The sequence below is a fragment of the Vanellus vanellus genome, assembly GCF_965231255.1.
Source record: "Vanellus vanellus genome assembly, chromosome: 1".
Classification (NCBI taxonomy): domain Eukaryota; kingdom Metazoa; phylum Chordata; class Aves; order Charadriiformes; family Charadriidae; genus Vanellus; species Vanellus vanellus.
Genome location: NC_138905.1, coordinates 119,306,922 through 119,428,817, shown reverse-complemented (window position 1 = coordinate 119,428,817; position 121,896 = coordinate 119,306,922). Strand labels below are relative to the sequence as shown.

General features: G+C 42.0%; 2 protein-coding genes across 3 annotated transcripts; one reads left to right on the top strand and one right to left on the bottom strand.

Moving 5' to 3' along the window:
* Positions 1 to 24,525: 24,525 nt before the first annotated feature.
* On the bottom strand, positions 24,526 to 57,603 carry CLIC6 (chloride intracellular channel 6; the record flags this gene model as incomplete). The annotated part of the gene is made up of 7 exons (XM_082498487.1): positions 24,526 to 24,800; positions 26,199 to 26,380; positions 27,332 to 27,438; positions 28,665 to 28,790; positions 29,223 to 29,332; positions 55,969 to 56,835; positions 57,094 to 57,603. 7 exons carry the CDS (start codon positions 57,601 to 57,603, stop codon positions 24,639 to 24,641), a joined length of 2,064 nt encoding a protein of 687 aa, XP_082354613.1. The 3' UTR covers positions 24,526 to 24,638.
* A 15,275-nt stretch (positions 57,604 to 72,878) lies between these two features.
* RCAN1 (regulator of calcineurin 1) lies at positions 72,879 to 115,295 on the top strand. Of its 2 annotated transcripts, none has more exons than XM_082491791.1 (4): positions 72,879 to 73,121; positions 108,176 to 108,349; positions 109,332 to 109,491; positions 112,504 to 115,295. In XM_082491791.1, exons 1-4 carry the CDS (start codon positions 72,894 to 72,896, stop codon positions 112,665 to 112,667), a joined length of 726 nt encoding a protein of 241 aa, XP_082347917.1. In that variant the 5' UTR covers positions 72,879 to 72,893; the 3' UTR covers positions 112,668 to 115,295. The 2 variants fall into 2 exon arrangements, with proteins under 2 accessions (XP_082347917.1, XP_082347916.1); XM_082491790.1 differs by lacking the exon at positions 72,879 to 73,121 and adding an exon at positions 105,854 to 106,052.
* Positions 115,296 to 121,896: the final 6,601 nt, after the last annotated feature.

The following is a 121,896-nucleotide window of genomic DNA, read 5'->3' as shown; positions in this document are numbered from 1 at the left end:
CCAGTTTTCTCACACCAGAATCCCTCAGGACCAGGACCTCCTAGTTCAGAAGGCAGCTCCGGTTGCCAACTGCAGGGATACCACAGGTACAGGGGTGCAGGTTTCCTGGCCCTAGGAGCTCAGCAGGTGGGTGCCTGAGGAGCACTGAACCCCATGCCACAGAGCCCAGCCCAGGTATTCCAGTGTTCGCTAATACCAACAACTGCTCAATTTTTTTTTATATGACCTTCTTCAAAGGAGCCCAGTGGTCAAACTGCACTATGTCTCTGTATCAGGTGAGCATCACAGGCATGGAAATCCTTTGAAATTGGCTGAAAATCAGCTAATTTTCACTGAAAAAGTGAAATCCCTGTGTGAAACCCCCGTGGCAAACATCACCCTTCCTCTCTTAAATGTCTGTGATAAGGAGTTGCTCTGAAACAAGGCAATATGGGTTATTTTACATGGGGAATGTTTCCTGTTTCACTTTCGCTGTGTAAAACAGTAGCTAAATTTGCGGAGGCGGAAAGCAACTGTCCTCCTCCCTTTCTTTTTCTATTCTGCTCTTTCCTCTAACACACGCGTCTCTGGTATTTCTCCAGCTTCCTGCAGAATTGGGAGCCTGGTGATGTCAGTCCAACACATGTAACTTTGGGGGCTGTATGATCAAAGCTGGTCAAATGCCGGCATGTCCGTCCCATGGGCATTATGATTCTGGGGCTGGATGAGAGGAAGAACAGTTGTTCTATTTTGGAACAGAAACTCACATTTCCAAAACTTTTTGCACACAGCAAACATCTGTCCCTGTGGTCCTGAAATAATGTTCAGTAGTATCCTTTTGAAAATGCTGAAACCAAAATGATCTTGGTTGCCAAAGGTTAGAGCCTGCCAGCTTAGCTGGGAATCCTGGGCCTTCCAGGCTCCTCGCTGTGGGAAGCAGGCAACGCTGCTGATCAGCAGCAGCACTGACATGGTTGGGGTGAGTCAGCATGTTGCACCACAGTTTATCAGAAATATTTCTGACCAGCCCCAGGTATGAGTGGCCAAAAGCAAGCTCTTCCTACACAGGCATTTTGGCTACTTTTCAGTGCTGTCAGAACTGTGGCTGTCATCCCATGGGCTCACTTGGGTGACCTTGCAAACCTTAGGTGTTAAAGCAGCAGATATTTTGCCTTGTAGTTCTGCTTTTCCAAATGCGTTCCCTTTAGTTTGACTTGATTTAGTAAGATCACTTTGCAATGTGTATACTTCCTAACCTCCCCAGGTCTTTAAGCATATCACCTGCTGGAAAATATTTGTGTCCTTTCTCAGTGTCCTGTAGACAAGCTTGGTATTTTCTGCTTCCTAAAGTCTTACACACACCTTAATTCTCCTTATGACATGACACAAAATATTCGGGTTGCACTTTTCTTATTTCTCCTGAGGGTAAAGTTAATAAATGAGGTGTGAATCCAGCAAAGCAGAGGTGCCTTTTACCCACAAACAGAACATAAGAGGCTTTGAAGGGTGGCAGGCTACTCTGTTTCAATGAGTAGCCTATAGCTGAATTCGTATTTGGCTTCAGTTGCTGTCTCCAGAACGAATACCTGCCAGTGTTTTTCCTCACCCTTAAAGAGGTGGCTTCTTCACACTTAAGTTTGCTTGCACTCTTTCCTCAGATAAGGTTATGTCAGTCCATAGCTGGCAACCAGAGAGGACAGGAGATGGGGAAGGAATGAAAAGAAGAAAAATTATGAAAATCACGAAGCATGATTTGGAAGATAAAACTACAAGTATGAAGTCACGTTGCAAGGCATGTTTGTTTTCCATATATGCCCCAAGCAATGGTCTTTGGGGCAATCTTTGTTGCCATGTCTCCATTGCTGCCTGTCTCACAGAAGGTGACTATTCTTTCATGTTCTAATGTCTGCTTATCAGTTTTTAAAGTCCTAAGATGTGTCATTCATCCACACCTTGCCATAGCATATATATACAATTACATGGTATGGTCAAGAAGTTTCCATGTGTCCATTCAGCCAGTGTGGTTCCATTAAAGATGAAAAAGGAGTCACCCATTGCTGAGTCACCTTCTTGGTGGTGGTGAATTTTGCCATTTCTCAAGGCTTTTGATACAACAGTGTACTGAGACAAGAGCAGGTGGAAGAGTGAGAGCGCCCTTCCATCACTTCTGTGAGGGATATTTTTGTGCCCTGTTTACAACAATATCTACAGGAAGATTAAGGTTTGCCTCCCACAAGAAGCCTGGTGGTTTCAGTAACAGCTACAGGAGGGAAGAGTCAGTTGTGTTTGGTCTGTATTGCGAGGGAGAAGAGTGGGAGGTCAAATTTATTTCAAATCTTTAAATAAGCAAAATTATGTTTCCTGTCTGTTATCCCTCCCACCTGGATTTTGTAATTAGGAAAGAGAAAAAATTTCTACCAGAAAAAAACAAGTTATCTTAAAGAGAATGAGGTTTTTCACTGTCTGTTAAAGACCCCTGAGAGTGGTTTCTCCTTCCAGTGCAGGGAGCTGTAAATCACTGAAAAAAGGGAAAATTTATGAAGGTTTTTTTTCTACCCTTCATAAAACAAGCATCTGTTAGAGCTAAACAGTCCTAGGAACTGGGTTCTCCTCTGTGATGCTAATGGAGACAGATGTTGCAAGGAGCAGAACAACATCTTATCACAGTGACTGCTCAGCATCTCTCAGAATTGAATTCCTCAAGTGTCTCTTTTCTTGTTTGCACCACTACTCACACATGCTGTGGAGCTTTATGATCCACACCTCTCAGCTGGCTGTTAATAACACACCATTAGAAACTAACAGGGGTCCCACAAGTTGGTTATCTCCTTGCCAGTGTTACAATGTTGTATTAAATGCAGCTATTCCTGTACTTTCCCCCCTTCCTTGTCCCTCAGAATGGCTCTCTTTCCATTTGTCCAGCTCGACTGTGCTCTTTCATCACCTCTGGCTCATATCCACCCCCGTGTTGTCTCAGATGTGTCTCTCTTTCAGATGAGTCCATGGGCTGTACAGACACCTGAGAGCAGGATGAGGGGTTAAGCCCCTGCTGCTGCAGGAAGATGTTCCCCGTCTTGGGTGTTGTTTGTAAATTTAGACTTATGTTTGCTGAGTGACATATCTTAGCACAGAATGTACTTGACTATGGATCTGTCCCTGACTTGTTCACTGTAGCAAAATCCCTTCCTTCCTGTGCCTCGTTTTCCTCATCAGCAAATGGATAGTGACACTGACCTTCTTTGAGAAGCACTTTGAGCTCCACTGATGAAAAGGTCCATGGAGAGGAGGTTGTTGTTATTGTTGTCTGCAGTTTAAAAACATGCTCATAAATCATCTTTCAGGGATAGTGAAGCAGGTTTCATTGGCTCTGGAGCCGTGTGACTGAACAGAGAAGAATTTCCTTCTTTGGCATTTTCCCCTAGTTTTAATAACTTTGAACTCTTGCTTTAGATCTTGTTTACATTAGGCTGGTTTAGTAACTGTGTGTCTCCCTCCAGCAATTGTCTCCTTCTTCCCCACCTTCCTCAGGTATTTGGTTTAGGTACCAAACATCTGACTCAGGTCTTCCTGGAGAATAGCTGAGACAGGGTGGATGGAAGAAGGCATTATTTTTCCCTGTTGGTGAGTAGAGGGACTTAACGGGGGAAGGAGGCGGAGGCCGTGACTGTCATGGACATGGGCCCTGGGAACATAAAAATCTAGGCTGCTACCACACCCATCTGGCCTCTTGACGAAATGTTAAACACACTCTGTAGGGATGGCCTGGGCTAAAAACATTCGGGTCAGAGAATTGTAATGGGTCCTTCTAAGCTTTACAAGCTACGGCCCTGCGACGCCTGCCTGTCGGGGCTGGGAGGAGAAGGGAAGCTTCTTTGAAAGCAGCAGGTCCCTCACAGCCAAGAGTGCCCCCGGTTAGTTAGAGACACTGTTTTATCACAGTGCGGCGCCCCCAGAACTCGATCCCCGCCGGCAACAGCAAAGCCGCTTCATGTTCAGTTTGGTTTTGAGAGTCTCTGGCAAGCGAAGGGGTGGGTCAGAGCTGTCCTGCCAAAGCAAGGCCCCTGTTCCCGAGAGGCTCATCAAAGACACAGGCTTGAGCCGGGACCCCGGGGTTTCGGGGCAGGCACAGCCTTTGCTGCAAGGGGGAAGGAAGCTTCCTCCCACTCCGAGCTGCGGGCTGGCTGCCCGGCAGCGCTGCGAGGCCGCTCCGGCCCCGCCAAGGGGGCCCTACCACGGCCCTCACGGTCCCCAAAGGCCCCCCAGCCCGCCGCCGGCCGCCTGTGTCCCGCTGCTGAGGGAGCCCTCCGCGCACAGGCGGGACGGAGGCCGCTAGAGGGCCACCGCGGCTAACTGCGGGCGGGCCCCCCGGCAGGCGAGGCCGCGGTGGCGCCGCCGGAGCTTGCTGGCGACGGGCTGCCCCGGGGAGCTGGTGGCGGCGGAGGGGGGGGTGGCGTAGCACTGCTGAGGGGCCGGGGAGGTCCGGTGGGCGGCGGGGCAGCGCTGCGTCTGGGCGGGCAGAGAGCAGGCCCGGGGGGGCACCGAAGCGCAGGGCACGGGCGGCGGACGGTAGAGGGAAATGGCGGGGCCTGCGCCCGAGAGAGACAAGTGCGGCGGTGCCCCGACAGGGAGGGTGAGGGCAGGGTGGTAGATAAGGAGTGCTTCGGGGGCACCCTGTCTGCTGTGGCCCGGTAAGGGACTCGGCTTCAAGCGCTGCTGCCTCAGCGCTGCCTGGCTGAGCCTGGCGTGTTGCATGCCCGGTAACAGGCTGTGTGAGGAAGCAAAGCTTCCTAAAAACGGAGTCGTGTCTAGCCTGGGTGTTGGCAGAGCCCCGCGTCCATAGGTGAGGTTTCCCCCAAACCCGGTCGCCGCTCACCTCCCCGGCGTTTCGCTCTCGTTCTGCGCAGCCGGGATGCGCCTTGCCATGGCGCCAGGGGCCGGGGTCTACAATTTGTTCTTAGGCTGCCCTCTCAAAAGGGTTGTCACCCTTCGCAGGGAGCTGCAGCGTGGGGGGCCCTCAGAGCAACAAGAAAGTGGAATTAAACAAATAGAAGTAATTGTTAGGCATTAAAGCTAACAGTACCTGAAGGCCGAGCCCCCCTCGATGGGGCTCTGGTATTTGCCAGGAGTCCAAGAGCTGTTTGATACGCTGTTAATAAAGGGAGAGGGGGGTGTTGGCAAAATTTGGTGTCTGCGAGCTTAGCAGATAGTTCCTCAGTTCACATGGTAAACTGGGTTCACTGGCTTGCTGGGTTTAAATTGGAAAGGTCATTATATGAAGTAGTAATTTGGTGCTGGGCTTGAGGGGAGCACCATAGGCAGGAAGGAGAAAGGCCGCGGCCGTTCACTGGGTCTCACAGTAGAGCCTGCGCAGCCCTGCAGCTCTGCGGGGCCACAACCAGGCACTGCCAGGAGGAATGGATATACGTTAGCTGCAGGAAGGATAACAACATGCTTTTCCTCCTGACAGAAGGGAAATTTCAAAAAGCCATTGACCTTGTCTGCAAGACATTTTCACCTACTTTGTTTATTGCTGCTGGATGAGATTTTCAAAGCCATGCCAAGGGTGTACGTAGCCATATATCTCCTGTGAAAATGAATGGAATACATCCATATGGCGTTTCTTTTCAAGTTTCAGCCATGGATCCTTTCCTTGCTTCTTTGTCAGGGAAGAAGTCTGTCACCTAACTCTGCCGCCATGTGGGAGTCTTGAGCAGCATGGCTCAAGGGAAGAATGGTCTGGAGCAGCCCGAAACGCGGCATTGCAAGTAGGGGAAGTGAAGTCCCAGGAAGAAAAGGCTCAGACATGTAGCTGAGATGAGACGGATTATTTTAGAGTTCCTGACAACTGCAGATTTCTAGATCTGAAGACAAAAACAGTTTTCTTAACTTAGCTTTGCTCTAAGAGGCTTTTCTAATTAACTGAATCCAAACCTGGCAGGAAGGTAGACAGTGTTGTATCTCTGGGCTTAGGCCTTGTAATTATGGCCCATTCATAGATAAATCCTGACCTTTTCAGACAGATGGGCTAGCTCTGAATGCACCGATCAGACGACCAGGACAACTATCAGCAGACAGATCCATAAGTGCTTATGGGGAATAAATTTTTTAAAAAAGTCTTGATCAAAACTGTCAGGAGCCATAAATGCATCTAGAGGCGAAATAGCTCAGAACTTCCCATTGCCACATCAGAGGCCTGGAAGCTTGGAAAATGTTGAAAGTTGACTGTAATATGAGGTTCAAAGCTAATAGGCTGGGCTGTCTACAGTATTGTGTTATGGCTCTAATCTCAGCAATGCATCAGGCACCTTGGCTGGCTGATAGGAAGACTTCAAATCCCGAGGCAGGCCGATTCCTACTCCTTCAACAATATGCAGAATACTAGTACTTATTGCTTCCCTTCTGTTCTTTCACATCCCGACTTTTGGAGTGCCAGAGGCTTTTGTCATCCTGGATCTGTGAGGTGGCTTAAGCCCCGTGACAGCATTTTTCCAGTCACATCTGATGAGCTGTCCCTGAGATTTATGGCTTTTTTCAGTAGAATCCAAACTGATCCAAAAATCATAAGAAGGTACCAGATAACAAACTAGATTGCTCAGATGTGTTTCTCTGACGTATTGATATTGTATCATCTACATGTTTTGTTTCATTTCAAGAGTAAATGAATTACCACTTCACTGTGACTATAGCAGGTATCAAAAAGGTTCACTGGATTATTCCTCTTGGCAATACCAGGACCTGGAAATGTCAGGTGGTTTTTGCAAACAGTCTGGCAAGCAATCTCTTTGATAACATTTTGGCCTAGATCTGAACATATCCCATATCCCATTCTACAAGTTCAGACACAGTGGCTGGGTTCTGTCTCTAAGAAAGGGGCTAATTAAAGGGAGACACTCAGTGACAATATTTATTTCTGATGAGCATTCCCAAAAGAAGAGCAGATTATTTTACTGATCAAAATCAGAAATTCTGATTTTGATACTGTCAGGCACTAACAGGCTTGAGTGTCCCTGCCCAGCCTCTCCTGGGCCTGCCCCCACCCTTGCCCATGGGCTGGGAGCGCCATTTCAGTACTGTCCTGGGGTCCCAGTCCTGCCCCAGCTGTGCTTGTAGGTGTGCTCGTCTGTAGCCCTGCTGCTCGCCCTGCATTGATCCTGGCCCTGGCTCACTCCCTCACCATGTCGGAGCCTGTCAGTGGATCCTGCTACTGGCCCCTGGCCCTGCCCGCTGCCTTCAGACCCTGCAGGACAGTGTGTGTCAGTGAGGGCACTGCCTGCACTCATTCACCCTTTTCTCCTGGCTCCCCGTTCCTTAGGGATCATCTGACCCTTGCTCCTCCTTGAAAGGTACTCCAAATAACCAAAATTGCAACTAATAATTTAAAAAGTCCAGCAAACAACATCTTACATCGATAAGAGACATTTACACCCAAGACCAGTTATCTTTCCTCATAGCTATATGTGGTTTTTTACTGAAAATGTACCACAATTTGCACTAATGAGCTCTGCTGTTGATAGTGTCTGCAGAGAGGTCAAGGGCTCACCAGATGGGGAAGTGAAACTTTTCATAACTTGGGCCAGCCCTTCTGAGGCAGAGGAACAGTACTGAGTGAGGGAAGCTGCTACTGCGGTTGACCATGTTCTTCTCAGGAGCTTGCTTGTCTCCAGAGTATCAAGAATTTCCTCTCCCAAGGGTTAAAATTCAATTTAAAAGAAGATTTATGAAATCCCAAGGAAGTTAATAGAACTACGCCGTGAGAATCATAACATTGTAATGAAAGAAAGTTGTGATCTTAATACCACATGATTTTGGCAGGTTATAGTAGGAAATGTAGGTATACTTAAGTATCCTGAATTACGTTTTAATATTTATATAGCTTAGTAGAAAGACCCATGAGCTTCACCTGTAATAAGCAGAGGAACCTAAATAAAACAAGCCCTCTGAGATCTTCCCACCCAGTTTCCTAAGGTCCTTTCCTTTGCCTTTTGGATTGAAGGTGTATGCCCAGAGGTAGCCATCAGTGTTGTTTCTGATAAACATTGCCCTAAGGAAAGGCAGGACCTACTAGTTCTGTTCCTGGGTGACCAGGCAGGGTGTCTACAGAAGAAAATGAAAAAACCTGTGGGGTTTCTTACTGAACCCCTTATGCCCCTTGTCTGAAACCCTGACACAGATCTAAACCTCCAAAGCAGTGTGCCGGTACCCTGCCAGCCAGTACTGTAAGGTAGACTCCATTTCTTTTGGTAGCATTGAGCTGGAATGCTGTGTTTCATTGCCATGCTTAGCTTTTAACACTAACCAGATCCAAACATAAATGTAGTCCGACTACTTGTGAGTGCACAAGAAAGTAGGTGTGTGTTCTTTGGCTTGGTCCAGGCCTTGAAAAAGAAGCTGCGCAGTAAAGTATAAAACAAGTGAATTTTCTCAATTCCACATGTTTTCACAGGGAAATTATTTTTTATGGTAGAAAAAAAAATTAACAGGCAAAGATTTACATACCTACTGCATACTGAAATTCCTTTTCTCTTTCATTTAAATATGCCTGTCTTCAACATACAGTAAACCCGGTTTCTCAGAATCATTAATGCATTTCTTTTCATTGCTGTCCTGGGAGTAAGATACACGTGAACCATAATTTCAAGCGCTGAGAGTTCAGACAGCTGCGTAATAACTAGGAGCAACTCTTACTACTGGCCAGAGCCATACAAGATGCAGGCCTGGGCAGCTGCTTCTTCAGGCGGTTCCAGAAGTGCTGAGGTTTCTACATGGAAATGCTGCTGACCTGAGCTATCCGCCCAGCAGTGAAAATGGCCCCTGGCTGTGCAGTCCTGTTTGCAAATGTGTTGTCAGGAGATTTCTTTTTTTTTTTTCCTTTGACAATTGTCAGCCTTGCTTTAACAAGCGGCCTAAAAGAGAGACCAATGGTCTCACCACCCCAAGAAAATGCAAAAAAAAAAAAAGACCTCCATTGAATTCTGGTAGAGAAGAGGGCAGATAAATGAGAGGAATCGATGGGCAGGCCTGAGACATGTTTACTTTGCATATATTACTTTATTGTGTTTGGGAGGCATTTCTGGTAAAAAGAGGAGCATAATTAAGCAGAGGAATGTTTGTAATTGTAACCAGGGATAGAAGTCTGGGCCAAGGAGCTACACTTCAGCGTCCCTGGGGTGAGTTGGTCACCCTCACCAGACCAATAGCATCCAGAACTGGAATGCAAAAGTTATAGCCTCAAAAAAAAAAAAAAAAAAAAACCAAACAGAAACCAAAATGGCAGCAAAAAAAAAAAAAATAAAAAGGCTGTGATTAAAAATTTTCTTTAAAGGATAGAATGGGCCAGAATTTGTCTAGAAGATTTCTCCAAAGTGAGAGACAAGAATGGGGTGAAAGGTTTCCTGATTGCACAGGGATGGGGGTAATCTGAGATGTTGCATGCAGTCTTGCTGAAGAGCTGTAAAAACAGAAATTGTCTTTAACACTAGCTTGGAGAGTGAGAACTGGTGAGAGGGAATGGCATGGGAGCCCACAGCCTGAATCAGACATTGCTGCTCAGCGAGATTTGACGAACCCAATCTGGAAGTGGGATGTTGCTGCAGGAGGTAGGGAAGCAACAGACAGCTGAGCTAACCAGCTTCCCCAAAACAGACTGTCAAATAGTAATATACCAGGAGTTAAATATTGTCTGCTATGCTGTTTATCTACCTTTCTTTTTCTTCCATTAATAAAACATTGCTTGTTAAGTCAACTGAGTCATGTTTGCAAATGAAGAAAATTAGCTTGCTGAGCACCAGAAAGTTTAGTTTTAATTTTCCCAAGCTTCTGGATGGGCATCTGGGTTTAGAAGTGACCCCTAAGATATGAACTCAGCCCTTGTTGTCAGTCAAGTCCCGAAAAAAGGATTATACAAGTAAATGAGGTTTATCCGGCCCTTCCCTGCCCAAGGCCTCAAACAGCAGCTTCAGCTTCTTTTTTACATCCAGGCTATGTGGGAACCTGTCAAAACGATCACTACTCTCTTTCTTGTGGTTTTCTTAGCCAAAAGCACAGCAAAAATCTGGCTGTACTCAACTCTGACCGCTTGTTCAAGCTTTGGTTTCAATAAACTGCCAACAAACAGGAGGCAGTGTCATGCTGAAACATCGGCTCACCTGAGAGCAGCCACAAGTGACCAACAAAAGGCTGACAAAATAGCCACAGGAACCATGTGGAGAAGCGCACGGCCAGATAGGGTACTGTTTACTCAGTATGAATGAATTGTGGGTGAGGAGATGTTGGGCTGGGGGAATTCTTCAGAACGAAGCTACCAGGTGTCCTCCTCAGGGAGCATTAGGTCAAGCACAGCCTTTCAGGATGGCTTAGTATTTTCTCTTTCAGTAAAAAGACCAATCCTCTCTCTGAGCAGTGCACTTGCAACACATTTTACACTTGCTGGAAAAAAAAAAAACCAACAAATTTGTGGTGAAGGGAGGGGAGAAGAGAGCTGCTCTTTGTTCCCAACATGTCTCTCAGCCCTCTTGCTGTGCTTGAGGAACCTCACTTGGATTCCTGACTTCTTTCCCTCAGCCTCAGCAACGCTTTTCCTGCAGGAAAGCTGCGGTTTGTGAAGCAGAGAGGCCCCATTAGTCAGTGGGGGAATCCCACAAGTGTGTGTATGGAGTCAGCTACATACGGCGTTGTGGTGGGCAGCGCAGCCCTGTGCCAGGATCGAAAGGCAGCCTTTTGCTCAGTCAAATGGCAGTGCTCGCTCCAAGCTGCTTCGCTCTCCCCAGTGTGGTTCTGGTACTCTTTTCCCCTATGTTACGCTGCCTGGATGTTGGGGAAGTACAGCCCAGGGTGTACTGTGAAGTTCAGCTACCATTCTGCTACTGGGAATGCCCCCTGTAGCCTTTCCTCCGGTGCCAAATGCCTCTGACAGGCAGGAGGAAGGTTCTTGGCCGTCACTCCCTGCAAGCTGAGGCAAGCTCTTGAACCCGTGGTGTATCACTCCCACTCCACCTTTGGCTGCCAGCAGTCGAGTGATTTAGCCCTGCATCTGACAGGTTCATCCAGGCTGGTTTCGCCCCTATCTCACGTTTTTATTTAGTCCCCAGGAGCACATGACGGGGTTTGGAGGCTTTGCTATTTATTCAGTTCCTCACTGTTTGCTGTGCTGACAGCTGGCGTCACTGCCGTGTTTGAAATCTTGGCTCCTGAAGTAGTAGCCCCATTCCTTCTCTGTGCCTTGACGATGTGAATTCAGGAGATCGCCTCTTTGTTGCTGTTAGCAGTGACTGCGCTCAATCCCAAAGTTTGCATGCTCGTTTGAGATTCTCCTGTTCAAGCAGTGATAGCACTCAGTTAATGTGTTTGCTCGGGCAGAGAAAAGGCTTCTGACGTTGGTGACTTTATTATTAGAGTGGCACAAAACAAACCCCAGAAAACAGAAAAAGACGCATCGCCAAATGTCAAAATGCAGATCGCTAAAGTGAAATTGGATGTGGAATTTGTTCTCCAGGTAATGAAGAAAGGCCAAGGATTTATAAGGCCGGAGATGGGGTGGTTCATTCAACCAGAGAGAAATTGTGCGTGAAGGAGTTTTGATAAGCTTTGTAGATAGAGGCTTCGGCACCCAGAAGATCCTGTTTGACCACAATGGCAACCAATGTGTTGGCTAATATTCTTATCACTGCAGTTATTTCAGATGTTTTTTTAGCAGCTGCTTCTCCAGTCGTGCCTGCAAAACCACAGCGTTCAACAGGTAAGGTCCGCTTTAGCACAGGATCCCAGTGCTGTCCTGTGGTACGTCTCAGTAGGATACCAGTCTCCTGTCATGGGTGTAATTGTTAAGTGGGCTGGTTGGAACACAAGTTGACAGATGTAAGTAAAAAGAATGAAGAGAAGATTTTTGTAGTATGATGGAGATTACTAAGATAGAAAGCAGGATAGTCTCAGGTAGAGTAACTGTCATGGCCCCACTGAAGAAACTGGCTTGCTTAAGATGTTGCATTACTTTAATAATTTTTTTACTATGTAGTATTTTTTCTTTTAAATTAAATAATGTAATTATTTATTATACTTTACTAATATAATTATAACATTTATTTTTAATTATTATTTAATAATTCATTATTATTTCATGTATTAAAGCTGTGTTCTTCACAGCAAACTCTATCATTGAGCTGAACTGTACTGGAGATCCGCATTGTCAGTAAGTGCAAGGCTACCTTTTTGAGGTAAACATATCGAAGAAGAAAAATTTGGTGTGAATCCAGCCAAACTGTAGATTCAATTTTACATGTAACATTGAAAAAGATTGTAACACTACTTTTTTTTCCCCAACCAAGCTCAGAGGCAGATGTCATTGGAGGTCCCTGTAGCAGATCAACGAGAAAGGATCCTGAAATTTTTGTCATTGTTTGATGAAGCACAAAAAAGTGCCATTTCCACAGCAGACCCTAAAATCAGTGGAATCAAAGGTAACTGTCAAAAAATAGTTAGTCTGGAAATTTGCAAATCTGTTAATGGTTTTGCAGAGGAGTTGTATATAGCTATATATAAGGTGTTGTTTATAGCTGATTCTGTGTATGCCTTTTTCTATAAAGTATGTAAGGGTTGGGTAACAAAAAGTGCCTGGTACCTTTTTGAATGGGTAAGGTTCTTCTTTATTTCCTTGGCTGTTGTTTTTAAATGTGTTTTTCTAAGGAAGGGGTACCTGGGTGTTTGTCTGTGTGTTATGGGAAGATATTTTGGGAAGGAGAGGTTAAACAGGAAAATCGTCTCCATGCAAGTTTTCAAAGTGTTGGAGATATCTTTTTATGACAAAATCCAAAATTGGAGAGGAGAGCAAGCTGTGAAAAACTTTACTGCAAGCGATATGCCATTGCAGATGTTTTTTGAATATTTTAAGGGCACCATGTTTATTAATGTTGGATCTGTATGTTTTACTTGTAGTACAACATGTCATTCAGCACTAGTGATACAGCATGAGTCAAATACTGAAGAGATAATGATCATATCTGCAGGGCAGAGGTCATGTTTCAGTATAACTGGAAGCAAAAACACACTCAGGGAGGTGGAGGGATTTAAACAAGAAACAAACCCACAAGCCACAGAATTTCCATTGACTTCTATTTGGACCAGTGATGTTTTGCTTTTAACTCTTAGAAGAGGATGAATAATTTCTTTTACTTGTAGGTCATGCGCCAGCTTCAGGTGGTGAATGCTATGTAACCTGATTCGTGTATCGTGCTATAAAATGAGAGTTTCCTCACTGTATTGCAGTGTCTCAGATCTACCATCTTGGTTAAACACGGATCTCACTTCAGTCATAAACTTAGTGTATGTACAATATTTGTCCATAGTCCTCTCATAAAACTTTTCCACAAAGTGACAGGGAATCCATTTGAATTTAATGAGAGCTGAAAGTGTGCAAACGGAAACAAAGAACAGGATTTACATTAAACTTGTTATTAACTGGACATATTTCAATGCAGAATGTAAGTCTATGAGCACTGAACACTGCTTCAAGTCATGGCATGAACATCCTGCTATGAGAACCAGAATTAAATTTTAGTAGTCCATAAACAATGTAAAGTCTACACAACAAAACCACACAGCTAAACCCAAACAAAAAAAAAAAAAAAGAGAGAGATTTGCAGCTTTCTCGGATCAAATTTTGTAGATGTCTCAGCACAAGAGAGTTTTGTCTGAATTTTATGTCTTGTCTGTAGGCATCTAAAAAGCCTGTCCGCCCTGCAGTCAGCTCAATTAGACTGTGGTGATCTTTGTCGCTGCCAGAGCTGCCACAGTGCCCCGCAGGGTATTTAAACAGAGGTATTTATCGTGAGTGGGCAGCTCTGTCTAAGTCGATCTGGGTTTATGCTTGTGAGACCCAGGTCATCTGTACCAGGACAATTTCAAAGATCCCATCAGAGCACAGAACTGCTTTCCTGGAGACTCAAGACCACCACGTGTATCTTGAAAGGCGGCTTTTGCACAATTGGAAAAAATGGGTGAGGTTTTACAGTAGCAAAGCAACTGATGCAGCACAGGAGAATACAGTTACGTGCCTCCCCCCACAGCTCTACTTTCAGTTAATTGCCCTCCGATTCAGTATTTGCAGTGAAAACTGGGCAGTTTTCTGACAGGTGCATGTACATAGTTTCAAAAGCTGCATTTTAAGCAATATTTTTTGCGGAATTGGTCCACCATGTGCTCACTGCGCATACTGTTTACACCCATATCATGTACTGGTAAGTAAATAGTGAGCACACTCCACTGTCTAGTGAATTTGACAAGTTGGTTATATACTATTATATTGTTTGCTTCCTCTTTCCAGTTTTGGTCCCCTTTGAGTTATCCTCAGGAAAAAAAGAAAGTTACAACCGTTTTCTGAGCTCAAATTTTTATCTGCTCAAAGATTCCGTGAGGATTTGCCTAAATTGTTCTCATTGAACTAACTTTGGTGTAGAAACCAAGCATCTTGTTTGAAATTGTGCAGTTTCTGTAAAGCCTGGAGCATGGCAAAACAGGGAGCACCACCTGAAACTGCTGTGTGAAAGTAACTCAGCAGGTGCTGTGTGGCACTGGGACTGAATATTCTCCTCTCTCATTGCCTTTCGAATTTGAAATCTCAAACATATCAAGCATGTTTGAAAGATCTGGCTCTGGAAATCTCCTCGTCTCTCTCCTAGGCACACACGTATAGCATGGACCACTGAGGTTTCCAAGTCTGAGCTCTCTCCACCCAGCCAGCAACAAGTAGATACGCTCTGGGACTGCTTACACTGACTTTGCCGGACATTTATTCTAGCAGACAGAATTTTTACCCTCCATCCATCATTTAAAGGCATCGTCTTTTGTGCTTTTGTGTGTGACATTGTGTCTGGATGATTGTGACATCTCTTAAGCAAGGGGTTTAAGGTTCTAAACATAAATTTGCCTCTGTGTGCCTGATTTGGTTTTCCTCAGTCTTTTGTGGTCTGCTGCTTATCTTGCTGGTTCTGGCCAAAAGTGGCAAGGCAGCGTTCATCCGCTGCGCTGGCTAATCCAGACTCGGGTGGCCATGCTTCTCTGTGCAGAGCAGGAGTAGGGATTCATTCACCCAGCACACACCTGATGTTGTTCTTCTCAGGTCCACTGTCCACAGAGGCGCTGACCCAGAGCTTCAAATATACGTACGCACTTTGGTGCCTTTCTCCTGGCTACCCCGTTGCCTACTGCTCCTGAGTTAGAGCTCACACTCTTCATAATGCCTGCAAGAAGTTATGTGCTTGGAAACTTACCTGAGCAGGTAGCTATCTACATAAGCAGTAGGTGAAATACAGACCAAGTGCCCTAGACTGAAAATAAGCCTTCTGTGCTGGTGTCTTAAGCCAATAAGAGCTCCAGTCTCAAGCTGTAACAGCTTATCTGCAGTTAGGCATTTACAGACCTGGTGTTCCTGTTGCTTAAAAAACACAGGGACTTCTACTGCTGGTGTGTAGCAGTAGCTAGTGGCTTGAGCGCTTGTTCAAGAAGACAGTTTTCAGGGTCAAATCTGTCCCCTATCTGAGCCACAATGGTGGTGTGAATTTCTAAAAAGCATCCAATTACCAAGATCTCTGTCAGTATTAACCATCATACAGGTAGTAAAATGTTTGTTGTACTGTCAAGAAGTCAAAGCAGTCTCCTATCCACTTTAGGAAGTCTCAACAACTCAGTTGTTTGTGCCCTAATCAGGGATAGAAGTGATGCTGGGGGCGAAGCTGACTTTTGAGGAACACATGGTAATGCTACGTTTACAGAAAGCCAAGCTGCGGGAAGAGCCCGCTCTGCTAATTTTCCTCATGGATGCATCTTGTTAAATGACGATCATGCTAAAGTGTGCAGGAAGCAGAATTGTGATCTTCCAGAACAGCTTCTAACTGTGTTCCCTTTTTGCATTTCAGCTTACACCAAGATGTATGGAAAGAAAGTCGAAACGGTGAGAAGAGGCAGCTCTGTGTTTTCTCTTATTTGTTACTCTAGTTGTTCCCTAATACCCATATAGCTCTCATCGTTATTCAGTAAAGCAAGCAATGCTGTGTTTTGTGTTTCCTGGATTGCCTGTGTCTGTTTCTAGAGGCTGCCTCACTGACGTTGTCCTACATTTGTACTGTTTTGGACAGGAAGGTGTAAACGAAGGTCCATCTCTTCCTCCATCTGAACTGAGCAAGGACCTCCTGGAAATAAGTCCTTTACATGGGAAGAACTTCTGGAAACCTTCACTGCCAACCTCCTGGAAAATTAAGAGAGGTGAGACTTAGAGAGTGATGCTGTACCTTGTCTAGCTAGTTACTGGGTCACTTCGGTATCGTGGCTAGTGTTGTAGAAGGTGCTAGAAGTGCCTGACTAAAAAAATGTCTAGTGTAAACCATAGGTTTCTTGCTGAAACACTTTCCTCTAATATATATCCACAGATGAGACATCAGTTAAGTCCCTAGGGCCATCCAAACTCTGGATTTGTGCTAATCATGCCAAGTGTCGATGAGGCCCACAACAAAGAGGAACCTGGGTCTTTGAACAGTAACCAGAGAGTAGACATTTTAACCATTATCAAGTTGAATCAGATCTGACCTTATATTGCCAAAGAGAACAGATACACAGCTCCCCATGTATTTACAACAAAGTCTGTTTCAGGAAAGTTCTCAGGTGGTTGGAGTTGGAGTGTGAGCGACCTCACTTCATTGCAGTTTGCCTCATGTCTCTGGACCAGAAACATTTTCTTTGTACCTCCTTCAGTTCTGTGGGTATGAAATGAGAAGAACAGCTTTCCTTTTTTGACAAGGGTGTTGTGGGTGTGAGTATACTTCTGAGGCGTTCAAATGCTACGGCAATAAGAGTGAGATAGGAAGACAGCTAGATATTGTTTCAACATTTTTTTGGCATGAAATCTTTGGGATTATTTTTAAAAAGACATCTCATTTTTAACTGGCTTTCAGACCTTTTAAAATGTCAACTTTACAAATGAGATGTTGTTTTTAATCCAGATAAATTATTTTGACTGATCCGCCATTAGATTTTATAATATAATTTAATGGCAAGTTCTTAAATCAGGGGAGAAGAAGGGTATTTCATTTACAACTTCTCCCATTCCTATTTTGGTTGTGTAATTACTTACGAAGTAGAGTATTGTTCCTGGACACTTATAGGCATATTCTTCAGAAAGATAGATGGATAGATGGAGGTTGCATTCTGACTGAGCAAAGGAGCACAAAACCTTTGTAAAGACATTCTGTGTGTGTGTATCTAAAACATTGTTTATACCAGGTACATGCAGTACAAACACTGTCTATTACTCAGAAAGAACACCTCTCTTCTCTTGTCTCAGTTTACCTCTTTTTAATTTTTTTTGTTCTTTCATCTTCTCCTTTTCTACTTCTCTCTTTTCTTCCTGTCGCTTCTAGTTCCTGTGCTTTGGATTTATATTCCCAGCAGATATATAAATCAGCAATTTATACCTAACTAGCAGTTTGTAGACCTGAGTGGGAGTGAAAACCCCAAGTCACATTTTTCATTTTTATGATTTGCAATTAATTATTAGCCTTCTGCTAGTACAGAAAAGCAGGCAGAACAGAAGAGGCCACACTTACCTTTTCTGTCTGTCACACTTTTTAAGTCAGTTCATTCTTCCAAAGGTCTAATTCATGATTTTTGCAGCTAAGAAGATTGATAATGGTGGATGTAATTTGCTTTTCAAGTACTTCAACATTGTATAATGCATGTTTGATGTACTGGAAGATTTAAAAAGCCAAGCAGCAAGCAAAAAGCAATTGTATAAATTCAAGTGGGCAGAGTAATGTTTTGGAGCTTGTTACATCTTAGTGCCTCTTTCTGCACACTGAGTACCCCACAGTCCTGCCCCAAGCTGCCCTTGGGTGGGATCTACTGATTCTTGTCCCTCTTACAGTGAGGTTTAAGCACAACATGAGCCATTCACTTCACTTGCTTATCACGCTGTAGGGCCAACCAAATTTGCATCCCCCTCTGGTCTACATCTCTGTGGTCCCTGGGAGAGCTTCAAGCTCAAGGTGTGCCCTCAGCCCCAGCTGGCATGAGAGCTGAGCGAGCAGCTTCTCTGCGTGCCCTAGGTAGAGACTCTATGCTGTTTATGCCAGGGGCAAGAAACCCACTCTTTGAATAAAGAAAAGGAGGATGGAGACTAAAGCATTCCAGTGTCTTCCCACATTTATCGAGACACAACTCTTAACTGGGTGAGAACCACCTTGCTGTGGTATTATGGGTGTGTCTACATGATACAAGCAGGCTATTGTGGCTACTGCTGCTCCGCTGTGAAGCAGTGTACTCTAACCTGGACAGAGCATCATCTTGGTGAATAACTACAGGGTAAATTAGGCACTTTGAACAGCTGAACCAGGTTAGAGTGCTGTCACGTAAGCCTGCAGAGCCAAGGTGACTTGTCTTCATGAGGATGCAGGAACGTGGTTAGCTGCTACAGCTGCTCTTACCTCTGCAGTGGGCTGCCTGTTTTATCAGTTCATTGATGCGGTTATCAGGGTGTGCTTTTGCTACTGCATTTCCCAAGGCACAAGCCTTATCTAGAATGAGATAGGAGAGGGAGGGAGGAGGTGGGGAGAGGCTCAAATTAGCTTAAATTATATCGACAGTGATATGAGCTCTGTCAGAGGAGGGTTTGCTGATACCAGCAGAGGAGCAACCTTCAGGTAGACTGGTACCAATGCAGTGGTAGGACTTTCTATCCACACCACAAGGTATTATAACCAATACTGTTACTGTATGGATACGTCCTTGCAGCCTGTTAGCTCAGGCATCCTTGGGCACAGAGGGGCTTGTGACACTCTATCTGCTACAGTACAGTTACATGTGAGGCACACAGAGCCTGTATGTTGTGCCAGGGGCATCTGACATTCAGCATCCTCCTTGAAACCTGTGTAAGGTCTGACTCCTTGTAGTCTGTCATGTGGATATGGCTTCATTACCTGGAGCAATTTACAACTATTTCAGTGTCCTACAACGGATTGAGCTGGACGATCTGGTCTGTGATTATTCCTGTAGGCAAAGGAGCAGCGGAGTTTTCTCCTTTAGAGACCGATTGTCTTCACTGCAGGTCACAAAAGGAGTGAAACTTTTAGTAGCTTGGTATTGATCCTAATGTTTTCAAAACGAAGAACAAGAAGTTGAATGAAAGCAGCTTTTCAATTTTTCATCAAAAGAAGATACAGGTTTAGTTTAGGTCTTGTTTTACTTCTTAATCTTGAGTAGAAAACCAGGGTTTGGTGTTCTGTGGTCTTTTCTTGTCTCTTCTCCAGCACTTCTACCTCTCATTTTTCCCCTTTCATCACTGAAAAAAAATAAAATAAAAGGCAATGGAACGATAGAAGGAAGAAACCCAAGAAAAACAAATGCCTTCAGTTTTTGAAAAGGAACATTTATTTTGATTTTGGTTTATTGGTTTGATTTAATCAAAAAGTTGAATAATTTTCAAATTTCAAAATAAGACGCTTTTCCTTTAGTAAGTTCCAGAAGAGATTTTTCTGTTTATCAATAAAAACATCTTAATCAGCATAAGTCCAATTTAGGCCAGGACCTGGAAAAACCTTCCTCCTTCCTTTCTTTGCCGTTTGCTAGTGCAGGAAAATTGAACACTGGTCTGAGCTATACATTAGGAAATTCACAGGGTTGATTTATCCCACAGCTCATGAGCAGGGCCTACATTTGCATCTTTGTCACATGAGAAAACTAAAAATGCCAGTTAAGGATGCTGACTGGAGAGGGTAGCAGTGAGCCGTGGGGCAAACCTCTGCTCTCCCAGACCTGCCAGGTATTCAGGACCTCTCACCAGGAATCTCATTTTGTGCAGCAGCGGCTTCCATGTGTGGTCAGTAAAGTTGCAGTGAGTGTCCACAGAACCACTATGAGCCTTTGGGTACCTTTTAAGGGTCCACAGGGAGCATCTGGGTGGCTGCCAGCAATTGGGTGATATCAGCACTCGGAGTGGCTGGTTGAGAGGGATGTTTGCTAACCTAGTCAAGGCTCTACCATGTTGTGGATAGTTTCTGTTGACTTGAACTTTCAGGGTCATGCCTCACCTTTGCACTTGACTACTGGTTCTGGACACCTTAGAAATAACCTTTCTAATAACCTAGAAAAAAAAAAAAGGCTTTTAAACTAAACTTCAACCAGTTGTAAAGAGCTTGTGAAATTTAGATATTTGCTTATGCTTAAACAAACAGTATGTTGATAGGGATGTGGGATAGTAACTTGATTTCATGAGGTTTATTTTTTCACTGCTTTGAAGGTATTTAAAAAAAAAAAAGAATGCATCAGGGAAAATATGTTACAGTTAGTTACCCTGCATTTGATTTTATTTCAGCTTGCTTTTGGAAATACTGCATTGAGCGCAAGTAGTGTTTAACCTTCAAGTTGATGGGTCATGCCGAAGACTAGGATACTGAAGCTGAGAAAGAAACCTTCAAGCCTTGAAGAGTTTTCTACACAAGTAGTTGAAAAGCAAGTAACAAAGCAACTGTCTGACCATATTTGCCTTGAGTATAATAGGTGTTTAAAAAGGAAATGTAAAAAATTATATTTAAAATGGTAATACAATACAACATTTTTTTTGTACAAGCAACTCCACACAGAAGACTACTTGTGCTACTAAGCATTTAGAAATCAGTAGCTCTATCTCCACAAACATGCCTTTAAGTAAAGGAACATGATCTCTGCCCTGGCATGGGATCAAGCACTACAAACCTGTGTCGTGATATTACATCTTATTGCATGTCAAGGCCACTTGGACAACTGATGATACTGTTAACACCACAACTTGCTTTCTGTCTCCCTTTATCTCATCTAATATGTTCTCCAGTAAATTGTTTAAAAAAACCCCTTTTGATAGTCTTTTAAAAATAGAATAACTCAAATATAGACAAAGGTCTTTTCTTAAAATAATGTGTTTTAAGAAGGTCCAGAGTCACACTCAAAATGTTTAGCAGGTACAGATTCATTAGTGTACGCTCAAAATGTGTAGCAGATATGGATTCATGTGCTGTGGAATTCTGTGGACACTTTAGCTGTTTTCTGATACGCTGCAGTGATTTCTGTTTCTTCTCTACCCACATCTTCTCCCTGTGTTGCCAGAATTACGCAAACACCAGCCGTAATGTGCTGGTTTAGGTAGCATCATGTGTGCCCAATAATCCATCGTGGAGGGCTGGAGCCATGAACTTCTTTTGCATGAGTAAGAGTAAGGAAACCATAAAACATTAGGTTTCAAGACTATCAGTGGCCACGAGCATTTAATCAAATTCACCTCCAAGCAATGTCAGATTTTAAGGAAGAGAAAAACTACTTCTGCTGAGTGTCTGAGGCTTTTTTTCCCTTTACATGACAATACTGGAAATGCAGGCATGTGATTCTGATGAAGTCGTGGAAAAAGAGGACAGGGCGACAGAGGTTAAATGAATGATCTGGAGGGAAAAAGAAGTTTCATGGTGTCTATAAACCATAAACACAGACAACACAAAGCAGCATGGCGTTTCAGACAGATATGTCTCTTACTCTCGTCAGTAAGGACGAACAGCGATGGTCTGCCGTCTGCCGCTGAGGCCTGGCACACCAGCTCCCGAGCTGCATCCAGCTCTGGTGCTGTGATTGGGTTGGGAAAGCAGGCAGGGGCAGACATGGGGCGGTTGTTACAATGGGTCCAGGAGAATGAAGCCAGTGTGGGAGCTTATGGAAGAGAAGTGTGATATTTATTGTAACTGGCATGTATTTTACTCAATTTTGGTGTCCCATGGGTCACCTGCACCCAGATGCCCGCCCAGGCAGTCAGTGCGTGAGGTGGCAGGCCAGTGCTGCTGGCTGTTGGCTGTCACATCTGGCACAGCTCTTGGATTCTCCACTGGTGACAACAGACTGTTTTCTGGATGTGCCTTTTATATCCCCTAGCGATCTGTCAGGATCTTTAAGTCAAATGCAAAATTCCTGCATCCCATTGTTCTGTGTTTTAGTTTATCAGGTTGTTTTGTGGCTCCCCTCCTGTTCCTCCTCATCTCTTTAACCTCAGCTTGAGGCTTTGGTTTGTTCTTTGCCTTCTTGCTATCAGGTCCTTTGAATGAATTTACTTCTACAGTGCCCTTTAGCAATTAGCCTATTCCTTTTTTTAACCCTTGTTGTTCTGTTTCTTTTAGTACTTCCAAACCCATGTTTTCATTCATCTTCACCATCCTCAAGACTTGTGTTACAAATACTCTGACCTGTGCCAAAAAGCATTGCTCTCACTAATGCGCATGATTTGGAGATAGGTACTGTTCCCCACAACCAGCATGGCCACCCTGCTTCCAGGAGGTAGAAAAGAGCTGTAGATGTGACCCACAGACTGCTACGTGCTTTCAGGGCCAGAGAATAGCACAGGCTCTCTGTTATTAACTGATGATAGACAGTCATAACTGTATATATATGGTGAGAAGTAAGAGAGGGCCAGGAGCAGGCTGATGCACTGGGATTGCTCCAAGAGCTGCCTAGCAGTGTGGGCAGTCATCATTTTGGATCATCCCAAATGGATCTCCCCAAGACCAAACAGTTACAAATGTGGCCAGCCCCAAGCCTGCGTGGATGTGGGACAGTTTGTGCCATGTGGCAAAGTGGTCAAGGATTACACCCTGGCCCTCTGGTTTTTTATTCAGCAGTAATGGGCACAGCCAGCGTGTATTGCTTGCAAGATCTCACTGGAGGTCTGTGACATACATGATTCCTCCAAAATCAAAGCTGGGTTAACTTTCACCTCTTATTTCTTAAAATTCAGGCCACTGTTGCAATGCATCTTACCAGGAAATTACCAAGGAAATAAAGACAGAACACTGTTCAAATTACTTATGAATTTGTATATTTTCTATTTAAATTTGTAAGGCATATGAAAAGAGTATACAGATTTCATTTTTTTATATATATATTTATATATATATGTGTATTTGAAAATGCAAAGTAACAGTTAGTAATATGTGATGAGTCACTGCTCAGCTATCAACCCCAATATGAGAATTCACAATTGAGGGTGGGAGGGGAAGGGTATTGTGTCTGTTTTCTCTAAAGGCAAACTAAAACTGCATATTGAACAATGCTTACAAATAATTGTGATGACAGCACATTTGCATCAGAACCATGTAGTTTGTAAGACGAAGACACCGCAGACACAATATACCTGAAAGACACCGACTATTACCTTTAAGTAATGCTTTGTTAGAAAGCAAGTGTACGTTTGACACGGACAAGGATGAATAACTAGTCCATAACAGTCTTTTTGTGAATATAGGTGCTACAAAGGCTATTTTTAGCCATTTTCACATCTATTTTGTAAATACAGGCAAAATCCATCAGAAGGAAACTTCCAGGTGACCCTATGACTAAAGCATCGCACCCGCTACTCCTACGTGCTTGCTGAGAGCCTGCTCAGCAGAAAGCAGCTGTGGACATCACTTTTCGTAGTCCATACTTCTCTAATAGTGCGCTCCCTGATGCCAGGCAAGAGGCTGTTTCTCATCAGTACTGGCTGCCTTGAACACAGACTCATGCAAGGCTGGAGGGGTTCATCTAATCCACCCCCCAGCCCAAGGCAGGAGGTGGGTCTACGCCGTGTCTGATAGATACCTGTCTGATCAGCTGTAAAGCTCTCAGCAGTGAAGTCCTAACAGCTGCCCTGGGAAAGCCAGTATACTGGAGCTCAACCAGGAAAACAACGTATAGAAGGACCGTTTCTTTCTTAGACCCTCTCCTCCTCTTTGCTTTCTAAAACCAAATGAGAGTCATGGAAGGATGACCAAGAAAGATCCTACATCAGTAGCTGGGGACAGATTTCACCCATTTCTTCTGTCTACAGTGACAAAGCCTCCCCTTTCTCCCTTGTCAAATATCTTAGTCCATAGTCCAGCGACTGTGTTCCTCCCTTTGGGAGCACAAGGAGGGAAGTTCAATGGGTTATGCAGCCCTGAGAGAGAAGGCAGGATTTTTTATTTATTTATTTATTTATTTGTAATACCAAAGAAGACTCACGCAATGTGAAAAGTTGTTCTTTGTTGACCTGCCCTGCAGGTCTCTAGCACAGAGGAGAGGGCTTCTGGGACATCAGGTGTGGTCCCACCTACAGGCTGGCCTCTCTCCTGGGTTAACCAGGGTGCTGCATGGGCACCAGCTGCTGGCTTGTGGCCCTCTGAGGCTTGCAGAGAAGCAAACAGAAACCCTCCTGGTAACTGTGAAGTTTGGCAACAACTGTGAAACAGAGGTCAGAGGCAGCAATAACGACAGGTTAAATGTGTGTTAGAAACAGGGCTATCTTTTTTCAAAATTCAGCAATTTAGCATAAGTCACTAGTCTGTAATATTGCTATAATTGTGTGACCTACGCTCTTTCCCTAACTTCAACAAATACTTTAATATTGACTGATGCCTTTAACTTGCAATGCACAACAGACATTCATGTGTGCAGACATCTGTGCAGACACATAAACATATACTTATATAATTTAAGAATGAGCAAATAATGCTATACAATCATTATAAAAGAAGGATTGGCCAATAGCAGAACTTAAAATTACACTGCAGAATGTATGCTGGCTTTTGTTTTTTCCATCTTGGCTGGTGCCCATCTAAATCTTAGAAATAATAAAGAACAGAGGCATCTTCTGTTTACTTCATTCTCTTTGCAACATCCAAATACGCATACTCGATTTCTTGATCAGCAGGACAAGTGTTTGTAAATTCATCTCTTGCATATGCATTGTTCAAGTATCTTGAAATCCCTGTCATTTCAGGTGGAAAATCAAAATTTCTGTATTTTTTTGCAACAACCTTTTATTAAAAGAAAAAAGAAAAATATCATTACGCACATGATCAGAAAAAAAAAAACAAATCTACTCTTTATGCACATTTTTAATTTTTAACGTGTAATTCTGTTGTTATATGCAACATAGGGAGAAAGGAGAAGGAAAGACCAAAAAAACCCAGAAGACACAGGATGAAGAGAAATAGCTAACAAGCTAACTCATTTAAAAGGATTTATTTGATATAAATATTCTGTTAGAGCTATGCAGAGCTATGTGGACCAGCAGACCACACCTGGAAGAGATGTAGCTTACAACAGCAAAGGAGCTAGCATAAACCAGAATTAACAGAATAATCTTACAGTAATAAACTGGCCCACATTTGGATAATTTCGCTGAAACAGAAAGGGAAAACTTGAATTAAAATACTAAATTTCAAATGGCTAGGGAAAACACCTATTGGCCAATACCTAATCCCTCCCTGTTGGCCAGAAAAGATGGTGTGACGTTCATCCTTCACCATCCTTCAGACATTCACCTGACATAAGGTGATTCTCCCTGTATCGGCTCTGCTGACCCAGCTATCTCTCATGCTTCACTGTGCCTGAGCTTTGCGTGGGCGTGGGAAAGGGCTCATTCCCTTGCTGCTCTCTCTGGAATAGGTTCAACCAGGACATCTCTAGGGAACGTTTTCACTTGTGGAGGTACCAGAAAAAAAATTCAATTCACTCTTCCTCCGACAAAACAGTAATCGAAAAGGAAATTTTCTGAAGTGACCTCGTTTGTTTGAAAACCGAAGAATTTCCAGTGTGGCCAGAGCTTGTTGGCTCCAGAGCAGATCAGTGACAGGCTGTGACAACACCCAGACATCTAGGTCACCAGGACTGTTAGGTGTGTGTAGATGCTCCACAGCCCCGCAAGAAAAGGCTGGGAGCCTTGGCTGGATGGCAGTGGGTGGTGGCTACCCTGTCAGCGTTATTAGTACTAGTGGTGTCATCCAGCAAAGAAAGAGTTTTGAACTAAAGGTGGGAGAGACAGGTTTGAATTTCAGCTTTTGCTGGCTTCTTGAATTGGCATGGACCAAATAATTTAACCTTACTGGTCCATGGCACTTTGCATCTGAAATGAAAATGAAAACACTTCTCTACAGCACTGAATATAGCACTTATTTCGTACTTGTGAGAGGCTGAGCAAGCGCAGTCACAGCCCAGATATGAAACCAGATATTCTAGCTCCAGAGTCAACAATTTGAGGATCTGCCTAGCTGTGCTGTAATGAAATGGCGTTGCGCAGTAGCATTCAGTGTCCCTACACGGCTACTGCGTGGCCTTAGAATAGAGATAAAGGATAAAGGATTCCTCTGCCTTTTACAAAAAGACCCGTGCTTCTGTGTCACTCTTCAGGAAGCTAAAAAGCAAATACAAACCTTGATTATATGGAGCTTTGGTAGGAGGTTGCAATCCGCTAAGGTGAGCTCATCTCCATCCAGGAATTTCCGGCTGGAAACAGTGATCTCCTCAGTGCTGTAAGCATCAATTTCATCAGGCAAGGGGCTATTTAAATAGTTGTCCAGCTTCCTCAGGGCTTTAAGCAAAGATTTTTCCAAATCTAGGTTAAGACAATAAAAAGGTCATTCAAGCCTGTACCAAGGCCTCTCTGACACCAAGCAGAAAGGCGACTCCTGCATCCTGTCTTCTGGCACCAACCCAGCTTGTGGATACCCAGCCATGCCAACTCCTGCTATTCCTTTATCCTAAGCTTAAAACTTAACGCTGGGATAAGAGCTCTAAGTAGCTAAAGGGGGTTCTGAGAAAAACCAGGCTGGGACTGTGTTAGCAGAAATGGCTCCTCAGACACCTCTGCGGGGCGTGCTTTTGCAGAGCTGCCCGGAAGAGTGGCTCTGCCTTCACATTGACTCTTGTCTTGCGAGCCATGGGGCAAGTACCTGCCCACAGGCAGGACAGCAAAGCTGGGGGTGACGATGGCGAAGCCACCAGGATGCCACTTCGGGATGTACAGGAGTGGGGGGTCAGGGCAGCAGGGTCTGGCAAGGGTTGGCTGGGGGTTTCGTAGGCTGGCGGTGCCCAAGTGCCACTGGGGAGAGAGGTGAGGGAACAGCAAGAAGAGGGCTGAGACCTGGAGGACAGAGAGGAGTTAATGCATGGGAGTAGTGAGGGTCCTGCTCTAGAGAGATGTGCCACAGGGCTAAAATCCTCCTTATTTACACAAATGGAGTAGAAATGTAAGGTCTCAGTTCAAGTGGGCTGTGCTTTTAGTAGAGCTGTTGGGAAGGTGCAGTGTTACGGGCTTGAGAGCTAAAGAAACAAGGAGGAGCTGGAGTTGGTGTTCCCATGCTGACAGTGATATCTGCCTAAACTAACTTTGGGAATCCCCAGATAAGACAGTGAATAGGCACAGATTTACTCAGCCTTTATGATCTGGAAAATGATTGTTTAAACTAAGCTGTACACGGGATATCTCCAGCACAGTATGCTAGAATTGTATAGCTCTAATTTCTTCCAGTAACTACCAGGGCTGCAAAAGGACAGCAGCACATACTTTCATTAGCGTCTTTTCTTGGGTTCTTTATGAATGCAGAGAATTTTGCAAACACGTCATTTCCTGCAGAGTTAGACTCGGGGTGGTTCGGTGCAAGTTTGGGATACCTGAGGAGATAAAAGAAACAAAAAGAAGTTATATGACTAGCCTTTATTTTCATCTCCGCTAATTATTTAATATACATTATTTACACTGCAGCCTTGCAATATACGGCCACACAGGACTCTCAAAGGAAACCATCCTGAAATAAAAAATCACTTAGCAAGCGCAAATTTAAACCACCGTTAAACCGTGTGGATGACCTCCTTTTCCTGAGGGAGATGGGAAGCGACTGCCATGGTTGCAGACACTGCCCAGACAGCCCAGCGCCTCTCCCAGGTCTCCTCCACTGGAGGTGAGGCTGTGTGGACCGTGGCTCCTGCCATAAGGAGGAGAGGAGGGAAAGTCCCTATTCCCACCAGCTGCTGCTCCTCCCAACCTCCTCGCCTTGGCCTGCTCATGCATCAGCGAGCTCCAAGCGGCCGGTCCAGCAGCTGCTGTCGCCAGGGGCAGATAGGAAAGCAAAAATGGAGGGGAGCAGCTGCTTGCTAGTTGAAGTCAGGTTTGGCTGCTTGAGAAGGCAGCGCCACGGAGAGGACTGCTGTCCCCTGGGGAGAGATGGCGTGTGGGTGGTGGACACGATGCTGCTGATGGGTGGGACAGCTGGGACAGTTTGAAGAAAGGTTTTGGGAAGAGCTGCCGGGGTGGGGAAGGAGAAGTCCGAAATTCGGACCTCGCTGCATGCTAAGACGGGCCCACCCGGCCACTCAAAATGAGCCCCAGCACTTCTGCTGCGTGGGAGGCCTTCACTGCCCTTCTCTTCCAACTACCTGCTGAAGCAGGTACGGCGCGAAGAGGGGAACCTCAAAGCAAACCCAAGCGGAGGAAAAGAGGACGGTTTCTGCAGGGGCATGCAGGTTTCTGCAGAGGCTTGCCGCAGTGGGGCGGACTTCACGCCTCGGACTTCACGCCTCGGACTTCACGCCTCGCCGTGGCGCAGCAGCCAACGCGGGGCGCAGGGGAGGGCAGCGGGGGGAGCGCAGCCCGTGTCTCGGGGACACCCCGGGGACACCTCCGGCACGGTGCCAGGCTTCAGCACTGTTTCACTCCTGTCAGAGTTACCCCTCCCAGAAAGCTCCACCGCAGCGGCCGGACCAGCCCCCACCATGAGCCTCGCAATTATAACACGTGCAGCTCATCGAGGGCCTGTCCCACCGAAACCAAGGGGGCTTTGGTCACTCACTGACCGCCATCGAGGGCTGTGAGGGGCTAAAAGCGGCCAGGAATACAGTACCGGGGCGGCGCTAGCTTTTCTTCCAAGAACTCCTCGATCTTATTGACATCGGTTTTCACTTCTCCATCAAATGTCATGAAGGGAGGATTTGTTCCTGGGGCGAGGTTCTGCAGGTCAGCAGGCTTTCTGATGGGAGGAAAGAGATGGAGTTGATCACAAGAGGAACCACATCTGCAATTTCTACAGTTAATTTCAATGAACTGTTTCACCTTTAAAGTAGTCTTTCTTAGACAATAAAACTTAGCCAGCTGCGTTACACCAGTGGTGTGAGAATTTGCTAGCCTGTATCTGAATGTGCTCTGAAATGCTTAAAAAAAATCAAAAAACTTCTGTCTTCTGGTACAGAGACCTACTGCAAAACAGATTAAAATCTCAACTGCTTCAAAGGAGTTAGTCCTCTTTATACTAGTGAAACCTAAAGAGGAATCAGGCATCCAGACTGCTAACGTAATGCCAAGCCATGGTACACAATTCAAATCTATCAGAAGGGAGTCACCCTTTAAAATCACCATTTTGGAAACGTGGTTCTGAAAATGAGAACTCCAGTTACAATCTCACCTTTTCAAATCCACAGTTGTGACATTAAATATGACACCTTTTAGCCACAGAATCATAAAGAGACGCTGAGAGAACGGGCAATTTCCAATACTTTCTCCATCACTGCCAGCCTACAATAAAAAAAAAAAAAAAAAGGCATACGTACTTCTGTGATGACAGCAAATTTTGATAGCAGATGCAGTAGGAAAGCAGAAAACCCAGATCTGCTACAAGTATGTGTAGTAATACATATTAATGTATTACTACTAATACATATTTTCATGCAAAGTTTCTTTATATCCTTCTCCAAACATGCACATAGATATGATGAAGAATCCTGTCATCTTGGAGATGTAGTTTTTCATTAAAATGCATAATGAATATTGCCATGAGTTAGAAAACAAAATTGAAATCACAGCAGTCCTTCCAAAGGAAATAGTCTCCACCTCATTTGTCAATGTGAACATAAATCTACTGAAGTCACTGGAAGATTAAAACAATTTAAATCAGTTTATGATCACAGGAAACAAATAGAGAAAGATTTACCAGCATAAATTGAGATGTAATGTCTCAAGCACTTAAGGATATAAACAGAATAAATCAAATCATTGGGAATTTCAAACTGAACCACTGTGAGGACCCCAGAGAAGGAGGGAAGTTTGGTGGTAGCCTTGCTCCAGCTGAACCCACCTGTCTCTGCACTTTGCTGAACTGAGGACTAATGAAGCACAAGTGCTGCGTCCCCCTGGCTAATCCCACCTCCTTATAGGCCCAAGGGTCCCACTTTTAAAGACTGAAGTCACATAACCTCTCTTTCTGTGTGCCCTTGTAATGATGGTCTTAGCTTTTTGGCTGAACGAATCATCAGGTATCAATGTAAAGCACAAGAGGTGCAAATCACTGCACATGTCACCACAGAGTTTTGTTCCCGTGTACTTTGCATTGCATTTTGTTAAGAGGCTTTGTTAAAATAAGGCAAAGTCTTGCGCAGTTGCTGTTAGTTAAGTTAGGCTTCACACGACATTGTTGGAAGAGAGCAGAGGTCTAATTTTTAAGCCCTCCACATGATTCTATTAAAGCAGTTTTAAAACTGAAGTAAGGGCACGAAGTAAAAAAAACGAGTGTATCATTTACTTAGTTAATAGGTTAGTTCGTTAAGGTTTGCAGACCTTATAACCAAACAACACACATTAATGAAACCAGTTCTACTTGCTCTTTCACCTTCCTCAATGCTATCACATGAATCTCAAATATAGTAAAAAGTCCTCCATAAACAAACATTGCTGTGGCATAGCTTTACAGTGCTCACCTTCACAAAGAGCTCTATGTCTGGAAACAAGCACCTGGTCTGGAGCGGGCAGGTTTCTGCCATGGAGCTGGAAGGACACAGGAGGAGGGACACTCCTGCGGCTTGATAAACCGTCTTATTCTCCCTATCAACTCGAAGGATTCTCCTCTGATAACTCTCTGCTGCTTTCTGCCTCTGGTACTGCAACAACCACTGCCTTTCTTGGTAATGAAAACTAGAGTAGCCTGATGCCTTAAACACTGCCAGGGTATGAAAACTTTTAGAAATGCCAGAACAGCTGGACAGCTGTGTTAGAAAAGTCTTGTTTCGTAGGCAGCAAAAATGAAAGCTGGTCAAAAGCTACTATTGTATTTCTCCCCCTACTCAGAGCACTGCTTGCCAGCGCTGCACAGTTTACAGCAACAGGAAGATAGAAAACTACTGTGTATTTCCTAAGGACAAGACTACAAACGCTGCTAGCGTGTGCTTGAAATAGAGCTAAATACCTGACACCACCATTTTGTCTCATCCTGCCTCTTACGTCATGTTTTAGCCACCCCACAAGGAAAAAAGAGGGTGAAGGGTGTTACTGTGACCCCTCAGTGCTAGCAACGGGCACCCCATGCTCTCTCAGTGCTGGGCTGCGCTGAGGGGAGAAGCAGCAGTCAGGGGATGTCATTTTGGAGATGCCATGTCTGGAGGAGGCCGGCGGATATATCTGGTGATGGGCTGGCTGCCGCCGGCTCCTTTCCAGCTGCTCCTTACTCTCTGCCACAACCACGTCCCAGCCTGCTGCCCTGCCAGCTATTCACCCCAGGTGGGCTCTCAGGGAAATCGCTTGAGTGGGACACTGAGAGGACCGCAGCCCAACCTGGTACCAACCTGTGCTTCAGTGTCTTAAACCGTTTATTACAGAGGAATTTAAACCATCGACCTAAGTCAGCGAAGAAATAATCTTACAGTAACAGATTGCTATAGTCTGGGGAAAGAAAGAACAAGAGTCCAGAAAAAACAGTTCCTGCAACTGATTTGATGTTTTCATTGAGTCTTTGATAGGAAGAATGAAGTTATCTCAGCAGGCTTCATGTACCGTTCAGAGCTTTGCAGATAGCCCTGTGCTCAAGAACAGCTATGTGAGCAAAAGTGACAGGAGGGTGAACTTTTCCTGATCAATTACTCTCTCCTGATGGCCACTAAATACTAACATTTTGGCTCCCTCTAACTTTTACTGCTGCAGCTAAGGAAACGTGGTTGTTGCTTTGTTTTGTCCCACGTCACCTTGGTGACAGTAAATTTCAGGAAGCCAGACACAGCAGCCCCAGCCTGCTCTTCTGGAGAAACGTCCATAGGTAGAGGTCAGACAGCCAGGCCAGGACAGATGTGTTACCATGACAAACGCAGGCGCGAAGCAAGCACCGAGTCCCAGTTTGTCCTTAACTGGAATGACAAATAGGCAACCAGGAAGGTGAAGGACTGGCAGCCTTGGAGATGTTACAGAAGCAACCTCCTGTCTTGTTTCTAAGTGCAAACTTCTTAATGTCCATGCCTACTCTGGAGGAAAATTTACTACAGGAGTACTGATTTTCTATTTTGCAATGGATAAAATAGCACACAGCCAACCTCTCAGCCTTTTACCTTCATGTCTCTCAGCCTGCTAGCAACCTTCCACAAAAAATAAATCATTTGAACACCAAGGAATTGAACAAAATGGGGGATTAAGCATCACTGATTACAGCAATGATCTGCCAACTGTAACGACTGAGATGATTGATTGTTTATTTGGTATTTTTTGACTACTTCTATGGGCTAGTTCTGATGGTGTTAAACACGCCGATGAAGTTCAAAAAGCATCTGACCTTCATGTACTGTGCTGTCTCCCCTCCCGTGCTGCCCACAAGGGACATTAATAGTGTACCGCCAGCTTAGCTGTGTCCTGTGCAATGCAGGTACCATGGTCTCCAGTGAAGTGCTGCGGTGTTTGCCCAGCTCTGCTGCCTCCAGTGGTTATGGTAAGCACTTGACTTTTACAGCAGAAAATAAATTCAGAGACTAGGATGTTTCCTCATTTCTGATGTGGCCATGATCCTTCTCACAGGCTAAGGAGGAAATCTTCTGAGCAGTTTGTAGGCAGTAAATTATCCATGGCCCAGCAATGTGCCCTTGTTGCCAAAAAGGCCAATGGAATCCTGGGCTGCATAGGGAAGAGTGTGGCCAGTAGGTCGAGGGAGGTCATTCTCCCCCTCTACTCTGCACTACTGAGGCCACAACTGGAATACTGTGTCCAGTTTTGGGCTCCCCAGTTCAAGAGGGACAGGGAACTGCTGGAGCGAGTCCAGCGAAGGGCAACCAAGATGATTAAGGGCTTGGAGCATCTCCCTTATGAGGAAAGGCTGAGAGAGCTGGGACTCTTTAGCCTGGAGAAGAGAAGGCTGAGGGGAGACCTTATTCATGCATACAAGTATCTAAAGGGTGGGTTGAAGGAGGATGGAGCCAGGCTCTTTTCAATGGTTCCCAACGACAGGACGAGGGGCAATGGGCACAAGTTAGAACACAGGAAGTTCCGTTCAAATACACGGAAACAGTTCTTTACGGTGAGGGTGACAGAGCACTGGCACAGGCTGCCCAGGGAGGTTGTGGAGTCCCCTTCTCTGGAGATTTTCAAGACCCGCCTGGATGCAGTCCTGAGTAATGTGCTCTGGCAATCCTGCTTTAGCAGGGGAGTTGGACTAGATGATCTCTAGAGGGCCCTTCCAACTCTGAAAACTCCATGATTCCGTTTCCTTGTGAAATCATTGGTGCACTTTATTAATATAAATCTACTCTAAAAGCCCATGCTATCCAGGCTGCGTAGCACATCCCAACATTTAAGACAGGGCCATGTCCTCTAAGGCTGCTGTGCCTGGACTGAGAACAACAGGTAGATTTTTGGGAGTTACTCAGTCAAAAGCCTTGGCTGCTGCAGTCCTACAATAAAGAAGGCAGCAGCCGTTCAGGTAGGGACAACTGGGAAGCCACATCGAGCTTTAGGAAGCTGAAAGCCATTTAGTATCCAGGGGCTTGAGCTCTGGGTGAGAAGCGAAGGGAGGACAAATCCATAGACTAGCCACACCAGGGCTGCTGGTGGATACTTCCAGGTTTCCTTCAGTTCTGCAGAGCTGGAGGCAAATTACAGTAGCCCACACAATAGCACAAGCAGTGATTAAACCTCTCCTTACTGTAACAGTGACCAGCAGTCTGAAGTGACTGCAAGACCTTGAACACCAAATCTGATTCAGAACTTGACATGGTTTGACCTGGCAGCTCAAAGACCCTAGCTTCCTATAGCCTTCGCTGAAAGCCCAAAACGTGGATATTTTAGCCTGCTGCAGAAAACAGGGTGAATACAGCCAGCTAAAATGCCTTCAGATACGGCAACTTGCATTTTGGCTTACAGGAGACAACTCTGTTCCCCTAACTCAGCCCATCTAATCTGGGGAGTTTGAATTCCTACTGGACATCAGTGACACATGCCAAAGGTGTTTGTTCCAGTTTCCAAACAGAGGGTCTGCCGTGATGACACCAGCCATTCAAAAATCATGAGCTGGGACACTGAAATAGCTTGCTAGCTGTGTATCGAGCAACACAGCAATAGCTGAAATATGCCATCATTGTACGATAATGTACTTTCCAACACAGCAAGAGTGGCCTTTTTACAGAAGTCAGACTGTGTCAACACCTTTCCTTGCAGGGACACGATGCAGCAGTAAGAGAACCCAAAAAGACCCGTCTGCCCCATATTAATAACCCCAGGAAGACAGCACAGCTAAGGGCATTGCAGCCTGGCAGCAAAACTCCCTACGTTTTCCTCCACAGCAGCGCTCAGGGAGGTGTAACTTTGAGCTGTGTTGGGTACACGTGCAGAATTTAATTAGACATCCTCACTGTTGTGCTTAGTGATGATGCAGGGTGAAATCTTTACTCCAGTGAAGCCAGTGGGAGTCTCCTGCTGTTGATTCAATGGCGGATTGTGTTTCCAGACTGGTTATAATCTTAATAACCAGACACATGCTGCTGTAATTGTAACTAATACTGCAAGTTGGCCTCCACCTGCAATTGTTGCAACATTGTCTTAACATCCAGCTCTTGTGGGTGAAGTGGGCCAAATCCCCAAAACACAGACCTGGTTTTTATGCTGTTCTGCTGCTTAAATAGATGGCTAACCACTGTCTTGAATAAGTGGCATTTATGCTTTAATTGTGATCAGTTAGGAGGTCAATATGCTTTTTTCTAGTAATACTGGGATTTAATGAGTTCATTAATCAAACAATTAAGACAGCCATTGCTGCAGAGGAGAAGAATGTCAGGCTGTGCACAGAAGCTTTCATTCAGAGCCTTCAGAGCCCTAGGCAGCGATTGCATATTGTGACAGTATCGACTTATGACAGCTCTCTGTAATCATGTGCCATTACTTAATGGGATTATTAGCCTACACTCCCTATTTACATTCACTTTTCACTGTTCCACACTCTCTTCGGTCTTTTTTTTTGTTGTTGTTGTCTTACTCAAAGATGCTGGGAAAGGGAAAAGCTGTCCACACTCTTCTTTCCACTACTACTTAAGCTCACAGGTAGAAGCATCATCATGCCCTAGGCTAATTTCACTAGGCAGCAAGACCTCACGCACAAGATATTAAAGATGGTCCCAAAAGAACTATACTTAGTTTCTGGAGCTGCTGCTGCTACCTTGATTCAGCAGCTCTGCTTTTCTGAGTGGCCTTGAAGAGGTCACTTGCCTCTGCATCATCATCCGTAGCAAGAGGATAATTATAGTGACTTTACCCAGGAGTCACACACTGTATGTCATTCTTAAACTGGTAGTTTAGGCCCTCCCTGAGCTGGAGTTGCTCTGCCCCTGGAGCTGTTGTAAGAACTTGTTTTGTAACCGTTTGTGTCCAAACATCTTAGGAACCAGGTTTTTGAGGGTTCTACTGACCTCAAATGTTCTGTGCCTTCAAAACTGTGATGAGTGGAATTTGTTTTTCCTGGACTTTTTGTTTCCTTTTGAAGGTTAAGCATGGAAGAAAGTTCAGAAGGAGCAGAGAAGACTCTTTTATTTGTTTTCATATAATTATACAATCCCTTTGAAGCTACAATAAAAAGGAGAACAAGGAGCATAACTTTTTTTTTTTTTTTCCCAAAAGCTGAACTCCAATTCCATTTTCTTTCTTTGACACAAGGGAGCTAAGTTACCGCCTTTCCCATATTTATGCTGGCTAAGAGGCAGGTTTATCCAGCAAGTGGAGCAGAACCGCCGCCTACTGGGACACAACAAACCGTCCAGCTGGGACCAGCATCGTGGATCTGCCCCTGCCTGTTGTGCTGAGCTAGCTGTCTCAGGCTGAAACCGGGACTTTCCTCCAAGTCTCCTTATTCGATCCTCAGCTATCAGGCAGTTTTTGCGTGCTCTTCCTTCTCATACCACACCGACAACTCACCCTCTCCTTTTTCACAACGCATTTGATCTCTTGTCAAAGAACAGGAACCACAGCAACCAGCTCAAAACTACTGCCTGAAAAACTACAAGGAGTTCGCAAGCTTGGGCCGCCTGTGGGAAGCAACTTTAAGGCTGGGTACGACTTGCAAGACCAACAGCTATTTTGCTTTAATTCCTTCCAGAGACTCATTTGTTCCGTGCTGGCATGGATTAACTGAGCCCACTGCATTCCTAACACCAACTCTTGCCCTGAACTAAGCCCTGCAATGCCAGCCCGACGGCAGTAGCTGCCATGAGTAGCTACCACCGGCTCTGCAGAGGTAGCGGCAATACAAGAAAGGGCCCTCCGGTAGACACCTCCGATTCCTGACCTGCGGCACTGCTGGGACCAGCCACTCAACTTGGCTGCAGGATGGCCAAGGAGAAAGGGGAGCTCCCAATGCCACTCCTCCTCACCCCTGAGAGGAGATCCCGCTGCCCTCCAGTTTATCATGAAGTGCCCAAGCCTTTTCAAATTTTTTTTTTTTTTTTGAGAGAAATTTATACAATCACAGGCAGAAAGACTATGAGAGAAGCGCTATGACTGCACTCCCATATTCTCATGAGGGAAAAGACCTCCTTCAGCCTTGGCAATAGGCTCTGCGAAGCACATGGGTTTGACTAGAAAAAGTCTGTTTTCTAGACATAACCATGTTCTGTTAGTGTGACGTGACAAATATATTGTTTTAATTAAAAAAAAACAAAAACAAAAACATCTACTCCTTGAGGATACAAAGTGTGTTTTACATTCTCGATGCCTGCTACAGTATTCATGGAGATTCCTATAGTATCGCGACAATGGAATAAACCAAAATTGGCAATATTACTTCTGTTATGAATGCAATAAAAATACAGTTCAGTTACAAGTCATTTTGGTTCACTGAACACAACTATAATGCACTTAATAACATGATATTCTGTGATAGGCACAGAAGCACCACAGGCATGTCATTTAGGTCAGATCACATCTAAACCAAAGCTTTTGGCAAGGATGAGACAGATTACCTGGAATTTTCTCTATCTAAGCACTGTGTTCATTCTGTGGCCTAGGGCTAGGGAAGGAACAGCCAAACGCTGAATTTTAGAGAACTCTTTTGATGCCACCTACTGGGCTGGAAATGGAAATCCTGACTTCTGCTCTTGGAGCGATGAGCGGTGGCAGCCTCGGACAGTAGCACATCTCATCATGAGAGGTTTTGCCTCGGAGCCACCTCCGCAGCAAGATGCCTTGTTTTTTGCTAATGGCACCCTTGAGAGTACTTGGGATGCTGAAATTGTACTTCCAGGCTAAGATTTAAGATAAAGCATCTGTAATCTAAACCACATTTTAATGGACAAAGTAAAAATTTTGCCACTTATTATTCCAATACTTTTAAACAGTCACGTAGCTCTGCCTATCCGTTAATATGCAACACTTAAAACAGATGTTTCCAGCTGCTGTTTAATTTCTCAGCCAAATAGAAGAAATATTCATATTTAAAATGTGGCTGGTAGTTGAGATTCCTGCACATAAATTGTATTTTTGGTACTTGCCAGGGTAAACTCTTGCTGCGTGTGACATCCACAAAAGTGAAGTTCAATGAGAAAGCTGTGTTAAACAGCAATTGTGCACTCCTTCAGGTAAAAAAAAATAATTTCCCCTTCCTCTTCTCTCTTTTTTAAGAGCAAAATAAGCACCTTGATATTGAAATGTGTCACAAGGATTTTTGTTTTAAAAAGAAATTTATCTTCTTTTATATTTAGAAATATTAATAACATCTACCTTTTATCTTGAACAGTATTACAGGCTTCAGAGAACACCAAACATACTTAAAGGATTACAACTTTTAACACACAAGTTCAATAACACACTTTTTGTCCTAAGCCCTAATTAAGTTTTCAGGTTAAGGAGGCAACAGTAAATGTAAGTACAAACACTCTGCTAAAAATAGCTTCCTTCTCTCTTTATGGTGCTAAGGCAAAAAGAGCATGCAGGGGAAGGAGGGAGCAAGCATACTAAAATGTTTTTTCTAAAGAATGAAGGGGTGGTTTGACTTTCACCATCTTCTCCTACAACGTCACTTGTAAGGCCCCTTTTTCCTGCTAAAGCTGGAAGTCTGCCCCTGCTGACTCAAATGCAACTGGGGACAAACCTGAGGGCTCTCCTTCCAACGCGAACAGCTTCTAGTAGTTGAGAGTCTTTGATCAGATGAGTGTCCATGTTGAATTCCACCCCTACATGGCCCTTTTCCACCTCAGCAGGAACGATCCCCTTCTCTACCCACCACCCCCTACATAAGAAGCACCAAGTTAGGGCTGCAAAAACTATCACAAGCTGGAGCCTTCCAGCTACATCATAGACAAGTTCTGAGTCTACACCCCCCGTCCTCGAGCTCGTCTTTGGGTGGTTTGAGATATGGTCTCAGTAGGGAGATCATTCAGTACAAGACTGAAAGGACCCCCATGACCACCCATCCAAACAAAACCATGTTGACATGTTGCGATAGATATTACAGGGCATGCAAAATTAGTAATCTGGACAGTCAGCTAAAAAATGGGACCCTGGGGCCTCTGGATGTCTTCCTCTCTCTCTTCTTTTCTCCTACCTCTCTTTCCAGTCACAATGCATTTAGGCATGCCTGTAACTTTTAAACAAGCAAGTTGGCTCACCAACTGCAAATAGAAGGATGGGTGCTTTAAGTTTTTTATCTGCTAAATAGCCTCTTGAATGGCAACCTGAAATGCATCTAGTTACACTGGATCCAGGGGATTTAATTTTGTTGTCAGAATAAAGCAGACTTTCATTACAAGTCCTGTGCACTCGGTAGGGGAGGAGAAATGGCAAAGCAAAGAATCAATTGACTTCACATCTCAATGATCCAGCCTGCAAATTGAGGCACTTTGGGAAGAGGACGTGTTAAAGAGGGTATGTGCCCAGATCAGCAAGCTGCACAAAACCTGAAGACGGGTGCAGGCAAAACTACAGGAAGGAAATCTGGAGGAGCAAGCAACAACTCAATTGGTGTGCACTTGGCTTGACCATGACCTGCTACAACCCTGGAGGGAAAAGCCTGGTTTTGCTACAGAAATGTGGAGTCCTCTCCATCCAGGTCAATGGATGCCACGTGCTACAGGGAGAGGCAGCACTGCAAAGAGTCCTACTGCACAGAACAGAATACAATTAACCAAAAAGCACATGTCTTCTAGAGCACTAGGGCAGCTGGACGTGGTTGAAATCACCGGGCATGTTGGCTTTCCTGTTCTCTTCCCCTCGCAAAAAAGAAAACGTGCAGTGATGCAGTAGGGAGCCTTGGAGGTCCTGTCTGGCATTTCAGCAAAACACAAGGGCCAAATTCAATCAAAGACACGCTGGAGAAATATCTGATCGCAAAAAAACAGAGCTGCAGATGGAGCCTGCAACCCAGGAGGTAGGAACAACGGCAGCACCACCAGTGCTTTTTGGAACAGACTGTATACCCCACAGACTGATAACCGTAAGTGCTGGGGTAATGGAAAAAACGATACAATGAGTACAAACTGTTATGTTACACACTGAAGCTGGAAGCCACCTCACAATAGAGTCAGCCAGAAAAAAACAGGTCTCTGGTTAGTAAAGACAGATAGAGAGAGAGAGAGCACCACTCCTTGACAATTCATCCTCTTGCCTGTCTCACCCACCCACTTTGGATGACGTGCCCTCCGGTAGTGCTGCTTCCTCTTGAGTACAGCACAAAATAGTCCTATTGAGTGTAGGCAACTAATTTAACTTAAGTAAGCTGAATACCACCCTTGGAAACTGTTTATCAGATAGAGATAACTGCTGAAAGAAAAAACCACCAGAGTGCGTTATTCCCAGTATGTCTGACCCAGCTGTCCAAAGGAGCTGTAGGGAAGAGGCAAAGTTGCCTTAGGGTTACATCAAACCTGGCACTTCCATGGAGACAGAGCAGCATTCAAGCCACAGCACAGGACACTGTAAACAGTCCTGAAGATGTCTCTGCAAAAATCTGGTCCTCTGCCTTTATGAGAGATTAAAATAAACTCAGTCAAGCACTACTAAGACGACGACAAAATGAGGAACTTATTTTACAACAGAGGACAGGAAAATCTGTTCTTGTTTAGACTTGCAAAGAGAAGACTGAGGGAAGATGCGATCGCTCTTCCTCTGATAGTTGGGGGTGATGCTGAAACTAAAACAGATGAACGGAAACTGCCCATGAATGTTTCTAGCTGACAATTAGAAGGGCTCCTAACTACTGCAGCAACAAGGTTTTGAATGAGGTTTCCAGTAGGATTAACAAGTGTATCTATATGTATGTGCATATGTGACAGCACAAGAGGAAAAAAAAAACATTTTGTCTCAAGATGAGATTTGATCCCTTTCAGCAGGGACTTGAACCTCTTCTCCGCTGTGAGGTCTATTGCTGGCTGTTGTTTCTTTGACATGGACATCACTCCAAGGCCAAGACAGTGGCAAGTGCCATGCTTTTGTATTCCATACCACTGAATGTGTCCAAGGAAAAATCATGCATGTAGCAAACTCAGGGGCAATGATGGAGGGGAAACACTCGTTAAAGAGCAGCAGCTATCTCAAACAGAACATACACTCTAAAAGGAAATAGATGGTGGATACGGTATCTCTGACAGCATGCTCCAGCCAAACACCAGACAGGGTAGGATGCTGTTGTTAGTGAAGAGGGTCTATGTATTAAGAGTAGCCAGACAGCAAAAAAGTAAACGGTGCCAGGGGTTATCATCTTCTGAGGAAGAACGAGAGAGCAGTTAGCACAAAAAGGCACTATAAATAAAGTAGCTTGAGCAAATCACTGCAACTCTTAACTACTGACACTGTATGTTTGCTGCATGCTTACACCTAGAGGTGGACACATGCTAGTATGGGCCAGTGTTCATCCACTGGCTAGGTACGACCGCCCAACTTACAGAATACAATGAGCAATGCAAGGATCCCAGGGATGGCAACTGAAAAAACACTCTCCTCAGCCAAGCAGCCTCACACAGCAATGACCAAAGGCAACAGTCTGAGCTGCAATGGGACACAAGTCTTCAGGCATCTACAGGATCCAAATGCAACTCAGAATGGCTGCAGTGGCAGCATCCTCTCAGACAGCGAGGACATCCAAACAGCTCAGGTCTAACAGTACAGGAGGGCTCAGGAGGTATCTCAGCCACCAGCTGGCCTGATTGTGGATAATCATCAAAACAAGGTATAGGCATACACGGTACCAGAGTGCTGTCTAGCATAACAGCAGCAGCAATGGATAGGGAGAAAGTCTCCTACCTGTAAAAGCAATATCATCAAAGGGTAGGATCATCATCAAAGATCATAGACTCATAAAATCATAGAATGGTTAGAGTTGGAAGGGACCTTAAAGATCATCTAGTTCCAACACCGTTGCCCTGGGGAGGGACACCTTCCACTAGACCAGGTTGCTCAAAGCCCTATCCAACATGGCCTTGAACACCTCCAGGGATGGGGTCTCCACAACCTCTCTGGGCAACCTGTTTCAGTGCCTCACCACCCTCACAGTAAAGAATTTCTTCCCAATATCTAATCTAAATTTACCCTCTTTCAGTTTAAAACTATTACCCCTCATCCTACCATGACACTCCGTGACAAAGAGTCCCTCCCCACCTTTCCTGTAGGCCTGCTTTAAGTACTGGAAGGCCACAATAAGGTCTCCTCACAGCCTTCTCTTCTCCAGGCTGAACAACCCCCAACTCTGACAGCCTGTCTTCATAGGAGAGGTGCTCCAGCCCTCTGGTCATCTTCACGGCCCTCCTCTGGACTCGCTTCTATGGGTCCATGTCTTTCTTACGTTGGGGACGCAGTAGTCCAGGTGGGGTCTCACGAGAGCAGAGTACAGAGAGTATGTTCTGCATACTTGGAGGATTATGAGCCACCAAAAAGTTGGTGATATGGAATCGTAACTTTCAGACAGTTCTAAGTTGCTGACTGCCTGGACCAGACATCAGGAGGCTGCTCTGGGCACTTGGGGCTGGCCACTGCTGGGGCACAGCGTGCAGGTAGCCAATCCTCTTTACAAAGAGCCAGATCAACTGCTGAAACCCATCAGCAGTTCTTTGTACCCATCAGACGTTAATGCCTATCCACAAAACAGGCTACAAAGCCTTAAAGCGCTGTCAGGATGTGGAGCTCCCGGGCACAGAGTAGCTGCCAAACTGATGCAAATACAGACCTATGGAAAAGGTGTGGCTCGGATTCTCAGGCAGGAGGATTTCTTACCCCAGCTTTCCTTTTCTTCCTCATGGAGACAGGGAAACGCAGACCTTTATAGTAGCATCTAGGTGCTATAAATTAAGTACTGTACAAATACAGAATGAAAAGACTGCTCTTAAAAAAAAAAAAAAAAAAAAAAAAGAGAAAGAAAACTTGTATGTAGACCATTAGCAGGGATGTGGAAATGCCAAAGGATTTCTGGCAGTATTTTTATAAAACGCTGCATAGATTAAGGCTTGTAGTCAAAGCTAGGCCAAAAAGAGATGCCAAGGGAAAGAGAATGACAGGAAACAAGTGTAGGTGCAAGGTGGTAAAAGGAATTAACTTTTCACCTGCACAGCTTCAACTGCCCACAGAACACTATTAAACTGTTTTTTGTGTGACCACAGATTATAAGTAGTAGGCTAAAGGTTAAGTCTACCTACAAACAGGACGACAATTTAGATATACCCATCTACTGTGTTTTTAATGATGCAGCTGTACTTTAGTGGTCATCTCATTATTAGTTATCTAGCTATTATTACTACTAATAAAAGATGGGCTCTGTTCTGGAGCAGGGCTCTTCTGGCACTGAATGTGAGTTCAGGCCGAGCTCCCACCTGCAGAAATAACGAAACCCTTGCTACCGCACATTTTAGTATCTGAAGCTTGGGCAAGATTCATGTCTCCTGGAATGGCCGCTTATTAGCATTTCATAACATCTTCTAACAATCTCATTATTAAGGCTTTTCTCATTCTCTTAGGTTTCTGAAATTACTCTATTCTTTCTTTCATGCAGTGTTTGCATTAACTTACAATGATTATTTTATTAGATTTCATAATTCATATGTTCAGCATGGCTCTTTGCTAGAAATGGTTCTTTGAATGCTCCTGGTCCTCTGTTCATGTTGAGGAATTAACGGTGTGTTGGAGTTTCTTTATGGGATATTTCCCTTGACCTTGTTTTTATGTAGGGAGCAGTGGTCACAGCTTAAAGGGGTTACATACATCTGGAAATTCTAATCCTCTCTAGATGACAGAAAGGAAAAGAAGTCTGAAGCTGTAATTTCCTCTGGTTTCAGTTCTCCCTCTCCCCTACATGCCAGCAGCCATTTCAGAGCAGAGAAAGGCTCCTTTATTCTAACTTTCGCTGCATTATTTACTCACTCACGGTCTTCTGGGTAAGTAATTATTGCTGACATTAACTTAATTACTTAGTAAGTAATTAAATGCTTTTGATGCATAGGAAGAAAATTTCCTTCATTAAGAAGCAACTTCGTAGCAATAAACTCTTTACCTTTGTCCTGTTACTTTATAAATAATGAGAAACAAGAGGCCTAAACTCACTCCTGCTATTTAGATGAAATACCCATTTACTTTTGATTTCGGTATCACACTCTGCCTGGTACTTCTACTGAGCGGTGGGTCTGCCTGCACCCTGCCTTTCCAGTTCTGACAAAGATTATAAATAAATGAACCATTAAGTGATAATTCTGTAAAGTGAACAAAACACAAGAGAGTGCTGGTGAAAATGAATGTGCAATGTCTGGTAATACATTTATAGAGGCTGTGGTTTTACTAACATTCACTCTTATTTACGTTAAAGAGATTGAAGATTAAACTTATATGTGCGTGCACTCTTACAAAAGAGAAAAGTAAGCCAATTCTGTGATTTTACATGTGCTACTGTTGCTAGCCTTGAGCCAGGCCCTTGCCACAGGTATTTTCAACTACAGCTGTGGCTCTTTGCACAGCAGTTAAAGGCAGTCAGCAGGTGCTCTTTACAAAATTCCTAAAATCAAATGAAATTACAAAGGAAAAATGCAAATTACAGGTTTATTTTCTCAGCTATCTTACAGCTACCTATAGCAGGTCTGCAAATAAAGCCACTCCGGTAGCTCCAGTACTGAGTGTAACCCGGGACAGCGCTGAGCCTGGTTTCAGAGCAAAACCATTGGTGTCTCTCCTGACGGGAAGGCAACTAATTAAGCATAGAGGATGCTTGCATCTAGCTACCTGCCATCCACAGCATGATAAGTATGTGGTAATAACGCAAAAAATCAATCAGCAGCCAGGAATCCACTGCTTCGCGAGCTCAACAATAATTTGCTTAAATAATTAATAAATAGTTTGAGTTATAAGGCCCGGCTGCGCTGCAGGGAGGGGGAAAGGGAAATCGGATGCTCCTGGGGCAACACCAGCATTTGAAGGGCAGCAGAAAAGAGGTTTCCCTGGGGCTGCTTCGGCTTTGAGGGGAGATCTTTGCCTCACGTTCCTGCCGCCCAGGGATGCTCACCCGGGAAGCGGCCTGCGGTGCTCCCCGCGCCCCATCTCCTGCAGCCGGGCACTGAGGGAGGGGGGCAGCAAGCCCTGGTAGGTAGAGAGCTGGGCAAAATTCAGCATTTTTTCCAGGTTTCCATCTCCGTGTCGCAGCTCAGCGATCACACGCAGCCTTTTCTTGGCCAGATACTAAACGCTTTAAGGCAAAGTAAACGTCCTTTCTACTGTTTTTTTAGGTGCTTAGCCCCCAGCAACAATACCTGAACACAGTAACCCTTTGTGACAGTTCACTTTTTCCCTAAAATGGCTTGGAAAATTATTTCAACAGTGTAATTGATCCCATCATAATTATCAATGCATTATTACTTATTTATCTCTTATTTTACAAGGCTCACTGAGATGATGGTGACAAGCGAGCTTCCAGGAACTGTGCAAGGAGAACAGAGGCAAGGCAAGGAAAATTAAATGTAAAAGTAAACAGGAAAATTAACTTGTGCCTAGCAAAGACTAAAAAACTTCAGCTGCAATTTAGTAGGGTTTAAATCAGTCTTGCCCGATTTAGGAGTATCATTCTCCTACACAAGTAATTGTCATATTGCAGGAATTATACTTGCTTTACGTCTCACTGAAAATGGCATTACTTTCAGTCGTCACTATTTGTTTACTTTTTTAGTACACCATGATAATGAATTATATGTGTATTACCCACACACAGTGACTAAGATTTTTCAAAGCAGTATAGGTAATCATTGCCACTCCTCAAAAAATGGAAGCTATTTAATTTTAATGGGACATGTGACAAAACCTCCATTGCTTGTAAAATAAAAATAAAAATAATCAAGCAGTTTATTCAGAAGAGAAGGTTTTAAGCAGAGGGAAAAGGACACAGCTGCAGAGGTGCCCCCATTGCACACCCCCTGAAGTGAGAAGAGGGAATGCCATTGTCCACTTTAACCACAACAGAAATATGCCGGCTAATTAATAAAAATACACAGCCCTCAAAAAGATCACTCCCCCTAATCCTTATCCATTTGTTAATTTTAAGATTCAAGATTATTTTCAAAAACCTGCCAGTAGTCTAAGAAAACCGAGAGCCTTTTAACTGAACGCAGGTGAAAATAGGAGCTGGGAAATGCCACCCAGTTACAGATCACTGGCTTTAACCTTATACCAACTAGCTCAAAAAATGAATTTCCTTCTGCTGTGAATTCTGCCTACAGAGTTCATGCCGTCTGTGTTTGTGTTAATGGGAACATTACCGGGTCACAAGCGCACAAGCAGCAAACCAAATGCTATTAGCTATTTATCCTGTTACAAGAATTATGTTTAAATACCTCAATGCTATTTCTAATCCGTATTTAATAACATGGCAAGATGCCAGCTGAACATTCTACATGGAGACAAAAAATCTTATATCCTTTTTAAATTCTTACAGGGAATTACTGCAACAAAAGAGCATTATATTCTCGAACACATTATAGGTCTGGGAAAAACAGATTAACTGGTATTTCAATGACACATCCTGTTTTACACTTCACCATATGAGACTTAACTGCGACGCACCGCCATGCTATTTCAATCTAAATGCAAAACCTATATGCACATATAAAATATCTGTGATTCGTGTTGTAAACAAATAAGTAAATAAATAAGAAATACCCAAATAAATAAGTTATTTTATGCAGCTCCAGAGAGTAGGTGACTGAAGGCTTGAGAAAATAATTTGCCAATGGTATCTCTAATTCTGATGTTTAAATCAAGACATGAAAGTGAAAGATGAGAAGAGTGTGAGGTTTTTTTTCCCCTCCAACAGTATGTGATAGGTCCACATAGAAAATAATTCAAATGACCAGGTAAAATATTACATTAAAAACCTGCCAGCTCCAGTGGGAACTAGCAAAGGTGTGTCCTGGAAGAGCAGTTAAAAACTGGACTGGGGGGCTGAACACTATCGCTTCCCTTCCCGGTGTAAATTCAAATTCAAGGCTATTCTTCGTCCTGGCGCTCCCCACCACCTCACTTCCATTCACAGGCTTTGAGAAGCTAGGAGAAATACAGCAATGCTAACTAAAATACAGTTTTTAAATAAAGATATACTGCACGAATCATACTACAAACCAATCACCTGTAACACCGATACTCCTCAAAACCAGGACTGTCCCTGTGGTCCTGGCCCCCAGGGAGCCCCCCAGTTCCTGCGGTGCTCCTGGCAAGAAGGAGGGTCATGGTTTTGCTGGCGAGTTGGTAGCGTGTTTGTTTCTGCAGGCAGCATAGACCCCAAAATTTTTAAGTCTTTAGGGTATATTGGGATTCTGTTTTGAGTTTCATCTGTCACTATTATGGAAAGAAACTTGATTTTTTTTACAAAACACTCTGTAATAGCTGTTCTGTAATAGCTTTTAAGAATAATTTCAAAAATGACTACCAGGTAAACGTCAATGATCCTCCAAGACGCAAATGAGAATTTTTATGAAATCTGAGTAAATGTTTAACTTCTTGGTAGCTACCCCATTGGAATAACTTGGGAAAGGGCATGCATTTGTGACTCCAGTCCTGCTGCAGTTTATTGTGTTCTGTTACAATTATATTTCCAGTCTATTTTGAATATTCATATATGTGCTCAAATTTCAGCATATGAAGAGATAAAAAACGTGATGGGAAATGCCACCATTGCACCTCTGTGAGGCTTCACAAAAACCACCTCCCTGCACATGGCACATGCCACAGCCGGCCGGTGTGCCGGCCCTGGGCTCCTGGCAGGGAGGAGGCTGCGATGGGTGCCCTCCTCCCGGGGAAAGCCGCCGACGGCCGGTGTTATTGAAAGCAACTGAACGGAGTCACTTGACTTGTTCAGGATTTTATCAGTAAATAATCAGGCATTGCAAATGGAAATGCATACAAGTCCTTATCACAGCGTGACATTTCATTATCTGAGCAAGAAAATAATCACGTAACCTTCACATGGCATTTACTTACACTCCTTGGGCAGAGTCAGAGGAACATATAATTTCCTACTTTTTAAATGAAGCAGTCAGACCTCTTTAGGGGAGACACAGAGAACACGGTCAGTGATGGCACAGGAGTAAGTCTCCATCCTTCAGTTCTCCTTTCATAAAATATGTATAATATTTCCTTTCACTACCTTACTCCCTTCACTATCTCTGAAGAGGCCTGTCTCTTGCCAAAAAGTATAGTCACCAATTCAAAACAATTTCACCTGCGATAAGCATCCTAAAAAAGTGTGGTCATATTAATAATTTCCATTATCATGTCTGTTTTGCAATATTTAAACTAACTTCTAAAAAAAAGCCATAAATATAATCGTGCATAGGTCCATATGAGACTGTAAGAAAGGCCAAAACCCAGAGTCCCTGTGATGGCTAACTCTGACTGGTACCCGTCAAGGTGAAGAGCCCAAAAAGGCGGAATTGTTTGTGGAAGCAGAGCGATCACAAGGCTGCCTAATCCTCTTCCTGTGAACAGGGCAGCAAAGTGCTGGAGAGAACTGATTTTGAACGGAAGACAGTTTAGTATTAAAGATAACTAAGAAATAGACTTTTTTTAAGCAACAAAAAATGGCTTATTTTTACTGTTAAGGATGCTAATAAAACCAAAATCCAGATTCTCAAGTGGACTGGGCATCATTTGTTACACCCATGCTGGGAAGGGGCATGATACCTTTTCGTCTTTTTAATGCCTACCACATTCTGCTTTCTCAAAGCACATGGGTTATATGTCTCTTATTCCACAAGCAATCCCAAAACACATGGAAACCAGGAGCTACTGAATACTGTTTAAAATCTACATACTGCTACAATAGGAAATAACAGCATATAAACCATAGGACTGCTGGACACGCTTGGCTCCTTGCGTTTCACCTTTCTGATGCTGTCTCACTTTGCAGGCAGTTATTGTATGTTGATGGTGTCAAAGAGAGAGCAGGAATAACTCTCTAACTCTGTGTCTACATCACTGGCTTCAGGGAGGGATGCACACTAATCTTCCACTTATGCTCCAGGTAACATCACAACCTCAATCACCCGCATCCCACACCAGTGTCCTAAGTATGGGGCTAATCAGCAGCTACTGCTGCCGCTTCCATTTTGGCAACTGTACCTGAACCCCTTGTGAACGAACCTAGACCTAACACTGGCACGTAATGTTTCCTAAAAAAAGAGAAAAGCTCTCAATTTCTATTTAATGAAGACTGTTTGCAAAATTTCACCTGAATTTACTGATAATTTTAGTATAGTTATATTTTTCAACTAATTGGCTAAATCTCTTTCATGCCCTCGCCCAGAAAATCATTCCCCACACTCTAATGTTTCATATTCATGAATGCCATGAGTCCTGTAGACTGGTTTGTTATTCACCTAGATCCAAACATGAATCAAGCCTCAAATTAAACAGCAGCCCAGCATGAAAATTCCCAGGCACAGCTGCATGGCAATCACCTCGTGCAGCAATCACCAACATTTCTGAAGGCAGCTGCAGCTCTCCAACAGGATTTACGAAATGAAGGTTCACATCGGACAACCAGGGACCGAAGGCAGAAAGCAGGGAGGGAAAACTTCTATCCTTGCCCCCTTACCTGTGACAATCACAGGTAAGATCAGCCTTTTAATGAAGACAAAACTCAAGGAGCAAAGGCAGTATGGTTGAATTTTGGGCAGCAGGCTGATCTCATCAGAAGTTTCTGCTGGTTTCAGCCAGCAAGAAATACAGGCCGTGCCCTAGGGACTGAATCAGGAAAGTGTTCCCTGTTTAGCCAAGGGCTTAAATAGCATGTGACTTTAAGCTCATGCTTAAAGTAAAACACATGGTGAGGTGCTTTGCTGAAGCAGCGCGCTCAGAGCAAATAAAAATAGGAAAAGGTCCAGGAACGTGGCTTTGAAGACGTTTACTTTATTTCAAAACTGTTTTTGCATAAAGCATTCCTGCAAACAGCAGAGATCTGCAGTCACACTGAGAATAAATAGATGCTGGCAGCTTGTATGATATTATGCATATATGCAGTTTTAGGACTTCCAAAGCATGGACAAAAAGATGACTGCAAGAAGTATGACTGGATCATACAAGAAAAAAAAAAATTAGATGCAACTTCCTATTTCTGATCACTTATGTCTGTCTGTTCATTTGTGTCTTTCTGGGATATGACTTGGCCTCTAAGTTGTCAGAACTGACACTGGCATTAAAAAAACCTAACACACTCCTGCTCTGTTAAGCATGCCTCCAGGAGCAAAGCGGCAAAAACAATTTTGGTGTAGTTTTCAAAGCTATTCTTTAGTCAGTGGCTCCAAGGTACCTGGTTTCTTTTCAGCAGTTTAAGCTCTATAAAGGTCACAACCTGAATAGCCAGAAAGAAAAGCAGGAGAAGTAAAAATAAAATAAAAAAAAAAAGATTGCAAATTCAAAAAAATATGCATAGCTCTTTCAGAAAAAAGACTGATATCGCTGCCCTTCAAACCAAAGTCTCCCAAGCACAGTTGTACTGAAGACTGCTGGAAGAGTACTCAGCCCCCAGAAAAACTGCTGCAGGTGCACCCGGCATGCACAGTAACCTGAGGAGTTATGAAAGGAATTTGTAAAGCCAGTTCCTCTTAAGCTGCATTAGGGAACCTGAAATTGCCGTATTCCATCTGAAAACAAACAAACAAAAAAAGGAGCTGAGAAAGGGCAAATACCCATGGGGAAAGGAGCCAGCTTCCTGCTTTGTACGGCAGTCTTGGGACCAGAACGGCAAAATGTCTCACAAACACACCTCTGCTGATTCGGTACTTTTTGTACAGCTGTATGTAGTCAAAGAATCAAAATCACCGTACAAACGGCCAATTAACCAGCAGCCAGGAAAGCGGGGCTATGCTGGTTTCGCTGCGCAGCCCCACGAGGCTCAGTCCCGACCAGCTTTGGCTTCATTCTGGTTTCAGCAGATCGAGCCTCTGCTCCCAGGGAGAAGCAGCTTTCTCCTGAACGCTTTTTTCCTTGGTCTGGGGTAAATTTAATAACTACTCAAGTTATAAAAGCAGACTGGTCTCATAGCCAACTGTAAAACAGAATACCCGAAAGGACGGTGGAGGGAAACAATGTGTATATAAAAAAAAAAAAGAAAAGACAGGATGTTAGTGGCAGCAATGTGACATTTGAGAAAAGGTCCTGCTTTCTGAAGAAGGTACACAAATTGGAGCTCAAGAAGGATAAAAACAGAGTGCAGAGAAAGGAGCAGATGTGTTGCTCAGGGAAAACACAGCATGGTTTTGACAGTGAAATGCAGCAGCACTGGCTGGGATGAGGGGAAAGAGAAGCTGTCCGTTTTCTACCATTGCCCAAACCACACCAAATGCTCCCTCCCCTGCTCATTTCACAGCAATTTGTCCTTCTGTAGCATCACACAAATCCAACGTGCTCACCTTTGGCAAGGCCTAGGTAGTTCTCTTGTCTTGGTTAAATATCCAGTAACTAAACTTCCCCCAAAACTTCTTTTAATCCATAAATTGGAAGATAGTGTAACTCTGCACATACAAATCTTTACTGTTACCCTCCTGAGGTCATCTAAATACTGTGTTCCTACAGTGAATCTACGCTAAAAAAAAGGACAGCAAACACCTGTCTACTTTCATTTTGATACAGGATGCCAGCTACTCTCCTTATACACCATACTGATTCACAGACTGATTGCGCCCATGAGCAAAAATCAAGATCTTCAGCACAAATACCTACTTAATAATTATATTGTACATTTTTACGTCAAGCATCGGGTACAGCACAGAGCCCACTGAATGGGCATACAGGCTAGGAGGTTTCTGCAGTGATCCGAGTTCCTGCTCTCCATGGACTTCTTGCCTACAGCACTCAAAGCCCAGAAGTTCAGTTTCTACTTTAAATGTAGAGTTATATAGAAAGGAGATTCTTTTTTGGGCTCTAGTATGAAACACCCGTTACCATTTAAGTTGGATACATTACCTGTGGTGGTTGGAGACGCAGATGCAAGCACCTGTTATTCCTATGTCTCTACTCACAGCAAGGTTTTTACTTTCTCGTTTATCAGCACTTTTGATAATTCTGCACAGCTCTAAGTATGTCAAGTCAGTTAAGCACATCTCAGGAGTGGTGCAAGGAAATTGCGTATCAGTAAAGTAGCGTTGGTCCCTGTTAGGAATGAAATAACTCTCTGAATGAAAATAAATTGCTTTGATTTAGAGATCAATAATGTCACAAAACTGGATAAAGCCTATTACTTTTCGTTGGATAAAATCTATTATCTTAGGCTCATGGTCAGCTTTTACTATATACCATTTAACCCAGAAACTAAGCAAGAACTGTTTTGCAAGATGAGCAATCTCTGAGAAGGCCTCGTCCCCAAGCTGGGTTGTTTGGTTGACTGTGTTCAGCACTTAGAGATAAATCACTATCCCTAGAAATCTTTGGAATGATGAAACCTGCAGTTGTGATTCTGGTGTTTAAGTTTTCTATCTGTAAAAAAATTTAAAATTGACTGGTAGGTAACCTTGGAGTTTGTTTTGGTTGTTTGGTTTGTTTTTTTTTTCATTTAGAAATAAACTTTTAAGTCCTACATAAATGTTTAAATTGCGTAAAATTAACTGAATAATTTTGGTGAGACTTCTGCTATATTCAAATAGTAAGATAAATTTATGTCATTTACAGACATCTTCTGACAAATAAAGGGCTTTTGCCACAGAAAAGGTGCCTACATTTACCATTGACCTTAGAAGACCAGCTAGCAAGCTTCAACATGCACAAGGTGTCCTACCCAAGGTGCTAGATATGCTTAGCTGAATTACCAAAGACCAATCAGAAAGTGTATCTGGATGACCTTTGCAAACATTTGACTTGGAAACACCAGAAACATCAAGTATTACTATCTAAAGGAAAGATACGGTACATGTTTCATGGGAAAATGGAAATCAAATAGGCACCTAGTGACACCCTCAAAGCAATTTTGATATGGTCTCGCTCCTATAGCCAAGGAGTCTTACGTAGTTCAGCTTCATTAAGGGCACAGTTTAGTTGCCCAAACACCGATGGCTGCTGTCTTTGGAGATGCCTTACTGTAGCCTGTCCGGCATCGAGCTGCTGATCCAGTCTATCTCCCACAGATGCTGCTAAGTGCTGGAATATCTCAGAGAGCACGAGATCTCAACGTTGAACCCTGGGCGGCCAAGTTCAAACTAAATAGCACTGCAGAGCAACCCAAATGAGCTTAAAAGCACAATTGCTGGTACCCATGCTTTTGGAGCTAGCAGGAATTTTGCCACCCACCTCACTGTGGGAGGCATGAGGTGACACAATATTCACAATATTCAAATATATATATGCAAAATTAAATGAACAACTGCAAAGCAGCAGGAAGCAAAGAGAAAAAAAAAAAAAAAAAACCACACACCACCAAACCCTCTAAAAAGAACAAGCTTGATCAACAACACCAAAACCAAGAAACACTGTTCATCATACAGTTATATCTGAAAAGTGTCTTTCTGACGGTGATGCTTCTGTTTGTTATTCTCAAAACATTATTACTGAAAAACTACCATGTACTTTAATGCCTGCCAAGTCTCGTCTAATGCTCCCTAGCAGAGAAACTGCTAGCATCATTCAATCACTACTACCGTATTATTCTCTCGTGACTTTTCTCCTATTATGGGACCTACTTTGAACATTTCTCTGTATTTGTATAGTGCTATCAAATCACGGCCAGGACCCCCTATCTCTAGCACTGTGCATGCAGGCACAGATAACAGGCAGACAATCCCCACCTTGGCTACTTACAAGTAAGCCAAAAATCGACAGGCAGGTGAAACAAACAGAAATAGGGATGACAAAGAAATCAGGGTCATACTGAACAGGACAAACAGTGATCTCAGTATTTTAAACAGCCTAATCACTGCCCAGTTTCCAGTGGCATTACAGAAGGGCAGAGTTTTAAACAGAGGTTTGAAGAAGGTCAGGGAGCTGATGGATAATATATTTACAAGGAAACCCCCAGCTTGCATGGGAGATAGTAGACAAGGTGCTAGCTGAGAAATGCAGCAGAAGGGTGAAAGAGGTCAGCTGCACTTGCAAAGTAGAGGTGGGTGTCAACATCTCAAAAACGTGTAAGAGCTAATAGGCAGGCATAGAATAGGGACATAACAGAGCATAAAAGGGATGATCACGTGCATTAGAAACATGCATGTGAAGGGAAGTGTTTCAGGCTGGAAATGAATGTTTGCATTCAGTTTGGATTGTCTTCTTACTTCCTTAACCCTTGAGTTTTAGCACTTGCTCAGGAAGGAGCATCACGTCTGTGGACCACGTGCTGTGGTCAGATATCAACACTCGATAGTCCCCAAACACCAGAGTTCACGTTGTCCCACATCGGAATCCACTCTCCCTCTTTTTCCCATCAAAATGCATCAGCACCTGTTTAAGCATAGCATTATGTATATGTATGTAGTTTTTAAACTACTTTAAGCCACCACAGAGAACTTCCAGTCTCCCCCTTTTCATATCCTCTTTCCCACTGCCAAGAGAAGGGTAGAAACAGTAAGCATGTCTCCAGGTGATAGCAACAGCAACATGAACATGAACTCTCCCGACAGCGAGAAAGAGAAGTGGTGCTCATTTCCAATCACTGTAGCCCTGTCATGTTTTGGAAAGTGGGGAGATGCTGAGCTCTCCAGTAGGCATTTTTTTTCTTGAATTGAACTGGAAGAACTCGTGCCAATCTCAAACTAAAAAAAAAAATATCTAGCTCCAGGGGAGATAAAATATTCAAGCTTTGTAATACTCCTCCACTGAAATCACTAGAAAAGCAGCTGTAGTATTTTCAGGGTGTTCTTAAGTTACTAATGCTAAGTCAATCACAGAAATGTTCCTTCTTCTGTCTTCATTAATTCATAAATATTTTCAAAAAACATGCTTAATCCTAATATTTGGGGACTACAGTCACAACAGATGCTCTTATTATAGCCTGCTCTCTAATGTTGGCCATGTTGTTCTTCCACAAAGTGTGCAGCAGGTGCAATAATGCACAGGTAGCCTTTATGACTTTAGCCCTCTGCCACACCTTGGCATTCCCTGATGGGTATAAGAGCATAAAACAAGGATAAATAGGTTACAAAAGTGTCCTGCAAAGGGGCCTGTAGATCTGTGAGCCAGAAAGACCATAAATCATCTCTGCCAGGCTCAACACTCATAGCTCCTGCTGTTTGACACCAAATCAGATTTTGGCTGCAGAGTTACCATCCAGCAACTGCACACCAACCTGACGTGCAGAGTTGCCTTTAGACCACAGAATCCATCCCAGCCTGTGTGCTAAGGAATTGCTTAAACTGGAGACTGGCTGAGGAGCATTCACCAACATCAACCATTATTATCATTCATCTTTCCAGTATGGCATTACCCAGCACATCCAACACTGCTATGTGTGAGCCTCAGAGCATTCCTCAGCCTTTTTCAAGTAACAATACTTCAAAGGAAGGTCAGCCTTGAAAAATATCCCACCCTGCTCCACACTTTATTTAGTCCAGAGGGGTCAGAGAAGAGGGAAGAAAAGCACCTTAGGATGGTTTCTAACCACGCAAATTTCACATCTAGTATTTCTTCTCTGTGGACAGATGCTGTTTCCATGCCAAGTCCCACTGATTTTGGTGGGATACAGGCACGGGCTAGAAAGAAGCTCCAAAGCTCTATACTATAAAATACCAGAAACTACTTTTAATACCATTACAATTTTTCATCGTTTTGATTCATTTCCCTCTAACCTAAATCTTGCCTGCCCAAACATACACAAACTGGACAATTACAAGGGATGCTACGCTGCTGGACAGTTTACTGGCTCTCTGAATCCAACCTTGCCAAACTTTGGGGCAATCATCTAAATGTCGGCCATAGTTCACGTTGGAAAATCCCAGTATCACATTTTAAATACCATCCAGTTTCTTCCACCTCAGGCCCCATGATATACCCTTCTTACTGCATTCTGAAGACCTTAAAATCCCTTGAGAACTCCTTATGTCACAAGTCGCAGCTAGCGATTCCAAACAGATGCTGCTGAGTACATTCCCACCCCTGCCCCGGGCCCCAGCCCCACAGTGAGGAGGGCACAAGCAGAGCCCCTGCATCCACAGAAACCGAGATCCCTGCAAACCCTTTCCATTTAAGCCTAGAGAAACCTCAAGTAACCCAGCACAGGGCCCATCAGGGGAAACTATGGGGGAGATGACCTCGCAGGTCAGGTCTGCGCTTCTCTGGGTTGAGCCGTACCACCTCTGTCCCGTCCTGCCTGCTATCTGCTGAAGGAATGAGGAACCAGGGGCAAGTTTATTTTGGGCGTTAATAACCAAATCACCTTAGCCAGGCTGGACTTTTGCCTGCCAGATTTAAATTCCACTCATCCCTGGAGCTGCCCAGGGCTCCTGGAGGAGGGGAGGATAATGAACCCAGGTTTCCCCACCAGCCCCCTCACACCCTACCTTGACGAAGAGGGAGATGTCGTGTTCCTGCTTCTCCTCATCCTCCTCTTCCTCCTCCAGGGCGGCCGGCGAGCCCGTCTCATCCTCCTCGTCCTCTGCCCGGCCCCGCACGCCATTCACGCTCCGACCTGCCGCGTCCCACTCGCCGCCCTCGGGGCCCGGGGACCCGCCGCCTTCCCCTGCCCCCGGGGCCGCGCTCTCCGCTTCGGCCACCGCCGAGGCAGCGGCCCCCCGCTCCGCCCCCGGCCTCTCCTCTCCGTCCTCGCCGTCGGGGCCGCCCGGAGACCGGCGTCCGCCGTCGGCCTCCCCGCCGGCCGGCACCGGCGCCTCCGCTTCCCCGCGGCTCTCGGGAGCCATCTCGCTCCCCGCCGGGATCGCCGCCTCCTCGGGGACCGTCCCCGCCGGAGCTGCCTCCCACACCGCCTCCTCGGGGTCTGTCCCCGCCGCCTTCTCGGGGTCTGTTCCCAACGGGGCTGTCGCCGCCACCTCCTCGGGGTCTCTCCCCCCCGGGGCTGTCTCCCGCACCGCCTCCTCGGGGTCTGTCCCCGCCGGGGCTGTCGCCGCAGCCTCCTTGGGGTCTGTCCCCTCTGGGACTGCCTGCCTTGGCGCCTCTTCGAGGTCTGTCCCCGCCGGGGCTTCCTCCCTCATAGCCTCTTCAGGGTCCGTCCCCGTTGGGGCTGCCGTCGCAGCCTCCTCGGGGTCCCTCCCCGCCGCCTCTTCGAGGACTGTCCCTGCCGGGGCTGTCGCTACCGCCTCATCGGGGTCTGTCCCCGTCGCGGCTGCCTCCCTCACCGCCTCCTCGGGGTCTAACCCCGCCGGGGCCGCCTCTGCCTCTTCGAGCTCCGTCCCCGTCGGGGCCATGGCCGCGTCCTCAGCCTCCGTCACCGCCGAGGCTGCCTCTTCGGGCTCCGTCATCGTCAGGGCCGTGGCCGTCTCCTCGGGCTCTGTCCCCGCCGAGGCTGCCTCTTCGGGCTCCGTCACCGTCGAGGCCACAGCCGCCTCTTCGGGCTCTGGCCCCGCCGGGGCCGCCTCTTCGGGCTCTGGCCCCGCCGGGGCCATGGCCGCGTCCTCGGGCTCTGGCCCCGCCGGGGCTGCCTCTTCGGGCTCCGTCACCGTCGGCGCCACGGCCGCGGGCTCTGTCTCCACCGGGGCTGCCTCTTCGGGCTCCGTCCCCTTTGGGGCCACCGTGGCGTCCTCGGAGTCTGCGCTCGCCGGCGCGGAACCCTCGGGCGCGTCTACCCCCGCGGCCGCCGCCGCCACCGACTCCCCTCGTGGCAGACCCTCTCCCCCCAAGCCACTCCCGTCGGGGTCTCGCTGCTCAGCCCCCGTCGGAGCCCGCAGCCCCGCGCCCGGCCCGCCCGGGGTCTCCGCCGCCCCCTCGGGGGAGCCGCTCCCCGTCCCGCCGCTGCCCGCGGGGGGCACCGCCGCCGCGGTCAGCTCCTGCTCAGCCGCCGCCTCCCCGCTCAGCCGCGGCGCCTCGCCGGCGGGGGACCCATCCGAGGGCTCCGCCGCCCCCTCGGGGGACACCCCCGGCTGCGGCTCCCCCGCCGCCGCCTCTTCCTCATCGCCTCCTTCCCGCGGGACGTCGCTCCCCTCCAGCGGCGGGGCACCGAGCTGCCCCGGGCTCTCCGCCATGCCGGCCTCCCCCGGGGCCGCCGCCCAAGAGCGCAGCGGGGCGGGCGCGTCCGGCCGCCGGGACAAACGGGGACCAGCGGAGCCGCCGCCGCCGCCGCCGCCGCCGGTGATGAGCGCCAGGCACCGACGGGGGGGACGGCGGCGCCTGCGCACGGCCGCCCCCGGGGCCGCGCGTGTGTGTGTGTGTGTGTGTCCGTGTGCGTGGGGGCGGCAGCCACAGGTGTCCGCGCTCCTCCTCCTCCTCCTCCTCCTCCTCCTCCTCCTCCCGCGCCTCCCCCGCACAGGGCACGGCCAGCGGGTCCCTCACTCCCGCCCCAAACATCTCCGTCCCGGTAAATCTCTTCTGCACGGATTTTGGCTGCAGCTGGCACGGGAGGAGGTGGCGAGAGCGTGACCGTGGTGGCACCAAGGGCTGCCCGGCCTCCCCTCGGCCATCTCCTCCCTACCCGCCGGCTGCTTGCAGGTGTAGGACTGGAGCCTTTGCAAAGAGTGGCCGCAAATCTTGCCCCCCGCCTCCTCCAGTGGCCCCACTGGGGCCGGCTGGGCATGCCTGCCAAGCACCTGCTGCCCGCCCTGCCCTGCCCGGGTCTCGCCTCCCACACCACCCCCACCCCGCCCCCCGAGCCCCATTTCTGCCCTTGCTTTTCCCCTTCGCTGCTGCCCATGGACAGCTTCAGGCGCGGTGTCTCTCGTAGCCCCCCCAGACGCTCTGCTGCTGTCCCCAGCCACTGGCACCCACAAGCCCTGGGCCCGCTGGGGGGGTTACTGGCCGCCAGAACAAGGAGAGGGACACCCATTTCCCAAATCCAGGTCTATGAAGGGAACCACTGATACCCCCACCGCTGCTGACGCGCTGGAACCAGCAGAGCCCCAACAGTCTTGCACGGTTTCTTTAAAAGACAGAAGAACCAACACCTCAGCTCAGCAGCTACCTAATATCTGAAACATATTCCCGAGATGTCTTTAGGCTGCACCAAACATAGTTAAGAAGGAAAATGTATCCTTATAAACTTGCAAAAGTTGTAAGAGGGAACACTGACACTCTCTGTGTAAAAAAAACCCAATCAACAAGATTTGCACGCTTTTAAGTAGCTTTCCTTCATCCGTGATCATGCCAAGCACTATGTGCCTCTGTGACAGTTTGCGTTTAAATGTGATGAGAAATACCGTGTTGTGTGCAGAGCAGGCAGCTGGTGTGAAGGAGCCATAGCTTTTAGTTTGGATAAGGCAGATTCATTCCGCAGGCCTTTTTCTGTTCCAGAAAAAAAAGATATCTTTTCACATTTTTGGTAATTGTCTTATGGAGGCACCTTACACACACAAAAAAAAAGGCAATCAGCAGGTTCTGGTGTGAGGACAGGCTTCAGTAGTTTTGCTTGTGGGCAAGAAGTCATTTTCTAGGAGATGCAGCCTGCTCGAGTCCCACTCTTCTCAGAATTGATTTAGGTGAAAGCATTACTTATGCTATTTGAATGGAAAATAGTCCTGGTTTTCCAGGTGCAGAGAGAACAGTGGACGGAAAACTTAGATGACAGGAATGAGGTATCATATCTAAAAAAACATGCAGTTAAACAGTTTTATGTATGTGTACATAAAAACACGTTTTATTTTTGAGGCTGGAAAGAGCAGGACAGACCAAACACAGGGTTTTGGAATGGGTGGGAAGGGAGAAGATGCAGCCAACAGGAGATGGGAAATACTACAGAATACATCATTCCGTCAGGTCAAATACCTGCTCTGACAAAAATAAACAAACAGATAAATAAATAAACAACTCTGCTGCTATTTTTCATGGATTTTATGCTTGCCCAGAGGTGTGTTGCTAGTGAGACAAAAGAATGTGAGCAGTCACGGTCAGAAGGGATGTTTCTCGAAGATGAATCCAGAGACACGGATTCAACAAATGGACCACTCGGTGGATAAAGAACTGGCTGGACGGTCGCACTCAAAGAGTTGCGGTCAATGGCTCGATGTCCAAGTTGAGATCAGTGATGAGTGGCATTCCTCAGGGATCAGTACTGGGACCTGTACTGTTCAACATCTTTGTCAGTGACATGGACAGTGGGGTCGAGTGCACCCTCAGCAAGTTTGCCGATGATACCAAGCTGTTTGACGAGGTAGACACACTGGAGGGGAGGGATGCCATCCAGAGGGACCTGGACAGGCTGGAGAGGTGGGCCCAAACCAACCTCATGCAGTTCAACAAGGCCAAGTGCAAGATCTTACATCTGGGTCGGGACAATCCCAAGCACAAATACAGGCTGGGTGGGGAATGACTAGAGAGCAGCCCTGAGGAGAAGGACCTGGGGGTGCTGATTGACGAGAAGCTCAACATGAGCCAGCAGTGTGCGATCGCAGCCCAGAATGCCAACCGTATCCTGGGCTTCATCAGAAGTGTGGCCAGCAGGTCAAAGGAGGTGATTCTGCCCCTCTACTCCACTCTCGTGAGAACCCACCTGGAGTACTGCATCCAGCTCTGGAGTCCCCAACATAAGAAGGACATGGACCTGTTGGAGTGTGTCCAGAGGAGAGCCACGAAAATGATCCGAGGGCTGGAGCACCTCTCCTATGAGGAGAGGCTGAAAGAGTTGGGGCTGTTCAGCCTGGAGAAGAGAAGGCTCCAGGGAGATCTTCCAGTACCTAAAGGGGGCCTACAGGATAGCTGGGGAAGGACTAGGGCATGTAGTGATAGGACAAGGGGGAATGGCTTTAAACTGGAAGAGGGCAGGTTCAGGTTAAACATTAGGAAGAAGTTTTTCACTTTGAGGGTGGTAAGGCACTGGAACAGGTTGCCCAGAGAGGTTGTTGAGGCCCCATCCCTGGAAGTGTTCAAGGCCAGGCTGGACGTGGCCTTGGGCAACCTGGTATAGTGGGAGGTGTCCCTGGCTATGGCGGGGGGGTTGGAACTCAATGATCTTCAAGGTCCTTTCCAATCTAAACCATTCTATGATTCTATGATTTAGGAATGGAGGATCAGCATCTGGCAATGGAAGTCTTGCAGCTGGACCCATCGTAAGGCAATTATTTCACTTGTCTCTTATGGGTTCTGGTATCAGTAGAATGACACATTTCAGTCATCTCTGTTTCTACATAGATAATATCGGTTTACTCATCCTAACTCTTGCTGAAGGGTTCTTAACCCTTGGTCTGAAGGTTGGTGACACCCCCAAGTGCAAGACAAGTCCCACTTACAAGGCTTTCAGATAAGAGACAGAGCTGTCTTCAACTGTGCAGACCATCTACAAGCACTGCCGTGTTGTCTACTGTCCAATGGTGGATAGGACACAGACTGGAAGGCTCACCTCAGTTTTTCACGATGGGGACCAATAGCAAAGCAACATCCATGGCATAAAAGAGGTGGGAATTTTGCAGGAGAAATGGTTGCAGGTTATAGACAAAACCACTGAAGTCAGGTGGCAATGTTTATATGAATACCATGTTTGGCTGCACCCCTTAAGAACACCTCTCCTGCTCCCAGTCCCCACGAGCTCAGCTCTGCTCAGCTTTGGTGACTGATGGGCCCTGACAGCTGGGTTCCCTCTGCAGCCCCATGTGGTACAGACTCCTCTGGCTCCCTGGAGCTGCCTGTTCCTAACTGCTGCTTCTTTTCAACTGTCCCTTGGATCCGCACCACTTGTCTAAATACCTCCTGTGGCTATCAGTTTCAGGTTTTGCTCAGGTTGTGAGCTTGACATGGGACTTGCATCCTGTTGATCTGATGGAACCACAGGAGAGATGATCGCCTCTCACCTATTCTTACTCATTGCAGAGTTTATTCATTAACACCAGTATCCTATTTTTCTTTATTTGCCTAGTCCCTGCTCTGTAGCTCTTCCTACAAAACACGGTGAGGATTTCAAGGCCAGCTAAAAAAAACCTTTTCAGTGATAAACACTGCCTGATTATTAACATTGGGCAATGTTTAAGAGTTAACAGAAGATTAGCTCTTTAAATACTCCTGGAAGTCTGACAAAGGCAGAGCAGAAAAGGACTAACAGCTCACATAGCCAAGTTGTTAATTATCTCTGCAGGATAGAGAAAAGCTTAAGGTATAGTGTTTGATACAGTTACCAATTTTATGGACTAATGACTGAACAGTTTGTAACAGATATCGCTGTGTTTTTTCCCAAGTATAAGAACAGATGTTTTCTAATTCTGCTGGAGTTGAGACCCAGCGATGCCATGTGCGGGCACCGGGTTAATGTTGCTGCTGTAGCAGATCACACTGCTGGTGCTCATGCTGTGAGGTCCTGGTGCAAGCAAGAGAGACAAGGTAGGCAGTCAGGGAGCCGGGGGACAGGGCAAAGAGGAGGGACGGGGTGGGCACAGTTCAGAGGAGAGGTGGCCTCTCAGCCCGACATTGCTCCTTGTCACTCTTCAGCCTCGTGGTTTCACAAAGGCAGCTTTGGAAATACATCATAGCTCTGTCCCAGTTAAAAACCTGGAGCTTTGGATATCTGTTCTGTGCTCTCTGCATTCAGCACACTTCTCCTCTATCTCAATTACTTAACAATTAATCTCTCCTGCTTCACACTCCTCCTGTACACCACCTTCAAGCTCTTTACACCCCATCTGTTTCTAAACTAGGCCCTCAGCTAATAAATATTATTTTCTCAGTTCGGCTTCAGGAAGGATTACTGCACACCTTCTTCATTTAAAAGATGAGTGCAGGTAATTAAATATCACAGATGTTAGACATTAGTGAACAACATGAAGATCCCTTTATAGTCTGTTAGCGAACAAGTTATAGCCCTGGGGGTTATCAATTAGGCTGTACTTGCTTGGGTTATTGTAACTTTTTTTCCTTCCCTGACTGTACAGGGAGTTGCAGATTAAGGTTGGAGTTTTTGCAGCCTGAGGCAAGGAAGAAATGCCTCTTACATTACAAGGGTCTCGGAGAGAGCTCTCCCCATGGGCCCGCCTAACTCCTGGGACAGGTCCGCCCCACTGCAAAGGGAGCAGACCTCGGGGTATTTGTTCGTGCCTCTGCGACTCCAGTTCGCAGTCCCGTGCAGTGCCAAATACACAAATGCCAAATATTTAATGGTTTGCCCTAAGTGAACTGGGGTAACGGAGTCAGCATGCCTTTTTTGCCTCCCTGTGCGGGCAGCTGCCTCCCACAGAAGCCTGCTCTGCCTATTGCCTGCTGCCTGCTCTGCTGTTTCATCAAGCCTGTGCATCTGCTCTTCCCAGGGTTTGCCGCATTTCAGAAGTGAAGCTCCATATCCCCAGGCCAAAAGCTGCCTGCGCACGATTTGTATTCTGCTTGGTTTTGCCAGATGCTGAGAACCTGCTATTTTGCACTGATCTCAGTGGGAAATAGGGGTGAGCAGAGCCTCCGGAAATCGGGTGGCATTTAATTGACTTCCCCACCATGGGATGGAGGGAGGGATTTATCAGAGTAAACACAGACAGGTACAAACTGCATGTCTGCAGACACTAAAACCAACAGAGATCTCGTAAGGAGTCAGTGAAACGGTTCTTCTCATCCCAAGGTACATGTCTAAAGCAGACCAGATGGTCCTTGACAGAAAAGTGTCTATTTCTCTACACTGGGTGTACAAGGACCTGGGAGTCACTGGCTCAGGGGGATGGGGTCTGTGCTGGACACATCTAAACTCATATGAGATGAATCCTGTTCCAGGTGATTTCCTTACAGACTGAAATTTGGAAATGGACAGTCAGCAAAATGTGTGCCAAAGCCCTGTGACTTCTTATGCATTATTTTTGTTGCAGCTGATAGTTTAACTGGAATTTCTACAAATTACTTGTGGTATAAAACATTATCCCTTATAAGAATATGACTGCCTAGCCCTTTGTGATGGAAAAAAGAAACCCAAAACTATATTAACATTTGTATGTAAGCCAGTTCTATATTCTCCTATTTAAAATATGCTATTTCAACTATTGAAAAGAAAAAGTTGCCAGTGAAAAAATTGTATTGGAGGGCTATAATTTTTACTGCTTTCAAAATACATGTCTGTTTACTATGTTTGTCCCTGGTTTCTTAAACTTTTGTCAAGAAGTTGGTGTGGCATTCTGCTGCTTCGTAGTTGAGAGAGTGTTTGGTCCACTCAAACAAAATTAAGAGGAAGAGATGCCTCGCCAAAAATTGCAGCGGCATGCTGCCTGTTGGGGGTGTGTGTGTGTGTGATGCCATCTGTATTTAGTGTTCTGAGCTTCCCAGCACTAAGCTGATTAGGGGCAATCGGCTCCCTTCCCAGCTGCTTAGAGGCAGTCTGCTTGGGAAGAAGGTAGGGACGTAGACATGCAAGGGGGAAAAAGGCCTGGCTGCTGGGCTAGGAAGCACAGAAAGACAACCTACCTCTGACCAAGGCTGAAAAAGCAGAGAGGAAGAGCAGGTGCACCTTCTTGCCAGATACTACCGGTCCCTCTCTCCCTTCTGTTTGTTACTCAGTTCCCCAAACTGCCGGCATCCCACAAAGCTGCAGGCACCAAAGCAGCCTGTACTTAAATTCTAAGTGAATCATTCTGCAGCGTGTTGAAAAAAATAGAAGGATATAAATAAAAAAGTTTTCCAAAAAAATAAACTCTGTACTGCTTACTATTTCTTTAAGTACTTAAAATCTGTTCATTCTCCAAAAGTCTTTGACTTTCCTATTCTTATCTTTTACCTTTATTTTTATTAAGCAGTACTATTATAATGAAGCAATAAAATCCTCCGTGTGCTGCAGGCAAGACAACAAACACACCTTATATGTAGGTTTTTTATTGTCAAATATCATATCTAATTCAATAAAAAAGTGGTTTGGAATTAACTCTGAAAGTGCCCTGGAAGCATCAAGATCCTAGAAAGTCCGATGACTGTCCTGGAGCCTCATATCGTCTTGTTTCCTACCTAAATAAGGTCAGCTCAACACTTGCTTTGTTGTCAACAGCATGTCTGGCTTGAACTCTGAACCTGCTCTTGTTTTGGACAACTCCGAGCCTCAGCCCAGGCTTCTGATTCTGCTTGGGAAATCCCTGTCAAACTTACTTTGCTGAACTCCCTCCTCTCCATCACTTTCAAATGCCTTTCAATCATTTCCATCCCCTACCTCATGCACCATTGCTTAGGGAAGGGTGTGCGCACAACACTATTTAAAGGACCATCTTGATTTGCACATGATTCAATAGGATTACCGATATGTTTAAAGCTAAGAGTCTTTGCAAGGATCTGGGTCTTATTAAGTAACTGTGATTTCGCTATTGTCATCCTCATCGTTCCTCCCTCCCTCTATTTTCTGACACTGAATTTGGGGCGTGAGTTTTCAAAAGTGATGAACTGCTCCAACGTCAGCTGAATTTCATCTGCTCAAGGCATCTGAAAACTAGTCCTTCAAATATAAGCTCTTCGGAGAAGAAAACATGCCTTTACTTGTTTTGCAAATTGCCCAGGATACATTTATACTCAAAACTAAATGGATAAACTACATACAGTGTTTTATGTTTCTCATGATACAAACACATCTTTTCTCACAGTGACTTGGTTTACAAAATTGCATATGAAGTCCTAGTTCGAGCCATCACAGCATTTTGTGGTGGAACCTGGAAATAACTCAAAGTTTTTTCTAAGGTCCAACAGATTTTCTTCACTTTTAACAAAGTGTCTAGATTTTATCAAACTTTTCTATTTTCTAATTCTTGTTATATTAAACTGTCATTTATTTTAAATTAATCTCCCATTTTGCTGCATCTGTTGCATCTTGAAATAATTTCTTAAAATATAAACCCTAGTCACAGCTCATTTGATCTGTTTCACACTCTGGCTTCTGTATTGAATTTCAGTCTACCCTTCATAGGTCTTAACAGCTTTTTTTCTCCCCATGTAAAACAGAGTCACATTCTGTATCATTTCCACTTGAACTTGGCTTTTAATAAAATTCTTTGTTGCAAAACTGAGAGAACTTTTCAAATTTACATAGCTTTTAAAATAGATATACATTTTTAGAATAAAACTTAAAATATTTCAAAATAGTAATAAAATTATTTGAGTTAATACCTAGCTGATACAGAGGTAAGTTAATCAAGAGGTACAGTGATCATTTGTCTTCCATTACTAATGTTGCAGTATTTGTAGATTGACTGTTACTGTTAAATTACTCAATTTATTAGAAAAACAGATCACATCTCTACGTAGTTCTCTATGAATTAATATATATCTTTCACTTCAGCAGAATTTTCTGAAATATTTTTATACACTGTAATAATAGCCTTGAAAATAGCTTTTCATATCATCAGTAAAGAAATCAGTGTTTTTGCAGCCTTGTAGTGAGAGTCTCTTCAGCCCTACTTTCCTTTTGCTTAATTTGAACGTGGAATTCCCACGACATCAATGCAGCTGACTCTTTTTTTTTCTTTTTTTTTGAGGGGGTGTTCAATGAAGCTGGCTTTGGTGCATAATGCTCTAGAAGTGATGATAAAGGGTAAGAAACTGTAGAAAAAGGCAAGTACCATCTGCCTTGGGATAGAATTACAGTTTGTTCTTGATGGGTCCAGGCCCATTTTTCAGTAATGCTAATTTATTTTATTTGCATGAAGATTATGCCACAATCTCTGTCCTTTTCCTTTTTTTTTCTCTTTTTCTTTTTCTTTTTCTTTTTCTTTTTCTTTTTCTTTTTCTTTTTCTTTTTCTTTTTCTTTTTCTTTTTCTTTTTCTTTTTCTTTTTCTTTTTCTTTTTCTTTTTCTTTTTCTTTTTCTTTTTCTTTTTCTTTTTCTTCTTTTCCCTTTTTTCTCTTTTTCTTTTTCTTTTATGTATTTTTCTTTTGTTTTTTTTTCCCCAGGATTAGGAACCCAACATTAGTCTTTCTATTAACAGCTTTGACACAGTTTTTGTTGAGATTGTATTATATTTATTGTTCCTTTTCAGAAGTGCTTACTGACAAACCCCATTTGTTCTACAGCACTTGTAAATGAGCTCTACAGTAAATCAGTAACCAAGTTTATTACTGATTGCTCCTGAAATAAATGGTTCTTTTACCTCTACTATGTATTACTTTTTGCTACCTAATTTAGTAGCTGACTTACCGGAGCGTAGTTTAAAAGTCAGGAAGAGGTACATGGTAACCTGCTGCATTACTATAGTGAAAAGCGTATCGTTGTGAGATCTGGGGTGGCATCCAAAGGTGGCAGTGACCTTGGGAGTCCAGCCCTGCCAGGCACAATGCAAATAGAAGATGCATTCCAGAGCAACTTACCACCTAACTGAGGACAGGGCCAGGGAAGGAGCATAATGAGCCATGGGAGACGGGGGAGATATACGTACAAAAAAGAAGAGATTGTGCTGATAGACATTTAACAAAGCAACTGATCTGAATCGGTTACATGAGCTTTGTCCATTACCTACCACTTTAAAGACTCCTTAACAAGCCCTAGCTGCTGCACCTCAAGACCTTTTTTTAGCCTCCTAACAGCAAGGTAAAGAAACCTTAGCTTCACTGTAGTTATTTTAACGGCATTTTATTTGTAAGTTTATTCTCTGCCCTGAAACAATTCCTACTCTTCCAAATACTAGCAGTTCTTCTGCAAAACACTCTAGCTAATCCTGCCTCTCCTGCAGGTGCCAGGTCCTTCTACAACAGACCCATCTACACGCTATGGGGCAGAGAAGCTATCACTCTGCTTTCTCTTTCTCAATACTGTGGTTTTGAGACAAAAACCAAAAACAGTCTGTACAAGTTAAAGAAGAAATAAAAAAGGATGGTGTATTGTATTGGCAAATGAAGTGCACCAAACTGCTATCAGAAATAACCCTTTATGTTGTGCTGTTAGAGATGTTTTGATATAAGAGCCAGAGTCATGAGATATTTTCAGTCAATACAGCTGGAAGGATCTAATGTAGATGGTTGATATGATTCAGGCCATAGCAATTCATTGAATGCTGTTGGCTGCAAAGACCAAAAAACATATAGAAAAGTGATCTATAGAAACTGTCCTAAGCCATCAAAAAATCAAACCTGTGGTAATGCTGTTTTAACATGTCTGTTTGCCTCGGTAGGGCTTGGGGAAGGCTATCAAACTGGAGTAAGCGCACTAAGAACACCTGGTTACGGTGGTTGCAGCAGCTATCGGTGGACAGACACCAAGCAAAGCAAGCAGCTGTGAAGACCGCAGGCATCAGGGAGGATGGGCAGGGTGGGGGCATGGTGCTGCAGAGGTACGGCAGGAGCTTGGCAAGCAGCACTGGATGGCATCCAGACCCTCGGAGGGCAAGGGTGATGATACTCTGAAAAGGGGATCCCTTGGGATGTCTGGATTAAGTCAAGGGAAGGAACGGGAACATGACAAGGAGAAGTATGGACCAGGTGTGAAACCACTTTCAGCAGCTCTAAGAGGAAAAACACTCTTGAGAGATTTGCAGGACTGGATCTGCTTAGCTGAACAAAAAGAATAGTGAGGAGGGACTCCAACGTAAAACATCAAGTACTGGGGGACGTTTTATTACAGTTGAGAAAAACGTAACCAGAACAAATGGCTGTGAGAACCAGCCAATTTTAAGCTAGAAAAAACCCATACCTTTAACAGCATTTAACATCAGAACAAACTGTTAAATAAGATTGGGGATTTTCTTTATATCTATTTTCTTTGGGGGACATATGCTTTCTTCAAACTGAGTTTAAAGTAAAAGTAGTGAGATTATGTGTACTTATATATTCATTTTAAGATGACTGGCTTGCCTTAAAAAGGGTCAGAGTTATCTCTGTCTCTGGGAGGCTGTCTTAAGGGAAACAAGTCTGTCTGTGAGCAATTAACCCAGAGAGGCGGCTTGGCAGATAATAAGCACTTAAAAGCAGTAAATTCAAGACTTTAATGAGTAGGATTTTTAGTGAAAGCTCCTAAAGAACACAGCTTTCTGGATGGCTGTGGGAAATGTAGGAGGTAAAGCTCTTTGTGCAGCTTGTGAAGGAGCCACCACTGTGTGGAAGGATCCTCCTGGCTCTGCAAAGAATCAGGGATGGCTATTTCCCCTCCAACAGAAGAACTGGATTTGGAGCAAATGGACTGAAAAGTGACTGGCAGAGTTAAAGTATGCCTTTCCACATGGGAGTCTGAGAACCCCCTCCTCAAACCTTGTTAATAAATAAGATCCCCACAAATCAGTGCTATTGAACTGGTCACGCTTTTATGAAGCTTGTGTGATCTAACAAGAGAAATTAAGTAAATACCTAAAATGCGGTATCATACACTGGTTTGCCATGCTTGACTGTGGGGAAAGTATGAGTCTGGATCAATTTCTTTTCACCACCTTTTAGATTCAACTGGATGTTTTGGTTGCTTTGAGCTTTTAAGTCTGCGAATGTGTTGGACATTTGTTATTGTAAATCTAGGTGGTTATTTTCTGTTACGTATATACACGAATACCTGATCACGGAATCATGGAATTTGCAGAGTTAGAAGGGACCTCTAGAGATCATCTAGTCCAACTCCCCTGCTAAAGCAGGATTCCCCAGAGCACATTACTCAGGACTGCATCCAGGCGGGTCTTGAAAATCTCCAGAGGAGGGGACTCCACAACCTCCCTGGGCAGCCTGTGCCAGTGCTCTGTCACCCTCACCGTAAAGAAGTGTTCCCGTGTATTTGAACGGAACTTCCTGTGTTCTAACTTGTGCCCATTGCCCCTCGTCCTGTCACTGGGAACCATTGAAAAGAGCCTGGCTCCATCCTCCTTCAACCCACCCTTTAGATATTTGTATGCCTTAATAAGGTCTCCCCTCAGCCTTCTCTTCTCCAGGCTAAAGAGTCCCAGCTCTCTCAGCCTGATCATACAAATATTTCAATGTCGATGTAAAGAAGCAACTGAGGACACGTGCTTTTGTACTTGCAGGATAAGGGAGTAAAAAGAAAATTTTAATTAAAAGAAAACTGTGTGATTGATAGCCAAAATTAATCTTCAATGTCAATATATGCATATTTTATATATGCATATCCTTTGTTAAAGTCTACAGCCAAGGAATGACTGCAGTACTGTCTTGAGAATAGGCTTCTATGCAGGAAAAAAATCCTCAAAGTCTTCTTAAGTGCTGTCACTGATACCGATGCCATTTGTTTAAACTGCTAACTATTATCTGCCTATGTGTAGCCATTAAATAGGTGTTATGAAAATATATTCTGAGGAATATAATTAAGCAAGTGGTTTAAATGAGTGTTTAGAAAGTAAAGTTGCTCATAGGACCGCACATTCAGCCTTTCTCCAAACGTTTTCCATTTAGTTATAATCAAGTTCTATATAGTTGGGGTTTTGTTAGTTTTGGGTTTTTTTTTTTTTTTTTTTTTCTGGTTAGCTATTTTTCACTTGAGAATTAAGGATTTTTGTTGCAGATGCAGGTAACAAAAGTAGCCCTTTTGAGATCCTTCGTGCTTTTCTTTCTACCACTAGATGGTAGTGTGTGTTGTTTAAAACATTTGAATGACACTGTTTGAGCGTGCGTTTAGCGATTTACCCCAAGAATCTTTTTTTTTCCTGCGTGTAAAGAAATCATTATCGTTAATCACTGTCACTTACATTGAAAGATGCACTCTGTCTCCAAAGCTGAACGTTGGGGTGAAGATCTTTTTTTTTTTTCTTGGCTTACCAGCTCTTCCAGTCAAAAGTGTACGTTGCATTTCTTTCATATGTAACAAAAAGAAAGGATGAATCTCTCATTAAACCCTAATATCAGGGATATTCAGGCTTCATTTTTCTTCTGAAGTCTATGACTGAATTAATGCTGGGGGTGTGTGTTCACTTCATGTTTATTTGACATATTTGCAGAATGTCAGCAATGCTTTCTCCGAACAGTCTATTCGAACTTTTAAGCTCTTAGAGCAGATAGGTCCTTTGGCTGTGGAGTACAGCAGCACTTGGTAGGATATGATAATGATCTCAGTTGAGTTTTAGGTGTTATTATGATACAAATATAATTAATAACTTATTTTCACCCACAAATCTGACATGTGAGTTACAATAACCAGCTGGGGGGTGGCTTATGCCATTAGACTAGTAGTGGACAGATGAATATTTTTCAATGGCTTTTATAATAGTCAGATGGAAGGCTGCAATTATGGGAATGTGTTGTTGGCAGGTTTTGTTTCTTAAGTTTTTAAATATACTTAACAGCAGATTTCCATTCAGATTCCTCAGGTGGGATTTCCATAGGGGGCTAGAGCTCTTGATGCAGACAATACAGACAGATAGCTTCTTCTCAAAAAGCCAAGTGTCACCACTCCTGTCAGGAAGCAACTCTGAGATCAAAGAATAAGGTTAAAAATGGTATTAGCTTGCCTGGAGGTTTTAATACTAATTTAGCATTGAGAAGTTTCAGCTTGTTCATATATGTGACTTTTCTTTTAAGACACCATTTGTCTGAATTTTTGTGAAAATTGGTGTGAGACCATACAGACTTATGTCACTTAGCACAACAGATCACGAAAATACCCTGTATCTAGGATGAGAGTTTATCTCTCTGAAAAAGGCTTAAATGGTTCAAAACAGATTAGAGAATCTGAAGAAACTTCTAACAGAAGATGAGGGAGAAGGCAAACGATTATATCTTCACATGGTGTTTTTGTCTTCCTTGTTGTATCCTGCAAGATCTCATTAAAATTGACTGAGACTAGTTACTCATCAGTTTAAAGTCTTTGATCTGTTGGGAAAAAAGGTCAGCAGTGCTAACTTCAGACAGGGTAACAGTGGCATCTCAAGGAGTGGGGCTGTTGACTCTGCTGTAAACTTTGCGTGTCGCGGATCAGCAGGTGGTACAGCATTTGCAACTGTCAAAATTAGTTTTTCACCTAGTTTAGTTTTTCATGTTCCTGCATTTTGGAAGAAAATATCTGTAAGAATATTTTACTTCAAACACCATTGAAAATATTTGCCATACCAGAAGAAATGATGAACCATAGCCTGCCTCAATACATCCTATCTTATGCAGTCCTGCAGGGATAGAGTATTAGGTTAATACTTTGCCAACTCCTGCCCAGCATCCTCTCACTCCTTACTGCCTGTTACTATTCTGCATCATCCATGTACTAATATAGGATCTTTGAGGTAGATGTGTGACTGTCACAATAACTTTATAAAAAACCTGTGACCTCTGAAGTTCACTTTTGGGCCTTCCCCTGGAAGGCAATGCTACATAGACATATGTAAGACAAGTGTTTGTCTAGATCACTTAGGTTGGACTAACCAGCTAAGCACATTGGGTAAACTTTATTCTTCTACGTAGGGATGTCTGACACAAGCAGCTTCTTGAGTGTAGCCAGCAAAGGTGCGGTTGTCCTTTATGGCCTTATTGACACAGGTAAAAAAGAAAGGTTGTAAGAAAATGTCTCCTTCATGTCCAAAGTAAGGAGGAAAGGACCTCAACATGGCTTTATGTGCCATCATTCACAAATTTTAAAGTCAAAACACTACTGGACTTGTCCCAGCAACAGGATACTTTTGAAGAAAGTAGAAAGAAAGGGTGAAGATTAGCTGCATCCATCGCCGGCAAGAGGAGATGGAACTGCCCAAATAACAGTTATGGCCTTTTTTTTTTTTTTTTTCTCGTAAGCTTTCTTTCTGTTGACTGTTCAGTGAACTGTTTGCACAACATCAAGGGTTGGCTGGCTTGTCCTTAAGGCAGGTAAGAGAATTAAGATTTACACAACAATGACTTTTGGCTGATTTGTAGGTGTCTGGGTAAATGTTTGTTTTTTTTTTTCATTCATCTCCTTGTTGCATAATATTCCTTATCCTTGAAGTCAAGACGTGTTGTTCCGTGCTCCACTGGTGCCACAAAACACAGCAGGCCTCGGCCGGTCACCTCGGCCTTGGGTTGCTGCCATTACCCCTGACCGGGCGGCCATGCTCACTAGGCATGTGCCCACCCGCAGCTACTGGGTCACCTCACCCCCCCACCCCTCCCTGACCGCCCGGCCGCCGCTCACGCCCCCCGTGCGTGTGCCGCTGCCCCACGGGCGTCCGCCCCACGCCCCGCCGGCTCCCTCACGCCCCACCGAGCCGCCCGCTGCCCTCACTCAAGATGGCGGAAGCCGCGCCTGGCTCGGGCAGGCCACCTGTTGCTGCGGCGGCGGCTTCCTATTGGCTCACACCGCACCGTGCTCCCGGCGCGCGGCGGACGGGGGAGGGGGGCAGGAAGGCGCCGGTCGTAACTGGCGCGGGGGTTAAGGGAACAAAAACGGCGGAGTGGGGGGCGGGGGGGTAAGTTTTGTGTGTGCGCGCGCCAAGGTGGCGGGTGGGGGGAGGCGCAAGGCGTCGCCTCAGCGGCCGCCGGGCCCCGCCTCACCGGGGCTCCGCTCGCCCCCGGCCATGGAGAGCGGCGGCGGGAGGGGCCCGGCGGGGCAGGAGGAGCTGCCGCTCCAGCAGCCGCCTGAGGAAGCGGAGGAGGAGGAGGCGCTGCTGCTGCTGCCGCCCGAGGCCGAGACGGACTGGAGCTTCGTTGACGGGGAGATGGAGGCGGTGGCGCTGCGAGACCTGCCTACCGCCACCATCGCCTGCAACCTGGACCCGCGCGTCTTCCAGGACGGCCCCTGCCGGGTGAGCGCGGCGGGCCGGCCCGCCCCACGCCGGGGGCACTGCGGGCAGGGCCGCGGGCCGGCTCCCTCTGCCGGCCGGCGAGGAGCCGCCGCCGCTTGGCTCGGCTCAGCTCGGCCGCCGCCTCAGGCTGCTGGTGCGGGGAGCGGCGGCCTGCGGCGGGGGCGGGCGCTAGCGGCCGGCGGCGGCGTGGGGAGGGAGGGAGGGCGGAGGGTGAGAGGGAGGGGCCTCCGCCCGGCTCTCGGTGGGCGCTTTGGTGTCCGTGGCCGCCCTCTCCCTCAGGAGGTGGCGGGGAGGCGGTGGCCCCGCGTCCCCGCCCGCTGCCCTGACACGAAGCGGGTGGGGAGGCGCGGTGGCGCTGCCCCGGCCGGCCGGCCGGCCCATACGTGGGCGCGGTGGGTGAGGTCTGTCTTCTCCGGCGTCCTTGTCCCCGGGTCTGATCCAGAGGCTCAGCCCGACGGATCCACCCACCTGTAGCCGTAGGTCAGGGCGAAGGGGTGCATAGACCAGAAGGAAACAATAATGGAAAAAAAAAAAAAAAAAGCCAAAACAAAACTGGCCTGGATGGCTCTGCTAGGAGCGCTGCGGTTATGGCTTAGCGAGGAACAGCAGCTTGTTGATGCAACCCGAAGGCTTTTGGGGGGGGGGGGGGGGGGGGGGCAGGAGGCGGCAGGCAGCGTTTGGAGACCTGGGAGGGTGGCAGGCAGCGGGCAGGGGTCTGAGTGGGCCTGAGAGCACAGGGGGTTGTTGGGTAGCACGGACAGATCTGTAGCGCTTGGCTGAGTTGAGGACCACTTTGTTTAAAAAATAATCAAAATCGCCAAGCGTTGTTCTAGAGCAGAGAAAGGTAACGGCAGCTGTCAGAGGAATACTATAAACTATCTGAGGTAAACTGTACCTCTGGGTGTAATAAGTGGGTATAAACATTTCAGAATTGCTTCTCACATTATCTGTGGCCTTCTTGATGATTAAGGAATTAAAATCAATCTTAATTTTTCATCCTTCTTTTACTTGTCTCAGCCCTGGCCAGAACTAAAGAATGAGCGAAGTTAACTTTGCTGCCGTTTTTTATAGTTGGTTTTGCTATCAAGCTCTTATTTGACTTTGATGCTGAAGGAGATGTTTAGTTTTTAAACAGATTGAAATTAAATGAAGTGGACTTGAAAAACTAGGCAATAATTGTATTGGTTTAAAATCCTGTTAAAATAATTGGCTGTCTCTTTGTGGAAAACAACTTAGCATTGTTGTAGTAGTCATCTAGCGACTCAACCCCACTAACAGTTATAATGCATTAAAAATGACCTGGGAATAGGAGATGCAGCTACATTGTATTCCAGTTACTTTCTAAGGTTATATGAATTTTAATGGCAGTATACCTTTGTATTGTTTCGGGCACCCGCAGGTGTGGTGGGAATGGCACCTTTATTGGAATTCACCCTATTTAATTCAAGTTCATTCCAAGTATGCTTAGGAAAACACCTATTATCAGTTCTATGTAGTATCATCAATTTCATGTAGTGACAGTATTTTCTCAGATGGATTCTTGAAGTGCGTGTTTTCAAATGGCAGTTAAATGGATGATAACGTATATGCATAAGTCCATGCAAGACCAGGAGGTATCTGAGCACTTAAACCATTTTTCCGTCTTTCTGTTTTGATTCCAAAGAATCTCTGTCTCCAGACATTTAATTTAGATTGGGACAAAGTCTTATGTATCCTTAACACTACAATAAAAAGTTGTTTTAACTACTTTTTTTTTTTCTCCAAGATCTGCAGCAGGAAGGAATGCAGATTACATAAAATAATAACAAATTAATTTGAGGTTAATCATCTCAGCATAAACTGTGTTATCTTCACCGTGGATGAGAGCATGTACAGTTACTGCAGCATAGCTGTTGCTTTTAAAAGTCAAATTCCTACTGGAAGAATTATCCTGAGCTTGAATGCATATGTGTATCCAAGAGGGAAGAAAAGGGTTTCTCAAAGTTTTATAAATGCAAAATTAAAAAAACAAAAATGTTGATGTGCTTGGGACCTGGTGTTTTATAAATGTGGTAGGTGTATACAGACTTCTAATAGATTGGAAAAACAGCTTAGGTTTTTGCTAACTGAATCTCAGCCATTGAAATACAATTTAGTTTCAGGTAATACAGTTATAGAGATGGCAAGAGCCAACTCTTTAAAGCTGGAAATGTATGACTGCTGTGTAGGAAAACAGCAGATTCATGGACTGAATACATTTTTAGTGTGCTCCGTTGGACAAATGTCAAGCAGTTGCAAAGGGAGAAAAGGTGGGACGAGGCACGAAGGCTGGATCTCAGACTATTCAGATGTGTGAAAGGTGGCTTCAGCACACTGCTCTTGGATGGTATGAAAAGAACAAGGTTATATTAGAAGTGGGGAAAAGACTAGAGTCTTCCATGCATGCATCCAGTTTTACCTTAGCACTTACTGATTCTGGTATCCAAGAAAATGTAGGTGCTTTGGTCTACAGTGACAACTTAGCATCTGAAAAAGATAGCAAGATAATAATTTTAAAAGGCTACACTTTGTTAGGGGGGTGATTTTAAGAAAATTCACCTAGTTTACTATTGAGTGTATACAGAAAAATCAAGCTTCTTATCACTACCAAATGGTTGTGTGGAACTTTTGTTTCTGTGGTGATAAAGGAATAAGTAAAGGTATTGTAAAATATAACATCATCAGACATAGTGTTTTATAAATATTCTATGAATTTTGGTGTGTACAAAGTGCTTTCTTCTGTTTTGTGAACTTCCTACATTTTCCAGTGTATGTAACACTCCTAAAATACCTTGTCTACATAGTGGGTTGGTTTTTTTTTTTTTTTTTTCTCTTCAGTAGGCCCTCTAATAATCCTGGATTGCCCTATTTGAGGAGGGTTGATCCAATCAAAGGTGAGATAGGACAGCTAGGCAATGGTTGACAAGAACTATTTCTATTTTGCCCTCCCCGTTACCAAACAGTGGTTTGCACTTGAAATGCTGATTGTATGTTTTTGCTCTTCCTCTTTTTTTTTTTATTTTTTTTATTGAGGTGTGAATGTCACAGTTGAGAAATCTGAAGAAGTTTTACTGGGTTTAGTGATCAATCTCTTAACAACAGTCCGCCCTCTCAAGTAAGGTAGTAGTTCTCATAAACGACAGTTTCTCTGCTTTATTCTCATAAGAAAGAATCTGACTTGCTTAAATACTTTATGGCTAGTTTTTCAGTGTCAATCCCAGCTTTTTAGTGGTTTTTAATGTTGTTTCTATGCTTGAGGAATTGTAATTCTTTCTCAGAGAAAAGCAGTATTTCTTTGTGCAACATGCAGATGAGTCTGATCTATTGTAAGACTATTCCTGTGTACTCATTTTAAAAAAAAAAAAAAAAAAAAAAAAAAAAAAGGTGTCAGTAGCTAATTACCAGAGCCAGCAATTATGCTTTTGCATATTTCCATCCTCCTCAACTGGTATTCAGTTTTTAAGAGCCTTTTTATGTCAGTAGAGGACACTCGGATTTTTTTATAGAACCTCTACTGTCAAATGGCAAGTCCAGTAGGTAATAGGCTTGCTTGTCTCCTGTAATCCTGGAGGGATGTGGCATACTTCACTGATGACTTTAAAGTTCTGAGTACAGCCACGGTGGGGCTAAATAACTTCATTTATGCCCTGGTAGTCTCTTGCTAAGTAGGTTACCTAGGTCTTTTCTGACTGTCAGGTTTCCATTTTAGCTTAATTGTAGACAAGTATCACTCTTAATTTGTGAAGAGTAAAAAAGGAACATAAAGAGAATCTCGAAATAATTCAGCTTGGGCTACTGAGAAAAGAATTGGGTTTTAGGGCTAAGAGGTGGAACATTTCTGATTCAGCTTTATTATTTTTTTTTTTGAACAGGTTGAGTTAAGTTACTTTAAAATATCCGTAACTGCCTTAATCTGCTAAGTCTTGCAAGTTACTGCAAACTAATGAATGTAGCAGAAGGTTTCCCATAATTAATGAAAGCTGCATTCATAGACAACTCTTGAAAACAGGCTGTTATATCATGATAATAGTTTTTCTCTGGAGCTTGCTAGAGAAAGCTGGATTTTTAAAGAAACTTAGCTTGATTGCTTTTTAAGTGCACTAGAAGTAGGAGTGAGCCAGTCTCTCTCCTACAGTAGTCTGTGTCCTCACATCACCTCCAGTGGCAAGCAAAAGTAGAACTGGCTGTGAAACAGTGTCTGTGATTATTTACTTTAAAAAAAAAAAAAAAAAAAAAAAAGAGAGAGAGAGAACGTATATCATTGTGTTTGAAGATAAGGCTTAAATAAGGTCAGAAATCTCTGCAGTAGTAAACCCAAGGAAAAAAGCAGTAATGGCAGGTGTATTTAATCTTGTTAATGTTTATTGTAGCTTTAAAATTCTATTCTTCCTTTAGCTTTATATAGTTTCAGTATGGAAAAAATTGTTCATGAACTGATCTGAAAATAAAGCCATTGTTAAATGAGCCATGCTTTTAGAAATTTTTAATTGAGTTACAGCCTTCTGGAATGATCATGAGGTGTTGAATGTATTTCATGTTTTTTAAATACTTAGAGAATTACTTCTGTGTTACAGAAAGCTTGTCAAATTTCTCAGTAGTATTTACAAAACTTTCTTTACAAAGTAGTACTTGGGTTTTCTGGTAATCTCTTCCTGTCTCAGTCACATGCCTCATTAATCCTTTTACTTAAAGTTTGTTAATCCTCTTGGATCAGATTTAAAAAAGTATTTTAAAAGTAAATTTCAAAAAGGTGAGCGTTTTTACATGTTTATATTTTTGTGACCACAGCTGTTTCTGGTGAAATGTTCCCTAATGGGATCGTAAAAATTACTTAATGGCATCTGTACTTTTCTGCTTATATTTTGAAGGTTTTTATTCTTTCTCTGAATTTCTTTCTTGGCAATGTTTATGGTTCTTTCTATGCTATTGCTTTCCAAGAAAGTCCAGAGTTAATATTGTTGTTCAAAATCATATCTCAATAACCTGTTTTTACACTGAACAGTAAAGTGATTAAGGAGGATTTAAAAAAAAAATAAATCATAATTGAAGGTGTGTTGTTTGTTTGGTTTTTTTTACTTCTGGAAGTATTTAGCTCCTGTACTTTCAGATGATGCAGATTTATTCTGCAGCTATTAACAGGTTAAGGCAGACTTTTGAGTGACTTGAAGCCTGGATGTGATATAAATATAATGCTATGGCTGACATAATAATCTTTGTTACAGTAGAGCTTAATACCATGCTAATGCAGTTTTATGGCTCCTGAGATGCATCCAGTCTGCCAAGTGCACAGGCAGAACTTGTTCATATCTCTGCATCTGAGGACAAACATGAATTCCTGAGAGTCATTGGGATGCTTAACCTCCTCAGCTTCTGAGGGTCTTTGGAAGAAATTTTTTTTTGTCTAAAAAGATGGGATACTTCATGAATAATGTGAAGGGTTCTAACACTTTATAATGTATATGCATTCTGTATGGAAACCATAGCAATAGTCACGAAGAGGTGAAATATCCAGAGAGTGAAGTTAGAGTATTCCTCACTTGTAAGACAAAAACTGTACACTTTATAGACTCAGAGTAAATAGAGACTTTAGTGCTTGTAGTTTGCTTGGGGACAATGCTATCCTGTTTGGTTTTTTTTGTCTATTCTATCTATCCTATGCCTTAATAAGTAAATGGAATTAAAATATTAATACTGTTCTACATACTATCAAGTACTAAAGTTGCATTCAATTTTAGTGTTTGTTTAGTTTAAGGATGGTGTCTTCAGTGTTCTCGCTCGAGTAGCTTTATTTGGCCTGTGAGCCCAGAGTAGGTTTTCTAGTTGCTCCTTCCCAGTTGTCATGTGGGATGCTGAGAGGTGATTTGAATAAATTTCAGATAAATAGTTTAATAAAATTCAAATCACAAAGGTGATTTGGATAACTTTTGAGCTGAATACTTTATTTTCAGCTGGAGGAGAAGGATTTGAAGAGACTATACAGTATATAACTTTTTGGTCAAGCAGTGCTTGACTGCTTTTTTTTTTTTCATGTATTTGGACTTTGAGGCATTTAATAGTGATTTGGGTGGCTTCCTTTAACTGTTGTCCACATGCTAGTTATACTTATGGAAGTACAGATAATGCCATGAAACTGGAGTAGAAAGGCTGATTTCACAAGGGGAGGGAGAATTATTTTCATTTCTGTAGCTCTTTGTTGTGCTCAAGGCATTTCAGAGTGCATCATAACCAGTTGAAACCTTGATAAAATAAGGTGCTAACAGAGAACCCTCATGCTGCAGCTTTAGGTATATTGGTTTTGTTAGGAGGAGGTATTTGAGAGAGGTTCAGGTTTATATCACACTTGGAGCCTCTGTAGGTCTCCTAGGTCAGGTGAAAATAGCAAAATACTTATTTCTATGTCAAAAATCCCCTACTAGTTACTTCCTTAGTGTGCTGATTATTCCATTCTCTGAGCAAACAATGCAAATACCTTTATAAGTAGAAATAAAATGGAAGTATATAATAATTAGATGATATGCTGAGATAAGTCATACATATGGGGTGAAAATAAGAGCAAGCAAAGGTCAATTTATCATTGTTTAAAAACAATTATGGTAATGGTGCACAAGGTGGTTGCTGGGTGCCTTAAAAATACCTAAAAATGAAAACAAATATTGTAAAATTGTCATATCGTAGATTTTGGAGATATTAACTAAAAAAATATTTCCACATGATCAAATTCTCTAGCTCAAAGTAATGAAAAAGGATCATAGGCAAGATCTGTGCTACAAGATTAAGAGCTTTAGTCTTCCTGGAGAATCAAATGGAAACTTGGAAGAACTTTGTCTGGTTTAAATCACTGCGCTCTGGTCACACCATGAAGTCTAGTATACGTTAGAATGCTATGGAGTGCATTTCCTTATATCCTCTGCCGTCTATCTTTTTACAGGGGCAAATTTAGCTTTGTTCTCCAGGAATACTGGAACATACATACCTGTGTAAAAGGAAAAATATGAAAATAACTACAGGATGTTAGATGTGATACTAACTTGAAACTTATCCCAATGACCTCTCAATAACATTAGTGTTAATAAAATGATTGACTGAACTGTCCTATGCAGAATAGGTTTAAAATGATAAAAACCCCCAGTCTTTTTGGCAGCAATCGTACAGAAAGCTTAATTCTACAGCAGTTTGTTACTGAAATTGCTTATTCAGGTGGGCAGGTTTTAATAAGCAAAGTTTATAATTTTGTATTTGTAAGTAATATTGGTCATTAATATAGAATATGCTTTTAGTGTCATAACTGAAGTCAGAAGAACTGAAAATGGAAAAAATGGTTACCCAAGTTCATATATGGTACATTAAATAGAAATGACATTGTAGTTTGTGTTTTGTTCTCATATGTGTGAAAACATACTGAAGATCTGGATGCGTGGTTTTGGTTTTGTTGGGTTTTTTAATGGTCTTCTAACAAAGATGCGCCACCTTCCTCAACTGGGATGTTAGGTAGTCTTAATTGGGGTTGGTTTGGGTTTTTTCCTCTTGGTCTAAGTATGACCAGGTCCACAGCATAGTTATAGACTTCAGACTTCTTATGGGGGTGCTTCTCAAGTTAGTGAGGAAAAATTAAGTTTTTGTTGTTGCTCTATCTCTGATAAATAGTCCAAGAGCTGTTTTGACACCAGTGTGGCAGGTAAAACTGAATGTGAAAGAGGAGTTCATGAAGCTAGTTAATATTTTCTAATTTATGAAAAATGTAAGATAATTCGGAAGCCCTGCTTTTCACTGCAATTTCAGTTTGGTGAAACAGATGTCCCACAACCATGATATGGAGACTGTGAGTGGTTTTTTGAGGTTGGGTTTGTTTTTTTTTTTTTTTTTTTTCATCTCAAGACTTATACAGCTGATTATAGAAGTATCTGTGGGATAGATCCAACTGAGACTCTTGTCACAGACAAAGTGAAGACCTTATGTTACTCACGAGAGTAACCTAAACACCTTTGGCCTAAAGGCAATTAGGAATGACTTTATAATTAGTTAGGTTTTTTTCTGTTCAGATAGCCAGAACCTGTCCCTGCACCCCAAGGGAAACTATTTTTTTAAGTCTGAAGAGGTCATTCATGCAGTATGAATTACTGTAACCTGGCATTTATGAAGGATTTTTAGGCATGGTTCATTTATTTTTATTTTTTATTTAGAGACTCAGTCTCCATCAAATTCTACCAAAAAAGTTTGACATGTAAAGTATTGTTATTTCCATGACACAGGGGAGCTGTGGGAGTGAGCCACTGTGTGCTCTTATTCTTCTCACAGAAAATGAGAATATGCATTGAAAATTGCATTAGTGAAGCTGAAATATTCATTGTGTTCAATAAGCCTGAAGTTGGGACTGAGACCTAAATTATGAATATTTTTTTTTGTATTTTTAATGTAATTATGTAATGCATAAATAAACTGTGGAAGTCATTGTCCTAGAATGCTTGGGAGTCCAGGAGCCTAATATTAAAAAAAGGGATGGGACTGATTAATGAGTAGTATCTGTCAAACTCAGTGATTAGGGTATAACTTAATCCTCAGAGTTTGAAGTGCTATTGCCAGGTTTAGATGGGAGAAGAGTAGTCTATATGTACCTGGCTTTATACCTGTTGTTTATTCCTCCAAGTATTTGTTACTGTCGGAGATAACTAGAATCGCTTCCTCCTTTTCATTAGCGATGTGGGTCATTGTTTATTACTGCTCATAAAAGCAGAGCTATCAATACTTACAGTCTGTGCTGTGGATTTCACTTATTAAAATGTAACCTTATCATCTGAGATAAACTTTGCAGTCTGCAGACTTTCAGATAGTTCAGAAGTTAATAGTTGGATTTGAATTGTCTTTCCTTTTTGAGGTGTTTTGTGTTTTGTTTTGTTTTTTTTTTTTTTTTTGAGTTATTTTGGTGTTGGCTGAGTTCCTGGAAGGAAAATGCACTCTTAGCTATTGACCTGAGAGTACATTGTAAACCTAATGAGTTGGATTTTAGTTACTTTTTCCTGAAGTACAAAAGGTATTATGAAACTGCAACGCACACACACACTACAAACACCATAAACTGTGAGACAGTGTATGTTTTTGATGCAACAGTGGTTTTAGGAGTGGTAAATGTGACTAAACTGCCCTATTACGAGACTGAAGGAGGAGTGGGTTGAAAGTATCGCGGTTAGTTTTTTCCTGCCTATATACAGCCTGGCTGAAGGATGTTTCTGATGGGATAAACTTGAGTCATTTGGCAGACAACTGGCAAGGAGAAAAATAAGGTGCTTTTGGCACTCCTGGAAGCTACGTTGTAGTTGCCCTGCTGAGAAGCTGCAGAGAGCTTTCTTGAGGCACATGTAGAAACTACCATAAAAGCTTAATGCTGTAATAGGTGTGTGTCCAGCCTTTTCGCTGTAAATATGCTGGATTGCGTGTTGGCTTTGAGTGGAGATTATGGTGAGATGAGGATTGTTTGATAAATGGATTGATATATACGCTTGTCTGTATCATGCTCTTAAAGATAATAATATCTTGGTATCCTTAAAAAAAAAAAAAAAAGGTCAGACTTTTACTTTTACATGCTATATAGTCAACTCAACCAGAATAACTATCTTCTTTCACTGATGGAGTACCATTCTGGAAGCTTCTGTTAACTTTTGGGCCTGCTTTCAAAACAAGGGACTGTCTGGATGAAAAAGCCTCTTAAAAATCAGGATGCTTTCCAAATAAAAACTGGCTGAATGGCATGGAGAATTGTTTCTCTTTTTCCTAGAGGTACTGTTTCCTTTCTCTGAAGAGATAGGAAGCCAGGGTAACTCAGCTAGTGGATTGCCAGAAGAAAAAAGCTGTATTGTTATAATAAATTGGTTTTTTTTTTCCTCTTCCCAGCTTTTGTAGGTGAAGAAGTTATTCCATAATCCATATAGTTAAATAAAACCCATCTCTGGGCTTCTAGTGAAAATATGAGAAAGGGAGTGTATAACCAAACAAATGTAGATAATATATGTTATGAAATGTGTTAAGAACAACTCCTATCTCTGATATTTCTTTATAGAATTTTGATAATTATTCAGGGCTGGTGGATTTGCTAGGAAGCTGCAGTACTAATATGTCCATTACTATAGAAAGCTGAGGCTACTTTTAGTCCTGCTTTTTGTCTAAAAGTGGGAATATGTATGTTGCAGACTGATTTGCCCAGTTCAGGGAGGAGGATAAAATTAAATACAGGCAAAAGAAGAAAAGATGAGATGAGAACTAAAATGTGTATTTCTTGCAGGCTGTGATATTAAATAATAAGAGATATTTTCTTCTGTCAAGCAGAACATATGTACTTGTGAACTATTGTGGAGAAAGCTTATGTGCATGGCTTGTGTAAGCTAGAGGGAATCAATGGGAACTCATGAGTGGTATTTGTCCAACTCCTGAGATATATGGACGCTTCTTTGCAGGACAGATTTTTTTTTTTTAAATCAATTTCTTGTAGTTAGACTACTTGGCTCTTTGGCCATATCGCATCAAGCTGATAGCAAAGATCAGTTGGCTAATGGAAATAGTGATTAAGGGCTTGAATTTTCCTGAGGCTCCAGGGTGATAGTGAAACAGCTGCTGTTGCAGGCAGTGGAAAGTATGAATAACTCTTGCCTGGGGTTGTATAACCAAAAGAATAATCGGATCAGAGACGAGGTTAAATCATTGTGACTTCTATTAAAAACGCTGTTAGCCCATGTGTTCACGCCTCATTACAGCATATAATTTAAGGACACTAAATAGAGCCCACCTATTAGGCATAAATAGCTAAAGTCTTTGCATCAGGAGTCAGTTATTTTTCTTTTGAGAAAGGAGTTGGGGAGAAGGTCACTTGCCTGAGAGGTGTGTACTAACTTTGAACATGTTTTTAAAGATTTTTTTTCTTTGGTATATGCTAAGCAAACTTTAAAAGCAATTTTAGTAACCTAGCCCATAGCAGATTAAGTGCAGTAATTCTTTGCGGGAGATGATTTCAGGAGATACTGTTCCTTAATTAACTACATGAGATGCAGCTATATCTCTTGTTTCTTCCTTAGTAAGTTGCCAAGATAAAACTCTTCTTATCAGTATTAGACTGCAAGGGTGAAATTTTCACCTCCCTTACTGAAAAAAGTGAAAATCAAAAATTTCTATATTATGGGCAGGGGAAGCAGAAGATAGAGTGAAATGCAGAACTATTGGTTTTCAGCAATGTTAATTGAAGTGTACGTTCATAAACAATAAACGGTTGCCTTGAATATTCAGGAAGTTATAATGGTTTCAGGAGTTTCTAATACTGATTATTTTTTTTTTTTCCCTTCAATCAAAACAGATGTGTTCTTGCCATATAAACAAGTAAATTGAATGCATCCAGAAAGCTCTACTGATAAGTACCTCAAAAGCTTTAAATGCCAGTGTTTTTTGTTACCAGTAGTGATTCAACAGCAAAATTACCCTGAGGCATCTCTGATTAGGTCAGATGGTCATATGTCTATTTTCCTGGTTTTTTTTTTTTTGTTGTTGTTGTTTTTTTTTAATGCCAAGATATTGCCACTAGCAGTTGAAGTAACTTGGCCCTTGTGTTGCTATTGTGTGGCTGCTGCAACAAAAGGGATAGTTACATAGGAAGCTTCACAGGTTGTTTAAAAAGTTGTAATTGATTGTATTTGCAAACATATTACAATATAGGTTATATAATTTATCACAGTATCTAGTATGTCACTACCTGAACATGCCTGAGAAAATTACACTATATTAGACATAAATCTTACCAAAAATGCATATGATTTAGGATGAAATACGGACTCTGCTGTGGCTCCTTTTATTATCTTTATTAGTATATTTTTAAAATGCTTTTGAAACTTATAAGTGCACTTAGTATGTTCTTAGAAGTACAATAACTATTGCAATTACATTGCTCTTCTGCTACCAACCCAGAACATTCTTTTAAAATATTTTGACATTATCTTCCATTCTTTCTTCCCTGACTCCAGTGGAAAATTTCATTCTTTAAAGTTCACAAAAATACCAGCCTGCTTCTGAGCAACTACTGTGGTTTTCTAAAGACTCCTGTGTTGGAGTATATTTTTTTTTTTTTCCTTGACTTTTGTTTTTCCCTTAGTCACAGGGAATGTAGCAGAAGAGTGGTAAGAAAATGAACACTGTAAAATATGTAACTTTTACTTGCCTGTGATAATATCTTTCATACTTAAATTAAATACTGTCATCGTGCTATAAAGAACTAGTCATTATAAAAGCCCCAAAACACATGCTCTTTTCATACAGCTTAGTCCATATCTTCCTTCTAACTTTGCACTCCCTCGAGTGGTAGTTTTGTCATAATATAGTTGCATTTTTTTAATGATAATAGTTAATTGCAGAAGTATTTTTCATTAAATTTAATCAGGATTATGGCAATATCCTCACTCAGTATGCTGTCATAGCTGAAAAAAAACTGCATAACAATTTAGAAAAATGTTTTGGGGGCAACAGCTTTACTTTGTGGAAATGACAGTTAAAGATCAAAAGAAAAAAATCACTAAAATACACATTCATGCTGCATGTTTTTTTAAAAAAATACAAATAAAAAAGCCAAGGTAATATCTCTATATAGCTTTACCTGTTAACCATCTTTGTCAGTTAAAGGATAAACTATGTATCTTAGGTAAAATTTGGCACGTGTATGGAGACTGAATTTTAAGTATAAGCTTATTACGTGCACCAGAATGATAGCTGACAACACGCAGTGAAGAATGAGCAGAAATGCCTCAAGCTCCTGCTTTGCTTTTAGAAAACAGAAGCAGCAGAAGTGAAAGTGAGAGGAGGAGGTTACTCCTGTTGTGTGATGAGTTAGGCTACTGTGGAGGCATCCTGGCAACACCAGCCCTCCAATCTTGGAAGAGGCCATTCTTTCAGAGCAGCTGCTCTGTATTCTTGTGCCCTTATCACCAAGGCAGGGACTCCCAGGGCTTTTGAAGGCTCTGAAGTGGGCCAAGTAGATAACAAGGTTGCAGCTGGATAGCTGCTGTGGGTTGTGAGTTGCTACTAATAGCACAGTTCACAGTTTCTAAGAAACATGCCTTAGAATTGTCATCAGATTTTTGCAGCCTTCCTGGCATTAGGTTATATGTATTATTGCATTCTGGCCTGAATGAACTGGGTTTGTGCGAGAGCATTTTCCCTTTGTCTATTATGTTTGTTCCTTCCCTTCCGAAAATGCCAAGCATACTCTTAAAGCTGAGATCTGTGCATGTTCAATGGAAACAAAATTGAAATTGCCAGCCTCTTTCTTGGGAACCTCTGAAGAACTGCCTTCTAGATACTGTAAATGACAGCAAATCTTAATGTAATAGCTGAAAATAATACCTACTATTATGAACCTCTGACCCCATAGATGATGCAGTATAAAATTATGTGCAGCTGCTTGATTCTTATGCACTGCTCATTTTCCCCTCCCATAATGCACAGAAGTTCAGGTGTTACAGAACACCACACTGATTTTTTCGAAGCTTTTATCTCTGAAAACGTTCTGAATTAGCTTTTTATTTAATAGCAGACTTTTGTTAAGACAGTCACTAAAATACTCTTAATTTGTGGTAGATTCCTGTAGAAGTCAGTGCAGGAAGTAAACAGAAATACTGAACAGTCAAGCCCCTATGTAATTTGCAGTACAGGGGTGATGAAGAGTCTTGTATGACATAGCTGGGACCTGAATTGATGCTATTTAGAGTGTCCTTTGGTCTCAGAAACAGATGATGACACAGGTGTCTGTTTTTTGAGGGCTGTTTCTTTCCTACAGTTAATGAGCTATTAAAGTTATTTGTAGTAGATCCATTCTTTTAAATGCAGTGGTGAGTTATGAAACAGAAGGCATGTGATGCTTTAAAAAGTAAAGTCTAATATAACTTCTAAATAAATAGATTTTAAAAATCCTAGATTATAGGACAATCAGACAGAACGGTTCACTCAACACTTAACTTCTGATCACTTAGTGGTTGTTGATGAATTGGAAAGTAGAAGTTACTTAAATCTGTGCACCTGTGCTGTCTTTGCTTCCATGTCTCCCATTCCAAGACTAAATCAGGTTTAAACTCCCACAGCTGAGTGTTTGGGACCTATAGTTTAACCGTAATTATTAGGAGGGCAGTAGTCCCATCATCTTATCCTTAAAAATTGCCCAAGTATAAGCTTTTAAGTACGAGGTAAAGGATCCTGTGAAAGCCAAGTCATGGGAGAACAAAAGCCAGCTGCCACACCTCAGTGTTGTAAAACTGCAGTGCTATACAGCCACTTACAGATAAACTATTGGCAATTTTTGCTAACGTAGTCCAAAAAGCTGGGGTAGTTTCAGTGGAGGATCCGAGGTCCCTTTCAGGCCCCTGAACAGCAGGGCAGGTCTGGCAGGAGAACCTGCTGCTTGTGGCACTGAGGAATTGGCACAGCACAGGGAACAGTTATGCTGAGTGGTGGTGTTAGCTTGGAAGGTCAGCCGTGTTCTTTCTGAACAGTTGGACATATCTAATAGGAGTAAAGGCTAGGAAGACAGACAGGTTAGCTGAGTGACAGACCGTGAGGGTTTTGGGGGAAATAGTAGTTGGATCTCTTAATCTAAAACCAAAGAATGACCATAAGCAAGTAAGTGCTGAAAAGTTCTAATGTGTTGTCCCAACCAGGTTGCCTTAAATCTTGAAATGAATAATCTTATTTTTTAATAGATTGGATGTGGGACAGCGAATTTTACTACTAAACAGACAGATCTGATTGTATTTATTTTGTAGTATATTGGAGCCTCATCCATGTCAGACAGAAAAGGAATTACTGTAATTGCTACATCCTGCAGTTGTGTTTAATTACAGATGAAATGGTGTGCAGTGAGAAATTTAAGAGAGAATTGCTACTAGTTTAGCTGTGTGGGGTGGTTTGGTCAGGTTTTTTTCCTCTCCCCTATGAGGAAGAACATAACCTGGAAGGTTTTGTTATTGTAAGCTGATTTATCTTTAATGTAACTGGTAGTTTCTGAGCCTCAAAACAAACAACTGACTCTTTCTGGTACTTGACAATGTAACTTCTCTTGTAAATTCACAAGACCATAGTTTCCTAAGGGGACTGCTGGTAGGATTTTTTTTTTTTTTTCCCTCTCCACTTCTTTTTTTTTTTTTCCAAATACACTTAATCTTTTCATGCATTTGCACATTATTATTTTATCTCTCTTCCCCTTCTTTCCCACTTCACTACTCCCCTGCTTGTTTTAAGTATCACTTTTTTTGCTGACTGTTCTGGTTAGTACTTTGCATTGTATATTGTCTTATTTGAAGACTGTGATTCTTTTGCATTTAAATCTGTAAAAACCTTGCTGTAATATCTAGGTTGCATAATGTGGAGCTGGAAATGCTTGTTGTAAGCTCTTTTTTGCTCTGCTTGGCTGGTTCGGAGTGTCAGCTAAAATTTTCTGAGTTGGTTTTAGAAACAAGAAAGGTGGTGCTTTCCTTAGAGATGGTCAGAATTGAGTGACTTTGAGAAGTGACCAGTCTGTGGTGGTTAAAAATACAGTATTTATGAAACTCTGACTCCTAAAAGAGTATCTGTTAATCATGCTCAAACTGTTTTTATGAAGAACACCTGAGCACATTAGTTTGTTTTCCTCATAGTCAAACTTGTGAAATAAAACACTATCTCCAAGCTTTTTACAGTAGTAGTTCAATCAAAACCCAATTCATCTGGAAAAAATGATAAGCCTTAACTGTTCACATGGGAAAGATGTCTTTATTTCTGTATTTACCTAAAGGCTAAGTGTACAATAGTAGTCTTTCCTTTTACTAGGATGTTATTGTTGCAGTAACTTAATGAAGTTCCTCAGAAATACCTTGGAGAGTGGCATTAATAGCAAACAGACTAAGAATAGCTCAGGGCAGCGCCCTGAAGGGAGCTGTCAGCCTTTCTTCCTTGGATGGAGAAAAGGCTTTGTGGTTGTGTTTTCCAAAATAGGGTTTGGGGGACTACGGGAACAAGTAAACAAGAAACTTGAAAGCACTAGGGAAACCTGAGAAACTATATCCATGTTTAATATTGCACTGAAATGTCTTTATTATTTAACCTTCATTGGGAAATAGGAACAATTTTATAACACTGAAAACCTATTTTGATAGCACTGTTTTACTTATATGTGTGTTAACCTATGTTTCTAAAACTGGTAAAAATGAATAGAGCATAGAGTGTAAACGCTTCAAGTAATTTCAAATGGGGCTTAATGGAAGTCCAGCAGAACTTGCCTGAAGCAAGAACTGTAAAGCTCTCATCAAAATGAAAGATGTAAGTTGTATTCAAGCCATGAGAAATGTGAGCAGTGCTTTGTCAGACTGGGAAGGGAGGAATCGGGTAATCGATTGCCCTTTTAAGCAGGAAAGAATGTCTGATAAGAGAAATCAACCTGTTATCCTTTGAATTGCGCAGAAGCAGCAACTCAGATATAAATAATCTGAAACAATGTTACATGCAGTTTCCCTATACCCAGAGCTTATCTGCATACTAAACAAAATTAAGTTCCTTTTAAATTTCTTAATGAAAATGGGAGGAGATGAGGGTCCTGGGAACTACTTTGAAGACTCATTTGTTTAAGTAGTACCCTCCTGACTTGGACTTGATCAAAGTTCTGGTTACCCTCTGTCTGATCAAGTACTGCAGTCAGCCTCACTGGTGTATGCTGTGTAAAACTGACACCACAAGGGATTTTAGAAACCAGTTGGGCAAGTAATTTCAGGGAACTTGTAATTATTTCACAGTCCCTCTATGTAAATAAAGTCTTTGTTGTGACTTCCAAGAAAAGAACAAACTCTTAATAGAAGATGCAAGTATTCAGAGAGGCTTAGAGGCTTGTTCTAAATTTCCTTAAAAATTAAAAAAATATTCCTGTTTCCTAGGACATCTAAGGCAGGAGTTCTAGTAAATGGGGATATATATGAAATGAAGTGAAAAATATGCATACATTTTGTTTTTTCATAATATTTTGGGGAAAAGATAGGCAATGAAAATGACCATTTAGATTTCTTTTCAAAAATTTTAAACAAAATCAAATTACACCCCCTCCTCCCAACCCCTATCTTCAACTTACTGTCTTTCCCAATTTCTCAAGGCTTCTGTTTCAGAGGATTTGGCAGAGAAGGTTTCCTCAGAGATGCTCCTCTTAAGAGGCCAAATAAATTTCTTGCTGTGTGGAACACCATTTTCACCTAGTCTTGACTTGGAACAGTGTTTACAATTAACCACCCTTCTATAGAGAGGCAAGAAGAATTGTTTGGGAAACCCCAATTCTGTTTATGACTGTGCCTATAGATTTGGGATTTGAATATATGTACTTGACTGTTTTCCTTTCCCACATACAAACTGATAGAGGATAAGTGTCCTGCTATTTAAACACAGTAGCCCTTTCTGTGTTAATGGAAAGGGCATTAGATCTGCTGACAGCTCTGTTCTTTGAAGCTTCCTTTTTGCAGGAACTGTTTGTGTTTTCACTGGAGCCTCTGGCTTTTGAGGTTGCCCTAAAGTCAAATTGCCATAACCTGTCCTCATAGTCTTACCTTCAGTTTTATTAAACAGGTAACTGTATATATTGATAGTTTGGGGGGTTTTGTCGTATCATTTTGGCAGCAACATCTAAACAGTGATAAATCCCCTTTAAGAGGAGCTTACAGATAAGGACTTGATCCTGCTTTCATTTAGGAAAGTGGCAATGTTATGGCATTAACTGGGAACAGAATCAAGACATTAAATAGTGATGTCAGGATCAGGATGGGCAAGAGAGGATAAAATGGACTATTAAAGGATGTACTAAGTCTGGTTACATGTTGAAGTAGAGCTGTGTGTAAACCAGTAGTAACTTGTTGAGGAAAATAAATGTGTGCGTGTTTGCTGTGATGGCAGCTATTCTGAGTATAGGAGTGCTTTACTTAACCAAATTGTATTTGATAGAATGAAGTTACTAAAACATGCTGTTTGCTTTTAAAGAGAGTATCAAAGATTCACAATTAGAAACTAGACAATGAGAATATGGTACTTTACATACTGTGCAGACTTTGTGAAATGTTTTCCAGGAAAGTTGAGTATGGCTATGAATCACTTATGGAAAGCCCAGTGGAATGAATTAGTCAAAGAAATATTTGAGTGACCACCCTTTGCCTTCTGCTATCAGGAAATAGTGCAGCTTTCCATGATTTTATACAAATCATGTGGCATAAATAAGAAAAGCTATAGTTAGTCAAAAAGCAGCAACTGTAATTGCTTGCTATTCTTTCTCCTAGCTTTCTAAAAGTGCTTATTTTGAAAAAAATATGAATTTAATATCAGACAAAAGGTGCGGGTATTTGGGGGGAAATCTTCAAATTTTTAAGATGCTCAGGGAATTTCTCTACTTTCTTCTCTGAACTTACCTCTTCTACCTGTGTTTTCCTGCTGACAAAATTTAAAGGGGGGGTGCTGTTTTCACACTCTCTTCTGAAACTGTTGCTTGTCTTCTCTGCTTTGACTGTCAGGCTTTTACTTTCAGGGTAACAACTAAGCAAAGTCAAAGACTGCACAATCGAGACAACTTAACTATAGAAATGGAGGCTTCTGCATCGGTACTCCACGAGTTACGCATTTGACAATGTACGTACGCTGCAGTATTGATTACTGTTGTTCAGAGAATTGACAGAAATTTTATCCTCATATGCAAGTAATTTGGCCAAATATTTCTTTACTGGATGGCAATGAATGTATTTTATTTCATGTTACCAGTATAATTATCAGCCAAGTTCTACAGTCCGTTGTGTGGTTCACCCATGCAAATGTATGTGTGTCAACTTTTCATGCTTTGTGCACTGGCAAGTGTGATCTGAGCTCTTGGTGCAGAAGAGCTCAGAAAGGAACTGCTTGGACTTAATGACATCCTTTCATAGATATGAAGCTATGAGTATTGAATGACTTACAGGTCTTACTTTTTGCTGCTTCCTCTTCCTTGACGAGAGCTGGTTCTACTGAAGACAATTGCATCCAAATTCTTCGGGGGGGTTGCGTAGGAAGTTGGTTTGCTTTTTGTTTGTTTGGTGGTTTGTTTTGGTGGTTTTGGTTTTGTTTTTTTCTGGGCAACAGCTTGTGTGTGGATATAGTCTTGATTAGACTGGTTAGGTGTAGTGGAATAGGTTGAATATTTTGTTATTTAGTAAGTGAAAGCTGCTGCATTCACTTTTCCTGTTCAGCTGTACTGAACTGTGTCTTGCTAACTTACTGGGCTATTTTTGAAAGAGGGCAATGTAAAGGAATGGTGCTTAGGCAACTTTAACTATGAATTTCTTTGGAAAGTGAATGGGTGCCTCATTTTCAGTTAAATATATCTGAAGAAATTTAATGACAAAAAGGGCTTTTAAAAGTTAATTCTTAGCCATACAAGATACCACTGACTCTAACACTTGTCCTCCCGTGCTCTGTATAAAGAACCAAGCTTGAGCCTATCACTGCCCTTATCCATCTATTTGGATTCTTTTTTTCTCCTCAATTTCTGTCCACTTTACCATGCTCCAGATAGGAACTTGTAATTCTTTCTGTCAATTTTGGCCTTTGCACTCTCTTTGAATGGCCAGCAGGTTGAGGGAGGTGATTCTGCCCCTCTGCTCCACTCTCATGAGACTACACCTGGAGTTCTGAATCCAGTTCTGGGGGCCCCAACATAAGAAGGACATGGACCTGTTGGAGCAGGTCCAGAGAAGGGCCACAAAAATGATCAGAGAGCTGGAGCACCTCTCCTATGAGGACAGGCAGCGAGAGTTGGGGTTGTTCAGTCTGGAGAAGAGAAGGCTCCAGGGAGACCTTATAGCAGCTTTCCAGTACTTAAAGGGGGCCTACAGGAAAGATGGAGAGGGACTTTTTATCAGGGAGTATAGCAATAGGATGAGGGGTAACAGTTTTAAACTGAAAAAGGGTAGATTTGGATTGGGTATTAGGAAGAAATTCTTTACTGTGAGGGTGGTGAGACACTGGAACAGGTTGCCCAGAGAGATTGTGGATGTCCCATCCCTAGAAGTGTTCAAAGCCATGTTGGATGGGGCTTTGAGTGACTTAGTCTAGCGGAAGGTGTCTGTGGCCATGTCAGGGGGGTTGGAACTAGATGATCTAATTTAAGGTCCCTTTCAACTCTAACCATTCTATGATTCTTTAAAACCAAAAGCGTGTATGCCAGTATACTTCTCAGATTCACATTGCTTGCTTGGTATGCATTTCATCCTTTATGTGCAAGTTAGGAGGTGGTCCTTCTAAACTATCCTTAGCCCACACTCATTCTTGTTTTGAGCTCTGGGAACTCCTGGAAAACCAAGACAATTTTTTTTCCGAAGGTAACTTCAGTGATTTTTATTTTCAAAATTTTAGTATAGTGTGTGGATTAAGTGAGGCCCTAAAGCTTGCAAATTCCTTTGTACAGAGTCTTTGTATTTGTGTCCTTGGCCGTCACCTTCTAAAAAGTTCTGAATTCTCCCTTCTTTTCATCCTGTGGCATATGCTGATACTTGTTCTAGCTTGTCTGGAGGCCCACATAAGCTGCCTGGGTGGCTTCTGCCAAACAGAATAGCTGACAAGAGTGTTCTGCATGCTTCTTCTGCATGCTTCTTCCTTGGTCTTCCTACCCTGCCCAGTCCTTGGTATTTTCATGCAAAACTCTATCACAAATGCTGTTCTTTAACCCTTTATCCCAATGTCCTATGTGACTGAACGTTGCCAAGAGGCTCCAGACAGTACTTTTTTTGCCTGCTGTCTGGTGACTTTGAGAAAACTCTCCCTATCACTTTAAGGGACGTTTTTCTTCTGTGGATTTATAGTTGCATGAAGGAACCCTTTCAAAGTAAAAAAACAATAAACAATGCCTTTTTTTTCCAGATTATTCTTTAAAGGATTAAGTAATGTCCTGAGGAGATTATCCCTGAATGATGTCTGAATATAGGGTTATAGGCTCTTAGTAATCCTCCGAGCGAACATAGAGTGCTCCTCAGAAATTCCTAACCTTTTAAGATGCTATTTGCTAATGACTGTTTTCTGCTTTCCAGGTGAGAACAAACTTTAAGGGCTTTCTAACATGCTTCCTAGGTATGCAGCAGTCATAAATATTCTTTGCTCTGTTCTTGTGTTTGCTAAAGAGACACCGTCTACTCTGGACTGAATGGTTTGTAGCTCCCAAGTGCAAGATGGTTTTGAGGTATAGATGAGAGGGAAGGAATTCTAGTGCTGATCAGGCTTTCAGGTGGCATTACACAAATTGGTCACAACTGAGTGTCATGGTTGCTCAGTTCAGGTTAACACCTTTGTTCCAAAATGTCACCTCCTTAACAAATGGAGAGGTTTCTTAAGAGGGCTCTCCTTTCCTCAGCAGGTTTATTCATGATCGTTCTAAGATGCTGGTTTGCACATGTGTTAGAATATTTGAATAGCCTCTGTTTGTATAATCTGTCCATACAGACAGACAGAATGCTAGGCAGTTCTTATTTACTTGTTCTGGCTTTGCCTCTTATTAAAAAATACTTTTTTCAATGAAACAAAATTAATTAAACAGAAGTTGTTTCTCTTCTAAAATGCTCTCAGCATATAAAATCCTAAGATACTTTTTAAGTCCACTATTCTATTTAATCACTGCAATTTTGCAAACTTTTGGATGCTAGTTTTTAGCGCTTAGAAGTCATTTTTCCAAGTGGAGTGGTGTTTTTAATATGAATAGAAAAATAGTTGGTAGTAAATATACTGTATGAAAATGTTTATTTTCTTCCAGAATACTTGAATGAGGGCAAAATTGTAATCCATTTACTATGGATCATTTGAGTAAATTTCTTGCAGGACTGGGAACATGTTAAAAAAAGACTTTAAATTTTGGAATATACTTGCCATATTAAAAAGTTTTCTAAATGAATCTACTTGGTTAGTCAAATATTCTGTAGTGGAATTTCCAAATTACCATTTTTATGTTACCAGTCAGTGAACAGGAATTCAGTGTTTAATGCTTGGAAATGGAAGCATAAGTCATGGATTTTTCCAAGGAAGGAATAAGCGCACTGTAGGTATTTATTTTTCAGATGGTTGGCTGGAAAAGTGTCACACATTGAATCTGTAAATAGCCCTTCTGTGATAGAGCACAGCTCTTTATATTCTGTTTGAACATATGTAGGCTGCATAATGCAAGCATGACAACAGTTCATATATTTTAAGCTCCTATTAAAAATACTCTTACAAGAGTGTATTCAGTAAAAACAGCTATTTTCCTTCTTGGCAGTGCTTTTGGAATCTGTGTTTAAAAAAAATCATCAGTGGGTTATTTGAATCTCTTTTTTTTTAAGCCCTCAGTGGAGTAATTGTGGAGTGGATAGCTTCTATGTGCATAGAAATGGTTGAATTCAGCACTTGGCTTCATAGAAACCTCGCTGACGTCCATAGGTGATGCGCACTTATGTGGTCAAAACTCTGGATCCCTTGGCGTTATGGCTTTCTGCTGAAAGGAAAAACAGCTTCAGGGTACAGTGTGTAGTTTCAGACTTCAAATAAATGTTTGTAATTGCATTAAGAACTAATTTTAGTAGGATGTCTTCTTTATTCTCCTTTTGAAATAATAGCAATAGATGCAGATAACCTTCTGGAAGTTGTTTTTCTTCTGTTATGTGAAACGCTGTTGAATTAAGATCAAGAAAATTAGTAAGTTAACTGGCGTTCATTGGAGCTTCAAGCCTGGGTTGCAATTCACATGTCTTTTACAGGTGAAATTTTTAAGTGAAGGGAGAAAAAATAAAGTTGGAACGCTCAAGAATTATTGATTAAATGTTAAACAAAATTGTTTGGGAGATCCCCTGAGAAAAGACTGTTTGACTGTTCCAAACTATTCTCCACAATTTTTTGTTCAGAAGAAAGTGCTCCAAAGTTGCTGTGAAGTAAAGGGACTGTAGGCAAGCCAGCGTGCTACTTCAGCAAATGTCATCAAAGAGTAATAATAGCTCTTGAAGATTTTGAATCAGCTGTGGTAAATCTGTGAGGGGGAGTAGTCCACAGTATGACACCTGTGTATTATCTTTTGGAGCAAGGTTACACCCAAATTCTCAAAAGTCTACCAGAGTAATGCTGAGAAACAGCTTCTGGGAGGAGGGACCACCTAGACCACTAGTTTGAGCAAAGGTAGCACCTTGCTGTTATGTTGGGGAAGTAAATAAAGTGCTTATTGCAGTGGTGGCCCAAGCTGCCTCTTTTTCTGCTTTCATTAGCCTTGAGGAGGTGTCCATCTGTTCTGGAGAAACTCCAGATTGCAGAATTTCAAGACCTTCTGATAAGAAAACACAGGTGCAACTGAGGACTGAATATTCTTGTATCCTTCCGTATTTACTACTGTTTTGTTTAACTAGCCATGGTCAACTGATCTGATTTCCCCAATGTAATCATGGAAGATTCAGAGCTTTTGAGCTGCAGTGGTTTGGTTTGAGTACAGTCAGATAGGAATGATGGGGTTTTGGTTTCTGCCATCAGATATCACTTATTTTGAAATTTTCACTTGTCATAGGCACATCATATTGCAATGGACTTTGTGGAATGGAGAAGCAGAGGTAATGGTGCAAGTCATACTAAAACACAGGTTGGTGACATGCTCCTAGCAGATTCCAAAATCATCAGTAGAAATGTCATCTGGTTTCAGAGTTTTCTTGCATTAAAGAACTTTGGAACTCTGTCTAACCAGTTGATCCAAAATACCTATCAGAGATCCTTGGAGATAGGTCTGGAAACCACTAAAATACTATCTGACTTTTCAAAAAATATTTGAAAACAAAACTTTGGTTGCTCAAAGAAAAAGTAGTTAGGCTTCTTAAATTGGTTTATCTGAAGCTTTAATATGCAATGATTCATGCTTTATAACGCTAACTCTCAATTTAGATGTTGAGTAGGGGAATAAAGATTAGCTGACACAGATTCATTGCTTCTGCTTTTTCTCTTCAGTACTGACCTTTTATCACTATCTCCTTCATTATATAGAATGTACAAAATGAGATAAAAATATCTTGTTTTTTTTGGTCTTTTCTGAAAAGTTTCAATGGAAATGGAAGAATATTGAACCAAAAATGCCACCTGCCTTTTAATCATGTGGTGGTTGGTGTGCTGGACAAGTATTTTTTTTTTTTTTTTTTCCTCTAGCAACGTTTAAAAGACTAGGATGCTGACATTAAGCTTTTATTCTAACTAACTTATATTTTTATATGTATATATTTAAAAGACTTAGTCTTTGATATTTGATCCTGGATCATAATCCTGCACAATCAGCTCAAAACTTAGTTTTTAAAAACTCCTGTTTTGCAAAATATATCATGTCTTCATCGATGTACTTAAGTGTATAAGTGTATATATCAAAACGGTTCCAAACTTCCTGGATTGGATTTTTAAAATCATAACTCAAATTTAGGTTCAGTGTTCTGTTAGCATTTTTCATTTATGTTGTGGATGCAGCTTCTAGCTCCAGGGTGGAAGGCAGGAATTTTGAAGGCGTCTGCTTGCTACTGGAACATCTGGTTATTGGGGACCTTTGACCACACTGGCTTCCATTTGATTTGGTTTGAATAAAATACTGTTATGTGACTGACTGGATTGTGATACACTGCTGGATCCCCTACTGGTGTCTTTTTTCCTCATACAACAAGAGATCTTTGGGGAACTCTGTTCCTGTGTCTTTCTCTGTCTACATCCTTCCTTGTAAGCCGTCACAACGTGATTGTCTTTATGCAAGAACTTCCATTCCTCATCACTTCTGGTTTCGGCTGCTGAAGATAGTTTTACTTACGCTGCTGTCAAAATTTAAATATATCTAGGTTAACACTAAATGCCCGTTTCCCTTAAACTTGGTTTTCTGTTCAGTCTTCAGACATGGAATCTTTTAGATACTAGTGTACAAGTCCAGCACCAACATTTCCTTAATGCCCCTTAGCTCACCCTAATGCATGGGCAGTGTGCAGAGGCAGCATTGGAGCGCAGCACTCCAGCTGTGGTAAGCTTCAGAATATGTATGACGTGCTTAAAGAATGCATGAATCCCACTCTAAGCATGTGCCCTATCCCCTGGACCTCTCCCTTTGCTGAATCTAACTTATAAATAACTTTACAGCTGTTCCCTCTTTACAAAACAAAGTGCTCTTCATCTTCAGAAGGTGCCCCCTCACTCAAGAAATAATTATCTGAAGGGCCATTTTTGCTTTGGTAGCTAATGTGTATAGCATGTCCTGTTCTTAAATTGTTTCATCTTGCAAATCCACCTATCTGTTAATTACTGTCTAGATTTTTTTCCCACACTGGTATTCAAATAAATAACCTTGAAAAGGTCAGACTGCTGATGATTTTTCCTAGTTGTAGTGGTAGGAAGAATACCTCATGCTTCCTTTACTTCATAGTTTCACAATGCTTATGAGATATTACTTTATATTTTGTGGGGTACGGGAACATTTTTTTAACAAATAATTTCCTTCAGTTCTGCTGTAAATAGTTTACAGATGCCTTTTATATAGGATGCAAAAATGGCCTATTTAACACATTTTGGTTTAAAAGCCCTTGTTCTTTTTTAGTTCATAATAAATATAGATGATCTTTGGAGAATTTTCCTCTTTCCCCTTTTTTAATCTCCACTCTGAGGAAAGGATTTATATAGATACCTATATTTATAGAAGCCTTCAACAGGTTTAAGTAAGAAGGGAAGAGTTGTTTAAGGATTTCCTGCCCTTCCCTTTCCATAGTTAGCCTTTCCTAGTGTGGCATGTTCACCGCTTCCGTGATGAGTTGTAGCTGTACTATTGTCCCTGTCACCTTTTCTTTCCCCTCTCTGCCTTAAATAGAAATTAATAATCAACACTGCAACTGCATCTGGCCATGGGAATGATCTTGTTTACGTTTGTCTTGGTTAAAGATTATCATCCTGGTCTTTGGCTTTTTATTTTGTGGAAATTTTTTTCTGGTAGCCCCTCCCACCTTCCTTCCCAACATGTAGTGGATTGAACTGTAATATTGCTGGACAGTCTTTTTTCAGGTATTTTCATCCACTTTTAAAAGGCATCCTATCTTGAAGGTTGTTTTGGTTATTTGAAACCAAGTTCTCTTTCTGTGGTGGGGATGGGTGGAATGTTTATGATTGACCTTGCAAGAAATTTCTCCTAACTTTTTTCAGTCCTCCTACCCAATTGCTGCAAAAAGACTTGGTGTTTCATGATACGCTCCTTCTACTGTAAATATATTGACTGTAGATAACTTTGTAATTAGAGTGAATCAATTAATGAATTTAAACAAATATGGAGAGAAATAAATACAGAAGAAATAGGTACATTATTTGAAAAACTTGTTTTGATTGGCATTTATCCTTCTATAATTTCAGGTGTGTAAAGGTATTTGAATCTTGCATCTTAAGCATGTGTACTATCTTAGCAAAGGTACAGAATCTTAAAGCTTCTCTGCTTGCCTTTACATGTTTTGCCTAACGTCTTAGAAAACGGTCACTCATTCCTCTGCTCTGTTTTCTGTTTGGAAGAGGAAAAGGTTTTCCTGGAAGAGCTAAGAGTCTAAAACAGAGGTAGCACTGCACCCCAGGTGCATGGCCTTTAATTTTTATTGTCGGCTGAATCTAGCCATGTCTATCTGCAATAAGTATCTATGCTAACATACTTAGTATGCTAGTGATGATTGTGCTGAACTAGTGCCCTGATAAATATTGCTGACAAGTATTCAATCTTTAATTCTGAAAAGCTGCTTTCTAGATATGAAAATATTGTCCCATAGTTCAGAGTTTCATTTTTTCAAATGGCACTCCTGTATAGTTCTTGACATAACTTGATGTAGTACAGAGATAGGTTTTTCTTTTGTGTACTGTTACATGGAATCAGATGCTTAAATTTTGTTAAAACTGCGCAAGTTTTTGTCTCTACTTTTATGACTGGAAATTCAGTGACTAAAATACTTGTAAGCATATGAAATAGTGAACGGTCATGTGTTTGCTGTTCCACATTATAAACAAAGTTAATGAGAGGAGCTGATGATGGCAGTCTTAACTCTATGCTTCATGCCCCTTTTTCCATTTTGTCATTGTGTGGGTGTTACCTTGACTTAATACACTGCACGTAGCTCTGTGTAATTTGGAAAACCAGTTTGTGTACTTGTATTATTGTGCTCTGTGTGATTTGCAGATATTATTTTTGCAGTTTATTTCATAATACAGAAGACTTGCTTATTAAAACAGTGTTTTATTGCAGATTATTTCTCTGCTGATGTACTAACTCAGTGTATATACTTATTTTGCTTTTAATATCTTTCTGATGATCAGATGAATGCATAGAATATAAAATCAATGAGTATGCAACTTTGAAAAACTTAAGGTTTTTCATAACCACAAAGCAGAAGAAACTGTTCACTAACATTTTTAGCTGTATAATTCTGACTCCCTTCTCCCTGTGTTTCTGATCTGGGATTGCCTGGTATGGGAGCAATTTTTTTGCCAAAGTTAAGGGCTGCGTTACTGCCTGTCTACATGAGTAGGTGTATAACCGTTCCAGTGTTCTGGACTAGACATCAAAAGTGCTGGTCTCCCAGTGCTTAGGCTATTGTAAGGATTTTGAGGAGAAAAGTATAGTCAAGTAAGATTGGTCTACCGGTTAATTTTACTTCATAACAAATCCTGTCAGACTTGCAAAAAGAAGTCATGTCCAGGTTTCCTTTCAGTTGTCTTTGTTTTGGGGGGATTTTTTTGGGGGAGGGGGGCGAAGCTGGTTCATTTTTGTTTAGAAAAATGAGACCAAGAACTATGCAGACAATCTAAGACAAGTGACTTAAACTCTCTGCCTTCACTCCTGGCTCTTTGGTTGAGCCAGTGGGTGTTGATGTGACTTGTCTTGCTCATCAACTAAGTTTCAAAACAAGCCTCACATCACAAACGTCCACATAAAAACAACCCACTTCTTGAATGCCAAGGACAGGGAAAAGGTTTTCCGGTGATGGAGAATGTTACTGTTTCTTCATGGCAGTATTAGTTTGCAGAGCACCCTTAAAGGCATAAGAGAAAAATACACCCTTAAGGACATGCTCATTAGCCCTTCATAAGTTAAATATCCTTACTTTTTCAGTTGGTCTGAGGTGGTTTTTTTTGTTTGTTTTTACCTGAATGCATGCTGAAGCTGCGCTATAGATGAGTGTTAAGTTCTAGAACGGAACATGTATTAGCTTTTCCCATTCTCTCCTTCAGCGTGCTTGTCCCGTGCAAATACATAGCACCCCTGCTCCTGCATTGACAGAACAGTGCCACTTAGGTCGCCTGCATTCAGGTGCATGCTGCTGCACACCGAGCAGTGCTTACTGACCCTAGACATGCATGGATAGCTCTGGAAGCTGTTTATACTTTACTGTCTGCCCCTCCCTCTCCTTTCCCAACGACTAGGGTAGTGAAACTAGTAAGTGTGATTATTCATTCTAGATAACTTCAAGATGCTTATCCCTGTCGTAAGTAAGGGCTAAGGCAAGATAATTAGCATGAAGACAGGAATAGAAACTATATGTTGATAGCAAAAGATCAGCAAGTATGTATAGTGGGAGTACAGAGATTACATAAAGAGCACCCTCCAAAGGCAATTGTAAAAGCCTGCCAAGAGTGAGATAAAAGAATGGACTATATTGTTCTGATTTATAGCTTGTAGATGATAATTTTATTAGCTTACAGAATCACTACCGCATTTATTTTCTTGTTAATTTTCTTCCTCAGTTTGTTAGCTTTACTATGTAGTTATCGGCAATGAACAGTCATTTTTGTGACTTGCCTTTTTTTCTACTTCTGTGGTCTCATTTCTTCTTCTTCTGTGCCTCACCTATTTTGCTGCAAGAAGAGATTAAATTATAGAACTATTTATGGCATTCAATCATTTTGTGTTCCCAGTACTCCGTATGTTCTTTCGATTCCTGTCACCCCCAAAAGTAATCAAAAAATTGTCTCTGTTAAGTTTCTCTGCCTGGGAAGTGCTACTAGTGGAGGATCTGTCAGGTTCAATTGATATTAGGGAGTACTTTAGGTCTTCATTGAGCATCTTGTCTGCAATTTTTAGAACTTAACATTTAACACTTGAGCTCCAGTACCTTTCAAGAGAAGGGTGAAACCTGAGAAAGCAGGGCTGACCATATGGCCATGTCATACTATTCTTACCTGTTTAGTTTCCCTGCTTTCCTGCCCAAAGTACAGCAGCATCCTGTTGCACTGATGAAGGTTGTGGTTTTTAGTATCGGATATTATCTGGATGACAGCATATATCTTTAAGAAGGTGATCTCCTTGTCCTTGTTCTCTTTCTGTAGGCTGCTAGGGAGTCTCAAAGAGAAAACAGAAAGCAGCAAACTCACTGAAGACAAGGGAGAAGAAAAACTGCACTCTGATAGGATCAGAACATCAAATCCAGAAGTTCTGATAGTCTTGCCCTGTAGTTGTTCCAGACAGTCTGTTAGTACGTGGTTAACAAATGTCACAGGACCTGAGCACCACAGAAGAAACATTGCAACACTATCAGGATTTTGTAATGGTGGTTTTGTAACTTTGACTCTTGGTTTCTACAATTGATTTCAGGGCACTCAACATAATGCTGCTGCCTTAAATTACACTTCATTAAATGAAGCAGGGGTAGTGAGAATTTTTTTTTTCTTTTGAGAAAGTAAGGCCTTTTGTTTGTTTTTTTTTTTAATAATTCAAGGTAGTTTATTTAATCCACTAATTGAGACATTGTAGACTGCATTTTTGTTCTAATCAAGCATAGCGGTAAAGATATTGGACCACTTCAAAGTGATTTCCCCCTCTTCCCCCTCTCCTTCCCCCCCCCCGATACTAGTTCTCAGTTTATTCTGTGTTGTGAATGGAGTGTTAGTATGCAACCATCTCTTTTTGCTTAAATTGTTTCTTTAAGAGTGAGTGGTGACACAACCTTACCAAAAAATAATTATGATAACGATAAAATGGAGCAGACTAGGACTGGTTTCTTTTCTTTGTCTTTTCAAACAGGAAAAGTAAACACCTAGTGTGTCTCAGTAAAAGACTCAATGTTTATTTTAAATCTGGAGAACACAGCGTGAAAAAATCATTTTGTGAGTGTTAATGTTCTCAAAAATAGTTAGTTTGTTTACAGCTAACACAGTAATACAGCAGGCTGTAGTCCTGTTTTAGGTGGCAACATTATATTTGAAAGATAGCTGTAGTAAGACATGTAAAGTCATTTTCCTTGGGCCTCGGTAATGTGTAGGTGGCCTTGAGGATAGCAATCGGAGGTATTCTTAATGTCTTACTGTTCATGGGATCTGGGCATAAACATGTAAGCCTAGGGTTACAAAGGGATGCAAGTGTCTAGGATCTACCTGTCCCACTTTAAGCTGTGAAGTCCAAAATAGAGCTTTTGAAGGCTTTTATAATCACTGGTCTGCTAGGAAGGTTTGATATGCTTAGCTATATAAAGGTCTGCAGCTAGGTCGCCAAAAGCTTTATTCTGTGGAGAAGCTCAAACTGTCTCTTGTGTAGGCCCTGTGAGGCTCTACAAAGGAAATATTCTTTCCACCGGTCACCCACAGAGATTCTGCAGTCACCTCAGTAGCCTCAGAGCATGCCAAATGATTCTGACTCAGAAGCAAGTTAAAGGTGGGGACCTTCTTTACTTTCTTATCAGTAGCTATAGCATTCACCTAGGATGTGGAAAGCCTGTTTTTCTTTTATGCTCAGGTGATTCATGGCCATATTTTCCAGATGAGCATCCTGACTGCTGGTCTATGGAGTCATGCTTGGTGCTTCCACTTCCAAAGTCTTTAAGACACTTGGCGACCGAATTCCAGGGCAAGGGCAGGATTCAAGACATACTCGGAATGATTTTCTGTGTGAGCTCAGGTGGTTTATTGCTTGGTGTGATGGCTGCTTATGAATCCTCCTCTTAAGTATCTGTGTTTCTGGGTACAGTTTGTGAGCTTGGGAACTCAGACCTGTTCTCACTGTATGCGTGCCCAGTCCAGACTTTGGCAGTGTTGAGCAGCTGGATAGCCGCTGCATCCTGTCTTCCTGGGAGCTCAAGGAGAGGAAAAGACCTGTTGTTTCTTCCTATCTTCCTGTCCGTCAGGCACCCAGTACACCAGGTGCTCCTGGAGCACTGGAGGCTTGTTACCTATTGCTTTCTTTCAGAGTTGAGTTTAATCTCACTGACAGTATATACGTCAGTTGTTGAGTTGTCCTTCAGAGCACCTTCTCTTCTGCTGAGCTGAGCTTACTTTTAAGCAAGGGTTTCCAAATAAAGGTGCTAGGAAGTTGGTCTGGGTAGTCTTTTGCACTAAGGTAACTTTTATGTTAAGGTAACTTAACAATAGCAGAGCGTTTGACTACTAAATGGGGATTTTAGCCTGTGACACAATAAGCATCCTGAACGACGTTATGCAAGTAAGTAGAGCCTATGGAAATTGAGAAGGCTATTCATGTGAATAGTTATACATCATTAAATAGTTATGAAATAAAGCTTTCAATTTATGACTGTCTACTGTTTTCAAGTATTTTGTAAAACTTGATGCTTCTGTCATAGCCCTATGATATAGTAAAATGAACTAAATGTACTTATAATTTTAACTTCATGATAAATTTTGATCTGAAGCTGCATAGGAGAGTTCCAAATGGCTTGTAAAAGCTTCAGCTTAAACTTAATGAATGACTTTAAATGGTAATGATTTTTTTTAAACAGTTCTTGATTTTAAAAAAAACAAACAAAAAAAAAAAAAACAAACAAAACCCATACAAACAAACAAAACCCAAACCAACCAAACAACAAAAAACCCACCAACAAAGAAAACCCAAAAAAACAACACCAAAAGAAACCACCTGTGTCCTGTGCTACTTCCTGGGAAAGAATCTGAAACTGGAATACAGTCACTGTATTCTGTAAACCAGAAAATGTCAGAAATATAGGTTTCATACCTCATTACTGCTGTCAGTAGTTCAGGTTGTCTCTTAAAACCCTGCTAGCAGATTTCTTTTGAAGCTCCTGTTTAAAAAAAAAAAAAGGCAACAACAACAAAAAAAAAAAACCACCCACTGAAAAAAAACAAAACAAAACCCCCAAAACTCCAACAGTTTGAGACTCAGAGTGAGTTTTTAATAAAGTGAGAATGGTAATTAATCCATATAGTTGCTTTGAAGAAAGCTTCAAAACTAACTCTCACCGTAATAGGGGGGAAAAGTATTTTCCCAAACTAATTCCTCCTAATCTTTACATTTCAGTCTGTGTTTTTTTTCCACAAAATTACCAAAAGCTATTGACCTGAGGGATTTGTTTTCCATTCCAAAGTCTTGAAATTTTCCTCCTGGCTAATTACAGCCTATTACTCTAGACTTTGGTCCTTTAGCAGTAACATTTTCCATCTTAAGATGGGTTGTCCCATTCCACTAAAGAGCATGTTGTCTGAGCGCTGAATGGAATTACTACCAATGGAAACTATGCTGCAAGAGGCTCGATAAAGCAGCTGCTGTGCAAACCTCAGCTGTTTTTTCCATCCTCCCTAGCGCTGGTAATTAGCATAGGGAAGCTGACTAATGTGCTGACGTCACCTCTTTCCAGTCGCAGCTTACATTTTGTTCCTGACTGCCTCAAAGCATGCAGGACTTTGTTCAGGAATTCGCTGTCACATACAGGATGCTCTGAAACCTTTTTTTTTTTTTGAGGGGCTGGACTTGTTTCCCTTATAAACACTGCCTGCAGGACCAACGGCTTCCTTAAAAGTCATTGGTTTCTGCGGAACAGCAAGTATATTGCTTTGGCGAAGCACAAAATGCATTTTAGAAATTTTAACTACAGTTTTAGTTCTCTGATTGCCTGTGTGGCAGATAGCGATGTCTTCAATCAAGCAGAAACAAGGGTATGCTTTATCTTTTTGTGTTTTATTTCTGTGAACTACTGGAATACTAAAGTATGTAGGTACTGTTTCAAATTGCTTAAAATATGGATGCCTTGATAGCTTTTTGACTTGTAAGAAAATTTCATTTTGATGTAATGGTCTTGGGTCTTACAAGTCTGCAGCAGTTTGCTCTGATATGAATGACTAACTCTAGGAATTATTAGATCTTAAGCTATGTGTTTTTGAAAATGATCAGGAGTTTACCTCCAGACTTCCTTCACTGTCTGTATAGTGTATTCTTCACTTGCGTGTGCATTTTCAGCAAATGTTTAAATTATAATTTTGATAGTAAGGGTCACGTAATTTATAATATACTTTATACTTCTCGTGGGATTTTTTGGCTGGCACTGTAGTTAAGAGCATAATGTTAAAACTGTAGGAAGTCCTCTTGGATTTATATTTAACTGGTTAGTATTAATATAATGTAAGTAATCCAGTCCTGATACAGTGAATTGTTGACTGTTAAGATACCTCAAAGACAAAAATAACGTTTTATTTAGTGTCGTATGGCTAGCGTGAAATTTTCATAAATGTCTATAATCACACACATTTTAAAAAACTGTATATGTTATACACATCCTGCAGATACTCTTGAGTTTAAATGTTGAATGTGAACTTCGAAATGCAATTTAGCATGGATTTAGCTCACTTTTCGTGGTTTTGTCCAGCTTGCTCTAGAGTACAGGAGGCTAACAATACACGCTTTGTGTGCGGAGGGTTGTGGTCTTATTTCAGAGCTTATTTTGAAGAATCTTAAGCGTGAAGCAGGAGAGCTCTGACTTTAAAATGTCTTTGAAATATAATGGTTATATACACACCCATGGAAAGTTTGTGAAGCAGAGTTTTTCAGGAAGGAAAATGAAATTTTGAAGTAATCACTGCCTTCCTATGTAATCTTTGTTGCTTTTTTCTGTTAATTCAAAATGTAACAGTAAAAAAAAAAAAAAAGAAGAGGCAATGTGGTCTTACTTACTTGTTAATTTTTATTTTGGCATTGTATTGAACTTCTAGTAAGCTTTTATGAATAGAATAAAAATATCTGAAGTCTGAATGCTTGATCTGTTGCCATCACTGAAATAAGGCTTGTGACTGGTTACTGTGTTCTCAATGTGAGCCTGAAACACTTTGCAAGAGTGTGGTAGCTTCAGAACCTTCTGCTTCTTTCTCCTCCTTTGGTCTGGCATCCTGAAGTAAGAGTGGAAACACTCTTTGTTTAAATGATACGAAAAATAGCCAAGTCGGGTTTGCATAGATGTCCTAGGAGCACAAACTCAAAGCGCAAAATGGAGATAGCCAGCTGTTTGTAAAGGTGCTTCAGTTTTTCCACACAGATAGGACAGCAAAGTATCTCAGCTGCAGATCTATGAAGGTATGAGGTTTTGGTCCAGTTCCTACTTTTACCACACAGTCAAAACAGAAAGTGTGTCAAAAGCCTTTCAGGAGATGTATGGTTAGTACTTATGATTATTGTTTTTTAGGAAAGATATTGGGAGCCTTTTTAGAATTTAGTTCCAGAAATAGAAAAGGCTATTAAACTAGAGTTCAGCAGTATGTTCATTTTCCTAAATGAAAGTAGCAGCCATTAAAACAGATGCTCATGAACTTTATTATTCATGCTGAGTCACTGAAGAAAATTACATTTAGCTTGCAAATATGCTTTTTTCATTTTTCTCTATTAAAACTGTTGTGTTGGCTTCCTTGAAAATTGCACACAAAGGCATGCTTGGCAGACTTTTTTTCAAGGCCTTTGGATATTAATTTTGTAAGACAAGCATTTCTTTTCATTATCTTACCCATACTACTATTTCTATTATGTCACTAAATCAGAGTATTGTGTCCAACCCTTATTATTGATAATCTTTTTTTTAATAAGGAAGAAAAAAGCTGCTATAGATGAAACAAGTGATAGGTTAGAAAAATTCATTATAAAAAGAGAGAAGAAGAAAACCAAATCTAAGCTGTTTACTTTAATAATCAAGAGTGGTGGTATGCCCTTACTAGTAACAGCAATTTCTTTCTGTATTTCTTTAGAGAAAATGTAGTGTGTTGCATATTCACTTTCTTCTCTGGTCCTTTCTTTTCAGGCCAAATTTGAATCGCTGTTTAGGACATATGACAGAGATATCACCTTTCAGTATTTTAAGAGCTTCAAAAGAGTACGAATAAATTTCAGTAACCCTTTATCTGCAGCAGATGCTAGAATCCAGTTGCACAAGACAGAGTTCCTTGGAAAGGAAATAAAACTGTATTTTGCTCAGGTAAGTCTTCTTGTGATTATCCTTACAAGGTACTAAAGCATAACTTACTTGTGATAGGCTTCCACAGGTCTTCAGTCCTGCTAATGAACACAGTTAATTTTTTCAGTTTGATTAGAGAATCACAAGTTGTTCCAAAGCCACAAGTATTCGAAGGCTGTTGCGTATTTTGCATTTATGTCTCACTCTGTATTGTTTTAATAACCTTGGGGAAAGGGAGGAGATGATAGTAATCAGCACAGTCAAAGATAGGGTTTAACGGGGTGGGGGAAGCCAAGTGTGCTCTGCCAACAGTACGCACGCACATGCGAACTCAAGTAGTATCTGAGGGAATCCAAAGAGAGTTCAGGACTCTACCTGTTCTCACTGCTGCAAATTGTTTGTCTAGCACATGTTTGTACTTGGGAGACCGCCATCAGTGCAGCTCTATAGCTGGCTAGCATCTGCTGCTAAAGACGTGAAACTCTCAGGTTCTGATAATCTGGGTGCTTTTCGGTAGCTGCTGTGTATTTTCCTCCATAAATTTAATGGGAAAATTAATCTATGTGTGTCTGTTTCAGATGTCCCTAGGGACAGTCCTGAAGGAGCCAGTTTATTTATATACCTTCTAGAATTCTCACCACTCTCACTTGTGGTAATGAGTTTCAACACCATTTGTCATTAGGCTTTAAAGCCCATATCCAGCTTCCTCCTACTTCAGTATTTTAAGGACAGATATTTTCTGGTGAAATTTTTGTAAAACTCCATAATGAGAAGATGCAGATGTGCATACTTCATTGCATGTTTCATCAGAGTTAATGAATGTGGTGGCTTGTCTGTATTTTGTATACTGGGTCTTTCATATAGCTCTCTTCAATAATATAGTTACATGCTGCCACCTTGAGTGCCTGTTACAGCATAACATCTATCCAAACCTTAAAATTCCTCATGAATGATGGATTCATTGATAATATTGAAACAGCTTTGGCTTTTTTGCTTTTTTCAGACTTTGCACATTGGAAGCTCGCATTTGGCGCCACCAAATCCAGACAAACAGTTTTTGATTTCACCTCCTGCCTCTCCACCTGTCGATTGGAAGCAAGTAGAAGATGCTACTCCAGTCATTAACTATGACCTTTTATATGCTATCTCCAAGTTAGGACCAGGTAAGAAGGAGTAGAAACGCTAGAATTTTGGTTGAGTAAAATACCTTTTAAACTTTCTGAATTTCTAGAACTCTTCAAATTAATTACTGTCTACCAATTAAATTTGCAATATCAGAAAAAGTATTAATAAATGGTAGTTCCTTACACATATAGTAATTCCATAGGATCACTTGGAGGGCCCAGACCTCCACAATGTGATCTTTTTTGTGATTTGTAGAGAGCATGAATGTTGCTTCAATAATATATTAGCTTGTTCATCAGAATTTTCAAGAAGCAGCTTCCTGAAAATGAAGAGGCAGTTGTGTAGTTACATACTTCTTGAAGGGATGGGAAAGTCCTGTTTCAGACGATGAACCAGTTAACAGCTGTGTAGCTCTGTGCTAGGATTACCTCTGCAGCTGAGAGAGTAGTATGCGTAGGAGGGAAACTATCAGTATCAACCTAGTTTTCTTTTGGAGTTAAGAGGGAGAAGTTTCTGCCACTCCTTGCTCCTTCTAATTTTCATTGACTGCAATTCATTTATTAGAAACTTTGAGGTAGCTTTACCCAGGAAAGCAAAGTTTATATTGGTTGTTCCCCCCCCCCCCCCCCCCAAATTAAAGGAGATATTTCCCATAAGTTGCTTATTATTTCAGCTAACCATGCTGTGTAGACTGTTTATAGATCTTTTTTATTAAAAATAGATGGCACCACAGATAGCATGTAGAACTGGTTCTCCTATTTATAGAAATGCTGCTTTCAGAAATAGATGTGAAGTTCCACTAAACTAAACTCTTACTTTAAACATGGTTCTGCTTTTCAGCAATTAATGATCACATCCCTTGATGTCATTTTATACCTCAGTTAAGACAATCTTCTTAATGAGAATTGGTGCAAATTACATTTCACAAATTCTACAACTCTGACTTAATAGTACATTTGCAAATAAGTTTAGGAGACAGAAAACATTTAGTAGCAGTATCAAAGAGAATAAAGGCTGTAGTCTGAATCATTTTACTGTAGTATTTTCCAATCTAAACCATTCTATGATTCTATGATTTTTATATACCTGTTTACCTACCAGCTTAGGGAACGTGTCTTATTATGTCAGTAGTAAGGGGTGGAGAAGAGGGTAAGGCAGAACTTCTAGCTCCTCATGCATCAGCTTTCTATGTAGTATTTTATGGTTGACTGCATACTGGTGATATCCAAAGATTCCAGCAAAAATCATGTGCATCTTACAAACCACTATGGAGTTCTTCTTACCTGTGAAAATTCAGCCCTTGGCAGTTTGTGGAGGGACAAAAATTATGCTTATGGTGGCATAAAAAATGGGGTAGGTTATTGCCAGTTTTTAATTAAAAAAAATAATCTTTTAAATGGCATGTGAATTACAATGACAAGAACAATTTATAGGAAAGGTAATACAGCTAGAAGTGGAGGTATAAAGTGCTGCCACAGATAATTTGTTTATGCAGAAATATGTAAACTAAGCAGATAAGCCTGCATGTAGGTCTTCAAAACCATCCATCAAGAATACTGCTGACATACTGAATGTTTTATCAGACTTTATTTTCCTGAAATCAGTTTTTGAAACACAAATCCCGTAAGACTATGCTTGTCAGAATAAAAGTTGTTTTTGATGAAACATGTGGAATGAATAAATAAATAACATTACAGCTTACTGATTTTATGAGTGTTCAGAGCTTGCTTCATGCCTGCTGCTTTCTTTACTACAAGCTTTGCTTTTAAGTTTTAGCTACACCAAAAAGTAACCTGTAGGCCTTAAAATACTTAAGGACTTACGAAGCAGTAAAAGTTTGTCTTTTTTCCCCTGAAAGTTCTGTTATTGAGATACCCTGCAGTAAGCTCACTGGCAGATCATGATCCCTTTTCCCATGAGATTTTTCATATATATTGTGAATATTGAGCCCTATAAAGCTCTGCCTCTTTCTTGACTGTGATGTCCATTGGAACATGGAGTTAATGACTTTGTAACGAGGAGCAAGCAGGGGTTACTCTAGCACAATGGTTCGTGTGTTTCTGAAGAACTGGAGGCAAGAGCCTTTTCCTCTATGGAACTGCTCTTTGTGCCAGTTCCCCTTCCTAAAGTTCTTGGGGAAACAGAGCAGAGACCACTTCAGAGCCTTGGCACGCTAGAGTGTGCTGCTTGCCACCTGTGTTAGCTCTTTTGAACAACGGATGGGCAGATCTCTGTAGTGGTCTTAATGGAGACTGTTCTCTCCAGTGAGAGGTAATGAGTATAAAGTAACTAGAAAAAAACATTAAGGTGAGCTGATCAGGGAAGTGGTGAAAAGAAATAGTTTGCTCTGTCCCTGATCTAATATAAGATTAAAATTATTTAACATCTGGTTAGATTTAAAAGCAATCGTTTATATTATGTAAAAAACAGATTTCAGATCAGTACTCAATAAAATTTGTATCTCAGCACTTCTACACACTAGCTATATTATATCTGAGTGTTTGACATTATATATGCATGAAGCCTCCTCTGCTGCACCATAGTGCACGCTACACCAGAACAGTGTTAGAAGAAGCATCTCTATGTGAGGTGGGAAGAATTGCATCCAGTTTTCTTAACACTGAAAGCTTTTGGGGGGAAAAAAGATCCTGTGGTTTTGCTGTCATTCAGGAAAACAAAGTCTTCCTGAATGTGGTACAGTGGGTAGATAAACATGTATGCTTTGAAAATGACAAAAACCCACCAAGAAGACTTCGGACTGCTCATGTAGAACACTTACGTAAATTACCATAGGCATTCAGGAAAACTTGCTTTTAAGAGAGCAGCTGAGCTATGTTGCTTTGAAAATAGAACCTAAATACTTCCGGATGGTAAATGTGACTTTTGGCAGTGCACCTGCTTGCACCATCTAATGCATTGTGGCATCAGGCTTTTGCCATCAGTGTGTTGCTTACACATTTTTATGAATTCCTTTCTTTTAGTAACTTCTTTCATACTTTTCTACAGAATGGATCCTTTTTAACCAGTTTTGCTAATATTTTAACTTTCAGGAGAGAAGTATGAGCTACATGCTGCAACTGACACTACTCCTAGTGTTGTCGTCCACGTATGTGAAAGTGACCAGGAAAACGATGTGGAAGAAGAAACGAAGAAACCCAAACCAAAAATTATTCAGACCAGAAGGCCAGATTACACTCCTACCCATTTAGGTTGAACTGCTGTTGTTTTTCCAAGGGTTAAAAGTAGACACATGCAAGGGAAACGTTTACTGTGGAAACAGCATGTCACAGGTTTCGTGGCAACAGCAGCAGTTACTGTAGGAGAAATTCCAATATAAGTTTGCTCAGAAAAAATATAGGAAGTTTCATCCTTATTTTTTGATGCTGCGGGTTGGTGGATGTCATGAGTGTATTCCCAGATCACTGGGAACAAAAGATAGGCAGAAGGCAACATTTTGAGACATAACAGGACAAACTAGGTTTATTTTTTTGGGGGTACTGTAGGCTGTTCCATTACGAAGCAGCTAGGGGAAGCTTTCTTTGTTCTGACTCACATAAATCCTCAAACTAATAGGCTAGTCATTGTGTGGAGTACATAGCGATAACAGAGGTGGTTTTAAAGATTAAAGTATGGGAATTGTAAACCTCTTTCTTATAATAGATTTTGTGCATGTGTATTCTTGGTCTTCTAAAGTAACTTTGCATTATTTTCTATAGTTTCTCACATGTTTCTGAAAATCTGGGAAATTGTTAAAAGTATTTATTATCTCAGCATCCCGGACTTACTACTAGATGTGTATATACATATATATTTATATTTGTTTTTATTGGCACTCATTTTCCAGCAGGCATACAGTTTCTTCAGCACCTTATTTTGGTGCTCTGTAACTTGTGCTTTTAAAATTTTAACCTTTTAAATGCCTATATAGGGTTTTATCTGGCAAAGTAATGGAAAAATGTGCAATAGGAAAGTTGTTTAAACAAGTTGATTTTAAATTATTTAAGTTTTTAAATTATATCTTCAATAACATTTGTTCGGTAGCTTTTGACTTTCTCATTTGGAAAAAAATACTCTTAAATGTATAAGTAAAGCTAATGTTGCATATTAACAGCAATGTAATTTTTCATTGGAAAAAAAAAAAGGTGATGGAGAGATATGAACTCTACTCAGTATGTGAATCTGCATTGTTATGAGCAAAGGTTTAACAGTGATTGAAAAGTTGCACACAGCGTGTAGAACAGTGAAGAGAGATGGAGTGCCTTTTCCTTGTTCATTCCTGATGTGAACGGTTCTACAAGCTGCACACTTGTATCTTTTTCTACTGGCTTTGTATGTCCATAAATATAAACTTTCTTAGCTTTGCTTCCAAAATAAGCTGATATTTAGAAATGCTTACTGCCGAGTAATGATGCATACTTAAGTAATGGGTATATGTGGGAGAAGCCTTAGGGGATTTATATGTTAGTGTTTAAAGACTGTAGCTCATGACATACAAGTTTAGAGGAAGAAAGGTGGCAGAAGTGTATTTTATTACTTGTTTTTTAAAATGGAGATCCTCACTTTGAAATAGGTTTCAGTATTTTTTTTAAGAGATAGTAACTGATATCTGTGGGAAATTATCACTTACAGTTTTAGAATTGGGATGTTCGAAGCTTCTCAACATATTTATAAAAATCAAAGCACGGTTCTCTGTTGATTTGCTTTTGTCCCAGTTGGTCTGAGAATGAGTTTTGTAGCTGGAGTTATTATTAAGAAATCCATTCTGTGCCATTTGAAGCAAACATTGACTTAAATACCCAGGTTCGTACCTTGTTTTTTTAAAATAAATAATACATATTTTAAAAAGTAAGATGTATAATGAAGCCATTCCAAGCAGTGGTGCAGCATAAACATGGTGTTATTGAAGACCTGTATTATACTAAGGAAAATAGAAATTGATATTCTCTCTCTACAGAGAGCAGGAATATATTTAACTTGAGTAGTACGTGCAGTTATGATCTTGTTTTCATTGATATGCCCTGTAAACCGAAACAAACACTGGTACCTGGTGTCTGTCTGGGACCTAACTCAAGTGGCACTCTCTCCATGTTAACAGTGTTAAGAAGAGCTAATGCCATGTATTGCTGGAGCCGTGTTTTATGGACATGGGCATGCGTAAGGTTATTTTGTGTTACTAAGATGTAACAATCAGCTGGATACATGTACTGTTTATTAACACACAAAATAAATAAAATGGAGAGAAAGTTTGTAGTTTTGCCACAACTGCCTTTAAGCATTTCCAAGGTTTTTTTCCATGTTTCTCAAATTACTGCTGGACTTTGTGTTTCGCTTCATTCAGTTTAAAGTTGTTAGAATAATTCCTGTTCTGTCCTTTTTCCATCTTGCCCCAATTACCAATTAAAACATCAGTTTTGCATTAGAAACCCAGGTAGTTGCTGTTCTGTTTCCTAACAATCCGAAGAAAGCAGTGCTACCTTTCAATTAAAAAAACCAGAATGTTAAATACCAAGGTGGTTTTTGTCACTTTAGTACACTGCCATCTGCCTAATAAGGTGGGCACTAGAAACCATGGAAGTCTTGGGATGGTTACAGTGTGTTTCCCTTTCTGATGGTAATTGTAAAGAAAGGTTGTGAGACTGGTAACTTACCTGTCTTTCTGGTTGTATATCCTGGCTTGTGCCACCTTCTGTTACCATTACTACAGTGTGCTGCTTGCTTTTTCTGTTTTTGTTTTTTTTTTTTTTTTTTTTTTAATGTTCAAATGAATGCTTAGTTGGTATTTTATACAGTTGTATAGTATCGGGCATATTTAAATTAAAATATTTTGTTGTCTTCTTGTAAATGTCATGGTATTTATGCATTAAACTAGTTGAAGATTTTGCGCCAAAGTCTGAACTTTAGGATTCTAAACATCTCTGATTTGAAAAAAAGTAAGAATATTGTCCCAGGTTACATCCCTACCAACTAAATTAATATTCAGAGAAAAGCTTTTCAGCCTTCAGCTTAAGATACTTGCATGATCTCAATCAAAGTATGAGAACTTACCAATGAGTAAAATACAGTTCAGAATATTCCAATTAAAAACTGATTCTTCTGTTCCTGAAGTTGATGTGTTTCCTAATAAAGGTATCAACATCTTACTGTTCTATAATAATCCCTGTGCATTCATAATGTCCTTACCAGTTTTCTTCTACAACATGAATAATTCTATTTTTTAAAGCCCTTGGAATATGAAAACGTATCAGCATTTAAATGGCTTTACCTGTAACTGTAACTTACTTTTAACTGTAACTTACAGTTACCAGTAACTGTAACTTTTTGTTTTGCAAGACACATTAAGCAAAAATGCATTGAAGGCTTCACTTTCAATATAGATAGAAATCCTTTCACAGCAGAAAGGAGTTACTGATATTAATGCTCATCGTTCTTCTCTACTTACGACTGGGAAGTATTGATGTTTGTAAGAAACTGTTCAGTACACAGAAATGGTTTGAAGTAGCAAAGTGCTGCTGTGTGCTGGCCCATCCACGGGAATTTGTGTATAGAGTAACAGAAATAACTTGGTCCTTAAGCAATCTAACAAAAGATAGAAGGTGAAATAGCAATTCCAATGGAGCCACCCTGCTTTATGTAGAAGACCTCATTTTATTTTTTTTTTTAAGCATAGCTCGTGTTATATTATTTGCCCTTTGCATAAGGGTAGCATGCACAATCTCCATAAATCTGTAAGCGATCGCTAGCGTTTGTCATTTTGCAAGACTTGTTGCCAGCTTAGTGATACACATTCCTATTGTTGGCTTATGCATTTGTGCATGCATTACTATATTAAGGACCTTACTTGTTAGCAAGGTGAATTCAACAACACGGAAGACTAAAGTTTGTATTTAATCAGGCTTTTGTTTTTCAGAGCAGCAACAAGTGTAGTAACTTTGATATTTGAAATACTGGACAGGTATGTTAGTTGTTCTTCTTGTGTAGTCCAGACTTGTCGAGGGTGGGGAAGGTATGAACTCAGCAACTGTCTCTCATACCATTTTAACAGTTACAGCATGGGTTTCGCCCTAGGCATAGTCACCGGCCTATTCAGGTTTTGCTTTGTCACACTAGGAAGAATGTCTTGGGGAAGACAAGTTCTTTAACATGAAATTGTGGTTTGTATCTATAAAGCTTGCTTGCTTGTTCTGGTATGTCCAGAACCCTCTCCCAGTTCCAAACATACAAAATGATAGGAAGGGGAAGACCTTTACTCTAGGCATAGATTAAGCTCAGAAATTCACTTACTAGGTCTTGGGTTCAGTTGTCACATCTTTGCTTTTATCCTGGCTTGTCCAACACACTTAAGAAGCATTTTGTAGAAAATTGCATCTGCTTAATATTTTTTAATAATTCATGCTCGGATGTCTAAAAAGAAAACAAAACAACCAATAATAACAAAGATAAGATATCCCCCAAGATACTGTAATGTTACGGTGAACAAAGCGAGACCACAAAGGTGATTTGACTGATGAGTTAGTCAGGTGACTTGACAGGATGGATCTGGCAGGACTGGATTTATCTTCTCTGACAGAATTTACATTGATAAAGTAGTGACTATCATACTTGAAACTTGCAGTCACTTACCTTGTCTGTATTTATGTATCTTAAATTATAGCATCTCTGTCATCTTCCTTGCTGCTTCTTTTCCCCTCTTTTTTTTTTTTTTTTTTGAGTAATTGGCAATTATTCCACCTGAGGTATGAAAAGAAATAAAATGATGGGAGTTTAAGTATGAAAGGTTGAACAGGTGTAGGAAGAGACAGAGGCACCAAGAGGCGTGTTGTCAATTCTGGTGATCATGTCACCCACTCTGTTTTGGACTTTCTGCCTCTCAAAGACCAGCTCAAGAACCTCCAGTTCTTCATAATGTTGCTTTCTGCTCCCACCCTAGCCCTCCTTCCACAAAATGTTATTCCATATTTCCAAAATTTTGAGAATCTATGAGGCTTACAAGCATTTCCTAGGTCGTCTTTCTGAAATCACTTTTTCTCTTCTCCAAGGTTAAGCATCAGTGTCTGTGGCTTCAGAACTTTATTACAGGCTTTACAGAGGTTTAACGAAGGTCTTGTATGCTGGGAGCACAGCACAGGGGGAGCATCGACGGGAAACTTTTTCAGTACTAGATTTCAAGTTTGTCAGTAATGACAAATTTGCATAATTTCATATTTGGAGTGATTATGTATTTATAGCTTGCACTTGGTAGTCTCAATCCTTTTTGTAGAGTGTGAATTTCCTGGGGTGGGATTTTGAGGGTTTGTATCTTTGTCCCATCTTGAAATCTTTCTTCCGCTTTACCTCTATTTTTGTCCTTCTTTCTACACATTGGATTTCATTGTGTACGGTGTACCAAGCAGGTCCTTTATCTATTTCCTTAGCTTTTACTTTTGACTTTATTTGTGTGGACCTGCCTACACTTTGATTCTCTGCATGTTTTCTTGCCATTGAATTTATACCAGGAACTCATTTTATTTGCAGTTTCATTACTACCATATCCTGCCCCAATGAAACCTCTAAGTGCAACTAAGAACTTATCCAATATTCACCTAATGCCCAAGGTGTCATGTCCTTTATTAATCCTAATGAAATTATATCTGATTTTCTGTTTACTGTGTTTCATGTCTCCTACTGTCATTTATAAATGCATATCCTTTATTTTGCTGGTGCAGACTGTTGTACTGTGTTCTGATGCCATGCATCTGCAACTCTGGCCAAACCGTAATTAATTCCCTATCTCATAGGATGTATTGTGATACCTTCAATATCTCTGTAGGTCTGGGAACAAGTCAGGCTCATGAGTGTGATGCTGGCTGCTATCTACCATTGTCCAAATCTCTGGAAATTTTGATGGTGTCTGTCATACTCTACCACTTCCTAAGTCCAGTGAGGAGAAGCTCGTTCAGGGATAAACAAATGTACAAAAAACCCTGGAGTATAGGCAGGAGTTTGGCATGTATCTCTTTTTTTTTTTTAATGTGTATCACCTATTAATTACTTATTAATTTGTGCTTGTTAGACAGGATAGACTCCTTATACCTAAGAGTACTTGCATTTGATACTTAGGAGTTCAGTGGGCAGCCAGTGTTTTGCTCACAACTCCATTGTTTCCGAATCCATTTTCTTCAGTTTCATATCTGGAGACTCACTACTTGAGTTAAAGGTTTTGCAAAGTAGGACTTACTGAGGTGGTGCGGAAATCTGGAGGAAGAGGTAGAAAATAGATCTATCTTTGAGTCTTTTTGTGCCACTGGGTGTTTTGGTTCTTGACTGAATATTTTGAGTTAATATCAAGCCCATAAAAGTGCTACAGAGGAAATGCTAAAGACATCCTTCAAGTGTCATTCAGGTAGACGTTACCATTATTTGATTCAAATTTCTTCTGTGGGAATGTGGTGTGCTTTTTAGGGTGCCTAAGGGTGCTGCTAGGTCTAGGCATGTCCTGGAACTCCCCTTTGAGCTCTCTGCCTCTGCGTTTCAGTAGTTGAAAGTTTATACTGTGGTCTCTGCCAAAATCCTATTGTTACGTTCCCCTCTCCCTTACGTCATGCACGTACGTCCCCCAATTCTTAAGATCTTTTCAACCTTTTCTGTAATAGCTCTTCTAAAGCTTTAAAATGCATCTTTCAAAACCTGACAGGCTCTTAAACAGATTTTGGTGAAGTCATCTTAGTGCTGTTTCCTTACAGTGTCTCTGTCTCGCCCAGAAATTTAAATAAAATAGTCTGACTTTCTCATGAAGCGTATCTGTAATATTCAAAAACTAAATAGAAGATGACCAGCTCGTAGCAAGTGGCCATTTCTTGTTACAGTGTTACAGGACTTTGGGTATCTTTCAAAGCAACTTGACTTTTAAGCTTTATAGACTTCTATGCTTTTGTTTTGTGATTCAGTGTACAAATGAAATTATATATGGGTTTTGGTGTTTTAGGAGGTCCAAAGGAACTCTATAAACTAGAGATCTTGAATTAGGTTGTAGCATGCAAATCAGCTTTTGTTTGAGAAAGCTATCAGAATTTAAGAACTCACTGCTTGGTATACTAGAACTTGGTTTAAAAGAGTCAATCAATAGGAATGCCTTGGCAAATAAGAAAGTGATCTTGTATATTCTCTAAAAAGAGATCCTGAATCTCCTTTTTGTTTCATTTCTAAAATGCAGAGTTCCGAGTTGCTTTTTTTCCCCCTTTTCCCTTATTCCTCTCTCTTCCATTAACCATTTTGTGTGCTGTATGATTGGAATAATTACTTACATCCTAACTTGAATGCAGTTCTCAACAGAATTGTGGATCTACTTTTTTTCTTTGGGGCGGAGGGTAGGGGAGACTTGCATAACAAAATTGTCTTTTAATTTCAATGAATTGAAGGAGGTATGTGGAGGTGCCCATAGGTGGAGCTAAATATCAAGCAATATCATTGCATACTACTGAATAAAACTGAAAAATCAAAACTCAACCTCCAGCTAAGGCTGTCATCGCAATAGCAGATGTGGAAAAGAAATAATTTCACTATTAGATTACAAAAGTACGGTATTCCTTGTCTCTGATGCTTTTGAATATAGTTGATGTGAAACATGTCTGTGGTGTGTAGGAAATCTTGCAGCGAAATACTTTCTAAAGGTAATCGTGAGCCATTTTAGCAGTAAGTTGCAGCGTGGCACACTGTGCTCTGCTTAATTTCATTGACATTCCTTAGGAAAAAAAGTTCACGTATGCAAAATGTTTGAATCAGCCTGCTAAGAAATCTTCATTTTTCAGGGCAGGTTAACTACTGGACACCAGCAGTTAGTTTCACATCTCAACTTGTTAAAAGGCCACAAGGATGCTGTACAGGTTTTAAAGACTTTTGTTTCTGTTTGTGCAGTTTGTGCTTTATAACCTCTAAAAAGCACATGGGATGTGCACCCAATATTTCACGGCAAGGTTGCTTCCAGTACTTGACTAACTTTGTGCATCTCTGTTTGCGGGTAAGCACGCATACTATAACATGGGGTTAATCCAAATGACGAAGCATTTTGTATGTGGGCTGTTTATGCTGGGGCGTAGCGGTTCCGTGGAGAGAAGATTTTGTCACTGAAAAGAAGTCATCATTGCAATGCTTACGTAAAAGGAAAAGCAAGTTATAAAAGGCTGGCATGCATTGCAGGCTTGCAGTGGTGCTTAATGCTTGTAATTTTGCAGCTGTCTTTATATCATACCTTTTCAAGCTAATGTTACTCTAACTCTCATAATTAAGCACACCAGCTCAAAGGAAGTGTAACCAGCGGTGAAGCTACCTTTTAAAAGTGGGGTATGATTTTTATGCCAGAGGATGGAAATTTATCTGGGATGTGGTTCTGTTTCTATCACATTATCATTCGCTCTACCAGCTGCCCTGGCCGAGCTTTGTGCCATGTAAATGAGAGTAAAAATTGCTAGTGTTATGTAGCCGTTAGACATTATTTAAAGTAATGTGAGAAAAAATTCTAACTATTTTTGTCAATTTTTCTTCTTAAACCCATTTGCTTTCAAGAGGCACATAGGACACACATGGTGAAAACTGGCTGGTTACAATGTAAAAGGTGAAGTTCAGATGCACAGCTCGTTGTGGCCACTATATAAAGTGGTGCTAATTCACAGAGTGTATTTGACTTAGACGAGTTCATCCAAAAGCATTTCATAATGTGAGTTACAGTCAGGCTAATACAAAGAGGACCAGCTACATAAAGTGCCTTTAACAGCGGCGTGGGTTTTTTTTTGGTTTTTTTTTTTTTTGGCCTTTTCCAGGACTGGAGCTGAACCATGTTGGATGGAGCCTTCGTGAGGATAAGTAGAGTAATGACCAATTTATTGATCTTATTTGAGCTAGGGAAATAGATGACTTGGCACAAAAAGCAGTTGCACAACCCTTTGTACCTCTTGTTTTCCATTGGTAATATTTTGCTCATTAAGTTTAATCACGCTGGCCTGGCGTGGCTTGAAGCAGCAAAGCAGCAAGGCACTTTGACAGTGATGGCAACCAGTCACGTGCTGAAGCACTTCTGTGTATTAGGCCAGGGGGACTCACCCCTGATTTGGATGACCCCTGCTCAGTAAGGACAAACAAATCGGCAGTCAGCTGGCACTTTACCAGAGCAAATGTGTGGAGATTTTGTGTGCATTTCTTTCTCTAGAAAACATACTAACAAACACAGAAAGATGTGATCTCCTCAATGTCCCTCTGGTAACTTATGTCCCGTTCAAATGTTTCTAAAAATGCTCTTGAGAATTGCAGAAACAAGACAGCCAGCGCACTCGAAAGGCTGCAAGGAAATTTCTGCTCAGACGAGTTCATTATTTTTTAAAAGGATATTTCAGATGCTTTGTGTGTACTCTGTACCTCGTTCAAAGGAGGCAAAGTATGCAAAGGGAATACACATGCTAATACGGCTCTTGTGA

What these genes read in the sequence shown, in the direction of transcription:
- RCAN1 (XM_082491791.1), top strand. Translation starts at nt 72,894, where the DNA reads ATGGAGAGCGGCGGCGGGAGGGGCCCGGCGGGGCAGGAGGAGCTGCCG. An exon ending in TCCAGGACGGCCCCTGCCGG is followed by an intron (nt 73,122 to 108,175) that starts GTGAGCGCGGCG and finishes CTTTCTTTTCAG; the next exon opens with GCCAAATTTGAATCGCTGTT. An exon ending in TAAAACTGTATTTTGCTCAG is followed by an intron (nt 108,350 to 109,331) that starts GTAAGTCTTCTT and finishes TGCTTTTTTCAG; the next exon opens with ACTTTGCACATTGGAAGCTC.